The 144179-nt window shown below is 42.7% G+C and overlaps 7 protein-coding genes and 2 long non-coding RNA genes across 15 annotated transcripts; 5 read left to right on the top strand and 4 right to left on the bottom strand.

Moving 5' to 3' along the window:
• Nucleotides 1-4687: 4687 nt before the first annotated feature.
• Nucleotides 4688-11849, bottom strand: gja1b (gap junction protein alpha 1b). Its single transcript, XM_079339609.1, has 2 exons — nucleotides 11706-11849; nucleotides 4688-6485 (listed from the first exon to the last, which is right to left on the bottom strand). Exon 2 carries the CDS (start codon nucleotides 6466-6468, stop codon nucleotides 5302-5304), a length of 1167 nt encoding a protein of 388 aa, XP_079195735.1. The 5' UTR covers nucleotides 6469-6485; nucleotides 11706-11849; the 3' UTR covers nucleotides 4688-5301.
• A 17767-nt stretch (nucleotides 11850-29616) lies between these two features.
• On the bottom strand, nucleotides 29617-34201 carry LOC306821337 (gap junction Cx32.2 protein-like). The gene is made up of 3 exons (XM_079339697.1): nucleotides 34148-34201; nucleotides 30528-30895; nucleotides 29617-30227 (listed from the first exon to the last, which is right to left on the bottom strand). Exons 2-3 carry the CDS (start codon nucleotides 30877-30879, stop codon nucleotides 29734-29736), a joined length of 846 nt encoding a protein of 281 aa, XP_079195823.1. The 5' UTR covers nucleotides 30880-30895; nucleotides 34148-34201; the 3' UTR covers nucleotides 29617-29733.
• A 6203-nt stretch (nucleotides 34202-40404) lies between these two features.
• LOC306821227 (uncharacterized protein) lies at nucleotides 40405-48686 on the top strand. Of its 2 annotated transcripts, XM_079339521.1 has the most exons (3): nucleotides 40417-40461; nucleotides 41189-41367; nucleotides 46395-48686. In XM_079339521.1, exons 2-3 carry the CDS (start codon nucleotides 41247-41249, stop codon nucleotides 47690-47692), a joined length of 1419 nt encoding a protein of 472 aa, XP_079195647.1. In that variant the 5' UTR covers nucleotides 40417-40461; nucleotides 41189-41246; the 3' UTR covers nucleotides 47693-48686. The 2 variants fall into 2 exon arrangements, with proteins under 2 accessions (XP_079195648.1, XP_079195647.1); XM_079339522.1 differs by lacking the exon at nucleotides 41189-41367 and having other exon boundaries at nucleotides 40405-40461.
• A 2260-nt stretch (nucleotides 48687-50946) lies between these two features.
• LOC306821146 (uncharacterized protein) lies at nucleotides 50947-69233 on the top strand. 4 transcript variants are annotated; one of them, XM_079339389.1, is made up of 4 exons: nucleotides 50947-51017; nucleotides 60476-60647; nucleotides 66176-67021; nucleotides 67094-69233. In XM_079339389.1, exons 3-4 carry the CDS (start codon nucleotides 66308-66310, stop codon nucleotides 68507-68509), a joined length of 2130 nt encoding a protein of 709 aa, XP_079195515.1. In that variant the 5' UTR covers nucleotides 50947-51017; nucleotides 60476-60647; nucleotides 66176-66307; the 3' UTR covers nucleotides 68510-69233. The 4 variants fall into 4 exon arrangements, with proteins under 4 accessions (XP_079195515.1, XP_079195514.1, XP_079195513.1 ...); XM_079339388.1 differs by having other exon boundaries at nucleotides 66176-67057; XM_079339387.1 differs by adding an exon at nucleotides 62407-62447 and having other exon boundaries at nucleotides 66176-69233.
• Nucleotides 51015-62331, top strand: LOC306821201 (uncharacterized protein). Of its 2 annotated transcripts, XR_013778755.1 has the most exons (3): nucleotides 51015-51307; nucleotides 55709-58104; nucleotides 62322-62331. XR_013778755.1 is itself a non-coding variant. In XM_079339480.1 (2 exons), the coding sequence occupies exon 2, from the start codon at nucleotides 55841-55843 to the stop codon at nucleotides 57437-57439; it is 1599 nt and encodes a 532-aa protein (XP_079195606.1). In that variant the 5' UTR covers nucleotides 51015-51307; nucleotides 55709-55840; the 3' UTR covers nucleotides 57440-59106. The 2 variants fall into 2 exon arrangements, 1 of the variants encoding a protein (XP_079195606.1); XM_079339480.1 differs by lacking the exon at nucleotides 62322-62331 and having other exon boundaries at nucleotides 55709-59106.
• A 3413-nt stretch (nucleotides 69234-72646) lies between the features above and the next one.
• Nucleotides 72647-74969, top strand: LOC306821431. Its single transcript, XR_013778798.1, has 2 exons — nucleotides 72647-72904; nucleotides 73031-74969. It is a non-coding gene; the product is annotated as an uncharacterized lncRNA (long non-coding RNA).
• A 470-nt stretch (nucleotides 74970-75439) lies between these two features.
• On the bottom strand, nucleotides 75440-118275 carry LOC306821223 (uncharacterized protein). Its single transcript, XM_079339510.1, has 3 exons — nucleotides 118272-118275; nucleotides 83645-83795; nucleotides 75440-77630 (listed from the first exon to the last, which is right to left on the bottom strand). The coding sequence occupies exon 3, from the start codon at nucleotides 77567-77569 to the stop codon at nucleotides 76079-76081; it is 1491 nt and encodes a 496-aa protein (XP_079195636.1). The 5' UTR covers nucleotides 77570-77630; nucleotides 83645-83795; nucleotides 118272-118275; the 3' UTR covers nucleotides 75440-76078.
• On the bottom strand, nucleotides 89353-90557 carry LOC306839030. Its single transcript, XR_013781146.1, has 2 exons — nucleotides 90400-90557; nucleotides 89353-89694 (listed from the first exon to the last, which is right to left on the bottom strand). It is a non-coding gene; the product is annotated as an uncharacterized lncRNA (long non-coding RNA).
• A 2163-nt stretch (nucleotides 118276-120438) lies between the features above and the next one.
• On the top strand, nucleotides 120439-123680 carry LOC306821345 (gap junction Cx32.2 protein-like). 2 transcript variants are annotated; one of them, XM_079339709.1, is made up of 2 exons: nucleotides 120439-120456; nucleotides 122898-123680. In XM_079339709.1, exon 2 carries the CDS (start codon nucleotides 122907-122909, stop codon nucleotides 123663-123665), a length of 759 nt encoding a protein of 252 aa, XP_079195835.1. In that variant the 5' UTR covers nucleotides 120439-120456; nucleotides 122898-122906; the 3' UTR covers nucleotides 123666-123680. The 2 variants fall into 2 exon arrangements, with proteins under 2 accessions (XP_079195835.1, XP_079195836.1); XM_079339710.1 differs by lacking the exon at nucleotides 120439-120456 and adding an exon at nucleotides 122529-122576.
• The last annotated feature ends 20499 nt before the right edge of the window (nucleotides 123681-144179 follow it).

Below are 144179 nucleotides of genomic sequence, written 5' to 3'. Positions count from 1 at the left end.
CCATATTCTCTGAAACGCCTTTGGAGACGGCTTATGGTGGAGAAATGAACATTCAATGCCCGAGCAACAGATCTGGTTGACATTCCTGCTGTCAGCATGCCAATTGCACGCTCCCTCAATGCTTGCGCCATCTGTGGCATTTTGCTGTGAGACAAAACTGCACATTTCAGAGTGGCCTTTTATTGTGGGCAGTATAAGGTACACCTGTGCACTAATCATGGTGTCTGATGAGCATCTTGATGTGGCACACCTGTGAGGTGGGATGGATTGTCTCAGCAAAGCAAAAGTGCTCACTATCACACATTTAGACAGATTTATGAACAATGTTTGAGAGAAATGGTAATATTGTGTATCTGGAATGAATTTTAGATCTTTGAGTCCATCTCATGACAAATGGGAGCAAAAACAAAAGTGTTGCGTTTATATTTTTGTTGAGTATATATATATATATATATATATATGGCTTCATACTTGACATTTTTAGTCCTGATTTTGCGGCCTGATTTGTGAATGATTGTCGGGGTGCTGCCTGATTCAAAGCTTGTCCCCACCGATAATTCATCACAACAATCAACCAAGCACATGATGAGTGCTTTTCACCAGCTCACTTCCAGCTTGTGTATCCATTTCACTTCAACGTCTTCTCAGCCAGGATTTAAATCAACATGATGTTTGTCTCATTGTCTGTTTTCTGCTGCTTAACAGAATAGACAGCAGGACAGCAGCTGACCACGTCCATCGTCCTCCATCTTTGTTTTTCTTCTTAAGTCCCATTTTATCTGGTGAGTTTCTGTCAGATCGTTTCTACAGACAGCAGGTGTAAATGCTAAATGAACTCTCCTAACTACTAAAGCACTCTTCCTCATTTTACATGTCTGTGCTCTGTAGTCTTACCTTCAGTTAAGATTGAAGTCATCTTGTGTGTAGGCAGCATCATTAGGATGCTGTCCTGCTGTGATGTACAGATGTTTGTCATCTTGCTGTTCACAAGGGGAGCTTCATGTTTTTATTGTTTTCATCGATTGAAGAGTACAAAAGAAGTCTTATTCCACTCTGTGAAGTCTTCTTTGAATGATCATATTTTCTTTAAAAGCAAAGGAACAAAAGGATCTGTTCGGTGTTGGGCCTTAATGCTCTTAGGTCCAAAATGTATCCGAATGAGTGAAATAGACCTCATTACCCAGAGCCATAGAGGAAGGGGCCCTGATGGAGGACGGGGCCCTTAATGAGGAAGGGACTTGGATGGAGCCCTGATGGAGGACGGGGCCCTTAATGAGGAAGGGGCTTGGATGGAGGACGGGGCCCTGATGGAGGAAGGGGCTTGGATGGAGGACGGGGCCCTTAATGAGGAAGGGACTTGGATGGAGGACGGGGCCCTTGTGGAGGAAGGGGCTTGGATGGAGGACGGGGCCCTTGTGGAGAAAGGGGCTTGGATGGAGGACGGGGCCCTTGTGGAGGAAGGGGCTTGGATGAAGGACGGGGCCCTCAATGAGGAAGGGACTTGGATGGAGGACAGGGCCCTTATGGAGGAAGGGGCCCTTATGGAGGAAGGGGCTTGGATGGAGGACGGGGCCCTTAAGAAGGAAGGGGCTTGGATGGAGGATGGAGCCCTTGTGGAGGAAGGGGCTTGGATGGAGGACGGGGCCCTCAATGAGGAAGGGACTTAGATGGAGGATGGGGCCCTTATGGAGGAAGGGGCTTGGATGGAGGATGGGGCCCTTATGGAGGAAGGGACTTAGATGGAGGATGGGGCCCTTATGGAGGAAGGGGCTTGGATGGAGGACGGGGCCCTTAAGAAGGAAGGGGCTTGGATGGAGGACGGGGCCCTTAAGAAGGAAGGGGCTTGGATGGAGGACAGGGCCCTGATGGAGGACGGGGCCCTTGTGGAGGAAGGGGCTTGGATGGAGGACAGGGCCCTGATGGAGGACGGGGCCCTTATTGGTCCTTAAATAAACCTGTAGTCCGATTTGTTTGAGTCTGAGAGTCTGGACTGTCAGTGGAGAAAACTGGAGCCATAAATCTTTATCAACAAACATAAAAACCTTCTAGAGGATGACAGGAACAAAAACAGATGGCGGTGACGATGTTGAATTAATTGTTTTGTAATGTTTGGTGGTACCAACATTTTAAACTTTGATGATATTTTTGTAAAAACCCAGCATTATTGGTTCCTGTTTGTTACCATGGCAACAAATTACAGAAGCCCTAGACACCAAATATTGGGTAATTTATTGTATATTGGGTAATTTATTAAATATTGCAGGCAAACAAAAACATTGGCAACATTGATAGTCATAAGTCAGACATTGGAAATGTTGGGACTGCTGCGTATTATTCTATGAAAAAACAACACGTTGTTGTGTATGTTGGCCTACCGTGACCTCCACATTGACTCAATCTCCTGTTAACACGAGTCACGACGCTGTTACACCAGGTTATTATTTTACGATAAACTGGAACACGGTATATCGGAGGATGCCTCTTTATAGTAATACAGGTAACATGACATGGTCAGGGTATAACATGTTGACATGTCTGGATTTGTGCGTCTAAACTGAACTAAAAACATTAGTGACGTTGGGATTTTAAAGTCCAACATGGGCAATGACATGATGTGTGCGTATTAAATGCACAAAGTCACTGGCCAAGCGAGGACTTGTACGTGCAGGAACATCCGTCACTTGTGCGTGACGGGCGGTCCTGCACATCACTACATTCAAGTCCCAGCATTGCCAGTGCTGTTGAAAGCTTGCAGGAGTTTTATTGCGATTTTTGATGTCGACTTTAATCAACTTTCTACTCAAAAAGAAATGAAGGAGGAACACTTGCATGACTGTGAGAAGGACTTGTAATGAAACCAACGAGTCATTGATTAGGAGAGAAAAGAGTTTATTGGTTAAAATATCTTTTCACAGATACAAAGGTTGAGTTGTTGAATTGCTTTTCATGCACTTACACTGTACAACAGTGGATCCTGGTGGAAAACATGGTCTATTCTGTCAGTGGTCTGATGTCCGATAGTCTGCACTGTAGTGATTGTGTGTTATAAAATAAATTAGTAACGTCATATTACATCTCTATCACCGAGATCTCAGTGCAAACGCCATTGTAGCTGGAAGATCCGTGTAAGTACCGACAAGGTGAAGCACAGTTAAAAAAAGTACAATAAAAAGAAACAAAAGCCCAGTTTGAGATTTATCCTAAAGTTTGGTATTTGTGGAGCTACATTGGCATTAATATAACTGACTAAATATTAGTCCAGATCTCTAAGCAGTCTTCTACAAACTCACATTTTCATCGTGACACAGTTAGCTTGATTTACAGTACTAAATATCTATTTCTCAAGCAGTAACGCTAACATCGAGTCCGAAAGACGTCCTAAGAATCCTTCACTCAAATATGGAAACAGAAATCATTCAACTGCTTCTCTTCACCGCTGACAAGATATAACAACGAGTTCACACTTGTCCAATCAATGACAGTAAGAAAGCCTTTCTTTACGGGACCCACACACACATCCCCCCTCAAAAACACAATACACCAAATGAAACATAACAGCACATAAATTCAAAGTTTACCAGGAAACAGTCCTCACTGACTTTTAAAAACTGCTCATAAATATACAGTTTGTGGGGCACTCATGTTGGATGTTTCTATTGGACAGTAGTCAGTTCTTCCTCTTAGTGGTACGAGTCCCACACAAGCCAAGTAATAAATACTCAACTGTTACAACGAACCTCCAGAAACTCTCCACCGGGACCCAGGCAACAATAAAAAGAGAGTTCTGGGATCGGATGGTAAAGAAAAGAAAACTGAAGAAAATGCAGCTGAATACAGAGATGTGTGCGTTCAGTCGGTGTTGACATGGTGAAACGTCACCACCCTGGCTAGTTTGGACCAAAATGACCCATCTGTAAAACAAATGATTAATATTGTGACGTGTTGGACAAAGCCTCCCTTCCTGGTGGACTGTAGCCATAGACTGGATGTATTTCTGGCCCACAGGCCCGCTCTACTCACTCGACTAGCTGGATGTAAACGGGCAGCATGGCAGAGAAACGGTGGGTTTGTCAGTATTTAGGTCGATAACATGGAGATAAAGTTAGTTCAGTGTGTCAGTTTAAACTGTGTCGTGATAAATGGTGCTCAATGTTAGACAAACCTTAAAACCTTTAGATGGATTAGTCTGGATTCAAATGGAATTCATTTCTATTTTTGAGTCGGGCGGTGACACGCCTACTTTATTTATCAAACTAGCTCTATGCAACAGTCTTTAAAAACAAACCTGTTAGCTGTCTGACAGCCGGCTTCATGTCACATCTGAAGACACAACGTTTAGACAAGGTCTACTATTTGACATACTTCACCTTATCTGAGGGTCCTAATGACTTATAGGTACAAAAGATGCTTTCCTCCTGCAGGCTGTGATGTCATCTGTAAAGTAGCTGTTTTTGTCCCTGACTGCTCTGGTTGTTATTCTGAGTGTGTGACGACGTGTTACATCACTCTGAACAAACACACCACGCTCCAGTCAGAAAAACAGTGATTTAAACTCACAGGACATGCAGCTCTGAACGTCTTGTTGTGTTTCATCAGAGCTCATAGAAACAGTGAGACATCCTGATGCTCTGTGATTTTGAATTGTTATTTTCATGTGGATTTATATAAAACACCGTCATGTAACTGCTTGTTGAAAATCATAAATTTCACTCTAATAAAGAACAGTGTGTAACGTTGTCAGAGACTTGTTTGAGTGTGTCGGGGGAAACGGGCTGTGATGGGATGGTTCTCCCACAGGGATTAGTGTGCAGCCTTCACTTCCTGTCTCTGCTTCTTCAACATGTGAGCTAGCTGTAAGAGGCACACAGAGCAGTGTGTGTCAACAAGCATCAGGTGAGAAGGCACATTGGATCTGCTCAGATGGTCAAAAAGACACAGAAGAAGAAGAGGACACACACACACACATGCACACACACACACACACACACACACACACACACACACACACACACACCTCCAGGTCTGAACTCTAACGAGGAGACGTTTTCTCCGGAAGCCAGAAGGACATTACGAGAGAGCAGGAAGTTTTTTCTTTTGAGACTAAAGCAGGTTGTTATTGTTGACTCGACACTGTCCTCTTTGTCTGAGAGTGAGCAACTCTAAACGTTAACAGATATCTGCAGCTTGTACCTTTGACAGTGTTACATACAGGTTTTAATGTCTCTTTGATCAATGATGACAGTGATCGAGGTTCGACTCTCGGGCAGCGTCCGGCCGGGGGAGGAGGAGCCCGCCCAGGACTCACACGTCCAGGTCGTCCGGTCTGGCTCGGCTGCTCATGCGGCTGCTGGCCCGGCTGCAGGGCCGAGGGTCCATCAGCGCCAGCGGCTGCAGCTCGTGTCCCGCAGACAAGGACAGTTTCTTGTGCTCGACGGTGTCGTCAGGGAAGTCGAAGGCCTGCGCGTGGGAGTTTGAAATGGTGCTTCCGCCGCCGGTCTGGCCCAGGCGGTTCTGCTCGGTGGAGTAGTTAGCCCAGTTCTGCTCGTTGGCCTGCTTGTTGTAATTACGGCACGAGCCGGTTCCCCGCTCCCCTGTGGCCAGCTTGTAGCCCGGGGGAGACATGGGGGAGAGAGGGGCGGTGGGAGAGGAGCAGCCATTGTAGAAGGCGTACTTGGCAGCAGACAAGTCTTTAGGGGTGGGGCTTAAGGTGCCGGCGCTGGGGTAAAGTGTGGGCGGCTGCTTGCCCTTGACACGGTCTTTGATCCTCTTGAAGAAGACGTAGAAGAGCTCAATGACGTTGAGCAGCAGAGACACCAGAGACACCACCAGCATGAAGATGATGAAGACCGTCTTCTCCGTGGGCCGGGACAGGAAACAGTCCACCCTGTGGGGGCAGGGGTCCCGCTCACAGGTGTACACCGCCGCCAGGCTGAAACCGTAGATGTACCACTGGATGACCAGGAAGCCCACCTCGAATATGGACTTAAAGAAGATGCTGAAGATGTAGGTTCTGAGCAGAGCGCCCTTCATCTTCACTTTGCCATGCTCCTCAATGCCGTACTTAAACTTTTTCATCTCCAGCTTCTTCAGCGGGATGTCCACGTCTCCTCCGTCATTCTGAACAGCCTTCAGCTCCTCCTCCTTCCTGTTGAACTTCTGCTCCTTCCTGTTCAGGTAGAAGACGTGAGCCAGGTAGAGCAGCGTGGGCGTGGACACGAAGATGATCTGCAGCACCCAGAAGCGGACATGAGAGATGGGGAAGGATTTGTCGTAGCAGACGTTCTCACAGCCGGGCTGCTGCGTGTTACATTTGAAGGCGGACTGCTCGTCGCCCCACGCCGACTCCACTGCCGTACCCAGGACCAGGATCCTGAAGATGAAGAGGACCGACAGCCACACCTTCCCCCCAGCTGTGGAGTACGCCTGGACTTTGTCCAGCAGACGACCCAGGGCGCTCCAGTCTCCCATGGTGAGGGAGCGTTAGCCTGTGTGGAAGAGAAGGCAGAGTTGAAATGTGCTAAATGTTAAAGGAGGATACACAGGAACACAGAGTTCAGCTTCTTTAGGCTGATTTATAATCCTCTGCATTCCTGTCCTCTGTGATTAAAGGGCATCCTGATTAAAGGAGACAAAACTCATTTCATGACGTCGAACTCAACTTAATCCAATTAGTGAGCTCAGAAACACGTTTCTGTCCGTTTATGCAACACTTCAGAGCCCGAACACCGAGTGACTCATGACAGCAGGCTTCAGCAAGCTCCAAAGTCATCTTCAAATCTTTACAGGACACTAAGGACAGAGTCAGACTCTTTACAACCACGAGCTCCACCTCAACAATCACTCTGTTTATTAACATAACAGCATCAAACTTCTCACACAAATTCAGAACATTTAACCAAATAGTGTCTATTGTTATTGTTGTCTACTGTTAAAGCTGAGACGATATGCTTTTTATTTTGGCAATTTGATTTTATCATGATTCTTGGTTGCCGATTCAATTTTATATTGCGATTCAAAAGAATTGCAATTTGTGGAAAGAGAATATAATATCATGAATACTGTTGGGAAAAAAGGTCAGTGAGTGTTTTTTATCTATCCCAGTTCTCTCAGGTGGTACACAAAGGAATCTCCACAATATAAAAACATCCCATTCAGCATAACACATTTTTTCCGTCTTGTCTCTGTTAGGTTTGTATTGATATCAAATGTGTTTTCCTCTCTGAATCAATGTTTTTCTTGCAACAAACAACTTTTATCTGCTCAATTTATACTCAAACTTAAAATGAAGCTATTTACAAGAGTGTATGGACTGTGGACCTTCTCCCTCCCTCCCTCAATCTCTTTCTCTCCCTCTCTCTCTCTTCCTCCCTCTCCCTCCCTCCCTCCCTCCCTCTCTCTTCCTCTTTCTCTCTCGGTCCCTCGCTCTCCCTCTCTCTCTATCCCTCTAATCTCTGCAGATGTTCTTTAATCTCTAAACTCTGCAGATGTTCTTTAATCTCTAAACTCTGCAGACGTTCTTTAATCTCTAAACTCTGCAGACGTTCTTTAATCTCTGCAGATGTTGTTTAATCTCTAAACTCTGCAGATGTTCTTTAATCTCTAAACTCTGCAGACGTTCTTTAATCTCTAAACTCTGCAGACGTTTTTTTAATCTCTAAACTCTGCAGACGTTTTTTTAATCTCTAAACTCTGCAGACGTTCTTTAATCTCTAAACTCTGCAGACGTTCTTTAATCTCTGCAGATGTTCTTTAATCTCTAAACTCTGCAGATGTTCTTTAATCTCTAAACTCTGCAGACGTTCTTTAATCTCTAAACTCTGCAGATGTTCTTTAATCTCTAAACTCTGCAGACGTTTTTTTAATCTCTAAACTCTGCAGACGTTTTTTTAATCTCTAAACTCTGCAGACGTTTTTTAATCTCTAAACTCTGCAGACGTTTTTTTAATCTCTAAACTCTGCAGACGTTCTTTAATCTCTAAACTCTGCAGACGTTTTTTTAATCTCTAAACTCTGCAGACGTTTTTTTAATCTCTAAACTCTGCAGACGTTTTTTAATCTCTAAACTCTGCAAACGTTCTTTAATCTCTGCAGACGTTCTTTAATCTCTAAACTCTGCAGACGTTTTTTAATCTCTAAACTCTACAGACGTTCTTTAATCTCTAAACTCTTCAGACGTTCTTTAATCTCTAAACTCTGCAGACGTTCTTTAATCTCTGCAGACGTTCTTTAATCTCTAAACTCTGCAGACGTTCTTAAATCTCTAAACTCTTCAGACGTTCTTTAATCTCTAAACTCTGCAGATGTTCTTTAATCTCTAAACTCTGCAGACGTTCTTTAATCTCTAAACTCTGCAGACGTTCTTTAATCTCTAAACTCTGCAGACGTTCTTTAATCTCTGCAGACGTTCTTTAATCTCTAAACTCTGCAGATGTTCTTTAATCTCTAAACTCTGCAGATGTTCTTTAATCTCTAAACTCTGCAGATGTTCTTTAATCTCTGCAGACGTTCTTTAATCTCCTAACTCTTCAGACGTTCTTTAATCTCTAAACTCTGCAAACGTTCTTTATCTCTAAACTCTGCAGACGTTCTTTAATCTCTAAACTCTGCAGATGTTCTTTAATCTCTAAACTCTGCAGACGTTCTCTAATCTCTGCAGACGTTCTTTAATCTCTAAACTCTGCAGACGTTCTTAAATCTCTAAACTCTTCAGACGTTCTTTAATCTCTAAACTCTGCAGACGTTCTTTAATCTCTAAACTCTGCAGACGTTCTTTAATCTCTAAACTCTGCAAACGTTCTTTATCTCTAAACTCTGCAGACGTTCTTTAATCTCGAAACTCTGCAGATGTTCTTTAATCTCTAAACTCTGCAGACGTTCTTTAATCTCTAAACTCTGCAGATGTTCTTTAATCTCGAAACTCTGCAGACGTTCTCTAAATGGATGTTCTTTAACATCCCCACACAGTGATGGTGATGATGGGGGGAGAAGGGGGGGGGGGGCTTTGATATCATCTTTTTTAACAACAATGGCGGAGGAGAGACTGATCAGACTCGTCTTTGGAGGAGATGCAGGACAGCTTATTTAGTGTTTTCTTGGTGATATTGTTTTAAAGTCAAGTAATCAACACAGAGTCTTTAAAACTGAGCAAAAGGACAGTACTGAGGGAAGCAGAACAGCAGAGAGCCAAGTGTTTGTAACCCAGCAACAGCAAGAAGAGAGAGAGAGAGAATGGCTCTGAAAGAGAAGGTTGTTAATGGACACGGAGCCGGAACAAAGAGTGGAAAACAACATTCTCAGAGCAGAAGAGAGAACGAAGGGGATTTCAGGCACCAACATTGTGACAGTCGCTCGCTGGTTACATGATATTAAAGTCCTCAACACCAGGAGGCCGGCAGGTGAAGCAAGCAATGTGTCTGTGTTCACATGTGCAGAGTGAACATCCCATCAGTGTAATATTCAAGACTTGTTGAGGAAACCTCCATCACAGCGTGTGTGTGTGTGTGTGTGTGTGTCACGTGTACATCGTCTATGAACAGTTTACTGATATTCTGAGAAGACCGACTGCTACAAGAAGTTCTCTTATATACAGGAGGAGGGGGGAGGATGATGAGCATGGGTGAGGAGGGGGGAGGATGAGGAGGGGGGAGAAGCTCAAAGCTGCCCCGTCAGAGAGAAGCAGAAACCTCTTGAATGATGTTGCTGTGTGTGTGTGTGTTTGTGTATTTGTGTGTCTTTCTATGTGTGTGTGTGTGTGTGTCTTTTTATGTGTGTGTGTGTGTGTGTGTGTGTGTGTGTGTGTGTGTGTTGGAGCAGCAGGAAGCAGGACTTCTTTCCTGCAGAGTTTCCTCTGCACACAGACAATCAGCTGAGTTCCTGTTGAGTCCAGCTCCACTCGGACACGCTCACTCTGCAGCTCATGATCACAAACACAAACGCTCTGGTCAAAGTGAACCGGGACTATTGCTGTTATTAAACTTCAGACGATGAACGACTGAACGTCTGGGGTTTTGTAGAACAATAATAAATCTGCACATCTTCATACTTTAAAAACATGAACATTAAAATCTGAGCTTTCATTAACTATTGATGATCAAGGTTCACTTCAATCTTTATTTGTATAGCACCAATTCATAAAAAGTGTCGTGTGAAGACACTTTACATAAAGCAGGTCATTTACTTCTATATTACAAAGACCCGTCATGAGCACTTCAGCAGCCTCAAAGAAGAGTTACAGGGGCAGGAGAAAAACAAATCCAAACAGACACATGTTTAAACCACTTGATTGAAATGATTCTTCACCTTTAATTTAACTAAAAAAGACAACGCAGAGTTCAGCTCCCAATGAAGCCAAACTCGATTTAATATAAGTATGACATATGATGTGTATCTTAATTACTGACAGGAGGAGCAGCGTGAGGAGGTGCAGCGTGAGGAGGAGCAGCGTGAGGGAGAGGAGCAGCGTGAGGAGGAGCAGTGTGAGGAGGTGCAGCGTGAGGAGGAGCAGTGTGAGGAGGTGCAGCGTGAGGGAGAGGAGCAGCATGAGGGAGAAGAGCAGCGTGAGGAGGAGCAGCGTGAGGAGGTGCAGCGTGAGGAGGAGCAGTGTGAGGAGGTGCAGCGTGAGGGAGAGGAGCAGCATGAGGGAGAAGAGCAGCGTGAGGAGGAGCAGCGTGAGGAGGTGCTCAGGCCCAAAGAGGAGGAGCAGCAGAGTGAATGTGATGACCTGAGCTGTACTGTTATTATTCAGACCTTTGAATAATAATTCAGATGTCATTACTTCCACTGAACACACACACACACACACACACACACACACACACACACACACACCAGACTCAGAGCATCCCGCCACTTTCTACATGAACAAGCTTGTCTTCTGAAAATGACCAAGACAGAGCAGAACAATGGAGTCCAGCACAAAGGGGCACACACACACACACACACACACACACACACACACACACACACACACACACACACACACACACACACACACACAGACACACACACACACACACAGACACACACACAGCAGGGAGAAGCTTCCTGCTGTCTGAGCGGGGTTCAATCAGTGAGCAGTAACATCAATAAGGAGGAAAATAAAGGTTTGCATGTTCAGCCGCAGCTTTAAACTGGGCAGCTCGAAGAATTAGAGACTTTGTCATCCAATCAAATCTCAAACACTCCTTTTCTCCCCTCCGCGGTCTCTCTGCTCCTCTAACTTCAACTGAACCCAAAGTTTTCTATGCAGAGAAACTTCTGAGATTTAGAGCGCACAGCCCGGAGCGCAACGAACAGAAGGTCTGAGGACTCTACCGGGGCTCTGAGAACTCTACCGGGGCTCTGAGGACTCTACCGGGACTCTGAGAACTCTACCGGGGCTCTGACGGACTCTACCGGCGCTCTGAGAACTCTACCGGGGCTCTGAGAACTCTACCGGGGCTCTGAAGGCTCTACCGGGGCTCTGAGGACTCTACCGGGGCTCTGAAGGCTCTACCGGAGCTCTGAAGGCTCTACCGGAGCTCTGAGGACTCTACCGGGGCTCTGAAGGCAATACCGGAGCTCTGAGGACTCTACCGGAGCTCTGAGGACTCTACCGGAGCTCTGAGGACTCTACCGGGGCTCTGAAGGCTCTACCGGGGCTTTGTGCGCGGAAAAAAAAGTTTCTGAGAAAAGTTATAAAAAGGAAAGGAAAAACTTTGACTCACCTGGAAAGTTTGAGAAGAAGAAGAAGAAGAGGTTCCGCCTGTTTCTCTCTCTCTTTCTCTCTCTCTCTCTCTCGCTCGCTCGCTCACTGTACTGGAGTTCAAATCCAAAGTTTGGGACCAGGAGGAAAACTGAGCTCAACATGTCAAAGCTCCTTATAAGAGTCCCGTCAGAGGAGCGGTCACATGACCTCTACGTCATCACCGACCTGAGTCCCCTTTCTGCCTCCACACACACACACACACACACACACACACACACACACACACACACACACACACACACACACACACAGGCGGACAGTCAGCGCAGAAGTTGACTTTATTTTAACTTTTCAGGAGATTTCAGAGTCTCAGATGTGACGTCAGAGCTCTTTGACGAAGGGTTAAGTCCTTAAAGACAGACTTCAAGTGTTAAAGTGCAGGAGGGGATGCCTTTAACATATTACACTGAAGATGTTAACATGCTCAGATAGTTCAGTTCCCAGGTTCTGCTGCAGCATGAAGGAAAAACAAACGAAACTGAAGTTAATTCAAACTTTGATTAATCTCAGCAGCGTGTCAAAGTCAAATAAACAATAAAAAAACATCATTATAGTTACTGATGAAGTTTTGGAGACATATGTTCTCTTCCTGTCCTCAACCTTTAATAATGAGTGTGAGCATTTTAAGACAAGTGCAAACAAAGCGTTAAAGAGGGACTGAAGGCAGAACAAACGTCATCAATATGGCGATGGATCCGTTCTGTTGATTGTTTCCATAGAGGTGACTCTGACCTGACCGGAACTGGAGAGCAAGCTTCATTTCAAAAGAGTGGACTGTACAGAGTGCAGAGTGGTTCTACTTCTTCAGCTCAAATCAATCTGATAAACTTCATAATGAGCCGGGGCGTGTCCACACTCCTCTAACCTACAGGGATGAGGCTCTGGAGCAATGGCATGTTAAGGGGGGGACAGAAAACATATTTACCTTCTATAGCTCCACCAATCATATCCATTTTAAATCTCTATTTATCCCCATGGGGCACCAAGCGGTCGACCAAAGGAGCAGCAACCCGTGTCTTGCCCAAGGACACATCGGACATGTTGCTCACAGGAGCTGAGGATCGAACCCTCCACCTTTCGGTTTGAGTGACGACGACCCTACCCACTGAGCCACAGCCGCCCATGTCTGTATCCTTGTCTGTATTTCTGCACGTTTTCTGGGAATGTAAGTGTAAGGTCAGCAGCATTGTGTTGGCTGAGTGAAGAGACTGTGACCTATGTGTGACGTGAGCTCAAGTACAGGGACAGACAATGACAACAGGACAGCTGGGCGGAGATCAGACGGGAACTGAAGGCCGGCTGAGAGGAGTTCTGTGAGAGACAGCGCCCTCTCATGGATGCCTTGTATGATCCATCCAAACTCAAAGTCATGTGAGAGTGAATGTGTGCTGATGGTTATATAATAACAACAATAATAATAATAATAATAATAATAATACATTTTATTTGTAAGCGCTTTTACAGGAGCTCAAAGGCACTTTACACGTGAAAATCACACAATGTACAGTTAAAAACAGCAAAAGACAGTAAAAGACAGAAAAATAGAAAGAAAAACAGAAAGAAAAAAAAGGGAAAGAAAAAAGTTATGTATTAAAAGCTAAAAAAAAGGTGAGTTTTGAGCATGGTCTTAAAATTTGGGAGGTGAGTGCAGGAACGGATGGGCTTGGGGAGTGAGTTCCAGAGGGAGGAGGCAGCGATGGAGAAGGCTCTGTCTCCCCAGGTCATTTATAGCAGACGTATATGTTGTCATACAAAAAAGGAAGTGCTGGTACCTTCAGTCTCTAAATGTCCTACAGGAGGTAGAGTCTGCAGTTATCAGACCTGCTGGTACCTACAGTCTCTAAATGTACTACAGGAGGTAGAGTCTTCAGTTATCAGACCTGCTGGTACCTACAGTCTCTAAATGTACTACAGGAGGTAGAGTCTGCAGTTATCAGACCTGCTGGTACCTACAGTCTCTAAATGTCCTCCAGGAGGTAGAGCCTTCAGTTATCAGACCTGCTGGTACCTTCAGTCTCTAAATGTCCTACAGGAGGTAGAGTCTTCAGTTATCAGGCTCTTTTGGAATCGTCTACCAGTCGGGGTCCGGGAGGCAGACACACTAGGTACTTTTAAGAATAGACTTAAAACTTTTCTTTTTGATAAATCTTATAGTTAGGGGTGGCTTAGGACCAGCTCATAGTTATGCTGCTATAGGCCTAGACTACCGGGGGAACTGGCACCTTGAACCCTTATCTCTCTCTCTGCTTTCATATCTTATTACTATTACTATTATTCTCGGAGCTCCTGAGCTCTCCCAGGTTCCTCAGGATCGTTGGTGGACACCCTCTGAGTAAGGTCCATTACCTTCTTTTTGTAAAGTGTCTTGAGAAAACACTTGTAATGAAATGTTGCTATACAAATAAAGGTTTCATTGGTTGATTGATATTTATTATGCATTAACCAATTAAAAGGTGCTACCCACATGTGTAGATGTGTCAAAAAACAATCTACCAGCAGTCTGCAGGAAACGGCCCAAATAATTCCTTTAAATGTAAATCCCGCCTCTTACAAAGCAAGGAGCCAATTATCAGTATGAAGGACTACGGAATGGGACCTGGTTTGGCTCACTAGATTTAGAGGGGATCCATGTCAACCCACTGGAAACGCCCCTGAACACGCTCCTGGACATATTCCCGGATACGCCTCTGCACCAACCAACATGATTCCAATGTATTATTATTAATTATCAATAATATTGGATAATTAACCTTGGTTCACATCACTGTATTTACTGCTGGAATGATTTTTATCAAACATTTATTTTATCAGTAAAATCTTCTTCAAAGTGAAAACTGACAGATGAATAGTCCAGTTTTATTGATTGATTATTTATCATCATCAATCATTTATTGCAAGTATTTGCAGCAGCCTCACAGTGTTCTGCTCTCCATCACTGGCTTTGATTCTAACATTATCATTCCGTTGGGTTTAAAGTCTTCCACAGCCTGACTTTGATTGAATCTGGATTTTTTATTTTATTTATAAGACTGTAAGGTTTTAAAGCCTCAAAGGGCCGGAACACGTCATAATAAAGATAATTACAATGTAAAAAAAAGTCATCTTATCATTTATCTCCTGATATCAATCCTGTTGATTAAACCTTTCACACTGCTCTTAAAAAGAAGACAGCTCCACCTGGTGGTGGAGAGGATGCAGTGCAGCTGGTCTGTGTTATGTTACAAACAGACTCGCACATGAGGATTATCCCAGCAGTTAAATATGATTCTACATATGAGATATTTATACTCTGATAAACATCAGATTAACAGGATTGTTCTCATCACATTAAATGACTTTAACGAATGTGACTCACTGTTGGCTGTTATTATTTATGTGACCAAATGGTTATGTGTTTCCACAGGGGGTGAAAGAAGTTCACCTGTCATTAAAGGGGGCTGATGCCAAGTCATATAAGCTTTTTTAACCTGTCCTGTAGCACTTTGAGATCTCTTAATGAAAAGGGCATTATAAATAAAATGTATTATTATTATTATTAATATTAGATTATAAACTGGCAGTAACAACGATTCTAAGTCATGCAAGGGGTCAGTATTAATAATGCTAAGTCATGTAAAGGGTCATTTTGAATAATGCTGAGTCATGTCCGGGTCAGTCTGAATAATGGTAAGTCATGTAAGAGGTCAGTATGCATAATGGTGAATCCTGTAAGGTGTCAGTATGAATAATGGTCCATATGAATAATACTGAGTCATGTAAGGTGTCAGTAGGAATAATACTGAGTCATGTAAGGTGTCAGTAGGAATAATACTGAGTCATGTAAGGTGTCAGTAGGAATAATACTGAGTCATGTAAGGTGTCAGTAGGAATAATACTGAGTCATGTAAGGTGTCAGTAGGAATAATACTGAGTCATGTAAGGTGTCAGTAGGAATAAAACTGAGTCATGTAAGGGGTCAGTATGAATAACACTGAGTTATATAAGGGGTCAGTATGAATAATGGTTAGTATGAATAATGCTGAGTCATGTAAGGGGTCAGTATGAATAACATTGAGTTATATAAGGGGTCAGTATGAATAATGGTTAGTATGAATAATGCTGAGTCATGTAAGGGGTCAGTATGAATAATGGTTAGTATGAATAATGCTGAGTCATGTAAGGTGTCAGTATGAATAACCTGGCTGCACCTATAAGTTCTGTCCATAAACGTTATGAACAGAACCGGTGACAAAGGGCAGTCCTGCCAGAGGCTAAACCGCACTAGGCAATGCAAACCAGACTCCTGCTCCAGTCATGCTGGAACTGGAGCACCCTTAGCAAAGTGCCCCAGACCCCATACTCTGAGAGCACCCCCCACAGGGCACCATGAGGGACACGGTTGAACGCCTTCTCCAGATCCACAAAGTACTGTTTGGGCGAACCCCCCTGAACCCTCGAGCACCCGATGGAAAGTGTAGAGCTAGTGCAGTGTTCCACGGCCAGGATGAAAACCGCATTGTTCCTTTTGGATCCGAGGTTCAACATATGGCCAGATCCTTCTCTCCAGTATCCTGGAATAGACTTTAGGCTGAGGAGTGTGATGCCCCGGTAGTCGGAAACCACCCTCCGATCCCCATTCTAGAAAAGAGGGACCACCATCCCGGTCTGCCAGTCCAGAGGCACTGTCCCCGACCTCCACGTGATGTTACAGACACATGTCAACCATGACAGCCCCTGCACATCCAGAGACTTAAGATACTCAGGGTGAATCTCATCCACCCCCGGAGCCTTGCCACCAAGGAGCTTGCCAACCACCTCGGTGACTTCAGCTTGGGTGATGGACGAGTCTGCCTCTGAGAACTCAGCCTCTGCTTCCTCAGTGGAAGACGTGACGGTGGGATTGAGGAGATCCTCGAAGTTTTCCTTCCACCGCCCGACTACATCCCCAGTTGAGGTCAGCAGCTCCCCACCTCCACTGTACACTGTACAGCACTGCTTCCCCCTCCTGAGGCGACGGACGGTTTGCCAGAAAGTCCTTCTCCATGACATCCCTGAACTCCTCCCAGGCCCAAGTTTTTGCCTCCACAGCAGCCTTGGCTGCATCACGCCTGGCCTGCCGCTACACGTCAGCTGCCTCAGGAGTCCTATGCGCTAGTAACGCCCGATAGGACTCCTTCTTCAGCTTGATAGGCTCCTTTACTTCCGGTGTCCACTACCAGGTTTGAAAATTGCTGCCACGACAGGCACTGGAGGTCAGATGACCACAAAGTCTATCATTGACCTCCGGCCTAGGAAGTCCTGGTGCCACGTGCACTTATGGACATCCCTGTGCTTGAACATGGTGTTTGTTATGGACAGACTGTGACTAGCACAGAAGTCCAATAACAGAACACCACTCGGTAAGGCCGTTCATCCCAATCACCCCCCTCCAAGTCTCACTGTAGCTGCCCATGTTGTCACGAACAGTGTCACGAACAGAGGAGGAGACCCAAACGCACGACTCTGGGGTAAAAGCAGAATCAATATCCATCTATTGACAGGCAGGGTTTGGTACACAGTGATCAGTCAGTCCAAGCACAAGTACAAAAACGGCAGGCAGAAATCGGGGTCAAAAACAAAGCTGGTTCAGATTCAGAAGGCGAGACAAAAAGTGCCGACTGCCCGATCCACACTGAACCCGACCCCTGTGGGTGGTGGGTCCACAGGAGTACCGTTCATATTCCTGTCTTCATCAGCTTTTCATGTCACCTGCTCACATCTTTCCAATAGCACTGCTCCACTTCTTCATTGTTAGCCTATCATATTGCTGCTGTTTTTTTTAAAACATGGCTTTCTTCTCCACCTAGCCTTTGCAGTTTCATAGTCCTCTTCAGCCCATTATTAGATCACCCAACAACACTCAGAGTCTGGACTTCATGGGGTCAGAGGGGTCTCGCTGCTGCTCAGAGCAGACATCTTCTATCAGCAAGGATTCTCTGACATTTAAAATCACACCATGAAAGATGAATATTTCTCTCTCCTGATTGAAATCCCAACCAGACTGGATTTAAATAGTGAACCATACAATGAACAGGGCAGGTCCTATATGATGTTTTTATTTTCATAGAGCAGAAGACAAGTTTGGACTTTAAAGGACAGATTTTTTTTAATAATCACACAAAAAGGGTTGATTTATTAGTCCAGTGAGTTACACAGGCAGGATTTAAAGTTCATCACTTTTTCTTGGGTATGATGGTTTTGGTCGTAACGAACAAAAAGAGCAACCAGACGAAGCAGCAACTGAAAAACACTCAGTCTGACAGCTGGATCTGAATTACACAGGCTGGTTCCACAATATTTAACTTCAGTTATACCAATACAATCACTGGCAAACATTTCGTCACAATGATGGTCGCACGCACAGCCGAGGAGTCGTTTCCTTCCCAGCCACCGTGAATGAAACAAATCTGTTTTAGGTGTTCCTCCATTTGTTCAACATATCCAGAAGGAACACTTGAGGGCAGCAATGACACATTTTGTCAGACAGTTTTTCCTCACTATGAGGACTCACTCGCCAGCAAGGCAGGAGTTCTCACTTCCTACACACTGTGTATCATCAGTGGGATCAGAGCAGGTCCACTGCAGGCCGTTTGGTTCCTCCTTCTCAGGGCCTGAAACAAAAGGAAAAGGAGTGTGACACCAAGTGTGTAGACAATCTTATTCATGTCTCCAGAGCAAGTTATCTCAGTGATCAGCCTCACTGGTCAACACCTGAGATAATGGTCAGGGTTAAAAGAGAGGTCCGAGTCTCTGCATAAGGAACGTGTTGAGAAAGACAAAAATGATGCTTACAAGATATATTTTGATTGTTGCAGCAACAAACGACTATAACCAACCTCTGAACACCATCATTTAGTGAACGTTTGGACTGCAGAGAGAGGACGACACACAGGACCTTTGGATGCTTTTACTGTGCAGATCGTTCTCTTGGTAATCTGAAAATATATAACATAAGAAATAATAAACAGAGTGAGAGGTCTTATTGACAAAGTACATGTTGAATGGAGATGAGTTTCTTTAGACTTCTTACCATTTTCAGCTATTGGTGCACACTGTGTCTTATCAGAGTCACATTCCTGTTTTTTTGGTCACCATCTAAAGACCAAAGAGCTTCAGCTACAACGAGGCAAAAAGGTAAAAGTATGTCAGTCAAACAAAAAAGTTATCTAAGCAAAAGCTGCTGCCAGTAAATCATATGAGGAAACTGGTGAAACCCTAAAGTGAGCGTGACAAGTGAGAGTTCGACAGACGAGGAACAGGAGTATCCATGAGAATGAAATCATGACTGGAGGAACATTTTTTACTCTTTATGCACTTCCAGAATCTCTACATTTATCCACTTTATCTTCAAAGTGCAGAAAGAATACATAAGAGAGAGAATACACTACAGCTTTTAGGACCTCTGTTTTATTCTGTTAATTGCAACATTTTAACTAGAAAAGTTGCATGGCATGATACCAGATGCTAGTGGTATCTTTTAAACATGTTAACTATTTGACACAGACTTCTTCAGGCAAATCCATAGACATACAAAAAAAAGACTTTATGACAAAGTTGATGACCTACTTTATTTTTTTGCAGCAGCATTTGTGGACTCAACTTGCTCAGATGTATTTGCCATAGGATCCACCAAAAAACACTGAGCATGTGGATTTATGCACTAAAAAAAAGATTTCTATTTAAACTGACTGTCATGGATGCTGCTGGAGCTTCCTGCTCCTAACAACCCGCCTTCCTGCACTCACTCCTCTGCTCACCTTTTATTCAGCACCTGCCAGCCTTCCCTCCAATTCATAGTCTCCACCCATTTCCTGTACCATCTCAGCCAATCAGCTGTCAGCCTCCTGGATCCTGCCTCACACCTGTTGCTCATCTGCTCATTACCCTCAGTATATAAACTTGGCTCCCCTTTGTTTGTGAGATCGTTGTATGTGTTGCTGCCTGCATAGTCTCCAGCCAGTTGAATATTGCCTTTTTGGATTTCTCCCTGAATGACTCTGGCCTGGTTCTCTTGAGTTTTGTTGTTCATATTTTTGGAATGGACTCATGGTACTCTGCCTAAAAGATTAATTAAATTTTCAGGGTTTTTTTTGCCTTACTCCTGCCTCTGCTCTTTAATTCTGCAATTGGGTCTTCGCTGAATTGTAATACTGACATCACATACAGTAATACAAATGGATTGTAGACTGGCAGCCTAGAATCACATACCAGTAATTTTCAATGTACTCCGCCAACATTCACAAAGGAGATTATAGCTTTGTACGGGCTGAAGTCAGTCTGTAAAGAATATATATATATATATATATATATATATATAATTTTCAATTGAAGTTATGTTTTCTCTTCTCATTAATTTAAAGGCCTTCTTTTGAAATGAATCAATGTGATGTATTCAAACCCTTAAATTCGATAATCCAAAACTGTCACACTAAATCAAAATTGGGAAATGCAAATCATGCTGTTCTTAAGAATGCCTCAGAACAAGGGACTGAAAACAAGACAACTTAAAACAGGAAACACTACAGACTGAACTAAGAAACACACAAGAGGCAACACTATTAGAGTCAACATAGAAGGACATGAGGACACAAAGTCACACATCACTAGGAAATAAATCAAACAGAACTCAAGACTCTGAAATATAACAAAACCAACCAATGACACCATTGACTCATAAATGAGCTATTATCAACATAACACCAGTCGGCAATACAAAACACCTGTAATATGGTACGTCCTCATGAACCTATCACTAAATATATATTCACAATACATGCAAGAATGATGTGTTCATAGGGCAATGCCTGATGTACTTTCTGTTGAATATTGAGATCCAGTTTAAGAAAACTGCTATCAGTCAAGAAGATGACTCTGACCTGCTTTTCCTCCACGTTGTCTTCCAAAGGGGGAGGTGAAAGTATCTCAGTGCATGCTCTTTCCATCTCCAGGACTGATGGTTCATCATGGTTCACTAGGTGAGCTATGAGGTTTGGGGTTTTTTCATGTAGTATAGTCATGGAAGTCCTTGACTGTGGCCACTATGACATCAGCACACAATGGTAGTGGCATGTTGAAGATTCCCGAGCTTATGGCAGGAATGGCGGCTGACTTTTGTTTTGTGACTTCTTTTAGTACACTGGATGGTTTTTTCTAATCTGTTTTTGGCATTGTTCAGTGCCTTTACAGATGGATTCTGATTGAGTCGTGGGCCGACAGCATGAATTATTTTTGTACAGGGGAGATCACCTGTACCAATGGCCTCTCCAGTTTTTACTTTTCCGAACTTTTGAATGTGGTTGTCACTCTCTGCTTGTACCCTTGGTCCTCCAGCTTTGCTTCATGCCAGGGCAAGCCCACCTTTGTGTCGCAGGTCCTCGTTTGCAGAACTGACAACAGCATCAACATCAAATGCTGTTAGGTCAGCCTTCCAGACACGGAAAACCTCTTCACTCGTTGATCCGGAGATGGTTTTTGTCCAGGAGACTGCAGAGGTGGTGGTGATTTATCTTCCACCAAAGTGTCACCGTCTGCGATGGCAGTTACCTCTCTATCAATCTGTAAAACACGTATCAGGTTAGATAAATATTTCATCTTTTAGAAGTCTTGCTTTCTACCTTTTTTGAGAATTTTTCACATACAACAGAAATGTTTTGTTCAGCCATAAACCATATTTCAGTGACAATGGGTCCTTTGATTTTTGGATGGTGAATGGCTTGCAGATTGGCATTAGATATCTCCCCTCTTTTTCTGTCGCCGTTCCTCCATCTCTCAGTTTCCACTCTGAATGTCTTCACAAATAAGTGTACTTTAGATGGAAGCAGTTATTGAGTATTTACAGAAACAGTAAGACAGGAAATCTAGATTCTACAATATTGCACACCAATAATATTAATGAGTCATGATTGTTAAAATTGTACAATTTACAGTACAACAGTTTTTATGTGTTTGTAGATTTTTTAAGAGAGTCATGTATGGGCACAAGATCTTAAAAAGAAGTGCAGTACTCCAGGCCAATGTTTACATTGTTGTGCTGGTGCACATAACTTCTTCAATTAGGTGAACAAGCAAATCATTTGGTTACATGCACATTTTACATTTTTCTTTTTTTTTGTCAGTTGGCAATTATTTTCTTAACATGTCATCGTTGACCAGAATAAAAGATATGTGTTTTATTATTGATAATCAAGTCCAATGATGGGTAAAGTCAGATTGCAAAATTAAATCATGTACCTTACCTTCTAGGTTATTTTAAACTATTTACACCTCTGCATGTTATCCAATAGATTGATTTAGATGTCAAGGTTTTGCACATGCCTGGAATGAGCTTCCGCTTGAATTGAAATCTATAAATGGTATTCACAACACTGTAAACCAATACATTCTTGTAGTCACCTTTCCTTTTGGATTCCCTTCTTTTTGATTCAAGATTGCAGGTTTTGGAAATGTTTTTGAAAATTGGCCCCACTGGATGGACTTGAAAATACCATTGCTGCACTTTGCAACATGTCATCCATGTCAGACAAGGACTTAGCTGTTGTCAGCAAACCAAAAGTGTGCACGGCCAGATGATAGTGTTTTGTTGCACTGTGGTTCAAAAGGTTCAATCTTTCAGAAAATATGTTTCTCGAATTCTTCGTCGAAAAACATTACTTTTTTTTCTTCAGCTAATCATTACCTCATTCTTTGAATGTATGTTATGCAGGTCAAGTGGACATTTACTAAGAACAATGGGGTTTTTTTTCACTTGCACAGGAAATCCCAAGGCCACGTCTTTTGCTTTCTTCATTACGTGACTAAGACAGCGATGGAGAACAGGCAAGCCAAAGTCCTTCTTCCTTGCTGTTCTACTGGCTATCCTGTAGTAGGCGTTGATGGTGTCATGTAGATTTTCCAGGCAATCATCATGCATTAGTACCACTGAACCATCGCACATCATGAAGATGGGTGCTCGAATGCGTCTGTTTCCATAAGCCCTTCATGAGGTCTGTTTGAAAGGCCTCTGGCAAACAGGTCACTGAGGCGGTGGTGTGGTCACAGGTCTGGTAGTGGCAATGAGGATGTTTTTGGGATTCTGACCACCAGTTCATGACATAAAATGGAGGAGAGTCCTTTTCTTTCCTCTTGATGCTACCTGTCGTGTCAAGATAAAGTACGTCCTCCCTGCATTGCTCTTGGTAGATTTCCCGTTCGGGTGAAGAAGTACTTGTTGTAGAACTTCCTCAGCTGCATTTGTTCTACTTTTCACCATTGCCTGGAGACTCAAAACCTCATTTTTGTGCAGGTGACTTTTTTTTCTCAATTCCCATGAAATGCTTTTTAAAACATTTGGAGTGGGAGCCAAATCCCTGTAGCCAGAAGCCAGTACATCCTCCTACATCCTTCTTCTTCATCTTTTCGAGGTACATGGCTCAATGCAACTGTGATCGGCAACTTCTCCTTGAGGACTTTTCTTTCACCTGCCCTGACTGGTCTTCTCTTAAGTTCTTGTTTGTTGTGCACACACTGTAACTTTTGGTCTTTGGTGTAATTGCCACATCCAACCACTTGGTGGTGATCTAATTATTTTGGTACATTTTGTTTCCTTTTTGTTATTTTCTGATTTTTCTCTCGGTCTGCATGCTAGCAGCACACTCGTTTTTTCTGTCAGTATTCAGGAGGCAGTCGGAGCTTTATCATAAGGGCATTGTTTGCTTCAAGAGAAAAATTCAAGTTTTCAAGAGCGTTCAGGATAACCCCTCCCATTGGTTACAAGCAGACAAAGTGGTTAGTAATTTAATGTGTACATTTTTTTTTTTAATACAGAAGCTTTATCTTTATGAAGAATGTCTTAATTTGAAATTAAGCATTTGTCTGTTTGTATTTTTTGTCTGTATTTTAGTTCTACAGTTGTTTATCAAGAAAAGTAAACGCCAGTGAAAAGGAAACTAAGTCTCATGTGATCATTGGGTGGAATACACACATTCCCCCCTGAAAGTCCACTTTGGCTTTGAGGTCCTCCTCACTCTCTAAAGTGTCACAGTGACTGGGTAGTCCTCAAAACGGCAATATCCCAGACACGAAAATTCTGGGCCTGGTTTTTGGGACCCTGAAACCTTAAGAGTATGCCTTTTGAAACTAATTGAGCAATATGGATGGATGCTTCTGATTCCTTAAGAAAAAAACATTTGTCCATTCAAGACCTTTGAATCTTCTTTGTTGCCATTTTCTTTTGATTTTATTCCACTCCTTTGTCTCAATGTAAAGAATGTCTTTCTTTGGGACTTTAATCTTTATGGATACATGGCTCGCTGTGTCAGTCTTGGTGCCATAACGAAAATATACAATGTCAGTACAAAATGTATTACATGACTTTATACTTTATTAAATAGATAGTACTGATTATTGTGTACTACTTGTGTTTAAACATTTTTGTCATATAACCATATGTACTTTAACAATAACTGATCTGATCTGTCTTTCCATAAGTCAAAGTGTACATAGTGTTTATGCCTTGTATTATTTAATTCATGTGTATTTTTTCTCTCTATTTAATTCATGTCAACTTGCTCATAGCTGTTTTTTAAACTTTTTTTCTATTGATGCTGTATATATTCCCTGTTTTAATCAACCTATATGGGAGGAAGAGCGTGGCGACTAATGATAACTCTAGTGAAGGTCACAGTGCAAAGAAGTATAAAAAATAAACCAGAATAAGACGAAACAATTGTGCCACATCCCCGGGTTAAGTGTTCAGTTTATTTCTGTTTCCCTCATGTTTCACGTCTTGTGTTTTACTCTGATCACTCATCCTGTGTCTCGTCTCAGGTCTGTTGGCTGCATGCCCTTCACCCAGTGTTTCCCAGCCGGCTGATTACCTGATGTGTCTCACCTGTGTCTTGTTAACTCCACCCCCTGTTCAGTATTTAATGTCCGTCTTCACTCTGTGCCAGTTCGTCTTGTTCCTTGTGTCAGCGTTCTGTTCTGTCTTGACTCCTGATCTGATCCTGTTAGTTTTTGAACCTTTAAGTCTTTTGCCTGCTGACTTTGTTACCTTTGCTTAGATTTTGTGTACCGACCTTGGGACTGAATAAACGGATTGAAACTGCCTGCCAACCTGAGTCGTTGCTATTTTTCTGTGTCCAGTTGTGACAAATTGAAGAAAATAGACAATGAATGTAAATAAATACAGTAAATGTAGCCTAGTATCACGCTTCTAAACCGGACTCTGTTGCAGAGAAATCCAGGACACAAAAAGCACTTTGAAAGTTCTTTACTAGAAAGCAGTAGGTCAAAAATCAGACAATCCAAAACCCAAATCCAAAGTCAGAAAAAAACAGGCAAGCAAACACTAGGACAAAATGGCTGGAAAGCATGAAACACTAGGAATACAATGACAATCTGGCAGAGGGCTGGTGAAAACACAGGGCATATATACCGGTCTGACTAATGGGAAAAGAGATACAGGTGTGTTGGGACAAAAGGCGGGAAACAGAACAAAGGCAGGAAGCCAGACTAGAATTCATGCAAAACAGCATTCAGCAAAATAAAACAGGAAGTCATACAAAAAAAAAACATGACAAACAGAATATCACAGCCTAGGCCTAAAAATGGACACACAATGAATCAGAATATTTTAAGTTCATGTTCAGTCACAGTATGGATTGTCCATCAATAAGATCATTTAGATGGATAAGTAATAATGTGACTAAACGTGGCATTACAGTTACAGTGTTCACGACGCAGTAGTATACGTGGACTTTTGATTTTAAAAATTCAACAGAGGATGAGACAGGAGAGAGACATGAAGACCAGGACCCAGTTACATACAAAGACCAGGACCCAGTTACATACAAAGATCAGGACCGAGTTTCATACAAAGACCAGGACCCAGTTACATACAAAGATCAGGACCGAGTTTCATACAAAGACCAGGACCCAGTTTCATACAAAGACCAGGACCCAGTTTCATACAAAGACCAGGGCCCAGCTACAAGACCAGGACCCATTCACATACAAAGACCAGGACCCATTCACATACAAAGACCAGGACCCAGCTCCATACAAAGACCAGGAACCAGCTACATACAAAGACCAGAGTCTCGCTCACCTGGGGTAATCAGACGCAGGTGAGACTAATCAGACAGGTGAGGACAATCAGGGTCATCAAGACAGGAGGGAAACAAGGAACAAAGAACACAAGACCAGAACACTGAGGACAAGTTCAAAGTCAAATCTGACACTGACACCACCTAAAGCAGATATACAAAATAAAACAGGAAACACCAAAGACTAGACTTAAAACACAACACAGGAAATAAACTTACAGGCAACAGATAAACATTAAAGACCAAAGCAACCACACCAGGGCTCAATCTCATTTCCCTTTTTTGCACCGAGTGTCCTCCGAGTTGTCTCCTCCACTTGCGTCTTAGTCCCGCCCACCAGAGATGCACGGAGGAAACGAAGCCGAGGAGAGAGGACCGAGGAAATCAGCTTTAACTCAACTCAACTCAACTCAACTTTATTTATAAAGCGCTTTTAAACAGCCATGGCTGTGACAAAGTGCTGTACATACATGAGCACAAACATAAAACATAAGTAAAACACTAACAGGGTTAACACAATAAAAACAATAAAACACTAAAACAAGAACAGAGTCTCATGCTGGGTTAAAAGCCAAAGAATAAAAATGTGTTTTAAGATGAGTTTTAAAAATGGACAGTGAGGGAGCGTGTCTTATATGGAGAGGGAGGTCGTTCCAGAGTTTGGGACCGGCAAAAGAAAAAGCCCTATCCCCTCTGAGCTTCCGCTTGCACCTCGGTACCTCCAGGAGCAGCTGGTCAGCTGACCTGAGGCACCGGGCAGGAGTGTAGGGATGGAGCAGCTCAGAGAGGTAAGGTGGGGCGAGGCCATTTAAAGATTTAAAAACAAATAAAAGAATCTTAAAATGAACTCTAAAATGCACAGGCAGCCAGTGGAGGGAGGCCAGAATTGGGGTAATGTGCTCCCTCTTTCGTGCTCCGGTTAGGAGGCGAGCAGCAGCATTCTGGACTAACTGGAGCCGAGCGAGGGAGGACTGGCTGACTCCGAAGTACAGTGCGTTGCAGTAATCCAGCCGAGATGTGACGAAGGCGTGGATTACCGTTTCAAAGTTCTTTTGTGAAATAAAAGGCTTCACCTTTGCCAGCCGCCTTAAGTGAAAGAAGCTGGACTTAACAGCTGCACCAATTTGCCGATCCAATTTAAAATCGTTGTCCATTTTAAAACCCAGGTTTGAGACCGTCGGCTTCAAAAAGTGTGCCAAAGGGCCCAAGTCAACAGTGGGGGTTTTAACAGAGCCACTCGGGCCAAACACCATCACTTCCGTTTTGTTGTCGTTAAATTTTAAAAAGTTCAACGACATCCAGGACTTGATGTCTTCAAGACATGACAGCAGTGGATCCAGACAAAAGGCATCTTTCTTTTTCAGTGGCACATAAATCTGACTATCGTCAGCATAACAATGAAAACAGATACCATGCTTTCTCAGGATGGAACCCAGGGGAAGCAGATACAAAGAGAAAAGCAGGGGTCCTAGAATTGAACCCTGTGGGACCCCATATGACAGCGGAGCAGAGCGGGACTCAGAAGCACCAAGGCTTACGCACATTGTTCTATCTGCAAGATAAGATTTAAACCAGTCCAGGGCGCTACCACAAGACACATGAGACGTCGTTTCCTCGACAGCGTCACATGACGCCACATCAGCTGATCACGTTCAGCTGTCAATCAGCCGAACAGCTGTTTATGTCCACACACACACACACACACACTGTATTATTTCTAATTAAACACACACACTGTATTATTTCTAATCAATTAGTTAGTGTTTAGTGTTTTTACCTGATAAAACAAACACCTGAAGAACAACCTGCAGTCTGTTTCAAACCAAAAGGACAGTTTCTACTGAAAGTTTTGAAACTCAAACTCAAATATAATAATAATAATAATCAAACTCAAACTTTTTGAAAGTTTGAAAACTTCTAAAGGATGAAACTTTGTGAAGATAAATAAGTGAGAATATAAAACGGACTCCTCTTCATCAAACTGTCATCCTCATCATCATCAGACATTCAAACAGTCTGAGGGATGATGAACAGAACATGAAGGATGTATTGATTTGATGGAAGTTATAGAGCTTCATATTTGGTTGTTAATCTTCATGTCAGACTCTTTTTAATCCCAGCTCATCACAGAGCGACTCTTTACAAACTGATGTTCATCGCTCTCATTAACGCTCCCTTTAGCCTCTTTTTAATGTCCGTCTTTTCTCCCGTATTAAACTCTGCTCATGTTGACAAGTTTCACTGAAGTCTGATCCTGTGCAGCGTCCAATCAGTGAGTGATATACGAGAAGGGGGCGTGTCTGTCAGTGAAAAGACTTCCGTGAAGTCAGCTCTCGTGTCTCCTCGGTCATCGCTCCTCGGATCAGCCTCCTCTCTCCTCGATCCTCTCTCCTCCGTTCGCTATAAGAGCTTTGGGACGATCCTCAACATGGCGGCTTTGGAACTACTTCCGGTTCGGCCGAGGACCGAGGAGACTGCAAATAAGAAACTTGAGATGTACCCCAGGAATCACATACAAGTAACACAGGAAACAAATGTACAGACAACAGAGAAGGACACGAAGAAACACAGGAAACACTGAAGATTAGAATAAAATTTAAAACTCAGGAAACATTAAAGACTGAACTAAGAAATATACGGAACTCAAAACTCTGAAATATAACACATACGAACCCAAACCATGACAATGTCACTCGGAAATTGTCCAGCAACAACTTCTGGGAACTATTTGAGTCTACATGAGTCACGTGACGGTCAAGCATTTCAAACATCCGTTGTTGCAACTCTCTCACTACATGGCGTTGACTCAAATCATCTTTACGCTGTTTCTGAGTGAGACAACAAGCCTGTCAGTGTTTTCTACAATAGTTTCAACATTTTCCTGTGGCTGTGGCTCAGTGGGTAGAGTCGTTGTCTCTGAATCGGAAGGTCGAGGGTTCGAGAAACATGTCTGATGTGGAAAGACACTTAACCCCGAATTGCTTCCCCGTGCGTCAGGGCTGTGTGTGGATGGAATTAGTTACTAGATGGGCCATATAAGCATCAGTGTGACCTGCAGTGAAAAGGTGCTTCGAGTAGCCCTTTACAAGCTCAAGTCCGTTTAGCATGTTGATGGTGTGTTTCAGGAAGTGGAGGATCGAATAGTCGACTGAGATCCAGTGAGAACACAGAGGCACTTTCTCATTTTCTCTGTTAGCTCAGCTCAGTTTGGTTCGTGCAGTAACCCTTCATCCCCTGCTCTCAACATGAGACAGGAGCAGGTTGGAGTCACATCAGTGGGGTTAAATCAGCTCTCACATTCAGTCAGCCAGCTGCAGCTGAGGATCCAGACAGGTCTGTCATCAGACAGGAAGGACAGATTACCAAAGTAAAAGTCCAACAGGTTGAAACCTTCTTTTTAACTGAACTCTGATGTCGAGCATGATGAGAAAAAAGGTTCTTGAAATAACAGTTTTATGGACGTTGTTGTACTTCCTCAGTTTCTTCTTATCATTTCTGTATTTCATGTTTTTCCATCTGAGTCGATGTGTCAGAGTTTTTTGTTTATTGTTTTCACACAGCCGCTAAACAAATTTCTCCTCGAGGACAATAAAGTACAAGTCATGATGAATACGAAGAGCTCTTTATTATCTGCAGTGTTCTGGTGAAACTCAGTGAACACAACATAAGCACAGCATCAACATTTCAGATACCACAAGAGAGCTTTGTCTCCTCTTTACCTCCTTCACTCACATCTCAGGTGGAAGGAAACAAGGAAAGGAAGCAAAATCAGAAGAGACTGAGAAGATTGAATAGTTTAATTCAGAGACAGAACATAGGAACAGACATTTTCATTCACAGAATCCAGCTGTTGATCAAAGTGTAATATTTCAGAATAACGTCCATTCAGGTGTTCTTCTCCTTCCATTCTGATTCCCCGCTCTGCTCCTCACTTCTCACACCTGCAGCCGGTACAGGTAACAGAGGCAGTCCACCGTATCTGGTCGGGTTATACGGTCTCTGCTGAGCCGAGATGGGAGATGAGAATTGCTTCCTGCGATGTCTGCTCTGCTTACACAGCAGGTAGATCATCTCCACCACGTTCAGCAGCACCGACACGCCCGACACCGCCAACATGAAGATGATGAAGACCGTCTTCTCTGTGGGACGGGAGACGTAACACTGGGCCCCGGAGAAGTGTGCACAGGGCGGAGACAGGGTGCAGTGGAAGAAGGAGACCATGAAGACTGAGCCGAAGATGTAGAACTGAGCCACGGTGAAGCCCACCTCCAGCAGCACCTTGAAGATCAGCTGTGTCATGTAGGTGCAGAAGAGGACGCCTTGAATCTTCACCTTCCCCCTGTCGTCCGTGTACCTGGTCTTCATTGGCACACCTCCATCTAATCCAGAAAAAAAAACATATCAAGGAGGGACGCCACAACTATCTGACTCAAGGAGTCTGAGAACCATAAACTGCTTTTCTGAGCTTATCAGACGGCCTTCACAAAGACTCTACAGACGCTCTAAAATACGATTAAGATAAGATGATCCCCAAGAGGAAATCCAACTGTTACATTCCCCTGCTGCTCCAGACTCAAAGCGGCCTGAGCATGGTTCTCAAGGATTAACTTCAACTCTGAACATTAGTCTAAAGAAGGTTTTTAACTGTTGAACACGTTTCACAGCAGTGATTGAGTCACCTGTGGGGTTTCTCAGCTGCTGCTCCACCATCATCCTCTTCTTCTCTCTGTGGATGACATGCAAGGCGTGGCCCAGGTACACCAAAGTGGGCGTGGTCACAAATGTGATCTGCAGCACCCAGTAGTGGACGTAGGAGACGGGGAACATCCAGTTGTAGCAGGCGTGTGCGCAGCCAGGTTCTTGGCTGTCACAGTAGAACTCGGACACCTCGTCGCCCCACACTTTGTCTGCAGCCGCTCCCAGGACGAAGATCCTGAAGAGAAAGAGGACGCTCATCCAGATCTTCCCCACCACCGTGGAGTGAGACTGCACCTTGTCGAGCAGGGCAGACAGGTAGGACCAGTCCCCCATGACTGCAAACCAGCATCTGAGGGACAGAACCCTGTTAATATCCCTTCATAAATGAATGACAGAGAAGAGTTGTTTCCATCTTAATGTTTTTGACCTTTTGTTTTCTACATTCAACAGAAGCGCGGTCATCATGCAACGCTTGATTTCATATTGTTTCAACATAAACAACATTATTGTAATGAACTTAAACATTACACTGAGGAGGAGAGAAGTCTGAGAGCTTGAATTTCTTGAATCCTGTTTTAAATCTCTGAGATGACTTTTTAAATATGGTTTGGTTTTGTTTCTGTATTTAATCTTGTTTTAGTTTTCATTCTTTCCCTCGTGTTCTGTGTATGTGTGATTCCTAGTGTGGTTTACTTTAGTCCTTGGTGTGTTTCCCTGTATCCTTGTGTCATTCTCTGTTGTCTGTAGGCTTGTTTTCCTGTTGCTTGTGTTTTCAGGTTCTTAGTTTGGTGTTTAATGTTTCCTAGTCTTGTTTTAAGTGTTTCCTGTTTTATTTTGTAATATCTGGTTTTAGTTCATGTCTTTTCATTGTCAGGTTTTACTTTCTACATGTCCTCAGTGTTCTGGTCTTGTGTTCTTTGTTCCTTGTGTTTCCCTCCTGTATTGATGACCCTGATTGTCCTCACCTGTCTGATTGTCCTCACCTGTGTCTGATTGTCCTCACCTGTCTGATTGTCCTCACCTGTGTCTGATTACCCCCCAGGTCTATTTAGTCTCTGTGTGTTCTTACCCTCTTGTCGGATCATTGTCTTTTGTTCCCTGTTAGTGTGGTCGTGTATTCTGAGCCTGTCGTTTTCATCTCCCTGGATTTTCTTTGTGTTTCTCCTCGTGATTTTTGGACGTTTTGGATTTAGTTTGGAGTAAGTTTTTGTTTAAATAAATCTTGTTTTCTCCAAGTGGGTCCTCCTTCCCTGTTTCCCACCTCTGCCCGTGACAAAGCGTCTGTTCAATAACTCAATGGGATTAGAGAAAACCTGTTAGATTCTGGGTGAGAGTGAAGAACACTGATCTTCATTTATCGTCTTTAAACAAAAACTTTGACATAATCCTTGATGACAGCAGTGATATAAACAGACGATCAGACTCATCGATTGACTGATTTATTTATATTAAGAATCATATTCAACTGTCTTTATGAGGATTTGAATGGAGGTGCATTTAAGCTAGAGGTCGTCTGATCCAACAGCAATCTTCCTTTGTCTTTTAGCAGAATTTTTCTTGTCAGATATTCAAACTAAAAGCTGAAACTCATTTTACCACAAAGTGTGTAGGCACTGTGAAGGTGTGCCTCTTTAAAATAGGCAGATGCTCAACTACAAGAATAATAATCACAAGCCTCTGAATGTTAAACTGGTTTTTAAGAGAAACTTATTTGAAAAACAGGATAAGCTAGAGATCATTGAAAAGGCCTCATATCAAGAAGATATATCATCTTTTATATAAGATTAACTTGACAACCTGTAATAAGTTCTACTTTAAGCCTTCACAATTCAGTTTTCATTACATTAATAAATGCATGTTTTACACTAATTCAGATATTAAGGCTTTAATGTTATTAATGTTTTTACAGATTGATGACAAGTCAGTAAATATAATTTCTGCATCTTGCTGAAATACAAATAACACAAAAATGAATCTTTCTTTTTCTGAGAGATTAAAAAAAAGTCTGGCATTTTCTACTTTTTGAAAATAACACATTTCAGTTAAATACAGTATTTGTTACTGTTAAAGGACACATTGTGCTCTATAGGACAGGCTGGATGTTATATACGACAGGATGAACACAAGATACAACAACACAGGAGAGGAGCTGAGGTCTGTACTAAGAAGTGAGTTTAACATATCCAGGGTGTCTTTTCTCTTTATTAGAGATGGTGCTGAACAGTCACATGAAGCTGCTTATCAACCTGATAAATCAACCCAGAGTTTCAGAGAGCGCGTTCTCATGAAAGGGCGGAGTTATCTTTATCTAACCTATCACAATCATTTGTCTGCTGTCAGCAGATCGTCATGTCTAACAAACTTTATTAATAATATGAAGATGTTTAAGACAAACAGGCTCCAAAGACTAAAGTTACACAGCTGCAGCAACTAATACAGGAAGGACAAAAAATGAAAATGAGCGAGTATTAACATGCAGTTTATTATATTTGTTTTATTGTTAGAATAAGTCCTGTTTGTTCTCTGAGCTGAACGTGATGATCGGACTCTTTAAAGTGGAGAGGAGGACAGATTGAGAAGTTCAGCTGCAGCTCTGAGCATCACAAACAGAGCGGCATGGAGACATTAAACACTTAATCCACTTATTTACCACTGAACATTATTATGAAAGCACAACTCAAAGCCAGAAGAACATATCAGTAAACAATAATCATGAACTTAACAGACTATAGTTTAATGTTAAATCATGCAGGACTCATGAAGTGTCCTCCCCTCCTCTCCATCAACTCCAGGAGCTCCACGATCTAAAGATCTGATTGGTCAGTGGGCGGAGCTTATCACAGGTTGATCTCTTATCTCTATCATAACCTTCGTGCAACATCAGTTACCATGGTGATATATCCAGGTAACAAGTGAACAACCCTCGTAGGACTGAAAACCCAGAGTTAACCCTGAAGTGACCTCGCTGACCTGCTTCGTAGTCCAGACCCAAGAACAGAGAATAACAACACAAGATACTTAAGATGCAAATAAGGTGCCAATGATTATAAAAAAAATATTAAAATAGAGCATAGTTTTTGTTTTTTTTATTCGAGGGACATTTATCCATGTCAGGGCTCAGCCCCCAATCTCCTCAAACTCTAGAAACGCCCCTGCTCCAGATCCCTCTGTAGGATCCTTCCCGTCATGTTGTCACCAGTCTGAGGCCTTTCACCGTTCATACGCAAACTGTATTTTAGGTTTGAATGAAAACACAACTTTAGTAAAAATGCTTCCAGGGTGATGCTGTTCAAAAACCCAATCGAAGGTGTTTGTGTGTGGACGGAGAGAAAAGAGTTTTGTCATTGTAACTTCACACTCTCCTCCGTTTGTTCAGTCAACATCTCCACTGGTTTATGTTGTTTTCTCAGGACAATGTGTTCTGACTCAGAAATGACTTACATCAACTCTTTCTCACAGAGATAAAGTATGAAAAGCTTTCATCTTCACTTCAGTCCAAAATAAAAGTCCTCTTATTTTGGTATTTAGTGGACTTCACAGAAACAGTCAACATGTACAGTTACACGACAGCAAAGAAATGAAACACACAGAAAGGACTCACCTGTCAGGATTCACTCTGTGTTTGAGCTGCTCACAGCAGATCCAGAAACCAGGAAGAGCCTTAAATACACACACACACACACACACACACACTCATCAGCTTCTCCTTTCACACTCTCTCACACACACACACACACACACACACACACACACACACACACACACACACACACACACACACACACACACACACACAATCTCCTCAGCTTCTCCTTTCACACACACAGACACTCGTGATAATTCTGATGACTCTGGTGAAAATGTTTCGTCACACACTGTTCCTGTAAAGAAGCTCCACCTCACATGTTTCCATCCCATGGTCAATCATATTTAACTCCCTGTTTGACGGACAGACATGTCACACACTCCCTGTGTGTGTGTGTGTGTGTGTGTGTGTGTGTGTGTGTGTGTGTGTGTGTGTGTGTGACACACCCTGTCTGAGAAATGAGTGCGTGTGAGAGTTTTAAAAGGAAGAGGACAGATGTGTCAGAGAGGAGTCAAATGTATTTGGACAGTATGACTTTGAGAAGGTGGAACATGGTATAGGCTGATGATGGCGTCACAGTAATGCAGAAAGCTAGAAAGACAATTGAGCAGTGGGCGAACTTAACAAAGAATGACTTTCTCTAAAGTTACTCAAGAAAGCAGGAGAACAGACTTTCCGTGCACATGTGAAGTGTTTTATTTTGTCTCCTCGTGTGTCGTTATCCCCTGACTGTCTGTGCTTTCTGTGTCCTTTCTCTTGTTGCCACTTGTTTTTCTGTTTTACCTTCCACTGTTTGACTCTTCCTGCTTTTAACTGGTTCTCAGATTTCTTGTTCTGCTGTTTGAAGCATGACTAACTTAACAAACCACCACTAGCTCTGCACTGCTTGGCACATATTGGGTCCTTATGAGAGAGGCTTTGCATTATGACAGCAGTGTTTACCTTGAGAACACGCAGCACGGCTTTGAACACATCTCCACTAGCAGCCATGCAAGGTGAGTTAGGAGTGAATTTGATGCTTACACACGGATGAGCGGCGCCCTGCAGGAGTCATGGGAACACAGCAAATAAATCTAGAGCAGCTTTGTCTGGATTGGTTCTGAGTCTACACAGCTACAACAGCTCCGTACTCGGCTATCCCTCCATGGTTATGCACATCAATTTGTAGAAGTGAAAATACAGAAAGAAAAACTAAATACAATGATATATCAGGAAACATGCTGCAGGTATCCAGAGCACCATCTGTCCTTGACATCTGTCTCTCTCAGATGTGTTTCAGGTGTCCAGTGCACCTGTGCTGCTGCTCTAATCATATAACTATACACAAACACAACATCTCAGAAATGTGCTGACGTTTCTCAGATGTGTGTGTAGATGATGAAGAAATCTCCGTTGACACTGACTTGCTTTCAGAATAAATTTATTTACAAGGAATATCAGCATCAAACAGACTTGTGATGGACAGTCTGGGCAAAGGATATGCAGTCAGATTTATAAGAAAATCTTCCAACATCTATTTCCTAATATGAGGTGAGAATGTAACCCCCGCACTTTTCACTCCTGAACACCTTTTGGCTCCAACACAATCATTCTCTTGCCAGGATATCTCTCTGATGAATTAGTGTACGTAACTTAAGGAGAGACTGATATTTTCAGATGTAAATCTTTCCTACGTCCTTATAAGAACTCAGTGAACTTAACTCAAACATTTATCAGCAATCCTAAAAAATAATGCTTTGTTACGGTAAACTCAGATACCTCAGTACAACACTCATCAAACGTATCCCTTTCATTACATGTACAACGCACTTCAATCCTGATATCTCTTGATCTCACTTGAATGCGGCTCAATTACTGCCATTAGGTGGCAGTATACAACTTTAATTTGACCCGAACTACCAAAAAAACTGAGCAAAGAAGAGGAAAGAAACTACGTTACCTGGGATTCTGAGTGTAAAAAACATTCAAAAATAAACAGCATCTGAACAGACACAAGTTAATTCACACTGGAGAAAAACCATACATTTGCTCAGAATGTGGCAAAAAAAATTAACAGAAAAGCACATATGCTCTTACATGTCAGTTCACACAGGAGAGAAACCCTTCAGCTGCTCCAATTGTAGTAAAAAATTTATCCTGACAGGTGCCCTGACCTCGCACATTTTGATTCACACAGGAGAGAAACCCTTCAGCTGCTCTGATTGTGGTAGAACATTTAATAACAAGTCTAATTTGACACGTCACATGTTGCTTTATAAAGGGGGAAAACTCTACAGCTGCTCTGATTGTGACCAAAGATTCTCTTCATATTATTTCTTTGTGTGTTAGAGGTAAGACATCAGAGCTTCATCAAGAACAAACTGACAAAAAGGGAGTAAGATGCAGTTGATGGAGAGGACTGTGGAGGAGCAGAACCAGACAGGAACTCAGATCTAGAGAGACGTTTACAACCAGAGACTGAGGTTTGAGGACTCTTCTGAATCTGACACTGAAGACAGTGAGGATGATCAGTCAGATGTTAACTCCATGGAAAACAAGACTAATAAAAAAAATAGGTGCTCTGAGTGTGGCAACACAATCAGAACAAAGTGGTTTATTAACCAACATAGGAGAATAGGCGCAGAAGTGAAACCCTCCCCCCTGAACTGCTACCTTATTGTGGTGGGGGAGTTTGAGCACCCAAATGATCCTAGGAGCTATGTTGTAGGGGGCTTTATGCCCCCAGCAGGGTCACCCAAGGCAAACAGGTCCTAGGTGACGGGTCAGACTAAAAGCAGTTCATAAAACCCCTATGACGGACATAATAACAAGGACCGTGACGTCGCCCGGCATGGCGGAGCCGGGGCCCCACCCTGGAGCCAGCCCTGGGGCTAGGGCCCGCATGAGAGCGCCTGGTGGCCGGGCCTTTGCCCGTGGGGCTCGGCCGGATTCAGCCTGAAAGGATGACGCAGGCCCGTCATCCTGTGGACTCACCACCCACAGAGGAAGCCGTAGGGGTCGGGTGCAATGTGGATCCAGTCGACGGTGGGGGCCTTGACGACCCGATCCCCGGACACAGCTTCTGGGGTTTGGGATGTGGAATGTCACCTCACTGGGGGGGAAGGAGCCTGAGCTTGTGCAGGAGGTTGAGAGGTACCGGCTAGATATAGTCGGGCTCACCTCCACGCACTGCTTGGGCTCTGGAACCCAGCTCCTCAAGAGGGGCTGGACTCTCTACTTCTCTGGAGTTGCCCATGGTGAGAGGCGGCGGGCTGGTGTGGGCTTGCTCATAGCCCCACAGCTCAGCCGCCAGGTGTTGGAGTTCACCCCGGCCCTGTACCCGGCCTTCTTGGAGTCCTTGGGAGGGGTGCTGGACAGTGCTCTGACTGGGAACTCCATTGTTCTACTGGGGGACTTCAATGCTCACGTGGGCAACGACAGTGAGATCTGGAGTGGGGTGATTGGGATGAACGGCCTCCCTGATCTGAACCAGAGTGGTGTTCTGTTATTGGACTTTTGTGCCAGTCACAGTTTGTCCATTACAAACACACAGGGATGTCCATAAGTGCACGTGGCACCAGGACTCCCTAGGCCAGAGGTCGATGATAGACTTTATGGTCATGTCATCTGACCTCCGGCCGTGTGTCTCGGACGCTCGGGTGAAGAGAGGGGCTGAGCTGTCAACTGATCACCACCTGGTGGTGAGTTGGATGCGCTGGCAGGGGAGGAAGCCGGTCAGACTCGGCAGGCCCAAACGTGTAGTGAGGGTCTGCTGGGAACGTCTGGCTGAAACCCTCTGTTAGCGAGGTCTTCAACTCCCACCTCCGCTTTTCACAGATCCCGGGGGAGGCTGGGGACATTGGGTCCGAGTGGACCATATTCTCCACCTCCATTGTCAACGCAGCTGCTCTGAGCTGTGGTCGCAGGGTCTCTGGTGCCTGTCATGGCGGCACCAGAAGTAAGGGAGGTCGTCAAGCTGAAGAAGGAGTCCTATTGGGCGTTGCTAGCGCATAGGACTCCTGAGGCAGTGGACAGGTGCTGGCAGGCCAGGCGTTCTGCAGCCCGGGCGGTCATGGAGGCAAAAACTCGGGCCTGGGAGGAGTTCGGGGAGGCCATGGAGGAGGACAATCTTGACCGCTACTCCTTCACATCGAGAGGAGTCAGTTGAGGTGGTTCGGGCATCTGGTCCGGATGCCCCCTGGACGCCTACCTAGGGAGGTGTTCCGGGCATGTCCCGCCGGGAGGAGGCCTCAGGGTAGACCCAGGACACACTGGAGAGACTATGTCTCTGCTGGCTTGGGAACGCCTTGGGGTCCAACCGGAAGAGCTGGAGGAGGTGTCTGGGGTGAGGGAAGTCTGGGCGTCTCTGCTTAGACTGCTGCCCCCGCGACCCGGCCCTGGATAAGCGGCAGAAAATGGATGGATGTGGCAAAGGTTTATTGTGAGACCATCGCTGCTTGCAGACCATAAAAAAAAGAGAAACTGCTGCTCTCCATGTCACCAAGGATTCTCTTTAAATTATTTCTTGTGTGGAAGGTCAGACATCAGAGCTTCATCAAAACCAAACTGACCTGAGCAACTGCATCTGACTTCCTGGCTGGTCCTGCATAGACTAAGGTTAAAACTGAGTACTCTTCTGAACCAAAAGAACAGGAATATGATTGGAAGGAGATCAGTCAGATCTAAACTCTGTAGAAAACATAGCAAAAGAAATAGCTGCTCTGAGTAATGAACTTAAATGCATGTGACACCTCCACATTCACACTGATGGCTGGTTGCTATGTATGTTGACCATCAGAGTTAACTAATCCCATTCATACACATTCACACACGCAGCAGGGGAAGCAATTCAGGGTAAAGTGTCTTGCCCAAGGACACATCGGACATGTTGCTCGCAGGAGCTGGGGCTCGAACCCTTGTATTGCTGCTATTTTTAAACTCTCTTCTTTTAACAATTTATAGATTTTAATGATCCCTTACTCTGCGGTATTTAAGGTTCATAGATTTAATTTGTGTCTACTAAAGTACGCTCACAATTTCTAACATTTGAAACAAGTGTCTGTTTTGATGTACTGCCGTTCCATCCAGCCTCTCTCATCTGCCTGTATTTCTAACCGTAGACATAATATACATAGACGCCTCAGACTGACACTCTCTATTGGATCTGACATATCAGCACAGCCCATGTGCATTCCTTTCTATTGAGTAAGGTTTATCCTCAATTTCTATAATCATCATAACTCCCTGAAATTCTAACGGATTTTCACACGGATTGGTTTGTTACAAACGGCAGAGATTTAGCTATGACATAATATTATAATTAAGAAAAAAACCAAAATTAATTTTCAACGTGAAAAGTGATTCCAACGCAATCTTTTATTACTGCAGCGCTGGTTATTGCAACCGTAAACTGCACAAAGTACCGGCGTAGAGGCTCACTCCCCGTTAATTCCTATTGACTCTAGTGTTAGCCTAGAGTGTGGTGACCCATCCAATATGGCGGTGACATTTCATGCATTCCAGTACGTCATTAGGCATCGAGATATATTATGTTCCCCATGAAGAGAGAGAGAAAAAAACTCTGATCTGATTGGGCGGCCGATCTGCTCTCTTGTAATTGGTCAGTCGTTCGGCTTTGTTCTCGGATATGTCCTGCCCCTTTAACCATATTGGGAATGCTAAAGTAAGTCCAAGGGGAATTAGTGCATGTTACAACGAGCCAATGGGCGTGAATCAGTGACGTCTATGTCTTGTGATGTCACAACACACATTTTCACTGAGGAGAGCTAGGGACCAAGCGTTACATGCGGCTAATGCTACTGCTAACAGGAGGAGGTAAGAGAAGCTGCGTTTCTGCGGACTTTGAATTTGTGCACACAGAAGTGACTAAACAGGCCCTTTTATGTAGAATGGTGAGGAACAACAGGAGATGTTAAACATGTCTAGAACACATTGACACTAAGTTGGTCATGATCACATAAAAAGGGTCTCGAGGAAGTATGTTGAAATAAAAAGCTTGAAAATGCAAAATATGGGTAATTCAAAAAAATATGTCCGACTTCCTGTTGGGTTTTGACTGTGAGTGTGAGGATTTTATGTTGGTGCTGACATGGTTAATATAAAAAATGTTGTGCATAACACACTGATGCTGAGTTTGTAATAATTGGATGAACCCCATAAAAAGCAAATTTGAAACATTTTTCTTGTATTCAAAAAAATATGGCGGACTTTCAGTAGTCTAATGTTTTGACAAAAGGTGGCGCTGTGACAAGATGGGTAACAACCACAACAACTGCTGAAAACGAGGGAGGGGAAGAAAGACTGCAGTTTGAGAGCAAAGATGACTAGGGGTAAAATGGACTTAATTTATTCTTTAATGCACAGTGACAAAAAATGACACAGTATGACTGTCAAGTAGCCTACACGTGTTGGTAAAAATCTTGATTTGATTTGATCATGACTGGGTATATTTTTTTCTATTAATGGAGCCAAGTCGCTTGTTTTGGTCTTTTTCTATCCACCTGGTTTCTCTCAGTCTGTCTGTCTTGTTAACTAAGCACGCAGTGCCCTTACCGGCTCTGATATCTTGAGTCTTAAAACATGTTTCCTCGATTTATCTCTCCTTTGCATCTCTCAATAAACCTCTGGTGGGAGGGACTGAGAAGCAAGTAAAGGAGGAAGTAGGCTGGACCCTTGAAGTGCAGAGGACGTTGTGTTTCCGGGTCTCTCCGGTGCTACAGTTGAAAGAGTGACCGTGTTAACTTGTGACTATACACCGAATGCCTCCGTAGCTGACGTCATTACAATGCGTCTATGTGTAGATTTTCATTAAATACACATCTGATCTTTATCATTTGGCGTAAAACAAAAGTAGACAACGAGACACTCGCAAGAAATCTTCCAAATCTGTGTTGATGACGTCACCCAGCGTCGCATTTGGCCAAGAGTCACCAGTTAACACGGTCACGCTTTACACCATTACACCGGCTCTGTCACAGTTAGCTGTGTGTGCTAACGTTGTAGGTTATCAGAGTAATGTCAGAAAAGACCTAAGATCTATTTTCACTCTTCATTCAGACACAACGCTTGTTGGAAACAGCCGTTAAAAACCACAGAAGAAGAATATTTGTGTATAATGTCCGGGTTTAAAGAACCAACAGGACAAACAACAACATGTGGACACGACGAGCAGCTCCACCGACACACTCAACTGCTGCATGGGATTCTAACAGCTGAAATCAAGCTGCACAGAGCAGGTAGGTTTTCTTTCCACTGCTGGAAACGAGTTTCAGGGAGCAGAGCCTTTAGCTAACATCCATAGACAAACACAGAGTCACAGTGTTAGCTGCAGCTAGCTCCTGCTAACAACAACATCTGGACTTCAACTGTCTTTAGTCTGGACCTACTGGACTTCAACTGTCTTTAGTCTGGACCTACTGGACTTAAACTGTCTTTAGTCTGGACCTACTGGACTTAAACTGCCTTTAGTCTGGACCTACTGGACTTAAACTGTCTTTAGTCTGGACCTGCTGGACTTAAACTGTCTTTAGTCTGGACCTACTAGACTTAAACTCTCTTTAGTCTGGACCTACTGGACTTAAACTGTCTTTAGTCTGGACTTAAACTGTCTTTAGTCTGGACCTGCTGGACTTAAACTGTCTTTAGTCTGGACCTACTGGACTTAAACTCTCTTTAGTCTGGACTTAAACTGTCTTTAGTCTGGACCTACTGGACTTAAACTGTCTTTAGTCTGGACCTGCTGGACTTAAACTGTCTTTAGTTTGGACCTGCTGGACTTAAACTGTCTTTAGTCTGGACTTAAACTGTCTTTAGTCTGGACCTACTGGACTTAAACTCTCTTTAGTCTGGACCTACTGGACTTAAACTGTCTTTAGTCTGGACCTACTGGACTTAAACTATCTTTAGTCTGGACCTACTGGACTTAAACTCTCTTTAGTCTGGACCTGCTGGACTTAAACTGTCTTTAGTCTGGACCTACTGGACTTAAACTATCTTTAGTCTGGACCTGCTGGACTTAAACTGTCTTTAGTCTGGACCTGCTGGACTTAAACTTTCTTTAGTCTGGACCTACTGGACTTAAACTATCTTTAGTCTGGACCTACTGGACTTAAACTGTCTTTAGTCTGGACCTACTGGACTTAAACTCTCTTTAGTCTGGACCTACTGGACTTAAACTGTCTTTAGTCTGGACCTACTGGACTTAAACTCTCTTTAGTCTGGACTTAAACTGTCTTTAGTCTGGACCTACTGGACTTAAACTGTCTTTAGTCTGGACCTGCTGGACTTAAACTGTCTTTAGTCTGGACCTGCTGGACTTAAACTCTCTTTAGTCTGGACCTACTGGACTTAAACTATCTTTAGTCTGGACCTACTGGACTTAAACTGTCTTTAGTCTGGACCTACTGGACTTAAACTGTCTTTAGTCTGGACCTACTGGACTTAAACTGTCTTTAGTCTGGACCTACTGGACTTAAACTGTCTGTAGTCTGGACCTACTGGACTTACACTTATTTTAATTGTGAAGTTAGTTGATTTTAGAAAAATGTGTTTGATAAGAGTTTTCAGATTTGATCCTTTTGAACTTTAAACTCTGAATGTTTGTTGTCCAGTTGGTTTAAACATTCAGAAATCCGTCTCGTGTGATTGGTGCATTAAGGTAAGCACCGTCAGTAAGCTCAGCCGTCATCACGTCTTTGTGCGCTCAGATTGATTCTGTGATGGTGGAAGTGATCACCATCAGTGTCTCAGGCCCCGCCCACACGTAGCCGGTATCTCACAAAACAAAGATACTTGTCTACGTTTTGGCCTCTCGTCCTTCTCAGCATCAAAAACGAAGCTTTTAAAAACCTCCGACCAAAGTGAAGATTTGTGAATTCTCCGTTTATGCGTTTGCATGTGGACGTCATTAACCGGGGTTTTGCATTTCGACACGTCACTGCCTGCGACAACACATATGCGACCTGTGTTTACATTCAGAAACAGTATGGACGCCCTCACAGCGGGTTTGGTGCTGTTGTTTGTCCAGGCGCTTTTTTCTTGTTTGTTTTTACGAGCCCAGATACGACTCCATGTTCAAGAACACAGGCAAAGGACGACATTAAGGACGGTTATTTTAAGTGACGTCAAGAGACAGAAGCTTGATCTGATTGGAACTACTGCCACCTAAAGGTCTGGCATGCTTATAAATGTGCTTAAAACACACACGTGTGGATGAAGGTAAAAACTAAACTAAAAACGAGGTTGTGTGTCCGTGAGTTTTTTTCGAGACAAAGGGGGCAGGATATTTGTTTTTACAAAAACCCGGCTATGTGTGGACAAGGCACAGTCTGTGACCGGAGTGTCCGCTCAGCGAGAGCTCCACACACAGTCATCTGTACTCAGCGGCTGGCTCCGCTGAAACCATCAGTTCTCTGTTACGAGCTCCACTGATGGTACAGAGAGGGGTCACCGATTAAAGATGAAACGCCACAGGGGCGTAAATGGAGATCTGTGGAGAGTTCGGGCGAGCTGAAGAACTCCTGCTGCTAAGAGAGTCCAGAATGAAATGAGAAATAATCTCATATAATGTGGGCTGGATGACCTAGCGGTTATGTCTCACATCCTACGTGCAGAAGCTGTGATGGTCCTCGCGGTGGCCTTGGGTTGGAAGCTGACCTCGGCCCTTTGACACCCCGCTCTCTCCTCCAAACATGTCCTGTCTCTCTTCAGCTGTCCTGTCCAATAAAGGCTCAAACAAGGGAAACAAGGTACTGAGTGTCCTGTAGAGATGGACCAGGAGCGAGCGAGGCATTGCATCAAAGTGGAGGGCGAGACAGAGTCCAGTGTTGCAGCCTTGTGTCTCCTGGATTAGAGAGGGGGGTCCCTGTGGGGCCTGATGTGCTGGGCTCATCCTAACCTGGAGTCACATGGGATGCTGTCAGGATTGAACCATTGAGTGATGAAGCCAGAGTGGAAGTGGTTGGCTTCAGTAGATTAGATTAAATTTGTTTGTAGAGGCCAGAACTAGTACATTGGAATATGTGTGTCAGCTCTGCAAACAGGAAACACATGACATTATGAAGATGAGAGTAGAGACACGATACAGTGACATCTGTGACATCTGTGACTGCACCTCACATGTTGTTTTCAGGTGAGAGGAGTGCTCTTTCATGTCCTCAGCTGTCCATGTAGTCGGTGAGGAGAGGCTACAGGGTGGTGCCTTGCTCTCTGCCCTGTGCTGTCTCAGGTTGGAGCCTGATTTCTTCCACCTGAACAGAGCAGGGTGCTGTGTGTCCCTCTGGGTGCTCTGTGGACAGTGTGTCCATGTAGAGGTTGGACCCAACCATTCTCTCTGTCTCTGCCTGATCTATGTCTCTGCAGCGTCTGAAAGGCCACAGATCTGTGTGTGTGTCTGCCGAAAGGTGTGTGTAAAGGGAGTGTGAGAGAGAGAAAACAGCGCACCCTGAAAGCTCGCTCACCTGGAACTCACACACAACTGACGAGTGAGGTGATCTCCGTGGATGTCCTTTCTTTACAGGACGGAACGAGACGTGAACTTTACGAGGGGTATCTCCGGACGTCTCCAGACGACGTGTGAAAGAGAGTGAACAAGGGGAGACAACTGGTTTTATCCAGATTGTTTTAACTTTGTTATTCTGGCTGGACCCCAGAATTACAAAGGACCCCAACAACAGGATCCTTTTGCAGGTGGCTGTTGGTACTCCAAGCTCTGTCAGCTTCCCAGTCGCCTCCCCAGTCAGTTTCCCCAGTCAGCTTCCCCAGTCAGCTTCCCCAGTCAGCTTCCCCAGTCAGCTTCCCCAGTCAGCTTCCCCAGTCAGTTTCCCCAGTCAGCTTCCCAGTCAGCTTCCCAGTCAGCTTCCCCAGTCAGAGTCACAACAGTTCCTCTTCTTGTCTGTATAATGTTTGTGTCGTCTCCTTTTTAATATGGCTTTGTATGTCAGCTGTTATAAATGTCCTATGTTAAAAGGTTCCTGAGTGTTACAGTCTATGGTGTTGACATGTACAGGAGCGCGGTAGCCTCTGTCAGTCTTCGTTGTGTTAAAGCATCCTCAAGTTGAATGTATGATGCTTTCATGAAGAAGTACGTTAGGCTCTCCGTGAACATGTTTAAATGATTGTTTGTTCGGTATTAGCATCGCGGTTAGTGCATCTTTCATCATTTCATATACTTAAGTTAAGCTAGCGCTGATGCTAACTCGTGACTATCAGGTCATGTGATTCATAGTGTTTGCGATCTCTTGTAATTCCCAGAATAGCATCATCATCATTCATATCAGTGGTGCTGGGGAGGACACCAGCCCAGGTCATGGGGACTTCAAACAGCTTCAGACAGCTAGGCCAAACGGCCCCCGTCATTCTCTCATTCCTCGAATGTACTGAATGAAAAAGCCTCATGAGAGACGAATGAAGCAGAAATATTTCTGTTGCCAAATCTTTCCTGAGAGCCCGTCTAATTAATATTTTCATTGTGAAATGGATTCAATGCAAATGAAATGTCCTTTTCTTCTTTTCTGAGTGATCGTTGTCGGAGTGCTTTTGAAGACGTCGCTCGTCAGGCATGAAGGGACTCTCATGGAGGAGATGTGTTGTGCAGTTATTTCTTCTAGGTGTAATCTCATTAGGTTTTTACAACTCTTCAAATTTTGTTCCGTGTTGAGAAAACAGCCGACTTGCACACAGGAACTCTTTTCACACTTTGGGAATTCTCTTGAGAATTCCTCTCGGACCAATAGGAGCGGAGTGACGCTGCATGGTGCATAGCGTCTGCACGCCACCTCTACCATCTCATGCACATAATTAAACGGCTGCGTTCAGTCCATTGGACCACACATATCATTGATATAAAGTTATTGTCATTATAACGTCATGTCGTGGACTACTCCACTACTCCCACATTGTTTTTTATGTTATATCTTACCCTGCTGACGGCTGAAAAGTTCACCACAGTGGACGACAGCAGGGGCAGTTTCTAGACATATTTTAAATGGAGCACAGTTTATCTTACACGGTTACACAGGATCACAGCGTCTGCAGGTAAAATATGTCAAATTGGTTTGCCAAGTGTGGCGAACTTAAGCACTGCTAGCACCACCAGGCTTCAGTCCTCCTTCCAGGTTAATGTCCACTTTGCTGAATTTCTGAAAGATTGATGACGAAGGGCCAAGCAACTTCATTTTTTCTTTGAAGACGTCTTGAATGAAAGCCGTAACATTTAGAGGTGAATTTTAACATTTCTTTGATTTTTGTTTACTGTGTCCTACAGATGTCCAGCAGCTGTTGGTGAATAAAGAAGAGCTTCAGCCTGAGCAGCAGGAGTGGAGCCACATTCTGGACCAGGAGGACACTAAGCCCCAACACATTAAAGAAGAACATGAGGAGGAGTGGAGCAGTCAGGAGGAGGCTGATACCTCTGACTTCCCCTTTAACCTCATCATTGTGAAGAGTGAAGATGAGGAAGAGAAACCTCAGTCCTCACAGCTTCATCACAGACAAACTGAACAGATGGAAACAGGAGCTGATGGAGAGGACTGTGGAGGAGCAGAACCAGAGAGGGACTCAGACTCAGAGCAACATTTATTACCAGAGATTGAGGTCAAGATTGAACAGTGTTCTGAAGATGAGACTGAAGACAGGGTTGATTGGAAGGAGACCAGAGAACAGGAGTCACATAGAAACTCTTTTGAAAACTCTGAAGATCAGGGACTGAGTGATAAGAAATCACATAGCTGCTCTGAGTGTGGTAAAACATTCAGAAAGAAACCGGATCTAACCAGACACATTAGAATTCACACGGGAGAGAAACCCTTCAGTTGCTCTGTTTGCAGTGAGCATTTTAACCAACAAGGGCATCTGTCCAAACACATGAGAATTCACACTGGAGAGAAACCCTTCAGCTGCTCTGATTGTGGTAAAAGTTTTAACCAAAAATGGGATCTGTCCAGACATATGTTGGTTCACACAGGAGAGAAACCCTACAGCTGCTCTGAGTGCACTAAAAGCTTTAATCAAAAATGTGATTTAACAAAACACATGAGAGGTCACACGGGAGAGAAACCCTTCAGCTGCGCTTTCTGCAGTTTAAGATTTAGGCAAAAAGGGAATCTGAACACTCACATGTTGGTCCACACAGGACAGAAATCATCCAGCTACCGAAAAACAGGAGCAGGAACTGATCGAGAAAACTGTCGAGAAGCAGGACCAGCCAGGGACTCGGATTCAGAGAGACGTTTACAACCACAGACTGAGGTCAAGACTGAATACAGCGCCGAAGACCGAGAAGATGATTGGAAGGGGACAAGAGGACATCAGGCAGGTTTAACCTCACATAGCTGCTCAGACTGTGGTAAAATATTCAAAAGAAAACTGGACCTGACCCGACACACAAGAATTCACACAGGGGAGAAACCTTTCTGCTGCTCGATTTGCAGTAAAAGGTTTAGCTTAAAAGGAAATCTGACCAAACACATGTTGGTTCATACAGAAGAGAAACCCTTCAGCTGCCCAAACTGCGACAAAAGATTTAATCATAAGTCCTCCCTGACACTTCACATGTGTAGCTAGGTCAGCCTCTTTTGGACATTGCACCAGATATCACATCTGGTTTTAGATGACGTGTTCAAGTGAACCTTTCACACTAACTTGTTTTCACTTTTCCTCAATTCAAACGTGTACATAAAACACATAAAAAAGACACAGTGACAAACTAACAATAAATTATACAAAAGAGCTTGCTTATAGAGAAGGACCTAAAATAAGAAACTAGTGTTAAACAGACTGATAAGTAATCATAAAGACTGGATACAAATACAATCAAATAAAAGTAATTGAAAATGTAAAAAGCTGAAGAGCATTCGGTCTGATCATTCAGTCATCTGATCGCAGAGGGGATGAAAGGTTCCAATGATGGTTAGGTTTATAGACAATGATGTTGTGATGGCAACAGAGACAATTCACTTCTAAGAAGATGACCAGTAGAAGCTCAAACACTCCGCTGTCCTGAGAGCTGTCCTTCACTGAGAGGCTGAAGCAGATAACAGACTCACAGGTCTGACTGAGAAACAACTCTCTGTTGCTTCCTCTTTACAGACTCAGTGTTTACACCGAATTGAAGTTCCCTCACACGTCCCCAAACATGTGCATGCACATCCACTTCATCATTTGAAAGGATGCCCTCTACAGGGTCTCTCTCTAGTATCTAAACTAGATCAGTTCCTTGGTTTTAGAAACAATTCTAAAAAGTTGTTAAATAAATAAATAATAAAATCAGGTAGTGCCTGGAGGAGGGCGAGCGGAGGGCGGTGTGATCAGAACGTCTGAGCAGGTAGCTGCCCTCCTCAGTGCTCCTGCAAGCGACAGTGTACATGATGAAGAGGCGGGAAAGGAAGCACCCTTATGGAGAGCTGACAGAAACTGTGAGGGAGTCTGACCAATGGCTGTTTACAGATACTCAGCTCACAGCTCACTGTTATCACAAGTTGTGATCCTCCACACCTCTACCTGTCTGGTAGGCAAATGAAAGTGGATCAACCTTTCACAGGGAGCTGAGCCAATCAAAAAAAGCCAATAGAGAACACGATTCAAAGTGTTTTTGTCATTCATGAAGTCCCGCTGGTTTAAAATGATCGAGATGCTTACGAGCAGGGAAGTTTGGGATGATCTCCACTGTGGAAGATTTCCAGGATGCAGGACTAGAATGACACTCCAGTGACTTCTGGACGATACTGTGGAGAAAACATCCATCAGTAAACCCCACGAGGACAGAAAGCAGGAGACAGGCTCTACCTCGATCAGTTTGAGTAAACGGTAAATTCAGACAGTCCTGAGAGGAAGGATTTCACACCCTCATGAAGCCTGGCCTGGCCATTTGCAGAAAGACCTCGGTGCTCAGTCACATCCCTGAAAACCAGCTGAGACCTACGCTCCCTGCTAAGAGACTGAACATGGTTGATCATAACGTTGAAAGAATGAAATGCTGTGATTGCTCAAAGGGAAATATGAAGCAGAATAGTCCTTGAGTGGTTTCAATTCAGACAGCTCCTGCTGACACTCCTCTTTAATGTGCCACTGTCAGACGTAAAGTGACCAGTGATTATGTGAATGATAATTCTACTGTAGACGTTCAGGTGAATATGTAGTTAGCATGTGATCAGTCAGAAAGTCTGTTGTTCTTAGAATCATTCAAGTCTGTCCTCACTAACTGTTTTCTGTTCACCTGTATTTCTGAGTGTTACTCTTTGACTTGTGTCGACCCACTTGGTCTCAATCATTTCTTCAGGTCATAATATTTATTAAGGTATAATAACTATGTTGTGGATATTTGTACAAAAAGGCCACTGATGCACCATGGGAAAAACAAGTCTCTGTGGGTGTTTTAAAAACAAAAGGTCAAAGGAAATGGAGGCCAATCACAGCTCTTACTGCCTCTCATGCACAGGCCCACCCAGGTGCATGCTGGTCCTCTACCAGCCTTCTTACCTGTATAACCTCAGGTGTCCTCAGTGTCACCCAAATACAGAATAAATATAAAACACATATTTAACTTCTTTAACGTTTATAATTATAAACTATTTAAAAAAGAACAAATAAATAGCTCCTACACTCAGGCCCCTCGTGAAATGAGATTTATCTTTACAGGAGCTGACTGAAAATCTGAAAATCAACAATAGTCTTGATACTTTCTCTCTCTCTCACACACACACACACCTCTGCTCGTCCATATTTAATGTAAATGTCACACACCAAGATGATATTGACCAAAAATGGACTTAAAACTAACAAAGAGCACGGGCCAGTCATTGTCAACAATGAATACTGTTGGCACCATAGACTGAATGGCTGAAATGTCCACACCAATATTAAAGGTGAAGGGAAAGCAGTGGCACACGAAGGGTTAACTCATTTCCCACTCCAGCAACGCTTCCCAAATACATCTCTGTTTTTTGATTGGCTCAGCTCCCTGTAGGTCGACACTGTTAGCGTGCGACACGTCTGACGATGTGGAACAAGAGAAGAAAGATGGAAGACATTCGAAGATGTTCTGTGAAACAAAGTGTGAGTCAAAGACTGCTGCTAATAAATGCAAACATTGTGTCCATCCGTTTCCTCTTTATAGAGATTGATTTGTTGAGATATCAGGAGCAACACGTATATCAGAGCAGCAGGTGAACTTGAACCAGCACATGGTGATTCATTTCAAGTGTCAGCTCGTTGTAATATTAAATAAAGAAGACCTGGTGAATACTTCTCTTCTAGATTTTATGTATCATGTTATTGAGGAGCCCCGCTCAGATAGCTCACCAGGAGATATTCAGATCTCTGTGTAAACTGGACATGGTGCTATGCTGAATGTTTCGCTGCATATGTTTGACTGCTTATGAACAGTTGGTAATCATTGTACAAAGTTAATATCAGGTTGGCATCATGTTTCATTTGGATGATCTGACCTGGTTGTAGTTGAGAGAGAGTCCAGCTGGAGTGACAGACCTCAACAAGGCCATAAGACTGTACATGTTGTTAAAATATTTGAATTACATGACGATGTATAATGATGAACTTTATGAATGTGATGTTGCCTGCCTGCACATGCAGTCATAGAGAGTGTTAAATTACATAATGTGTATTTATAATGAAACTGGTCCAGCTGTCGATGGTGATGAGTCTGATTCAATGAAGACTGAAGTGTGAAAGGAGTTCACCTCAAAGTTTCAATATTCAAACTGTAGTATTGTTTTATGTCCAAGGGGAGGCGCTAATGCATCTTCCTGGATGCCAACCGCCTTTAAAAACCAACGAAGAAGAAGTGTAGCGGATGTAATGTTTTTGTCGTTTCCGGGTTTTGTACGTTAGCATGTGTGTTTGTAGGTTATCAGAGTAATGTTGAGTTGAGGTCTCCTTCTGGGTCTCTTTCCGGCTTTAAGGATCTTAAAGAGCTCTTCAGACGAATCACAATCAGAATTCTTTTATTGTCATTGTTCCCCTTTCAGAGCACGACGACATTAGAAAATAGCAGCTCTCGTAAAAAAACACCAAAAGGAAAAACAGTGAACGACAGTACAGAGACGTAGTAAAATAATCACTGAGGACAAACAACAACACGTGGATATGAAGAGGAGCTCCACCGAGACACTCAACTGCTGCAGGTGATTTTAACACCTGAAATCAAGCTGCACAGAGCAGGTAGGTTTTAAGCTAACGTAGAGTCACAGTGTTAGCTGCAGCTAGCTCCTGCTAACAACAACATCTGGACTTAAACTCTCCTTAGTCTGGACCTACTGGACTTAAACTCTCCTTAGTCTGGACCTACTGGACTTAAACACTCTTTAGTCTGGACCTACTGGACTTAAACTCTCCTTAGTCTGGACCTACTGGACTTAAACACTCTTTAGTCTGGACCTACTGGACTTAAACTCTCTTTAGTCTGGACCTACTGGACTTAAACACTCTTTAGTCTGGACCTACTGGACTTAAACTCTCCTTAGTCTGGACCTACTGGACTTAAACACTCTTTAGTCTGGACCTACTGGACTTAAACTGTCTTTAGTCTGGACCTACTGGACTTAAACTCTCTTTAGTCTGGACCTACTGGACTTAAACACTCTTTAGTCTGGACCTACTGGACTCAAACTGTCTGTAGTCTGGACCTACTGGACTTAAACTCTCTTTAGTCTGGACCTACTGGACTTAAACACTCTTTAGTCTGGACCTACTGGACTTAAACACTCTTTAGTCTGGACCTACTGGACTTAAACTCTATTACTTAAACAGATCTAAAGGAAGCGCAGAGAAGTGTGTAAGACTGCAGCTCTGCATCCTGGTCTGAACTCTGATGAGTTGTCAGGGTTTGGGACTAATAAACTCAGCTACGTTTCTAGATAATAGAGCTGCACCAACCAGAGTAGGATGGATGCCATCTCTAGCTAGCAGACCAGGCTTTCCCCAAAAGGACTGCCAGTTATCTATGAAGCCCACATCGTTTGCTGGACACCACCTCGATAGCCAGCGGTTGAATGAAGACATGCGGCTATACATGTCATCACTGGTCAAATTAGGGAGAGGACCAGAGAAAACTACGGAGTCTGACATCGTCTTAGCAAAACTACACACCGACTCCACATTTACCTTAGTAATTTCCGACTGGCGAAGTCGGGAGTCATTTGTGCCGACATGAATTACAATTTTATCAAATCTACGTTTAGCCTTTGTCAGCAGCTTTAAGTGAGCCGTGATGTCGCCCGCTCTGGCCCCGGGTATACACCTAACTATGCCCGCTGACTTCGCTAACTTCACGTTTCTGACTATGGAGTCTCCAATTATCAGAGTTTTTGTCTCAGCGAGATTTAACACTGTCGGCCTGCACCGGCTACAGAAGGCTGGCTAACTACTGCTGCGTAAGATGGCTGTGACTCTGACTCAAACAAACAAAAAGGGTAACACTAAAATAATACATCCTATATCTGAACAAGTGAAGTATTCTTATTAAATACTTTTCTCTTCGATTCTTTACATAGTTGACTGTACTGACGACAAAATCACACAAAAATGATCAATGGAAATCAGTTTATTGACCAATGGAGGTCTAGATTTGGAGTAACACTCCAAATTAAAGTGGAAAAACACAAACTACAGGCAGATCCAACTTTGATATGTGTTGTTCTCAAAACAAGTAAATAATGAGGCTCAGTAGTGTGTGTGGCCTCCATGTGCCGATAGATAGATAGATAGATAGATAGATAGATAGATAGATAGATCAGAGCAGTGTACATTTACTCCATGTACCATTGTCCTGCCCTTCACAGAATACCAGTCAAACCTCCACAATGATCAGAAGGCAGCAGTGTAACTGACTGAACTAAATCAGAGTCCATGATCCCCACTGCCTCTTTTTAATTGGAGCTTGATTTCATGTAGAGAAATATGAGCCCACTGTTGTTTGGCAGTCGCTCAGTCTGTGGACTTGGCTTGACCAGGAACACCATTAAATATTTATGACCTCCACTGGGCAATATCAATCAATCAATCTTTATTTATATAGCATCATTTCATAACAGGTGTTATCTCTCGGTTGTTCGGGCAGACCATCTTCACCAACAGTCCCAAAGAGAGCTCAGGAGCTCCCATTGAGGGAAAAAAAAAAAATCAGAGGGAGAGAGAGATCAGAGTTCAAGGTGCCAGTTCCCCCGGTAGTCTAGGCCTATAGCAGCATAACTATGAGCTGGTCTAGACCTGATCCAGCCCTAACTATAAGATTTATCAAAAAGAAAAGTTTTAAGTCTATTCTTAAAAGTACCTAATGTGTCTGCCTCCCGGATAACTGAAGACTCTACCTCCTGTAGTACATTTAGAGACTGTAGGTACCAGCAGGTCTGATAACTGCAGACTCTACCTCCTGTAGTACATTTAGAGACTGTAGGTACCAGCAGGTCTGAATTCTGGGAGCGTATTGTTCTTGATGGGTAGTACGGCACAATGAACTCTTTAAGGGTGTATTCACACCAGAAAAGTCCTTTAGTCTGCTTTCTTTGGTTCGGACCAAATACAATGTTTCTTTTTTGGTTTGGTGCGGTTTGTTTTCACTTTGCACTTATCACAAGAGGACCAGAATTAATAAAAAACCACGTGTGCGAAGATCGTTCAATCATTGGATAAAAAGGTAAAGCCGTAATCGCAGGATGAAAGTAAACAATCATGGAGAACTTGCATGCTGCACTCGCTGTCCTGGTATTAAACATTTTAGCAACAATTTCATCCTTTAAGTACAGGTACAAAAATATTTAATTGTGTAAAAAATGTAGATCTATGTGTGGGCAATCAACCGGTGTTATGATGAATGTGGACGAGGTTATAAATGATGTATGAGGCACAGGGGAGAGGAGGAGGATCAGACTGCTGCTGTTCTGTTCATAGTCTGTGTGATTTAAATGTTTTGGATAATAAAAGAAGAGAGAGATGAAACACGAGTGAAAGTGTCTGAAAGATTGACTAAATATTACCTCCGCGTCTTATATCAAAGAAGCAGGCAAACAAACAAGAACACTGTTCTGCTAACCAAACAGTTATTTCCCTTTATGCGCGAGGCTACGGGAGCCTGTTATGTCCAAAAAGCTGTACGATTTTTTAGAGCTGGGTCGGACTGAGGTCTGGTTGCTTTCACACCTCAAACGAACCGTACCAGGGTTCGTTTGGAAGCGAACCGAGACCACCTGGCAGGATCTCGGTCCGGCTGTTTGGTGCGCACCTGAGTTCAATGGTTTGTATTCACACCGACCTGAAAAGGTCCGCACCAGAGTTTGAGTTCGTTTCAAGTGAACCAACCAAGTTAGGTGTGAATACACCCTCAGCTAGTATGGTGCCTGACCGTTTAGAGCTTTGTAGGTGAGCAGAAGGATTTTAAATTCTATTCTAGATTTTATAGGGAGCCAATGGAGAGAAACCAACACAGGAGTAATGTGGTCCCTTTTCCTAGTTCTAGTAAGAACACGAGCTGCAGTGTTTTGGACGAGTTGAAGGGTCTTTAGAGATTTACCATAGCACCCTGCTAAAATAGAATTACAGTAATCCAACCTGGAGGTAACAAATGCATGAGCCAGTTTTTCTGCATGGTTTTGTGACAGGATCTGTCTGATCTTAGAGATATTACCAAGGTGAAAATAAGCTGTCCTTGAAATGTGTTTAATGTAGGAATCAAAGGACATATCCTGATCAAACAGAACTCCTACGTTCCTAACAGTGGTACTAGAGGCTACGCTAATACTACTAAGGGCCGTCATATCATCAGAGAAAGTCTCTCTAAGGTTCTTAGGTCCAATCACTAGAACTTCAGTCTTGTCTGAGTTATCAATGTGACAGTCGATTGATATCAGTCAGGATAAATGTTAAATCATTATTTCTTTCAAATTGAAAGTTGAAGATTCTTTCTTGTCAGCCTGAGAACATGATGGACTCCTCTTGAACAGAGGAACACTTCTCAATCATAAGCTCAGTTCAGCATGCTCAGACACTTTGCTGCTGTGGAGTCCACGGGCTGCTGTTTGGCCCGTTTAGTTTCTTTCCCTCGGTGTATTATTAGGGTTGATAAAGTTTCAAACTGTGAAAAAGGTTTGTGGTGTTTTAGCTGCCCTTGTCGTCGGCACAGTTTACAGAGCACGTTATTCTGTTTTATGTTGGACTGTAAATATCAAAAATATCTCCAAACTCTATCTCACAACTCCTCATTTCAGCTGTTTTCATTCCGCTTCAAACATCTGTAATCCCGCCCCCACACATATCCCTGTGACATGATTGGCTGTCTGTCGTCTTTTTCTTCTTCTTTTTAATGTCTGGTCCATAAACCTTTTTTCTCTCACTTTCACAACCAGTTTAGAACTGAGTCGTGGTGGTTGTTTGTCCACGTAGTCTTCTTTGGTTTAAATATTTATCTTTTGAATTTGGCTGCTCTTACTTTGAGTTCACGGTGAAGTCTCAACTCCACAAATCAGACAACAAAGCCAACATGGTTGGCACCATGCACCAGCTTTGTTTATGAAAGGATTAGCCATTTTCTGTAGCATCTTGTTAATTTTTGTTTACTGTGTCCTGCAGGCGTCCTTCAGCTGTTGGTGATTTAAGAGCAGCAGGAGCCCCAGTGTGGACTTATGAAAGAAGAACAGGAGGAAAGTGTGGAGCAGCCAGGAGGGACAGCAGTGTAAAAGGCTGGAGGAGGCTGATGCCACCATGTTCCCCTTCACCCTCGTCATTGTAAAGAGTGAAGATGATGAAGAGAATCCTCAGTCCTCACAGCTTCATCACAGACAAACTGAACAGATGGAAACAGGAGCTGATGGAGAGGACTGTGGAGGAGCAGAACCAGAGAGGGACTCAGATCCAGAGACCGAAGGACAAACTGAAGACTGTTCAGAACCAGAGACTGAAGACAGCGATGATTGGGGAGAATCCAAAGAACATCAGTCAGGTTTAAACTCTCTAAAAAATAATGTCATCTCCCAGAGTGCAGGACCGTTTGAATCTGATAGAACACAAGTCCTTATCTCTGACTCTGATCACCTTCTCAGGGTCCACAGAAACAATCACACTGGAGGGAAATGTTTCAGTGCCTCAGCATGTAAAAGCCAGTTAACAGAAACAGGAATTCTTGGCGACACGCCATTCTACAAAGATGAACACATAGGAGCAAAGCAGGAGGACCCAAATCCCCCATCTGTGAAGGAGGAACAGGAGGAAGTGGGCATCAGTCACGCTAGTGCCATCAAGTTCCTGTTTTATCCTGTCACTGTGAAGAGTGAAGACGATGAAGAGAAACCTCAGTCCTCACAGCTTCATCACAGACAAACTGAACAGATGGAAGGAGGAGCAGAACCAGAGAGGGACTCAGATCCAGAGAGACGTTTACAACCAGAGACTGAGGTCAAGACTGAAGACTCTGATGAACCAGAGACTGAGGTCAAGACTGAAGACTCTGATGAACCAGAGACTGAGGTCAAGACTGAGGACTTCTGTGAAACTGATGACAGCGTCGACAGTGATTTTTGGAAAGAGACCAGAGAACGCCGGCCTGGTCTAAATCCTGTGGAAAATGCCAAAGATAAGAAACCAGACGCTGAGAAGAAATCACTGAACTGCTCTGAGTGTGGTAAAACATTCAGAAATAAACATAACCTAACACAACACATGAGAATTCACACAGGAGAGAAACCATACAGCTGCTCTTTGTGTGATAAAAGTTTTAACCATAGGTCTGGTTTGGCAGTTCACATGGCACATCACAGGGGAGAAAAATCCTTTAGCTGCTCTTTGTGCAGTAAAAGATTTAACCATAAAGGAAGTCTAAATTCACACATGTTAGTTCACACAGGAGAGAAACCCTTCAGCTGTTCTCTTTGCTGTAAGAGATTTAACCATAAATGTAATCTGAAACTCCACATGGCACATCACACAGGAGAGAAACCCTTCAGCTGCTCTTTTTGCAATAAAAGATTCAACCAAAAGGGTGTTCTGGCCAAACACATTTTGGTTCACACAGGAGAGAAACCCTTTAGTTGTTCTGAGTGCAGTAAAAGATTCAACCAAAAAGGAGCTCTTACCAGACACATGTTGGTTCACACTGGAGAGAAACCATTCAGCTGCTCTCTGTGCAGTAAAAGATTCAACCATAAAGGAGTTCTGAAGTCACACATTTTAGTTCACACAGGAGAGAAACCCTTCAGCTGTTCTCTTTGTAGTAAACGATTTAACCGTAAATCCTATCTGAAACTTCACATGACACATCACACTGGAGAGAAACCTTCATCTGCTCTTTGTGCAGTAAAAGAATAAAACAGAAGTCTGATTTAAATACGATATCACAGAGGAGAGGAACCGTCCAGCTGCAGTGTGTGAAAAACAGATTTCATTGGTGAGGTTGAAACTCGACCTGATAACACTGATGTGATTGCGTGGATGAGCCCAGCCTCCCCCAGAGCAGCTCTTGACCTCTGTCATTACAGACAAAAACTTGACTATGCTTGAGACGTCGTCAGGCTAGCTTTGCCTAGCGTCAGACCTGCTGAAATCCCTCACCAGGTCTGATGCACAGAACTTAACTTTACAAACTTGCACCGTTCACAGGCAGAGGCGGAGCTAGAGGGGAGGCCGGGGTAGCACTGGACCCCCTGAAATCTGATTGGACCCCCCAAGTGCCCCCCCCCCCCCCCCCAGATGATTGACATATCACAGCACTGGACGACTCAGTTACGCCTACTGACTGCTAAGTCCCTCCTGTACAGTAGTTGGCGCTATCTACCACAAAGAATTGTTATCAACATTTATTAGGGGAAGAAGAAGAAGCATAACGGTCTCATTACTGGATGATTTGAATCAGAGCGGATTTGAATGAACAGGAGACAAAGAAGAAGAGAAGAAGGATAAAGTCATGAACAGTGTCTAAAGTTTTACGGTGGTTTCCTAATGAGTCACTGTGTATAATGACTGTTTTTGCTCACGTTAAGCAGCAGCCAGAATTACATGTGTAACGTTAGACGTTAATGTGGAGCAGCTGTTGGCAGCTTCCATCTCATGGCGTCTACAGCTTAGGACATATTTATGTTTCTCTGATGATTTTAAAGGAAACTAGCAGACAATTAGCCAGCTAAGTTAGCTGTTTGATGCTCTGTTGGTTTAAATGAAATGTAAGGTGAAGGGGGGTGGGGGTGGTTTATCCTTCATGTCTCTATACAGCTGTTTGTATACATGATATAAAACTGAAAATGAAAGATATTGAACATGTAATGTGAAGATGGTAGCGAGCCTGTCAACTAGCTGAAAATTGTGAATATTAAACTTACATGCTTTAAGTGTGGATTTAATAAAATTGTGCGTGTGATGCTAGGAGTAACAGGACTGGCTTATCTTGTCAGGCACAGATATCTCATCAGCAGTCCAGGGATAATTAGCAGGTCAGAGCATCTACAGAAGCAGTCACATGCTCAGTTCGGTATTTTAGTTAAGCATTAGACATTTTGAAGTGTTGGTTAATGATAATGTGTGTACAATGTAGTTCCATCGAAGGAGGACACAGAGGCCTCGGATTCAGTTGAGGATGATGAGCCAGACCCGGAGCCAGCACTGCTTTTGCTTGTCCTAGAGGACCAGGTGGTAGGTCTGCTGACCCGAGCCTCTCAGTATCGAGTCAAGGAGGGCTCATTCCCTTAACATGGATAACTTTGTGAAACATTTTGCAACTTCTCACCACAACCGCAAGATGATGCTTTTCTGAACCTGCATAAGGCAGCTTGGTACTTAGATCATGACTGGTCATGACTAAGCTCTTCACTATGTTCTACTTAGACCAAGAGTAGTTTGGCTGTCAGACAGTAGCCCTGGTCTAAGTTAAAACCTGCACTATGTTCAAAAAGGGTCTCACATTGTTTATTGATATGTTGATGCCTTTTTTGTTGTGTGTTTTTGTAAAACTGATTTTGTAAATAAATAATATGCAAATTGAACTGATATTATAAATCTCACATCTGAAATAACCTTGGCCACCAAGGATAGAAGTCTAGCTCCACCTCTGTTCACAGACTCACTACGCGTTAGTCAGAAGCTGGTAAACTACAGGCTGCTGTAGACACTGGTACTGATGCTGGTGTCTTTCATGTGGTATATTTGCAACCTTTCCACCCTTTGGGACTCTTCTTCCTCCAACAGGCACGATGTTCCAGTGACTGAGGAGCAACACGGCCCTGAGGACATCGATTTACCTCATGGCCTGACTGACATTGATGCTTACCTCCCTGCTGCGGACGTTTACTGTGACATGCCTGATGACACTGACCCTGTGTCTGACTGAGTACTGGAACATTTGTGTCTGAGCCTGACACGGACTGTCCTGGACTATACAGCTTCAGACCAAGACGCTGACCACCAATCACATCTGGCTGGTTAGAAAGCAGATGGACAAACTCCTGACAGACTGACAGACTTGACTTGAAGTAGGCAGTGTGTTTGTTATGCTGTGTGAAAGAGGCAGAACGAGCAGGTGTGTAAGAAGTCCAAATCTGTATTCCTCTGTTAATATGTTTGGTGGTCTATACTGTTTCGGATGTTTATCCTGTGTGTGTGTGTGTCTGTCTGTCTGTCTGTCTGTCTGTCTGTCTGTCTGTCTGTCTGTCTGTCTGTCTGTCTGTTTGTCTGTCTGTCTGTCTGTCTGTCTGTCATCCATCTTGTATGTTGATTGTGAGAGGACTCATAAACTCCTGTGATGAGTTGGTGAAGGAGAGTGTTTGTTTCACCTGTCATGTGATGAGGATCTGTCGTCGTCACCTGGCTTCGTACGGTCCGTTTAGTGATATAAAAAAAATTCCAATTTCAAAACCACTTGTTCATGCATTTATTATGTATATTTTACTGTCTTACTTTAAAGTGTTTAGCTTCCTGTTTTGATCAAATCTGCTGTAAGCTATTGTATTATGTTATGCGAGTTAGCTTTTATTTTGTAAAGGTTCAAGGAACGGAAGTGTGTGATTCGGGACCCGTGCGGGGTGCTCCCGCCGTGTGCGGCAATAAAGGAGCAGACAAATGTTCAACTTAATAAAGACTCCGTTCTTCTTTATTTTATAGTTTTACAAGTTCAGGCATAGTCAACCCGCTCGGTTACACTGCTTTCATTAGAAACAACTATGAAGGGAGTTCTGAAAGCAGTCTTTAAAGTTTCAATATTTAAACTGTAGTATTATTTTATATCCAAGGGGAGGCGCTAATGCATCTTCCTGGATGCCAAGCGCCTTTAAAAACCAACGAAGAAGAAATAGCGGATGTAATGTTTTTGTCGTTTCCGGGTTTTGTACGTTAGCATGTGTGTTTGTAGGTTATCAGAGTAATGTTGAGTTGAGGTCTCCTTCTGGGTCTCTTTCCGGCTTTAAGGATCTTAAAGAGCTCTTCAGACTGATCACTGAGGACAAACAACAATTACACAACGAGCAGCTCCACCGACACACTCAACTGCTGCAGGTGACTTTAACACCTGAAATCAAGCTGCACAGAGCAGGTAGGTTTTCTTGTTCTTTTTTTAAAGGCTCAAACGCCCAACAATTTCTTGTTTCTTTTTAGTGGTTTCTTTGGCAATTATCTTCATAGTCTTATTTTTTCCATATTCATGTATATGTTTTAAAGATTAAGAAAATGTACAACTTTTATTTCAGCTGACATAAAAGCTAAAGGTAGGAGGGTAAACAATACGACATTCACAATACCTACCACCTAAACAACACTCAAAGAAAAGAACAAAAAGAATGAAAGGAAAGAACATTAAATATTCTTTATATATTAATGTCCCAGCGTAATGGACTTTTGTTTCCATGGTTTTACTTCTCCTGAAGTAACAAAATAAATTCTTATAAACAGAGTCACTGGAAATCATGTGCAGGTTGATGACAACTTTACTTCTGGTTTTCCAGAAAGTTGTGTTAATGACACAAATCACCAGCCAGAACAGAATCGCCTTTAGTGCTCTGCGAAGGACATAAACCATACATCACAGACGTATAATTATTAACAACTTTAAAACCTACACCAGTTTGAGCTTGTGGAGGGACTCATGAGGGAGGCCAAAGAGGACAGAGTTGCAGTATAATACTGGTCAACATTACGTGGATAGGAGATGCACTCCGTGATTTAGGCAGAAATGGGAAAACAGGGGGTGCAAAAAAAAATACAGGGGGTGCAAATTTTTTTCAGTGTCACTCACGGCGGCGCGGCACGCCGGAGTGGAGGTTATGTGCTCCCTAACACACTGGTTTTGAATAAGTCTCTAAATGGTGCATTCTGTTCAATAAGATGCATTGTTACACATTTTAGTTTTCCCAAGCTTCATAATGTTGATTTACTGTACAGCCCCTGCCCTGACACACCCCTTCATCATTTGACTGCAACTCACTTGGTTCATGTTGTCTAACCCCTTTGTTGGCCCACTGCTTCTATCTGCACTTTCTTTAAAAAACCAACAACAAACAAATAAATTCATAATATTACATGTGTCATCCAGTAATAATAGATCCCTAGACCTTGATAAGTCAATCATCTGTCAGCATATTCAAATGTGGAGCTGACCCAAAAAGGTGGAGCTAAACACTGCAGCCTGCTGATTGGTTGAAAGAATCGTCACTTCCTGTGTTACGTCGGTAAACAAAACTCCGCCGTGTTTAAACCGTTGACTGTAACACACAGCTGATTGTTTACGTGTGTATTTCTCCTCGCTGCACACAGCCTTCTCTGAGACAAAGCTGGATGAGTTCTTGTAATAAAGAGTCACATGACAGTGACAGAGGAGATGAACTGCTGGATGTCTTCTTCGTTGGTTTTGTTTATGTTGCGTTTTTCTCCTTTGTTGAATTTATTAGTTAGCGATTAGCTGTTAGCGGTTAGATGCTATCATATGACGCTATTTACATAGCGGCTATCGTCATCCGGCTGACACGCCGTCTACCAAATAGGACACGGGTGGCTGTAGAAACGTAAACAGGATCAGGTTTAAGCTTTTCAGTACCGGTATTCGGCAAACATTCTTTGCCAGAATTAGAATGTAGCCTAATCAGATATTTAGCGCACCGTATAGAAACCCGTGTAGTAAGCACGTCTATTAAATGTAGATATTTGCACGGCCTAGGTCAAGCCGTGCAATAATTTCAAGGCCGTGTTTTTTTTAAATAGGCCGTGCAAAAAGTGGTTTCGCGGTAGGCTACCTAAATCTATGGATGCACTGATTGTCTGGTTTGTCTTTGTTTTCATGGTGTGACCTGCTGAATCAGATTTTACCAGGGGAGCTTTGGAGGACGCCCAAGAATCACAGGTTATTACCAGTCGACTAGCACTTCTCAGTGACTCTGTAATTTCAGCTTTGGTATCTCTGTAAAACTCTGGTCTGTGAAGAATCGCTGTGATGGGACATTGTACCCAGATCCAGGTACACAGGAGAAAACCAAAGGCTTCATTTTCCATGAGCGAGTAAAGGTGCAAATCCTTAGCAATAAAACTCAGAGTAGAAACAGACAATATGATTTCTCATTTTGGTGGTGTTTCTGAAAAATGTGATCACAGAGTTGCACGTTTTGTAAGTTGTGTAAGTCTTGTCCAGTCCCAAACATCAGCTTTTAGAAAAGCCGGCGGTGGTTTTATTTATTTTCTTTGCTGCACTATTTTTGAACGATCTTGAATAAGTAGGTCAGTCTGTCGTGTTAACAATCAATTATGGACTTTCCTGCATCGATTCAGAATCTTTCAACAAAGCATCACGCTGTATCTAAAGCCCCATTTCCACTCAGCAGTCCGGTACGGATCGGTACAGTTTGGTTCGATTAAGCCCAATCCCGTTTGTGTTTCCACAGCTACCTGTGTCCTATTTGGTAGGCGGCGTGTAAGCCGGATGACGATAGCCGCTATGTAAATGGCAGCATATGATAGCAACTAACTGCTAACAGCTAACCGCTAACTAATAAATTCAACAAAGGAGAAAAACGCAACATAAACAAAACCAACGCTAGAAGACATCCAGCAGTTCATTTCCTCTGTCACTGTCATGTGACTCTTTATTACAAGAACTCATCCAGCTTTGTCTCAGAGAAGGCTGTGAGCGGCGAGGACAAATACACACGTAAACAATCAGCTGTGTGTTACAGTCAATGCTTTAAACACGGCAGAGTTTTGTTTACCGACGTAACACGGGAAGTGAGGATTCTTTCAACCAATCAGCAGACTGCAGGGTTTAGCTCCACCTTTTCAGGTTGGCTCCACATTCTTGGCACCCCAACAGAAGGGTCCCAAAAAGTGGGACGGTACAGATCGGTTATTTGGGAATCTTTCTTGGGATCAATCTATGAAAACGCTGCAAACTGCGTGCAGTGACGAATCAATAAAGGGGCTTGAATGACCCTTAATCCCAGCACACCCTGCAGCACCTCATACCGAGGTGAGAAGTGTAAGTGGAACCCAGACTGAAGTCCCCCATTGAAGCAGATCTGGGGGATAACAGCAGGGAGTCCCAGACTATTTTATTTAACCAGGTAATTAACCCATTGAGATCAAGGATGACCTGGCCATGAGGGCCGCAGCACACGTCATAAATAAACAAACAATAAAACTATACAAACTATAAAAGCTGAGGTCTCCTATTGTTAGTTTGCTCTCAGATCTTGACTTAGAGCATGCAGCCCCTGCAGAGCTGAAGGTCTGTGATTGGTCAGTCACAGCAGGGTGTTAGATCACGTGCTGTTTAAATACTGCAGCTGAAAGCCTGTTATTTTTACTATACCTGTATTTGAATCAAAATTCAAACATGATTCTGTGCTAAAGTAAAAGTCTAAGAAAAAGTTGACTAAACTAAAAATAAATAGAAAATCAAACGAGAAGAGTCTGAGGTTTGATCTGGATTTAAAACCTTTAATGCGTTTTCATCTCTTCAACTCGTTTGGTTTTATTTCTTTAGGGCTTGTTGTTGTGTCTGTCTGTTTTAGGGTTTGAAATAAATGACTTGAATTGAATTTCTTTTCTTTTCTTTATTCTCCATCTTTAAATAAAATAGATTTGAACTCAATGAGAATAGTTGCTGAAGCACATACACAAGTGAATCCACCACCATTGTTGTTTGTTTCTTTTCGGCTACTGTGCATGTCCAAATCTATGGGGGGAGGTGTGGTGAGGTCATCGCAGCCAGAGAGTTCGCTCCGTTTTGTTCACATGGCTGCAATACGCCCCCCGTATCAGTTTCGTACTGGAAAGGAGGATCTCGCCGTTTGTCGAACCTCGGATCCAAGGGGAACAATGCGACTTTCATCCCAGCCGTGGAACACTGGACCAGCTCTACACTCTCCAGCGGGTGCTTGAGGGTTCATGGGAGTTTGCCCAACCAGTCCACATGTGCTTTGTGGATCTGGAGAAGGCGTTCGACTGTGTCCCTCTGTGGTGTCCTGTGGGGGGTACACCGAGAGTATGGGGTTCAGGGCCCTTTGCTAAGGAGCCTGGTGCGCATTGCCGGCAGTAAGTAGAACCTGTTCGTGGTGTGCGTTGGCCTTCGGCAGGGCTGCCCTTTGTCACCGGTTTCTCTTCCTAACTTTCATGGACAGAATTTCTAGAGGCAGGCAGGGGCCAGAGGGGATTCGGTTTGGGGAGCACAGGATCCCCTCTGCTTTTTGCAGATTATGTGGTCCTGTTGGCTCCATCGAACCTGGACCTTCAGCACATACTTGGGCTTTTCGCTGTCAAGTGTGAAGTGGCTGGGATGATTCTCGACCGGGAAAAGGTGACTTGCCCTCTCCGGGTCAGTGGGGAGTCCTTGCCCCAAGTGGAGGAGTTCAAGTATCTCGGGGTCTTGTTCACGAGTGGGGGGAAGATGGAGCGCAAGATCTTCAGACGGATTGGTGCGCCGTCTGCAGTCATGCGGTCGCTGTATCGGTCCGTCGTGGTGAAGAAGGAGCTAAGCCGAAAGGCGAAGCTCTCGATTTACCGGTCAATCTTCGTTCCTACCCTCACCTATGGTCATGAGCTTTGGGTCATGACCGAAAGAACGAGATCTCGGATACAAGCAGCTGCAATGGGCTTCCTCCGTAGGGTGGCTGGGCGCACCCTTAGAGATAGGGTGAGGAGCTCGGTCACCAGGGAGGAGCTCGGAGTAGAGCCGTTACTCCTCCACATCGAGAGGAGTCTGTTGAGGTGGCTTGGGCATCTGGTCCGGATGCCCCCTTGGACCCCTCCCCAGAGAGGTGTTCTGGGGTAGACCCAGGACAAGCTGGAGAGACTATGTCTACCGGCTGACCTGGGAACGCCTCGAGGTCCCACCGGTGGAGCTGGAGGAAGTGTCTGGGGTGAGGGAAGTCTGGGCGTCTGTGCTTAGAATGCTGGCCCCGCAAGCAGGCACCGGATAAGTGGTAGAAAATGGATGGATGGATATTTAAAAATTGTCTCCATTTAACCTCTTGCTATTGGACCGCCACGTCCTGTGTGTGCTTCCTGTAAACTCCTGGATTATAACCGCTGTACTTCCTTCACATACACTCACACGGTCACACGGACACAGGTCAAGCTAAGACAAGTCTCACTTGATCACGCATCATTGACCGGGACACGTGATTACGCCACCATCTTAACTTCTCTCTCTCTTTCCACACCCCTCTATACTTCCACCTCACTCCGTAGTGTTTGCCTTAGATTAGCTTGTAATAACTGTTGTCGATTAAGTTTTATTGATTTTGGATTGTGGCTTTAATTGAATAAATTTAAGAAAGCAGTTTTGTGATTACTGCTGTATGGCATTGTAATACAGCTGGGTGCGAGGGCTAGTGTACAGATTCATGTTTCCTATTTCTTTAAATACAGGTATTTATTAAACATTAATAAAAATCATTAATTCAAGACTCATTTTGTGATTTTGTACCCATTTGAATTTTGCTTCTCTTAGTTTGAGTCTCAACTCCACAAATCAGACAACAAAGCCAACATGGTTGGCACCATGCACCAGCTTTGTTTATGAAAGGATTAGCCATTTTCTGTAGCATCTTGTTAATTTTTGTTTACTGTGTCCTGCAGGCGTCCTTCAGCTGTTGGTGATTTAAGAGCAGCAGGAGCCCCAGTGTGGACTTATGAAAGAAGAACAGGAGGAAAGTGTGGAGCAGCCAGGAGGGACAGCAGTGTAAAAGGCTGGAGGAGGCTGATGCCACCATGTTCCCCTTCACCCTCGTCATTGTAAAGAGTGAAGATGAAGAAGAGAAACCTCAGTCCTCACAGCTTCATCACAGACAAACTGAACAGATGGAAACAGGAGCTGATGGAGAGGACTGTGGAGGAGCAGAACCAGAGAGGGACTCAGATCCAGAGACAGAAGGACAAACTGAAGACTGTTCAGAACCAGAGACTGAAGACAGCGATGATTGGGGAGAATCCAAAGAACATCAGTCAGGTTTAAACTCTCTAAAAAATAATGTCATCTCCCAGAGTGCAGGACCGTTTGAATCTGATAGAACACAAGTCCTTATCTCTGACTCTGATCACCTTCTCAGGGTCCACAGAAACAATCACACTGGAGGGAAATGTTTCAGTGCCTCAGCATGTAAAAGCCAGTTAACAGAAACAGGAATTCTTGGCGACACGCCATTCTACAAAGATGAACACATAGAAGCAAAGCAGGAGGACCCAAATCCCCCATCTGTGAAGGAGGAACAGGAGGAAGTGGGCATCAGTCACGCTAGTGCCATCAAGTTCCTGTTTTATCCTGTCACTGTGAAGAGTGAAGATGATGAAGAGAAACCTCAGTCCTCACAGCTTCATCACAGACAAACTGAACAGATGGAAACAGAAGCTGATGGAGAGGACTGTGGAGGAGCAGAACCAGAGAGGGACTCAGATCCAGAGAGACGTTTACAACCAGAGACTGAGGTCAAGACTGAAGACTCTGATGAACCAGAGACTGAGGTCAAGACTGAAGACTCTGATGAACCAGAGACTGAGGTCAAGACTGAGGACTTCTGTGAAACTGATGACAGCGTCGACAGTGATTTTTGGAAAGAGACCAGAGAACGCCGGCCTGGTCTGAATCCTGTGGAAAATGCCAAAGATAAGAAACCAGACGCTGAGAAGAAATCACTGAACTGCTCTGAGTGTGGTAAAACATTCAGAAATAAACATAACCTAACACAACACATGAGAATTCACACAGGAGAGAAACCATACAGCTGCTCTGAATGCAATAAAAGTTTTAACCACAAGTCGTATCTGAAACTTCACATGGCACATCATAGTGGAGAGAAACCCTTCAACTGCTCTTTCTGTGACCAAAGTTTCTCTTGGTATTATCAGTTAAAAAAACACAAGTGTTTCACAGTTCAGACTTCAGAGCCTGGTCAAAACCAAACTGAAGAGAAACGAGAGGCAGAAACAAGGGCTGATGAAGAGGACTGTGGAGGAGAAGAACCAGAACCACCACGGAACTCGGATCCAGACAGACATTTACAACCAAAGGCTGTGGTCGAGATTGAAGAGTCTTATACAACTGGTACAAAAGAGAGAGATAATGATTGGAAGGATTCCAGAAAACACAAGACAGGATTAATTTCTTTGAAAACCAAACAAATAAAAAGACCAAAGACTGGTAAGAAATCACATACCTGTACTGAGTGTGGTAAACCATTTAAAAAGAATCATGATCTGACCAGACATCTGAAATTTCACACAGGAGAGAAACCTTTCAGCTGCTCTGTATGCAGAAAAATATTTAACTTAAAAAAGCATCTGAAATCACACATGTTGGTTCACACAGGAGAAAAACCCTTCAGCTGCTCCGTTTGCACTAAAAGATTTAACCACAAGTCCAGTCTGAAACTTCATATGGTACACCATGAGGGGGAAAAACCCTTCAGCTGCTCTTTGTGCAGCAAAAGATTCAATCAAAAAGGACATCTGAATTCACACATGTTAGTTCACACACAAGAGAAACCCTTTAGCTGCTCTCAGTGCAGTAAACGATTTAACCATAAGTCTGGTCTGACAGTTCACATGGCACAACACAAAGGAGTGAAACCCTTCAACTGTTCTTTGTGCAGTAAAAGATTCCACCAAAAAGGACATCTCACCTCACATATGTTGGTTCACACAGGAGAAAAACCCTTTAGCTGCTCTCTTTGCAGTAAAAAATTTAGTCATAAAGGAAATCTGAGCTCACACATGTTGGTTCACACAGGAGAAAAACCCTTCAGATGCTCTTTTTGCAGCAAAAGATTTACCCTTAATTCTTATCTGATACTTCATATGGCACATCACAGAGGAGAGAAACCTTACAGCTGCAATGTGTGTGAAAAAAGATTCCCATGGCGCTATCAGCTAAAAAAACATGTGTGTAAGAGCCATATTCGGAAGTTCAAAAAGTGAAAAGTGAGTTTGACCGAGAGGACTGTGAAGGAACAGAATAAGAGAGTGACTCAAATCCAGAGAGACACTTGCACCAACAAACTGAGGTCAAGAAGAAAGACTGTTCTGGGCCGGCTGTGGCTCATTGGTAGAGTTGGTTGTCTCTCAAATGGAACAGGTTCTTGGGAAGGACACCCCCGAATTGCTCTTGCTGAATTAGCGGTAGCATATTATTGTGTATAGATTGGATGGATTGTTTACTCATGGTGAAGACTATACACAGCAAACACTTCTCGAATGAGAAGGTGTGACCTTTAGTGTGAAAGTGCTTTGAGAAACTAAAAGCTCAAGTCCATTTACCATTCTGAACCTGAAGATGGAGAAAGTTATAATGATTCGAAGGCCATCAGAGAAAATCAGTCAGTTTTGAATGATGACAAGTGTTAAAGTTCTGGTTATACACCAGTGCTGAAACTCAAGAGAGAAAACCATTGTAGTTGTGTTTTCTGTAAATAATTCTTTTTGAAAAGGGCAGTGCTTGTGATGAGAATCAGGGTTTGGTTTACAACACGTCATAAACTGACACAGATTGTGATATTTTGTTTTTTAGTATCAGCTTATGAAGCTTGTACTTTAAAGAAAGGAGAAAAACATTAGCTCATGATTTTCTAACTTTAACATGTCACTGCGAGCACTGTTTGATATGTGTCAATAAATATTTGGACACAAGGTGATCCCTTGGTAATACATTCAGCCACAACATGGATTCTTTGCAGCACTGTCATTCTTTGCAGCCTACCAGCCACAGTAGCTGGTCAATAGAAGGTTCCGATTCCTATTTTTAACACTGCTCACTTTTTCAACAGATCTGGTTCTGAAAGTAAATGTCCCTGTTCAAATCCTCCATTGAAATTCCACAAAATCCGTATATACAAGAGATTAAAGCCTGTAACCATGACAACCAATATACCTCTACACTGGAGACTATAAAACATTGGATTCATTTGAAAAAAACAAGTAAAAAAGACAAATATAAAAGACCTACTTTTTTCCTGAGTCATGGAACTACATATCCCACAATCCCTCTTCTTCCGTTGAACTTGACTCATTGTTGCGTTTTAATATGTAAATGTGTGAGTTATATATTTTTGAACATATAACCCAGATATTTACATTCACTGCTGCTGCAATCAGAAACGTCACTGTGACAGTGATTGTGGGTGATTGTAGTTCTTTTCCCTGATGTCGTGAATCTTAAAACAAAGTTCATATCATTTGAAGTGTCTCCTACAGGAACATAAACCATCGTTACCCAAATAAACATTTAAAAGCATTGTGGAAGTGGATTTTTCATCATACACTGCTCAAAAAAATAAAGGGCACACTAAAATAACATCCTAGATCTGAACGAGTGAAGTACTCTTATTAAATACTTTGTTCTTCACATAGCTGAATGTGCTGACAATGTGGTCACACTCCTTGTGATGGTTATGACATCATGGCAAATAATTAAATCCACTATGAAGACAATGAGTGAATGTGTTTAATGTTTCACTTGTCCTAAGGACATACTGTAACTCCCTACCTGCTGCTGGTTGTAGCTCTGTGACAGCTCAGGAGCGATGTTGGATGAACACATTTGTTTTGACAGATTTCCCCTAACCCTGAGTTTTTTTTTAGCACAAACAAAACAAAGAGTAGTACCTTAGCCAGATGACATGGCAGAACTTCTTAAGCTCAATTGAGGGGAAATGTGGGGTTCAGTGTTTTTCCGAGGGAGAACGTCCAACATGCGGATAAAAACCTGGAGCTGCGGGTCACTGGAGTTAGGCAGAAAGTTTCCAACAACGTATCCCTGCTGTTTTGAAAAAAGCCTCCTCATATAAAGGCAGAGAATTTCACATTTTTTTAGGCTATGCATATGTTCAGTAGTAGAGGCCTCTGGTTGCTACTCGTTGATTTGTGTCATCCTAATCTGCTTGTTGTTTGGACCTCCTTTACACCTGAAGCTGTCTCACATTGACCTGCCGGTGAATAATTACCTCTGAAAAATGCTCCTAAAGACATGAGCATTGTTCTGTTTATTTAATAAACCGTACAAACCCTCAGCTTATACAGTGTGTTCCTATTACTGTCAGAGCTGAGAATGACATCATGAAATAAACACAACTGTGGACGTCCTCACACCAGCCTCATGGAGTCTGTTACTGACCATCTGAGCAGACACACGTGTGGCCTGCTGGAGGTCATGTTGCAGGGCTCTGGCAGTGCTCCTCCTGTTCCTCATTGCTCAAAGGCAGAGGTAGCGGTCCTGCTGCTGGGTTGTTGCCCTCCTCCACGTCTCCTGATGTCCTGGCCTGTCTCCTGGTGCCTCCATGCTCTGGACACTATGACAGACACAGCTTCCTGCCACAGCTCACACTGATGTACATCCTGGATGAGCTACCTGAGCCACTCGTGTCGTTGTAGACTCCGTCTCATGCTCCCACCAGAGTGAAAGCACCGCTAGCATTCAACAGTGACCAAAACATCAGAACTGAGACCAGGTCTGGGGTCAGCACCTGCACAACCACTCCTTTATTGGGGGGTCTTAATAATTGCCTATAATTTCCACCTGTTGTCTGTTTCACTTACACACTTCAGTCAGTGCTGCTTCCTAAGTGGACACTTTGAGTTCACAGAAGTGAGACTGACTTGGACTTACACTGTGTTGTTTCAGTGTTCACTTTATTTCTTTGAGCAGTGTATGTCTCCTTTAACTAGAGCTGGGAGAACTTTCTGTTCTAAGAGCCTTGTCCCAAAGAAAGTGGTCTAACATTCCATCCAACTCCAGTTCTCAATGAGGATTTCTACCCTTCGCAGATGCTGAGGTTCTATGTAACAGTGAGTTACACAGACGGGATAAACAAAAAAAAAGCCATCAAACTTTGCTTCTATTGTCTCTTATGTGGGTATTTATTTTGAACATAGTTTCTAACCTGCACATATCCTTGTGGAGACCAAGCTGAGCTGAAGGGGCTCAAAGGCAAAGCTCCTCTTTCAATCAGGTCCCCAACCTTCCTAATGCCTGATCTTATCATTGTGTGAAAATCCAGCTCAGATAGGCCCGCTCAAAAACTTTCAATTAGCTCTGCACCTCAGTGATGTGCGTATGACTTCCTCCTTTTTCATTAAAGAGGGATTACATTGGTAAACATATGAACAATGACTCAGCATTAAAATGAGTGTCTCCAGGTGGAGATAATGCTGTGGATTATGGGTACTAGCAGCAATGCAGCCACCCTCCCATTGGGATTTACTGAGGTGAACTTTAATGAGCCTCCCAGGGAAGAGGAACAATATGGGGAGAAGTTTGTTTTTTCACTTTTTAGGCAAAGTGGACTATTTTGAAATAGGGAAAGGATTTAGGGAAATATCTAAACTTAGACAGGAGGGGAGAAAGCTAGCTTTAAAAAATTATTGAAAATCTTAAGTATGTGATTTTCTCTGGGGAAATCTTCAAAGGCGGCTCTCGCAATATGGAGAGATCAGCACGTTTTATAGGGGTGAGCTCATTTTGTATCTATTAATTGTGTAGTCTGAACATTTTCTGAAATGAGAGATCCTCTCTGCAATGACTGGTTGGTAACATAACAACATATCATTGCATATATTTAAATGATGCAAATTCGTCTTGTATCCATGTTGTGATATTCTGCATCCTCAGGACTATCATGATTGACAGGATCTTCCAGTTCATGTTGAAAAGCATTGAATAAAAAGGATAAGAACAAATGATCAAGCACAAGGCTCGTGTTTTTCAAATTGTACATCCGTGTCAGATCTCTTGAAGGCAGCAGACAGGTAAGGCCCTTCCAACTGATCTCTGCATCAACGGGAAGGACGATTGAATGTATGTTCCAGCTTCAAGTTTAAATTATATTGATAATGCATCGAGGCGTTGCTTGTCAACAGGCAACTGCTTGGGGCCCCAGACCAGTAGGGGGCCCCTCAGGTCTCACAATCCTAAACCAAAATGACAGTAACCTCCCTAAGGGGCCCCATGATTGTTGCCCTTCTAAGTATTGGATGCATTATTGCTGTGAAAACCAAAGTTTGTCAATGAAAGACAAAGAAAACTGAGGAGGAAGTATCTGCCGATAGAGCAAGTATGGCTGACATGATTAGTTTTATTTTACAGGGATAATGCATATTAACAAACAGTTCTGTAAATACACCAGAGTTAGCCAAAAGGCTAATTTTCATGTTGTCCCTGGCCAGGTTTTACAAAAGGCTCCCTGGAAAATCAAATGAAAAAGAACCCTGGTCAGACGGCCCCACCCATTAGGGGCCCAAGAGACTCAAGAACGGCCACTGGTAAGGTGTCTGAAATGAATGAGAGTGCCCGTCTGGTCACCATGAACTAGTTGGAGCCAAGTCTTTCACACAGTGTGATAACAGCCTGTAGCTAACTTCCACTGGATCCTTATGCAAAAGTGTTCTGATGGCCTCATTTAGTGTTGCAGGCAATGAACAAATTTTAAACCAATCAGGTAACAGAAGATCTTTAGGACATTGACTCGGCTGTTACACTTTGGAAATGTGTTTTTTTAATTCATCTAACTCTGACTCTTTCAGCAGTTGTGGGTCAAGTTTCTACATCCTTTCATACTGAGTGAAATGATTTGAATTTAAATACAAGACGTGTATTTTCAGACCCAGTCATGTGTAGAGTGTGAGTCCCCTACTGATATTAGATACCTGTCTGTATCTGTGTTTTATGAACATAAAAAAGTGTACCTTTTGCAGTAACATAGCCACACCGCTTGATCTAACGGAGCGCGTAGCTTGGTACCAATCCATCCACATCCAGATTAATAGAGTCCTTTTTGTTTAGGTTTTTTTTTTTAGGAAGTCTTTTTAAATGTCGACACCTTACTTCTTTTTTTACAGGGTGATTCAGGACTTTAACATTCATGTGATCAAATCCTTCTTCACTTGTTTCATTATCCTTCATTACTTGAGCTAAATAAAAAGGCATAGAAACCCTGATTTGTGTGACAGATATTTAAACAGTGTGTGTACAGTATACAAGTCTGCCCTCCAAACATACTAGCCAACTAACCCAGAAATGTAAGGCACGTCCCCACCCAGGAAATTACAAAAAGAATACATCTAAAAAATAACAAACACCATGGTTAACTTCCCTCACCAGAAAACGTCCAAACATGAAGTCAAAAGTAGCTCCACAAATAATAGAACCCAAACACTCAATTCAAAACATCTGCCTTCAAACATGCAAGAACAAGAAAAACAAAAAAAAACTTGTCATGGAAAGAATAGCCTGGATATGAAGTTTGAGTTGTCAAACTATCATTAGCTGCCTGGAGGACATTTTCAAACGTTCTCCTGAAGATCATTAACTTTAAATAGAGCTGAACATTTAGCCCACACCAAGAGGTGAGCTAAAGTTTGGGAACAGAGAGGCTAACTATTGAAGAACGACCTACTTCACCATCTAATCCAGTCACTGGCAGCCCCTGCTGCGCTGTCTATCACGGTGTCCTCTGCCCATACCAAACTCTGTAGTCTTTTTGAGTCTGTAAAAACTGCTTTCAAAGTCACTCCCAGCGTCATTCGTTTGAAGAACTCCAGAGCTACTTTTGTTTTCATGGCACTAAAACAGCAACAAAAATAAACTTCCACATCTGACGTCTGTTTTAAAGGTCATCTTCTGGAAGGAGATTCTGTGACACGTGGATTTTATTTTGATAAAAAAAAAAGTTCCCCAAAGAGGACATGGGGTGCGTCGTAACTGGCTTGTCCCAAATCATTTCCTGGCTCTGTTGAACGCTGCGCTACATTTGGCGCCCTCTGTGGTGAAGTAAGGGAAGACACGGATCCGTCCTAACGTCAATTGTCTGTCAAGTTTAATGTTGGTGGACTGTAGGTTAGCATGTAGCAAGCTAACAGCTTAAAGAATAATAGCATCCGCCGCCCAATGACTTGTTTCAGGAGAGTCCAGGCGGCAGTCCCGTTTCTTGTCCTTCATGGAATGCTCCTCAGGTTCGACTTCATACTAACTTAGAACGCAAGTGTGAAGTCCAAGCTAGTCCACAGCGGAACCTTATCATGTTGTTGAGGAATGTCAACAGATTAGTTTAATTCTAAAAGTTATTCAAACGTGCAGGAGCTAGCGGAGCAAACTACTTATAGAACCATGGTTCACTAGCGCCCCCAAGTTGTCAAGAGTTTAACAGACTGATTTTTCCTTCCAATTACCATGACCGTCTTCATTTCTAGGTTCAAAATGGTAAATGGACTTGAGCTTGTGTAGTGCTTTTCTATTTTCTGAATATTTAGAGCACTTTCACCAAAGGTCACACCAGAAAGTGTTCATCTCCAGCAACTGATCCATTCAAACACATTCATCATCGCCTCTGAAGCTGTGGGAGAAATTTGGGGTCCTTAAGTGTCCTGCCAAAGGAAAGCTGTAAGAGCTTGCTAAAGAACCCCCTGACCTTCCAGTTAAGAGGTAACCAACTCTACACATGAGCCACAGCCGTCCCAGAACAGTCTTCAATCTTGACCTCAGACCTGTTGAAGGTTTCTCTGTTGATCTGAGTCGCTGTCTGGTTCTGCTCCTCCAGTCCTTTCTGACGGCCTCGTTTACAATCAGTCCACGTTTTGATGCTTGGAAGCAGAGGTGGGACAAAGTCACAAATAGGTCTCAAGTCCCGAGTCAAGTCCCAACTAAAGACAGGAGAGCATTGGGTTGAGCATTTACACAATTCCTTTGATTTTATTTAGCCTAAAGAACAAATGCATTGTTCTTGTTAAAGAACAGAAACATTACCAGTGTTTTTTTTCTACTTTCCGTTGTTCCATTTTGTTTAACAGTGTGTTCAATTGGATCAGCTCACGGAATTAGATCATTTTATTAGATCAGGAAAAATGAGCATTAGGGACAAATACATTTGCCAACCATATTTATTTTTAAAGGTAGTAGTGCTGAGGCCACCCCTGCTCCCCTGTTTTACCAGTGTGTGTGTGTGCAGACGTGCCCAGACAACAGCAGACTGAGAGATGATGTTAATATTAAGGTGCTAATTGTTGACAAGCGATGACGATGGTGAAAGAGAATGGAGAAAAGTGGCAATGTCAGTTTGACCGGATCGCGCTTGTTCCCGAGCATAAAGACTAGCTCCTTATGGATCATGGACAATTTTCTGTTGTGCTAGAAGTAAACAGATGACTGTGATGCCATTTAGGTGTGTGTGTGTGTGTGTGTGTGTGTGTGTATGTATGAGTGACATTACAGCATATTTTTTAAAAAACACTGAAAAATGTAGATTTTAAAAAAACAATCACACCCATGATGAGGCCTACAATATACTTAGCAGTTGATTATATTTTCATAGTCAGACTGTGATTCTGTCCATATATTTTTCAAACCACGAATATTTTCATGTCATTAGGCTCAAGATTAAGTGAAGTCACGTGTCACTAGTGTTTTAGTCAAAGTCAAGTTGTAGGTTGTTTATGATTTTGTCAAGTCGAGTCCAAATTCATCAAATCTGTGACTCATGTCCAAGTCATGTGACCGCACTTTTACTTTGAAGACCGATCTTCATCACACTTGTGTTTTCGTAACTGAGAGCGCCAAAGGAATTTTTTTCCACACACACTGCAGCCGAAGGGTTTCTCACCTCTATGGTGTGCCATGTGAAGTGTTAGATAGGAGTTAAGAGTAAATCTTTTACTGCAAAGAGAGCAGCCAAAGGGTTTTTCTCCTGTGTGAACCAACATGTGTGAGTTCAGATGTGCTTTATAGTAAAATCTTTTAGTGCATAGAGAGCAGCCAAATGGTTTCTCTCCCACATGAGCGATCATGTGTGTGTTCCTGCTTCCTTTTCGATTAAACCTTTTACCGCAGAAGGAACAACTGAAGGGTTTCTCCCCAGTGTGAACTTTCTCATGCGAGATAAGATGCTTTTTCTGTCGAAATCTGTTTCCACACTCAGAGCAGCTGAAGGGTTTCTCTCCAGTGTGACCCAACATGTGTGTGGTTAGGTGCCATTTTCGGTTGAATCTTTTATCACAAAGAGAGCAGCTAAAGGGTTTCTCCCCTGTGTGAAGTCTCAGGTGTCTGGTCAGATCATGTTTCTTTTTGAATGTTTTACCACACTCAGAACAGGTATGTGATTTCTTGTCTGTTTGTGATCTAATATTTTCAGTATCCACAGAGTTTGAACCTGACTGGCGTTTTCCAGTCTCTTTCCAATCGTCACTGTCATCAGTCTCAGCTTCTGAAGAGCCTTCAGTCTCGATACGGGTCTCTGGTTGTAAATGTGTCTTTTGATCCGAGTCCCTCTCCATTTCTGCTTTCCGCTTTTCCCCAGTTTGGTTTTGATAGAGATCTTCAGCCTGACTGCTTAAACATTTGTGTCTTTTTAACTGATTGGGCCAAGAGAATCTTTTGCCACACACGGAGCATCCATAGGGTTTCTCTCCTCTATGATGTGCCATGTGAAGTGTTAGATTACACTTATGTTTAAATGTTTGACCGCAAACAGAGCAGCTGAAGGGCTTCGCTTCTATATGAACGACCATGTGTCTGGTCAGACTGTCTTTAAGGTGGAATTTTTTTCCACATGCTGAGCAGCTGAATGGTTTCTCTCCTGTGTGAATTCTCATATGTTGGATCAAACGACTTCTGACTTTAAATACTTTCCCACATTCAGAGCAACTATAAGATTTCTTATGATCTCTCAAGTTTGCCATAGATTTTAAGGTCTCAATCCAGTATGCATCACTGTCATCAGTATCAGGTTCAGAGGAGCCTTCAATCTCGACCTCAATCTCAGATCGTAAATATCTCTCTGGTTCTGCTCCTCCACAGTTCTCTCCAACTCCTGTTTCCATCTTTTCAGTGTGTCTCTGATGAAGCTGTGAGGACTGAGGTTTCTCTTCATCGTCTTCCTTCTTTACAATGAGAAGGTCAAAGGGGAACTTGGTGGTATCAGCCTCCTCCAGTCCTTGAAGCTGTTCTTCCTCCTGTTCCTCTTTAATGTGTGCAGGCTTAGTGCCTTCCTGGTCCATGTTAGGGTTCACCTCTTGCTGCTCAGAGGGAAGCTCTTCTTCACTCACCAACAGCTGACGTCTGCAGGACACAGTGAACAAACATGAAACACATTTTAATGTAAACAGCAACAGGGGATATATTATGAAAAATTCCAGCGTTTTTTCAACATTCATTTGGGTAACCTGTGTAGTGTGTCTATCGAGCCACAACATGTGAAAAGAAGAATCCATCCAGTCATTTGTTTGTGGTCTGAATGAGTCTTACAACACAAAGAAAACGTTTCTCAGTTTATGACATCACAAGAGGGACTCTGGTTAAGCCCCTCCCCTCCCCTGGTATCTCCACCCATGACTCCACCTCCAGACTAGAGATAAACTTTTGCACAGGTCCGCCATTTTTATTGTCTCCAGAGGAGTGATGTCTACCGGAAAACTCAGGGGGCGGGGCTCATTACATTTAAAGAGACACACACACCAAAATGAAGCGTTCTGAGAGATCTGGTTTCTACAAACCTCCTCTGCTGCTTGATTCATGTTATATTTGGACCAAAGCACAGAAACACATGTTTCATTTAGACAGCAGGGGGACTGATTGAAAACATGTCCTCTTTAAAGAAAGAGAAAGAAAACATCACAGTCAGTGTCTTAAACCAGCGGTACTTTTATAAACAGGACAAATGACATGACAGGTGTGCTCACTGGTCCCTGTGCAGTGGTAGTGCAGGATTACACTTGCTTTTGAAAGGCGTTCTGGTTGGATGCATTATTAAATGTCAAGCGGTTTAAAATTCATTAAAGAGACTCATAACCTGAAAGATCATTCTTTGTTTGTAACAGCTGTAATAACAACCAGTGTTTTTGACTTTGTTCAGTATATAGCATGCTCATTGTGATTTAACAATGCCATCACTTCTTTGATGAAACAGTTGATCCACTGTGTGCTGACGCATTAAAAGTTTTAAGGGAAGCTTTGCATGAGTGTGCATTTGTGCTCAAATGTAAGTTGGTGTGTCTCACAGATGTGTGTTCGGTCCGTCTCTGCTCTGTTCCAGCAGCGGCGGTAATAGGTTTCACTTTATGTGCTTCCACTGGCGCCGCTGTGCTGCGTCTCCGCTCCGTCAGCCCACAGCAGATACACCAGGCTTCTATTTTTGCACAAAGAGTCGACTTAAAGCTGGTTCACACGGCAGGATTTTAAAATTGTTGGCCCCCAGATCTAAAAGCTTCAGAGACTTCTCTTGAAGGAACTAAAGGTTCAGGGACTTCTCTTAGAGGAACTAAAGGTTCAGGGACTTCTCTTAGAGGAACTAAAGGTTCAGGGACTTCTCTTAGAGGAACTAAAGGTTCAGGGACTTCTCTTAGAGGAACTAAAGGTTCAGGGACTTCTCTTAGAGGAACTAAAGGTTCAGGGACTTCTCTTAGAGGAACTAAAGGTTCAGAGACTCCTCTTAGAGGAACTAAAGGTTCAGAGACTTCTCTTAGAGGAACTAAAGGTTCAGAGACTTCTCTTGGAGGAACAAAAGGTTCAGAGACTTCTCTTGGAGGAACTAAAGGTTCAGAGACTTCTCTCTCTCTCTCAAGTATGATTTATTCCATTACTCGATTCGGTCGGGATATTCGATAGAATACTCGACTACTAAAATATTCGATAGCTGCAGCTCTAGTCTGGACTTTGACTGGGCCTTTCCAACACACTCATAGGTTTCGTTTTAAACCATTCCATTGTAGCCCTGGCTTTATGTTTAGGGTCATTGTCCTGCTGGAAGGTGAACCCCGCCCCAGCCTTAAGTCTTTTGCAGACTCCAAGAGGTTGTCCTTCAAAGATTGCCCTGTATTTGACTTGGTCAAATAATAAGGGAGGGTGCAAGATGGCGCCGGGGTGTCTGTGTCGCCGCTTGGCTCTCCTCAATTTTGTTTGTTTTATTATGATTTTAATGTTTGTCACAAGGACCATCGACTCACTGCTGGTATATGAACGTCAGGAGTTGGTAAAAATTGGGGAAATAGTGCAATCATGTGCGATATATCATGCAAACAAGTTGGATTCCTTTTACCTGGCCGATCTACCTGAGCACCTGCTTCAAGTGAATGCGCCGCTGCCCAGGAAGCGTAAACGCCGAGGAAGACGATCCGGCCGGCTTGTGAAGTTAAAAGCTTGGCTGGCTCTTTCTCTGGACGTGTTGTGGTCCTCCTCATCCCCATGGGATTACAGAGACTGTCTTCGCTGCTGTCTCTCGGCGCACTCTTGCTCGAGTCGGCACTTGGCTGGTGTCCATTATCGGACAGCATGGGGATGTCTATGTGCTGCGCCGCTCTTCTCACCTGGGCTTGGGTGGTGTGTCCCCAGTCAACCTCAGGCCGCTGAGCCGGGCAGCTTGTGCAGCTGTGACTGCTTCTACGAGGTGCGCACTCGTTAACGTGAGATCCGTGACGAATAAAACCTTCATCCTACAAGACTTCTTTACATCGCACTCTTTGGATGTACTGTTTTTAACGGAGACTTGGATAAACGCCGGTGAGTCTACGGCCTTCTCAGAGCTGTTACCTCCTGAATGTACTTTTATCAACACACCAAGAGCCACTGGTCGTGGAGGAGGTATAGCTACTATTTTGAAGAACTGCATTTATCACAGAGTGATATCAGACTGGACTTTCTCATCTTTTGAGCTGAGTTGTTTCGAGTTACGGCAGACTGATCCAGTGATGTGTGCTGTCATTTACAGACCACCGAAGCACAACAAGGATTTTATTAAGGACTTTTCAGATTTTGTTTCTTTTATTCTGACTTGTTATGACAGGATTTTAATTGTCGGGGATTTTAATGTGCATGTGTGTTGTCCTTTTAAATCCATGGCCAGAGAGTTTTTAGAGCTGATTGAAGCTTTTCATTTGACACAACATGTCTCTGGTCCAACACAAGTGCACGGACACACTTTGGATCTTCTTCTGTCTTATGGTTTTCCTGTTGACAATGTTGTTGTAGGTGATGTAGTTTTCTCCGATCACAGTCCTGTCATGTTTGATTTTAGTTTATCTATCGAGAGGAAATTGCCTGCCGTGCGCTATGGCCGTTTTATTGCTTCTGACACCGCTGCTGCTTTTTCTCCTCTTTTTACTGCGTCGATGCAGCATTTATTAAACTCTGCTGCATTCGCAGACACAGAGCAGCTGATGAACTGTTTTATTTCTACCTGCTGTGATGTTCTGGACAGTGTTGCTCCCATCAAGGCAATGCACAGACCCAGTCCCTCCTCGCTTTTTTAAGGAGGTCTGGAGCACCACTGCTTCTTCTGTCAGGTGGATCATCAACAGCAGCTTGACTTCTGGCATTGTGCCCTCTTTTTGTAAAAAAGCTCTTGTTGAGCCCTTGATTAAAAAACCTGGTCTTGATCCGACACTTTTGTCAAATTACCGGCCCATTTCCAAATTACCATTTATGGCAAAACTTCTTGAGAAGTGTGTTTTTGCACAATTGCAGCCTTTCATGAATGGTAATGGCACTTTAGACCAGTTCCAGTCTGGGTACAAGGAATTTCACAGCACTGAGTCTGCACTTTTGAAGGTTTTTAATGATCTCTTTTTAATTACTGATTCTGGTAGTTCTGCCATTTTAGTGCTTTTAGACCTCACAGCTGCCTTTGACACAGTCGACCACAAAATTCTTTTAGACCGCCTGAGGGACTGTGTGGGTGTCAGGGGGACCGCTTTAGAGTGGTTCAGGTCCTACCTGTCAGAGAGGTCTTTCTCTGTCAGGCTGGGAGACTCCACCTCGTCCTCTACTCCACTTCATTGTGGGGTCCCCCAGGGATCTATCCTGGGACCTATCTTGTTCACTATATATCTCCTCCCCCTTGCACAGATTTTTCAGAGACATGGCATGTTGTACCATCTTTATGCCGACGACTGCCAGATCTACATGCCGATCTCTAAAACCAGCCACTGCCCCCTGACACCCCTGTTTGACTGTCTATGTGATGTCAAGGCTTGGTTAGCCCAGAACTTTTTGAGACTAAATGGAGACAAAACGGAGGTTATGGTGTTTGGCAGCGCCCCCCATCAACCTGGGAACCCTCAAAGAGTACGAGCGTCCAAAAGTTACCAGCCTTGGCATCACCATAGACAGTGATTTTAAATTTGACAAACAGATAAATGGCTTTTTAAAATCGTGCTTTTATCATCTTCGTCTTTTAGCAAAAGTAAAACCTTTTTTATCTTTTAATCTTTTAGAACAGATCGTGCACGCTTTTATTTCAAGTCGACTGGACTACTGCAACGCACTTTATTCAGGTGTTAGCCACAAAGCCCTCTCTCGTTTGCAGTTAGTCCAGAACACGGCAGCACGACATTTAACAGGGACCAAAAAGCGAGAGCACATCACCCCAATCCTTGCATCTTTGCACTGGCTCCCTGTTCATTTTCGAATCGATTTTAAGATTTCATAGTTTGTTTTTAAAGCTTTGAATGGACTGGCCCCACAGTACATCAAGGACCTCGTCCAAATTTATACTCCGGCGCGCGACTTGAGGTCCGAGGTCCAGCTCCAGCTCATGGTGCCTAGGGCAAGACTTAAAACGAGGGGGGACAGGGCTTTCTCTGTGGTTGGCCCCCCGACTTTGGAACGCTCTCCCCCTCCACGTCCGAACAGCCCCCACGGTGGAGTTTTTTAAGTCTCGTCTTAAGACCCATTTTTATTCCCTGGCTTTTTAACTTTGCACGAGTTTTGTGGTCCTCTGTGTCTTTTACTTATTTTACTAGTTTACTACATCTTTTATTGATTTTATTGTTTTATTTATGGAAGCGCCTTGGAAATTTTTGTTTAATTGTTTTTATTATTATATGTACAGCACTTTGGAGATATTTCTTTGTTGTTTAAATGTGCTATATAAATAAAGTGGATTGGATTGGTCTCATCTGACCAGAGGACCTTCTACGACTAAAAAAAGATGCCTTTAATTTATAATGAAAACACCTGTGTACCTCGTAATCTCTTTGGCTCTTAGACTAGTTTGAGTGGGCGGGGCTACAAACCTGCTTGTGGTCTTTGCAGTTACCATGGTAACGCCTGCTTGTTACAACCAACCACCTGTGCTCTACAGCTGCTGACATTCACCATATTACTGACAGGGTCCCAAACTGACCTTTGGATTCACTGGTCAAGGTGGCAGGTAGATGAAACATACAGACCAAACATGTTTTAATGGCTGAAATAACAAATAGTGTTTTTGTGTTACTGTACATTTAACTGAGAAAGCATTATGTTCTGTTAAATCTATTACAGATTTTTTCCGTTCACAGTTAGCGTAAACACTGGGTTCAAATATTTGAATGCATTTCTGTATTTCATTTGTAAGACCTTTAATCATCTGCTCTAACTCTCAACTAGCATCAACAACCACATGTGTCATATGGTGGGGTTGTGGAAATACCCAGCCCTAATCTCAATACGAAAAGGGTTTGGTATTAAACGATCAATACTTTCAGTGAAAACCCAATGAATGTGTGTGTGTTTGGGGGGGGGGGGGGGTGTCACAGCAGGACTTCTTCTGTTCACACGTCTCCTTTAATCTGAAGGACTTTAAACTGCTTAAAGCTCACTGGGCCTAAATCAGACAGTTAATAAAACATCAATAAATGAAACAAGCTTTATCTGTGGTTCAGTTGAACTGGGAAGAGAAGAGGAAAAAGAGGGACATTCAGAGTCTGAAGTATGAGCAGCTCCCTGGAGTCAGAACGACGACTTAGAATCCAACATGGCGGAAATCACCACCGAGCGTCATGCGACATGAATGTTTGAACAGCCAGAAGAGCTAAATACAATCCAATATCACTGATAATGTGCAGCTCTATCATACCGTATTATAATAATCATTAAATTACAATCACCACTGAGATTTTAAGTCCAGCTGGGGCAGACTAAAGAGTGTTTACGTTCAGTAGGTCCAGATGTTGTTGTTAGCCGGAGCTAGCTGCAGCTAACACTGTGACTCTGTGTTTGTCTATGGATGTTAGCTAAAGACTCCCTGAAACACGTTTCCAACTGTGGAAAGAAAACCTACCTGCTCTGTGCAGCTTGATTTCAGGTGTTAAAGTCACCTGCAGCAGTTGAGTGTGTCGGTGGAGCTGCTCTTCGTATCCACGTGTAATTGTTGTTTGTCCTCAGTGATCAGTCTGAAGAGCTCTTTAAGATCCTTAAAGCCGGAAAGAGACCCAGAAGGAGACCTCAACTCAACATTACTCTGATAACCTACAAACACACATGCTAACGTACAAAACCCGGAAACGACAAAAACATTACATCCGCTACACTTCTTCTTCTCCTAATGAATATCCGGCAGGCTGTGCGCTACAAAGCGCAGTGCTGCCCTCCTCCGTAATACAAATGAATTTATTCATTTGGGGTTAAATTCTTTGATATAGTCCAGTGGTCCTCTAGAAATGTAATATAGCCCTTCCGATTAGCTTGAATGCACTTCCAAATGATAACATCGATTTTAGCGAAAATGTCTTTATCTCCGAATGTGAAACCTCTTTAAGCATTTCTTTTCTTTCTCTGCTGTTCTTCTGGCACGGCAACAAAATATCATATACATTTTCCAAGTTTCCACAAGAGCATAATTCATCTGGATGTTTACCTTAAATATTTAAACATTTTGCTAGGCCACATTGGCCCAAACGCAGTCTGGTAATAACCACTTCCTCTTTCAATCAATCAATCTTTATTTGTATAGCGTCAATTCATAACAGGCGTTATCTCGAGACACTTTACAAACAGCAGGTAAAGGACCTTACTGTTTGTCTGTTAACATTAACGAAAGAGCAGGTAAACATGCTCATTGTTATGTTTACAAAAAGCAGGTAAAGGACCTTACTGATGGCTATATTACAAGAGCCCAGCTTAATCCATCATAGAAGAACAAACTTCCTTTTAACAGGCAGAAATCTTCAGCAGACCCGGATCATGATGAACAGCCATCTGCTAAACTGAGCTGGGCTTGAAGTGGGATGGTGGAGATGGGACAAGATGCAGATGTTTTTACTAACATATAATTCATAACAAACACCATCTCGTCCTGGTGTAGAACTAGATCCAACCTTAGCTGCAGCTTTTAACTCTTTCACACTAAAAAATACATTACTTGGATGATTGTTTACTTCCTCATGATCTAACTTCCATTCCTCTGTTTTTAATACCATCTGCCTGGTCTTCACCCCTTTCTGGCCCAGTAATTTTGAGTTATGAACATCTTTAAACACCATGACACACATATCAGCCTTTTGCTTGCTTAATACCGCCTCAACCTCAGCATCATACAACCTTTGGAATTGAAGAATTAGAATACTTTCCCACCATTTGTTGGATTTTTAACCACATCTGCTTTACAGGTGTTTCTGAACCTAAGGTTCCACAATCATTCCCTTTTAGCATTCTTTATTGTATTTCTAGCCAATGCCCGACAACTTTTATATTCTATGAGATTCCCTTCACTAGGAGCTCTATGTAGATTTTGAAAAGCTCGTTTCCTTTTTCCAACTACCATGTCACAGTTGTTATTCCACCATGGAACTATAACATGTTTTTTAGGATTGCCTCGATTTGGACTAGTTGTTGTAGCTACCTTCATAATCATTGAACACAGAGATTTGTTATGTTCATCTACAGAGCCTTCACTGTTAACCTCCCCCTCTGAAGCGGCTGACTTTTCCTTAAACTCCTCCCACAAAGCCAGAGAAAAATCTAATCTATTTGGACTTTTAGCCCTTTCTACTAAAAGTGATCTTCCAAATGCATTTAAGATGGGAAAATGATCGCTACCTATCTGTTGCCAGAACGTTCCAGTTCCCTTCGCTATATCACAACCAGGTAAAGAGACCCAAACGCACGACTCAAGGGTAAAGGCAGTTTCACAATCTGTTTATTGCAGGCAAGGTTCAGTACACAGTAGTCAATCAGTCCAGGCAGAGGTATCAAAAAAACAGCAGGCAGGAATCAAAGTCAAAAACGCTCAGTCAGATCAGGAAGGCTAAACAGAAAGAGTGCTGGTAACACTGTTAAGAAGACACAAGACGAACTGGCACAGAGTGAGGGGAAGGCAGACATTAAATACTGAACAGGGGGTGGACTTAACGAGACACAGGTGAGACACATCAGGTAATCAGCAGAGTGGGAAACACTGGGGGAAGGACATGCAGCCAACAAACCTCAACCCGGGGATGTGGCAGGCTAAGGCTGATGAAGCTAAGGTTAAATCTATGCAGGACCCTCTATTGTCTCCTCAGTGAACTCTAGTTGGCCTACCATCATTCATTACTACTAAATTCCACTTATCTAGCATTTCTTCAATGATTGATCCATTCCTATCTCTCACCTGGCTTCCCCACATTAAAATCACCCACCCCACGGGGGTTTATTTGACACACATCTTGTTCTAACTCGGAACTAATCGCTTGCATGGATTATAGAAGTTAATTATTGATATCCTCCCTTGAGAGCTCCAAACTTCAATAACCAAATACTCCAAAAAAAAACCCATCAATATTCTCTGATTTTATAAATGTTGCACCTCCTCCACCCAACCTGTCAGGTCTATCTTTACGCAGACAAATGTATCCTGGAATAACAAAGTCTGAACAAGGTTTCAGCCAGGTCTCCTGTACTTGTATAATGTCTGGTTTATTCTCAAAGTCCACAATGCATTTTTTTGAATTCCTATAGCATTCTACTGTAAGATAGAAAGCATCAACATGACCTATGACATAAACATCTTCCACATCATCGCAGATTTCACCATCATCCAGATCCTCTCCTTCCTCCATTTCACCGGTTTCCTCCCTCACTGGATGTCTTATTGTCTCACTCGATCTCATGAAAGTATGTCATAAAAAAAGTCTCTTATACCTAAAAATCTGTTTGCAGCTTCTGACACAACCTTGATAATGTCAGATCTTGACTTCTTATTGTTGGTTGCCAGAGAACACATCTGCAATAAATGTCAGCAGAGCATAATAATCACATCTTTACAAGCTGAAGAAGGACACCTGAGACACAGAGGAGCCACCCTGTGCTGCTCCAGCTCCACCCCTCATTCACATAAGAAATCTTTTGTTGGTTTCTGACCTCTTGAACTTGTTTTGCTTTCACAAACTGATTGCACTCTCGAGAAGATGCTGAATGATTTTTTCCACAATTGCAACACTTTGGGAGAGTCCCTTCACATTTTGTTACATCATGATCTCCCCCTCACTTTGCACACCTATGACTTCCCATACATGTCATTGTTATGTGCCAAAATCTCTGACATTTAAAGCACTGCAGTGATGGTCTCTGATAAATCTTTACCTGGAAAGAAATACATCCAATAAAAACTCTTTCTGGAAGCACTTTTTCAGAAAAAGTGATCAACACAGGCGCATTAGGATTTCCCCCTCACGACCTTTAAACCGCTTGACTTCTCTTATTTCTCCTCCCTTCAGACGTTCCTTCATTTCTCTCTCTGATACGTCAGCAAAGACTCCATATATGACCCCGTTCACCACATCATTGTGCTCTAAATGTGACACCTCTGCATATAATTGCATAGAACAATCAGACAGAATGAGTGGGAAATTAAGGATAAAAGTAGAAAATAAAAGTGGTCCTAAAGCTGAGGCCTGAAGCACACCTGTCTGTTGAGTGAACACATCAGATTTACACCCTAGGAAAACCACACGTTGTTTTCTGTTGTAAAGATGCGTGTTAAACCACAGCAGAGCATGACGAGACAGACTAAATGTATAGAGTTCATCCAAGAGAAGATAATGATCGACCAGATCGAAGGCTTTAGTAAGATCAATAAATGTTGTACCAGTAAGCTTCCTAATATCAGAGGCTGAAAAAATGTGACTGGTGAATTTTAAAAGAGCAGTAGTTGTAGAATAATTAGATCTGAAGCCAAATTGATGTTGAGAAAGGATCTTATTATTTTCAAGCTAATATGATAATTGATTATAGTTAATTTTTTCAAATACTTTGGCAATGGAACAGATAATTGAGATTGGTCTATAATTTTTCGGATCAAATTTGTCACCAGCCTTAAGAAGAGGAGTAATACAGGAAGTTTTCCAGATAGATGGCATGTGTACACAGTGATAGATTAAACAGATCGGCCAGTGGATAAACGAGTATATGAGATGCAATGTTGATAAACTTGGTTTCAGTTCTGTCAGGCCCAGAACCACTACAGTCCTTTAAATCAAGAAGAGAAGGGCTGATTAATAGCACCTTTTTACAGAATTGTTTAGGAATTCTGAAGTCATTAGTAAAACATTCTTTGTAATAATTCAATTTAGTGTTCTGCACTTGAATCCTGCTTCTTAATTTCCTATACAATTCACAGTCATTGTTATCCTTTGTCTGGCAAAAAATGTGCCCATGCTTCATCCCTCTGCCTAAAAAGAGATACAATTTCAGAGTTAACCCAAGGTAAGTCTCTGCCTTTCACTTTTGTTGGTTTCAAATTCAAACAAAAAAATCCCAGGCATTTTGAACATCAGGTATCAGTTGGAATCTCTCCCAGTTAATAGCAACTAAATCAAAACACGCATAATCAATTAACTACTGTAACTCATCGTGCATTTACTCAAATCATACCAACATTGGTACAGCCATTGGTGAGATACTCCAGAACCCACAAATCATAAAGATCGGTTAAACTGTGTGGCCGTGAAGACGGTAAACATCTTAATGTAATCGGTACTGTAGGTAAAACTTTTTGTATTTGACTAAATGTTTGATCAAGGTTCACCAAATTTGTCAACAGTCCTCATGAAAGTATCAGGATACTGTTTAATTATTTTCAGAATTTTATGATGAAATTTTAATCATTTGAAGCATTTTAAGTTGGAAGCAGTGATCTCCATGTGATGTCATTGCCTCATGTAGTGAAAGTGCATGCTGAGTCTTTGTCTTTACTGTGGCACAAAGGCTTAGGCCGATGGCAAGTCCACCTAACTCCAAGATACTGTTTGTGTTGTAGTCGACGTTGTTAGTTTGACCCTGTACCTGTGTCTCTCTAGGTCTTCACTGAAGGACGAGGATAAACAGGCGGCCATACTGCATGCTAGAGATGTCTTTGGGTACTGACCATGGTCACTGTGGACTGAGTCAATCCAGGACGTGAATGAAAGATTACAGATGACTAATGGGGGTTGATGGGTGGGCTTTAATATTGATGCTTCTGTGTCATGTGGATAAATTATCCACTCTAACAAACGCATCCGTTTAGCTCCATCTTTTCCCAAACGTCTCACGGTCCTACAGTCCTGTCACAAACAGTATGCACTGACACGTCATCTTCATCTAGCAGGTCCATTGGGATTCCATTTAAACTACTACTTAATAGAACAAATATTCCAACTTCAATAAAGTCACCCCAGGGTTTTTTTCTTTGTTCAACAATGCACCACCTGTTTAGATAAAACAAGCAAAAGGGTCTGTTGCTTTTAAGTCGTAGTAAAGTTTAATGGTGTGTCAAAATATAGTAGTTAAAGTACAACTGCAATAAGTGAACTGCTATCTAATATTAAACTGATGGCAAGAGTCCAATCCTTTCGATGGGTGGGAGACAGAGTCGGTTCCTGGGTTAAAAAAAAAAACACTCGAGCAATAATAAAAATTAATTGATAGAAAAAAGGGGAAACTTGACAGCACCAATATGTCCTGTTCTTAAGTTAGACTTGCTTTAAAAAATACATTTCAGAATTCTTCTAAGGTATTTGCATATGTTCAGATTTAACAGAATTGGATTTGGTGAGGAGTCTTGATCTGTGTTTTAACAACATTTGCCCTTTTAATCAAATACACTACAAAGGTATTGCAAATAATGTCATGTATGGAAACATGGATCAGATGCAGTACAGCGTCCTGCAGTGGCCCTGGATTATTGTTGATACTGAAAGGTCTCCAAAAGCCTCTGAAGACTGACTCGTTGCTCGCTTTCTTTCTTCTTGGGAAGCAAAGGGATCAGTCCCAAAAGTTGAAACTCGGGTCAAGGTTGAACCTCTCTCTGTGTCGTACCAGTCAGCTGCCACAGAGGCACAAGGAAGCACATCCTCCGATGTCTTGACTGGACAGCCCCCTGAAGCCAACACATTGGGAATACCTCTGCCTGCAATGTTAAAAGTGTAGGTACATGACAAGGTTATTGTCACAAGGCAAAGGACATGGATGAACAAGTGAGATAGCCAAATTAAACTAAAGAGCAACTAGGGAAAGCAGTAGGCAACTTTACATGCAGCACAATAGTTTCAGGATTTGTAGTGAAACTTGCATCCCTATATACTAAATAAGGGATGCATGAAATTCATCAGGACAGATAATGGGTTTTTTTTATATCGGTAGATCTTTCCTTTTTTTGTTTATAGAAAATTGAATTATAGTTGTAACTTATAGACAAAATGTTCAAAAGTATGTTAAGTAAACAAAATGAACTACAAAAAAATACTTTTAAAGATGATCTGATAAAATCAGAGCAACGGATAATTAAATCATTAATCTTTACTCTCTATATTCTTTTTTACCCTCAGGAGTGCGTGAATGAAAGATTATGAAATATAGAAAAAGGAACCTATCTGTTACCATGTCAGTTATGAGAAATTAACACGCATGGTTTCCCTTTATGTCTATGTTTGCTATAAAATACTATAAAGTGTCAAATGTATGTGGACAGATATAATGATATAATTTACAATGAAGGTGGCAAAAATCTGTATCTGTAATCTGTAGAAGAATTGTAATACCTGTCCCTGAGATATAAAACAGGGAAGGAGGACCCGATTGCAGAAAACCAAAAAAGGAAAACAACAGAACTTACTCAAACACAAAATCCAAAACGTCTCGAAACCCGAGTGAGAAAAAACAAAGTAAATCCAGGGAGCAAAAACCAAGTAATCCAAAGGAGCAAACAACAAACTGACTACCAGAGACAATGAACTGACAAGAGACTGAGGAAAAAACAGAGACTAAATAGACAAGGGGTAATCAGACACAAGTGAGACTAATCAGACAGGTGAGGACAATCAGGGTCATCAAGACAGGAGGGAAACACAAGGAACAAAGAACACAAGACCAGAACACTGAGGACAAGTACAAAGTAAAATCTGACACTGACACCACCTAAAACCAGATATACAAAATAAAACAGGAAATGCTAAAGACTAGACTTAAAACACAAGACAGGAAATAAACTAACAGGCAACATAGGAGAACACAGGGAAACACACAAAAGATGATAGTAAACACAAGACTAGGAAACATTAAAACACACAAAGGGAAACAAACAGAATACTGCAATACCTGGCACTCTATGGGCATGCCAACGTTGACACACAGTATCTGATGGTCCCATCCTCGATATTGATGAGCTCTTGGTTTAACATGTGCATCAGGCAAGCCATAATGGGATAGTTAACCCTGTTGTTTACCGAGGAAATAATGAAATGATGGAAATTATATCTTTTTGAAGTTGTTATTGTCAGTAGTGCAGTCACAGTATACTCCGAGAAACATTTTTTTTCACAGAAAGTCACAAAGCTACTGCTCATAAAGCAGGGGTGTCAAACTCCAGTCCTGGAGAGCCGGCTTCCTCAGACTGTTAGATGTCTCCCTGCTCGGACGCAGCTCGAACCTCGGATTCAAGAGGAACAATGCGGTTTTCGTCCTGGCCGTACACTCTCCAGCGGGTGCTCGAGGGTTCATGGGAGTTTGCCCAACCAGTCCACATGTGCTTTGTGGATCTGGAGAAGGCATTCGACCGTGTCCCTTGCGGTGCTCTCTGGGGGTTGCTCCGTGAGTATGGGGTTCGGGGCCCTTTGCTAAGGGCGGTCCAGTCCTTGTACGACCGGAGCAGGAGTATGGTTCGCATTGCCGGCAGTAAGTCGGACCTGTTCCCGGTGCGCATTGGCCTCCGGCAGGGCTGCCCTTTGTCACCGGTTCTGTTCATTACTTTTATGGACAGAATTTCTAGGCACAGCCAGGGGCCAGAGGGGGTTCGGTTCGGGGACCACAGGATCTCGTCTCTGCTTTTTGCAGATGATGTGGTCTTGTTGGCTCTATTGAACCTGGACCTTCAGCGCGCACTGGGGCGGTTCGCTACCGAGTGTGAAGTGGCTGGGATGAGGATCAGCACCTCTAAATCTGAGGCCATGGTTCTCGACCGGAAAAAGGTGGCTTGCCCTCTTTGGGTCGGTGGGGAGTCCTTGTCCCAGGTTGAGGAGTTTAAGTATCTCGGGGAGATTGACAGACGGATCGGTGCGGCGTCTGCAGTCATGCGGTCACTGTATCGGTCCGTCGTGGTGAAGAAGGAGCTAAGCCGAAAGGCGAAGCTCTCAATTTACCGGTCGATCTTCGTTCCTACCCTCACCTATGGTCATGAGCTTTGGGTCATGACCCAAAGAACGAGATCTCAGATACAAGCAGCTGAAATGGTCTTCCTCCGTAGGGTGGCTGGGCGCACCCTTAGAGATAGGGTGAGGAGCTCAGTCACCAGAGGAGCTCGGAGTAGAGCCGTTACTCCTTCACATCGAGAGGAGTCTGTTGAGGTGGTTCGGGCATCTGGTCCGGATGCCCCCTGGACGCCTCCCTAGGGAAGTGTTCCGGGCATGTCCCTCTGGGAGGAGGCCTCGGGGTAGACCCAGGACACGCTGGAGAGACTATGTCTCTCGGCTGGCTTGGGAACGCCTCGGGGTCTGGGGTGAGGGAAGTCTGGGTGTCTCTGCTTAGACTGCTGCCCCCGCAACCCGGCCCCGGATAAGCGGTAGAAAATGGATGGATGGATGGATGGATATAACACTATTTTGTATTCAAGGGTGCGAAGTCAATAATTACATGTGAACATACTGTCACTAGTGTCACTTAGCAGCCTTTTTAAATAGTTGTACAAAGTACATTATACAATCTATGAGATCTTTATTTTTAAAGTTTTGTATATTATATGATAGATTTTTTTATTTTGTCATTCTTTTGATGACAAGAAACATTTCTCAGATAGCTGCAGCTATTTTTCTGAAGGTGAGAGACACATCAGTAAATCTTGCTGGCAATTTAACAATAATGTGTTGCAAACTAATTTGATCAGATTATGAAACCAGTTGATACGGTCAAATGTGAGGACAGACTCAACCATGGAGTTAAAGTCTATTGGAAACACTAAACCAGTTTAGAAAGTTGACGTTCCTGGACTTTCCTACAAACTGCTTTCGTCTCCTCACTAAATGTCGGCCTCTTATCGGTAACAACACCCAGGTATTTACTTGTTGAACTTGTTCCAAAGTCTGTCCATGTCATGTTGTTTGGATTGATGGATTTGAATTCCTTTGGTTTTACTGACATGTAAATGTTCATTTTCATTCCACTTTCTTTCCACACTTATGTTTAATGGAGTATTTTGAAAGAATGGCCAGTTGTAATTATGATAGTTATTACACAAAGGCCTATACATGACGGAAAGGTGTTTTTGTGGTGTTTGTGAAAAGACTAACACTTTGAATTATGCACATTTTATTTCTATAACAATAAAAGAATCCAGTGTGCAGATAAAGTGAACCTTAGCATACAGTGTTTGTATTTGTCAACATGTAATCAAAATGAATGTTCAGTAAGTATTATTTTCAGCTGCTTCCCAAAGATTAGCATTTTGTGAATTTACCTCAGGACACAAAATTCTCATGAGCGGTCAGAAGCTAATCCTTGGTGTGGAATGATAGCAACTTTGTTAAATCTTAAGCTTAATACTTGTCACACAGTGGTCACTTGCCCTTCCTCTTGTGTCACCGGTCTGATGTCTCTCCTGATCCCTGATTGTTTCCACCTGTTGTTCGGTACCCTCATGTTTCTTACAGTCAGCGTCTCCCTTTGTTCCCTGCCAGAGTGTCTTGTTTGGTCATGCACCTCCAGCGTTCTCGTCACAGTCCTCGTCAAGTCCAGTCTTTGTTAAGTATTTCTAGTTTTCACTTTTTTGGCCTCTCAAGGAGTGTGATTTTTGGTTGTAAATTCTGTTACGGTTTTCATAGCCTTTGTCTCCTGCCGTATGCAGTGATTTTTGTTTATTTGTTTATAGATACAGAGTTAACTTTTGCATAGTCTTAGTCTCCTGCCGTATGCAGTGATCTTCTTTTTTTGTAGTGTTTATAGTATTAGAGTTACCTTTTGTATAGCCTTTATCTCCTGCCGTATGCAGTGATTTTCATTTTTTTTATTAGGATAAATTTTTCATAGTCTTGCTAGCCTGCCTTATGCAGTGATTTTGTTTTCTTCCGATTCAGGTTTTTGTAGCCTTTTATTTTTTCACTCTGCCTTGTGGTCTTTTTGGTGAGCCAGAAAAATAAAGACTTTTTGTTTGGCGTATCTTCTCGGCATCTGAGTCCTCACTTTTGTCCAGGCCTGACAATACACTCTGGCCAGTATGGACTCAGCAGAGGCAGAACAACTGGCGGGGGTGCTCCAGGCTCAGGAGGCCCGTCTATCGCGTCAGGAGTTCCAGACGGCTATGGCAGCGCACATGAGTCAGCTCACTTCGCAGATCCATGAGTTGGTGACGCGACTGCCTCAGGCCATGGCTCCAGCGCTCGTGCCCACGCCGCCCATTGCTCACGTTGGAGCCGGGAGCCGACTGGCTCCACCGGTGATCCTGGTCTGAGTAAAACCTTCATCATTGACTGTTCTCTCCATTTTGAATTAACCCCCAATGCTTTTCCGACGGATCGTTCAAAGGTGGCTTTCATGATCTCTCATTTGGCAGGGAGAGCCAAAGCCTGGGCGTCAACGGAATGGAGCAGACATTCAGCCATCTGTAGTTCTCTCTCAGATTTCTAAGCGGCATTAAAACAGACTTTTGACCCAGTAACGGACGACCGAGAGAAAGCTCAAGAATTATGTGGGCTGAAACAAGGTAAAGACTCAGTTTGTTATTATGCTATCCGTTTTCGCACGCTCGCAGCAGAGAGCGAGTGGAACTCTATGGCCTTATACGATGTGTTTTTAAAGGGGCTTTCCGCTCCTATTCAAGACCTTCTAGTTCCGCTAGATCTACCTACAGGTTTGGATGAACTCATCGCTCTTGCTATCCGGACGGACAACCGACTCACACAGCTCAGACGGAACAGGAACTACAGGACTGAGAGGTTGTCGCTTCCTCAGTTGCAGAGCTGGTTGAATCGCCACAACTCCTCACCTGAACGGAGGCATCGGGTGCCTGAGGAGGCAGAGGAGCTGCCCATGCAGCTGGGCCGAGCGCGACTCTCGCAGAAAGAATGATGCCGACGACAGCAGGAAGGCAGATGCTTCTACTGTGGGGAGGTTGGTCATCTCGTCGTCTCCTGTCCTGTCAGGCAGAGTACTGCGGTGAGTCAAAGCCCGGTCTCAGAACATAAAACACGCATTCTCACCCAGGTAAAGTTAGTTCATCACGATGCCACCAGTCATGGGGAACTCATAGACTCAGGAGCGGATGAAAGCCTTATGGACTATGATTTAGCCAAGAAATTAGGCAATAAGTCGGAGCTTTTAACTAAGCCCATCAGGGCCCGGGCTCTAGAACTGTTCACCATCACCCATAACACAGAACTTCTGCACATGCAGATTAGGAACCACACGGAGAGCATTAGATTCCATTTATTTCAGGCACCGTCTCACACCCTGATATTGGGTCAACCATGGCTGTTTCGCCACAATCCCCATGTTAATTGAAGATCGGGTGAGATCTAAGGATGGGGAAAAGACTGTATTAAAGACTGCTTATCCAAGACAAGTTAAAGTTGTGAAGTGGCAGACATAAACTTGTTCTCTCTCAACCCTGCCACAGACTCGGCGTACCCGAACCTGAACTCAGTGCCTTCTTGTTACCACCAGCTCCGGGAGGTTTTTAATAAAGCTTTCGACACTATTGACCACGATATTCTCTTGGGGAAACTGTTCAAGTATGTGGTCAGAGGGGTGGCATATTCTTGGATTTTTTCATATATTAATAACAGAACACAATGTGTTTCAGTTGATGGAATTGTGTCAAGTTCCTTGAAAATTCTTTGTGGGGTGCCACAGGGCTCTGTCTTGGGCCCAAAACTATTTATTTTGTATATAAATGATCTCTGCAAAGTCTCAAGTGTTATAAAGACTATTCTTTTTGCAGATGATACCAATTTTTTTTATTCTGGAAAAGATGTAAAGGATATTGTGAGACATGTAGAAAGGGAAATGAAATTGGTTAAAAAATGGTTTGATATCAATAAATTGTCACTGAATATGAGTAAAACAAAGTTCATGATTTGGGGTAAAAATAGTGACAAAGACGTGAAAGTAAAAATAGGGGAGGGGGAAATAGAAAGAGTAAACAACTGTTGGATTAGATTCTAAATTGGGGTGGAAAAAGCACATTGATTATGTGAAATCTAAAATCTCAAAGTCAGTCGCAATATTCTATAGGATTGGGAATTTGTTATATTCATCATTAGTTGTTCCATATTTAACCTATTGTCTGGAGATTTGGGGTAGTACGTACAAGACATACACCCAACCACTTTTTATTTTGCAAAAGAGAGCAATACGAATTATCACAAGATCACAATATAGGGATCACATGAACGATTTGTTCCTAAAATTAAACATTCTGAAATTTCATGATTTGGTGGATCATAAGGTTATACTGACAATGTATAAAGCATATTATAATATGTTGCCCGATAAGATTTTGAGTATGTTTGAAAAACGTGACTGCATAAGGGAAGGGGATGAGTGGAAGACGGGATTCAACACCCCTAGCGGCCACTACAAATGTCTGGTCATGCCTTTTGGTCTCACCAATGCACCCGCTGTTTTTCAGGCTGATCAACGAGGTACTCAGAGACTTTCTGGATTGTTTTGTGTATGTGTATCTTGATGACATTTTCCCTCAGAACTCCTTCTCCCTCAGAACCCACCACTATCTCTAAATGTAGGCCATGCTTTTGACTTCATGAAAAAATGTCTTTTGCATTGGAGCGAATGGTGGCCTCATGTTTGTTCTTGTAAATAAACCGTGATTGCAGTTGTAATTAAAAGACTCCTCGATCAAGATCTAAACGACGGAGCTGCTAGTCTTCTTTGGGAGAAGTGGATTGAGCAGTTGTTCTGCTCTTTTACAAGTTGTTCTTGTGTTCAGCTAGGATTTCAAAATCTAGGGTATATACTGCTTTGTCTGAAAGGGTGAGAAAACTTCTTTGATTTCTTTTATTTTGTTTAAAACCTCCAAAACACATAATGTGTGCACACATTGATCGAAAAGCTAAGAAAATACGATAATGCACAATCCACATCTGCTCTGAAGAAAAGAAAAGAGCCTGTTAAATATATCTCAAGTCCTTATTAGAGGCAAACTCCTTCCACAACAGAACATTCCTGAGCAGATGCATTATGCCGAAAGTCACTACTGACAGCAAACGGCATCAAAGAACAAGGTGCAGCCCCAATGTCACGAAGAGAGTATATTCTTAAAACAAATTGAAACTCTTTCTCCTCTTCCAGCCTATCGGCCAATAACACCCTGACAACCTCAACAGCAGCATGGTGGGGGGTCTCTGTAAAAAAAATAATCACCATGGCGTTTCTGCTGTTAGGTCTTTGAATACAAAGCAAACAACTTTAAACAATGTATTTTCCCGTTTTGCAGAGCTTGCTGCAGATGTGATCCTCCATAAGCTGTAGGTGAACGTTAATAAAAATATTGGATCATAATTAATAAGAAAAGGCCTCCATATCCCCCCATGGTCACAATTTTTTTTCTTTAACCACTGTGTTGGGGGTTTTTTTTGCAGCAGCAGCAGCAATCAGACTGGAAGAGGATGTTGTTGTTAAATTGGTAGACGATAATGACGTTGAACACAAATAATTGTAGCCTACTGGTACGTTTTTTTTTGTTTTTACTTCAAGCACTGGAGCATAAAAAAATAAAGTATTGCTTTAATTACATTTGGTCCTGCATTACTTTTACGCAAACAGAAGAGGGTGCTAGGTACAAGGCAATATAAACCCTTAGCAAAATAACGTCCTTTTGGCGCTTGGACAGGGGACAGGATGGAGAAGACAACAGATTAACAGTCAGCAGAAGACGACTGTGGCCCATTTGGCACGCATTACTCAGGTAGGTCTGAGTTATTTCGCTAAGTTTTAATGCTGTCTGGTTGCAAGAGACTTACATGTGGCCTTGTGATACTGGTAGCTAGGTAGTGGTAGCCTTTAGGTCAACAAAACTTGCTATGTAACTAATTAACTAGTTACTGTGAATTGACTGGACAAAGAAAGCAGGAATTGACAGTAGGCTAGTAGGCTTAGCCTTCACTTGTGTTTCTCACAGAACTAAACATTTAAAGAGTTCATCAGTAATCTGAGTTTTCAGGAATCATGACCCAATTTTCCCCAATAACCTTGTGGCAGAGCGAATATATTTTGGTCAAGGAAGTAGTTTATTAATGATACAAATGGTTCACAACAAGGTCTATGGATTTTTAATTTTTTGAGTACCATAGAAAAGTGCCATTCAGCTCCATGCACCAATGACTATTATGTTATTTGGTTTGTACATATTAGTCTGTGCATCTATGTGTTTATTGTAGATATTTCATGTTATACCTTTGAGAGAGCACAGTTCCCCAAATTAAAATTCCTTCTGTGTGCAAATGTGTGGCCAGTAAGCTCCTTCTGATTCTGATAGCATCACAGGTAGAACAAACGTACGATTGACTTGGCGTGGGGGAACTTCCCTTAAAGCGACGTGACGAATCCCCACATAATTTGGGGCGGCAGTAGCTCAGTCTGTAGGGACTTGGGTTGGGAACCAGAGGGTTGCCGGTTCAAGTCCCGGCACGGACCAAGTCCGGAAACTGGTCTGGTAACTGGAGAGGTGCCAGTCCATTTCCTGAGCACTGCCGAGGTGCCCCTGAGCAAGGCACCGAACCCCAAAACTGCTCTGGAGCGCTCGCTGTGGGCAGCCCCCTCACTCTGAGACCTCTCCATTAATGCATGTCACTAGAACCCTGTTTGTGCATGAGTGTGTATCTCGGCCTATGTGTGTGTTAGACAGAGTGTAAAAACTGAATTTCCCCTCGTGGGATTAATAAAGTGTAAATTATTATTATTATTATTATTATTATTATAAAAATTTGACATTGAAGCTATGCATTGCAACTGAGAAGCAAATTTGAAAGATTTATTTCAAGGCAGCAGTTGCTACTATTTGGATAAAGGATTTGAAAGGAATGTTTTTTATTCAGTCTTCTATCATAAGGTTTCTACACACTAGTAAGTCTGTGTTTGACTTTGGTGTTTCTCTTTTGTGATTTTTTAAGGCCTATTCTTCTTGCAAAAAAGATCGACGGGAGCATCAACCTAGAGAGCTATGTCACAACTATCGACTTTGTGCCACATCCCCGGGTTCAGTGTTCAGTTTATTTCTGTTTCCCCTCATGTTTCATGTCATGTGTTTTACTCTGATCACTCATCCTGTGTCCCGTCTCAGGTCTGTTGGCTGCATGTCCTTCCCCCAGTGTTTCCCGCTCTGCTGATTACCTGATGTGTCTCACCTGTGTCTTGTTAACTCCACCCCCTGTTCAGTATATAGTGTCTGTGTTTCCCCTCATTCTGTGCCAGTTCGTATTGTCTTTGACCGTCGTTCCAGCTCTTAGTAATTCTTGTTCAAACTTCAGCCGACCTGTTTTTTGACCTGCCTTTTGGATACCTTAGCCTGCCTGTTTTTGATATTTGTGTACCGATCTGTTTTGGATTAAAGGATTTACCACCTGCTCCCTGTTGTCGAGTTGTGCTATTGGGTCCCTCTTTAATGGTTCAGTGTGACACTTTGATGAAGACGAAGCCACTGTGGCATCAAATGCCACAGTGGTCAAACGTGCCGTGAACTCCCAGGAGGAGATGATTCCTACAGATGGTCACCTCCCCTGGAACATCAGGTTAATATGTTGTGATTTTTTACAAAGTAATGACAGATTCTTATCGTATTATGAGAAGTACAGCATCTTAACGGACCTGTACTCAGCTGTCAGTGTGGAACTGTAATGTCTAATGTCTTCATATTTCAACTGACAGAAAAGTGAAATTGCAAAGAAAACATTCACTATTCAGTTATAAATATTTGAAAATTCTTAGTATGAATCCTAAATGTGTTACTATACTTCATTAATGTTCCACAAAAATAAGTCTTGTCAATATATTTATAAAGGTATTAGCTGTGATCAGACACTTACATTGTGTCAAAGGTAATGTTATTTTAAATGCTTGTTACAACCCCATCCCATTGCAGTGTGCTCCTTTCACTGTATCATCCTGCCACTTTGTGTTACAAGTTCAGCCTTTGCATCTTACTATGGTATAATCATAATTACCAAAGAAACGTGTCCACAACACATTTCTTTTTTCTGATGGTATAAAACTTTTACTTTAATTTCACATTTACAGCAACTACACTGTAGTTTATTTGAAAAATGACCTGTTAGTGTCTGATAGAATATTAGGCCTTTTTCTGCTTATAATCAATGTGTTTACTGCAATAAAGTTTCATCACCCGGTCCAAAGGAAAGGTTTGATATTTACAGTTTGAATGATGTTCGCTTACATTTATATTATACCAGTTATTTTATCATGTTTTATTCCAGGTTTTTGTGTGTTAATAAAATTGCCATACTTTTCAGTAAGGTGTTTGTGTGAAGAGGGCTTGCAGAAGTGAATGCACATTCCAACATGTGTTCGATGTGGCCCCTTAAACTGAATCATTCACCAACTCAAACATAGGTTTAGTTTAAGGCCCTGGACAGTTAATCACTCACCCACTTTTATATAGGTTGAGTGAGCCTTGATTCTTAATCACCTAAATTGTCTTCTCCTTAAAAAGAATTGGTTACTAGACTAGATGTCTTTCTTGTGATAAGAAACAGGCCAGGCAGGATGTGTCTTCCCCTACAGGATGTGAAAGGATTCGGGAGTAGATGCACCAATGAGAGAAGGGGAACCACTCATCCGAAGACGCATAATTTGGAAGTTGCCCCAATCGGAGGAAGGAAACCGCACATTCTTGAATGCATAATTTGGTTAGATATTCTCTGTCTAGTGTATAAAAGGGTTCAGGGAAAGATAGTCGGGGCTCAGACTTCGTGAACTGATCCAGCATCTGTCTGTTGTCAGGGACGCGTAGTGTTGAACCCAGAGACTCTGTAACTTCTATTCTTGATTCATCGGGTTAATAAACTCTGTTAACCTGAAAGAGACGCCTCCAGTCATTCCTCTCATCCCATCAAAAGAATGCGCAGAGATTTGAGGTAATTATTTAGAGGAGTCAGATTTCTATTAACAACATTTAGGAAAAGGATGAAATAGCAACTTTTATCCTTCAATACCAACTTTTATCCTTCATGTCATTACAGCTGATTTGGAAAGACTAATACTGTCGGTGTGCTGCTGCAGCCTGATAGGGTGTCAGCAGTGCATCAGAGTCGTGTTGGAGAAGAACTCTACATGTCCAGAGTGCAGGGCACCGATGGAAGAAGACGGCACTGTTGCTGTGGCTGGACTGTCGGCAGCCATTGCCATAACAAGAGATCATCTGCTGTTGTAGTTGTCATGTTCTGCAGAGAGGGAGGCAGGGTTCCTCCAGTAGATTTCAAATGGTGCTATAAAACAAACATCAAGTGACACTTGGTGTAGTTCCAGACCATGATTTCCAATGTATGTAATTTTCAGTTCAAAATGAATAAAAAGTGTGTGATATGCAGCAGGGTTTTCCAAGCTTTTCTTGACAGAATGACATAACATGAAACATATCCTTCAGATGAACCTTCTATATCATTCAACAACATTCTCACCACACCACTCTTTAAGACAAGCTGTTAGCCTCATGGCTAACTGCCATTACATGTTTCAGGATGTTAGGAGCAGGCAGCTTCAATAATAGTTTAAAAGAAACGCCATGATTAAACTGAACATTCACAGCATCTGCATTCTAAAGAATTTCAACATTGACATGATGTCGGCCTGTTTCCTTCTTCTCTCCAACATTACATTTTAAACTGGGCATTTCATTTTCTCGGGTTACGTGTCTCTGGTGCGCTCCAGAGCGCGCTCGTCTCTTCACTCTACAGTCCCCCCCCCCCCCCTGCTGCTGCTGGGTGAACATGACATGACATGAACTGGGTGAGTATTGCATCACTTCCTGCGTATTGCATCACTTCCTGTTGTGTCTCGCTCTATCGCTACTACTGATCGATAGAGCTAAAGCTAGATTGTTTATCCTGTGTATTTTCTTACATTTGTCTCCACTCACTGCACACTTTGAGTAATCGAAATAATCACCAAGCACCCCTGCGAGCTATCTATAGATCTTTTGTTTGCGTTAAACTACGTGCTCTCAGGCTAACTTAGCAGTTAGCTTCTCATACGATGGCTTCTCTCCCTGCCTCTCCCTCTCCTGCTCTCTCTTGTCCTGTGTGCCAGATGTCTAGTTACTCCTCGTCCTCCTTTACTGATAAAGGTATCTGTATTAAATGTAGTTTATTTATAGTTTTGGAGGCGAGGGTGTCTGAGTTAGAGAGCAGGCTCCGCACCTTTGAGTCAGAGTCACAGTCATCGTACGCAGCAGTAGTTAGCCAGCCTTCTGTAGCCGGTGCGGGCCGACATAGTGTTCAATCTCCCCCAGTAGCTCCCGAGCAGCCGGGAGGCAGTGGCTGGGTTACTGTCCGAGGGAGGCATAGTCAGAAAACGAGGCTCACTGCTCCCCACCAACCACTTCACATTTCAAACTCATTTTCCCCACTCAGCGACTCACCCGCTGAGACAAAAACTCTGATAATTGGAGACTCCATAGTCAGAAACGTGAAGTTAGCGAAGTCAGCGGGCATAGTTAGGTGTATACCCGGGGCCAGAGCGGGCGACATCACGGCTCACTTAAAGCTGCTGACAAAGGCTAAACGTAGATTTGATAAAATTGTAATTCATGTCGGCACAAATGACTCCCGACTTCGCCAGTCGGAAATTACTAAGGTAAATGTGGAGTCGGTGTGTAGTTTTGCTAAGACGATGTCAGACTCCGTAGTTTTCTCTGGTCCTCTCCCTAATTTGACCAGTGATGACATGTATAGCCGCATGTCTTCATTCAACCGCTGGCTATCGAGGTGGTGTCCAGCAAACGATGTGGGCTTCATAGATATCTGGCAGTCCTTTTGGGGAAAGCCTGGTCTGCTAGCTAGAGATGGCATCCATCCTACTCTGGTTGGTGCAGCTCTATTATCTAGAAACGTAGCAGAGTTTATTAGTCCCAAACCCTGACAACTCATCAGAGTTCAGACCAGGATGCAGAGCTGCAGTCTTACACACTTCTCTGCGCTTCCTTTAGATCTGTTTACCTGCCACTATAGCTGTCCTTGTGACTGTAAATCTAACTGTAACTCAGTTAGATCTTCTTATAGCTGTAACCCTACTTATACTATAGATACTGTGTCTGTTCTCCGCCCCAGACCTGTCTTAGGCAATTCCAGCCTCAATAAAAGAGGCGTAAATCATAAAAATTTAGTCAAAATCAAAACTACAAATACTATTTCGCAAAAAAATCTAACAATTAAATGCAGCTTACTAAACATTAGATCCCTAGCATCTAAATCTCTCTTAGTAAATGATCTACTATCAGAGAATCATATTGATCTACTTTGCTTAACTGAAACCTGGCTTTCTCAGGATGAATATGTTAGTTTAAATGAATCCACCCCTCCCAGTCATTTGAATGAATAGAATCTCGTTTAATTTGGCAAGATAGTCATAATAGATATATGAAAGCTCTACGGCAGGCCCGCACTGCCTATTACTCGTCTCTTATTGAAGGAAATAAAAACAACCCTAGATACCTCTTCAGCACTGTAGCCAGGCTGACAGAGAGTCATAGTTCATTTGAGCCATCAATTCCTTTAGCCCTTAGCAGTAATGATTTCATCAGCTTTTTCAATGATAAAATTCTAAACATTAGAGACAAAATTAGCAACCTACTACCTTTACTTAGTGCAGATTCCTCCTATATTTTCGATTCGGCAGAAACGGTTCCAAATTCTGATACTAACCTCGACTGTTTTTTTCCAATTAACCTCGCAGAACTAAATTCGATTTTTTCTGCGTCTAAACCGTCAACCTGCCTTTTAGATCCAATCCCAACCAAGTTGTTTAAGGAAGTCTTTCCTCTAGTTAGCAGCTCCATACTAGATATGATCAATATATCTTTAGTGGCAGGTTATGTACCCCAGTCATTTAAAGTAGCTGTAATTAAACCGCTCCTTAAAAAGCCTACTCTTGATTCAGGAACTCTAGCTAACTATAGACCTATATCTAACCTTCCTTTTATCTCCAAGATCTTAGAGAAAGTGGGAGCTAATCAGTTGTGTAACTGTCTCCATGACAACAGCTTGTTTGAGGAGTTTCAGTCTGGATTTAGAGTTTACCATAGAACTGAGACTAGTTAGAGTAACACATGATCTTCTGTTAGCCTCAGACAGGGGACTTCTATCCGTGCTTGTCCTGTTAGATCTTAGTGCTGCTTTTGACACAATTGACCATCAGATTCTGTTACAGAGACTAAAACAATGACTTGGAGTTACAGGGACTAGAACAATGACTTGGAGTTACAGGGACTAGAACAATTGCTTGGAGTTACAGGGACTGCTTTAAGTTGGTTTAGATCCTATTTATCAGACAGATCTCAGTTTGTGCATGTTCATGATGAGTCCTCTATGTACACCAAAGTTAGCCATGGAGTGCCTCAAGGATCAGTGCTTGGTCCGATTTCATTTACATTATATATGCTTCCTCTAGGTAGTATTATGAGAAAACACTCCATGAACTTTCATTGCTATGCAGACGATACACAGCTCTACATAGCAATGAAGCCAGAAGACACCAACCAGCTTGGTAAACTAGAAGCCTGCCTCAAGGACATCAGGACCTGGATGACCAGAAACTTCTTACTGCTCAACTCAGACAAGACTGAAGTTCTAGTGATTGGACCTAAGAACCTTAGAGAGACTTTCTCTGCCGATATGACGGCCCTTAGTAGTATTAGCGTAGCCTCTAGTACCACTGTTAGGAACCTAGGAGTTCTGTTTGATCAGGATATGTCCTTTGATTCATACATTAAACACATTTCAAGGACAGCTTATTTTCACCTTGGTAATATCTCTAAGATCAGACAGATCCTGTCACAAAATGATGCTGAAAAATTAGTTCATGCATTTGTTACCTCCAGGTTGGATTACTGTAATTCTATTTTAGCAGGGTGCTATGGTAAATCTCTAAAGACCCTCCAACTCGTCCAAAACACTGCAGCTCGTGTTCTGACGAGAACTAGGAAAATGGACCACATTACTGTATTGGCTTCTCTCCATTGGCTCCCTATAAAATCTAGAATAGAATTTAAAATCCTTCTGCTCACCTACAAAGCTCTAAACGGTCAGGCACCATCTTATCTTAAAGAGTTAATTGTACCGTACTATCCGACAAGAACATTACGTTCCCAGAATGCAGGCCTGCTCGTGGTACCTATAGTCTCTAAAAGTACTATGGGAGGTAGAGCCTTTACTTATCAGGCTCCGCTCCTTTGGAATCGTCTACCAGTCGGGGTCCGGGAGGCAGACACATTAGGTACTTTTAAGAATAGACTTAAAACTTTTCTTTTTGATAAATCTTATAGTTAGGGCTGGCTTAGGACCAGCTCATAGTTATGCTGCTATAGGCCTAGACTACCGGGGGAACTGGCACCAGGATCTCTTATCTCTACCTCCCAGCTTTCATATCTTATTACTGCTTGTCACTACCTTTATATTCTAACCTCTCCTTTTGAGCTCTCTTAGGTTCCTTAAGCTCTCTTAGGTTCCTTGGGACTGCAGGCCATCCCCCCCGAGGATGGCCTGCACAGAACCCCCCCCCCCCCCAACCTATCCCATCCTATTCTTCTTTCTGCATCTTGTCCCATTTTCAAGCCCAGCACAGTTTAGCAGATGGCTGTTCCGTCATGAGCCCGGGTCTGCTGACGATTTCTGCCTGTTAAAGGGAAGTTTTTTCTTGCCACGCTATGACGGATTAAGCTGGGCTCTTGTAATATAGCCATAAGTAAGGTCCTTTACCTGCTTTTTGTAAACATAACAATGAGCATGTTTACCTGCTCTTTTGTTAATGTTAACAGACAAACAGTAAGGTCCTTTACCTGCTTTTGTAAAGTGTCTCGAGATAACACCTGTTATGAATTGATGCTATATAAATAAATTGATTGATTGATTGATTGCTGCGCTGTGGGACGCTTGAACGGGGGGCTCACCATGCTTGTACCCCCAACTTCAGTACCTGTTGCCATGAGACTTATGTCCGATCAGACACAGCGCAGCGTCTTTTATTCACCCAAATTAAATCAAATTAGACCAAATTAATCCAAACTTCTTAATTCCTTACGAAGGCAAACAAAAAACCTCAGGATACCTGTGGAGAAGTGCAGGTAGAGCAGAGAGTGTGAAAAGCAGGAGGTGAAGTACACCTGGGCCCAGGTGTGCTGAGTTAGTCCAATCAGTGCTGCCACGAGATCACATGATTTTTTTCTTTACTTTTGAGGCTTACTGAACTCAGTCTGTGCTAAGTTGAGTCTGCCTGTGGTCCTCATAACAGGACCTGACCTTATCGTCACAGACTGTGTGACAGACTGCACACAGGCTGCACTGGAAGACAAGGTGAAGAGGTTCATACACGTGACCCGGGTCTGGGCAGAGTAACATCTGCCCAGACCCGGCTACCTGCTAAACCATTACCCAGAATGACTGGAACACCCTGGATCGGCAGTGAGGGGCGCACAGCCATCTTGACCTCACCCTTCACCAAACCAGTTAATCATCATCTTATGCAGCGGAACTGAGAACACATTCATACCCATACCACGAACCTTGACAACATCGCCACTCTTACTCTCCTTAGAGAAAGGTAGAGCAGAAGCCACAACTAAAGAATCCAAAGACCCAGTATCCCTCAGGATCTTAACTGGTACTTTTTCAGAACCCCCCCACCATGGACAGGAAACCATCTGACACAACAGGCTTTTGCACCCCCAGTTACCTGGCTACAAGACAAAGAAGAACCCGGAACAGCTTGAATGGACGCAGCAAGATCTGAAGTACTCACCCGCCCATCCCCAGTGTGATTGCTCTTTGCCCTTAAAACAGGACATTGTGCTTTCCAGTGCCCCTGTTCCTTACAGTCATTACACACACGAGTGTCCTGACCTACCAGCAGAACCAATGGAAAATGTTATTTGAGGCACCTAAATACCATCAGAAGTCTGCGAATCAAAGTTAACTTCATGTGTCAAGATATACTTATCTGCAAGTGCAGCAGCCTCTGCAGCAGTCTTGACCTTGTGCTCACTCACGTGCATCGTGACATTTCTTGGCTCCAAAACGATCAGATTAGACAGGTCATCAAATGTTTTCACATCTCGAGCTGTACACCATCGATGAGTTATTAACTGCCTTGAGAACTCCATATGAGTCTGATCAGCTGACTTGGTCCATGTTCTAAACCTCTGCCTGGAAGCCTCCGGCACCAATACATATGATTTCAACACAGCATTTTTAACCAAAGAATCACTTTGGCTGTCACTCACAGGAAGGGAACACACATAGTAACAAAAGAGTACGCTCCGAATCAGGCCACTTCTGAACGTCAGCCACATGCTCAGACAGTGAAAAGAAGGTGTCAGGATCACTCTCACAGAAGCCGTGGATGCAAAGTATCAACAATCTGCTGTGACTCTGCCATCACGCATTAGACTGAGTTTATACTGCTCCAACTCAAGAGCTTTAAATTCCACCCCATGCCTGAGTTTTCTTTCTCCACCTGCTGCTGAACCTTAATGTGCTCCAACTGCAACAACAGAAGCTGAACCAACCACCACGCAACCACTTTAAAAACATGACCTTAAAAACAAATAAGCCTTCAGGATGGACTTTATGTTGTCCTTCATACGTTTATCACCATCATCCATCCCAAAAAGTTCTGCAATTCTCCCCAGTTGTCCTCAACTAAAATGCTCTAGAGCCTCCTCTGACGGCACTTTCAAAAAATCTTCAAGCCCTGCCATGAGCGAACAAGAATCACACAAGGAAAAACAAAACACCAATAAAGATAAGAACAAAGACTGTCAGCCAAATTCACACCCAATCAAAGTCAGAGCCCCTCCCTCTCACTGCCTCCAGAACCCCCCCCCCCCCCCCCCATACAGCTTTCTTAACACTAATGCTGCATGTTTTTGTGCTGTTGAGACAAACATTAAAGTGTGTATTTTGTATACTTTTAATAGTGTCTGCTTCTGACTGTTGACCTCTCTCCCTCACACAGAGAGCTAACGCTAGTTAACTCATGATATGCTATTACACTTACAGTTGAACATTTTAATGAGACTCAGTGTTTACTTACTTTTTAAGTTAGCTCCACTTTGTGTCCTCGCTGTATTCATCTACTGATTTGATTGAGACTGTGAGTGCTAGAAATTGTACTATATTAGCCGTCCTACTTTTAACTGTATACGTACGAAAAGTAACTCACTTTAGTTAAAAAATAAGAGTACAACAGATCCCATTTTGAGCTGACATCACGGCTTGAACGTTAACGTGTATTAAAACTGTAAACCTTCTTTAAACTGCAAATATCTAACCTCACCTGCACAATCTTTTCCAAAAATGTTACAAGAATGTTACAAGTTTAGAGAAAAAAATCATCAATGAAAATATACACAGCTAACACGATTCAAAACGCACAGCTTTATTTTGAAGGCGAACTGTGTCTGTGGCTGTCGACTTCCTTGGTTCAATTTTCCTTGTACAAGTTGGATAAAGCAACAGGCTGCGCTGAATATCTATGCGTGTCCTTGCTCAATGAAACAAGAAGACAGTGAAAGTGTTAACGCGAGGCTGAGTCGGCTGTGGGAGAACGAGTCAACGTGTTTTCATTTCCCAAGTCGGACAATGAAATTAAGCACTACCCCATAAACTGGCATGTTTTATTATACAACACAAACTACTCCATATAAATTACACTTCGTACTGGTTACTGGTTCGTACGGAGCCCCAGACATGTCATGGTAAAAAAATAAATCCATTGTGGCCACGATATTGCTATTGTGTGGCCACAAAAAACAAACTCGTAGCCACATGAAATAATACTTTGTTTGCACAAAAAAAAAACTTGTTTTGGTTTGGGTTCGTATGTTATATTTCAGAGTTTTGTATATTTCTTAGTTCAGTCTTTAGTGTTTCCTGAGTTTTAAGTTGTATTCTAGTCTTCAGTGTTTCTTTGTGTCCTTCTCTGTTGTCTGTAATACTGTTTCCTGTGTTACTTGTATGTGATTCATGGTTTGGTTGCTTTGCTCTTTAATGTTTATCTGTTGCCTGTAAGTTTATTTCCTGTGTTGTGTTTTAAGTCTAGTCTTTAGTGTTTCCTGTTTTATTTTGTATATCTGCTTTAGGTGTTGTCAGTGTCAGTGTGGCGGGGTTCTCTTATTAAACACCCAAAAAAACTGGTTGAAAAACACACAGGCGTAGTCGAAGACTATGATTGGTGGATTTATTTTTCACCGGCCTCCACAAGTGCACAATATTTACAAAAATGTGAAAAATCAAAAACAAAAAAATTGAAAAAAAATATTTACAAAAAATATTTACAGAACAAAACTCCAACATGAGTAGTACGCAAACAAACTTTTTTTTCCTCTAGCTGTTGCCTCCTCTGTAACTTGCCTTCCCACTCAGAAGGTCTCAAAACAGCCTTCCTTTTAAAGAAAAAGCCCCTCCCACCAGGCATTATGATTTGCATAATTTCTAAAACCGTGACATTTCTAATAAATTAATGGAGTTTCCACATGTAACTCCCTGTGGATGCCTCACCACTAACTTACCCTTTTATTTTACCTGAACCTTTTAATCCCCAGACAGCCACATTTCTGTCAATATATTTAAAGCAAGCAAACAAGCAATCAATAATGTCACGTGATTGTGATTCGGCGCCACGTCCGCCTATTTACCTGGCGGAAATGTACCGCCTCTGTTTTCATCAGAACGGGACGCCACGGCGCGTGCATCCAACGCCCTGAATGGTGAGTGTGATGAAAGTTGATATAAATGTATGACACCCATGGGCGCGCTATGGAACGGGAAGGGAAAGGAGGAAGATGATATGTGCGTGATAAGGAGCATTGGCAGAGGGGAAAGTTTGGTGCGCGTGTGTGTGTCAGTGTCCGTGTCAGCGTGTGTGTTGGTGTATGCGTCTGCACTCAGTGATGGAGCCGCTCGGTCACAGTCAGGTTTGACTTTGAACTTGTCCTCAGTGTTCTGGTCTCGTGTTCTTTGTTCCTTGTGTTTCCCTCCTGTCTTGATGACCCTGATTGTCCTCACCTGTGTCTGATTGTCCTCACCTGTCTGATTGTCCTCACCTGTGTCTGATTACCCCCCTGGTCTATTTAGTCTCTGTGTGTTCTTACCCTCTTGTCGGATCATTGTCTTTTGTTCCCTGTTAGTGTGGTCGTGTATTCTGAGCCTGTCGTTTTCATCTCCCTGGATTTTCTTTGTGTTTCTCCTCGTGGTTTTTGAACGTTTTGGATTTAGTTTGGAGTAAGTTTTTGTTTAAATAAATCTTGTTTTCTGCAAGTGGGTCCTCCTTCCCTGTTTCCCACCTCTGGTGGTAAGCTACAAGATGGACAGGGATATTATTTATGAATTTTATTTTGGGTTAGGAATGAGCTACAAATACATCCTGGCATTGCAAGGAACCATTATTACTGAGAGACATTTAAACAGAATATTGAGAGCCAGATTGCTTTACAGGCGGAGGTACGACTTGGACGCCGGGATAGATTTCATTGTTGACCAACTGCAAGGCCCTGGAGAGGATCATGGTTACCAGTGGACGTATACAAAGTGCAAACAACACGGTATTCCTGTCAGAAGACAAGATCCTCCTCTCTCTACTAGACCCCGTTGGTTCCCTAGTTTGTCAGACCAGACGTCTCAGAAGGAGACAGTATTTTGCTCAGGGACCCAACTTTTTGTGGCACATCGACTCATGCAACAAACTGAAGCCATATGGGATGTGCATTAATGGCTGCATCGACGGATTCTCTCGCAACATCATTTGGCATTTGACATGGACACTGACAACATGGTGGTCAGAGACATTCAGAGGTATTTACAGAGTAATGATGTGGATGACAGAGCAGCGGAGAAAAGCTACATCACAGGGGTGAGTACTGCAAACCTGAGAACTGAATCCTGGATTACACTTCCAGCAGAACTGAAGGATGAGGGATTCTTCACTGGGGATTTCATTAAGGTATGTAGCCTATATTATAGTCACAGCAAGAAACTGTACCATCAACTCTGCACTACCTGCATGTAATCTTAGAGATTTGAGCCACTGTGAGTGAGTTTATTTAATGTGTGTTATGTTTTGATTCTTAAACTGTTGTGAAAATAAGAGACAATCACAATGTAATTTAAGCTACTTTTATTTGCCTGTTGTTACAGGACCTTGTTCAATACGCCATAATGACGGATCTGATATTGGGGTTTTGTTCATATTTGATCCATATTATATATAAAAGTACATTAGCATCGATGCTATCCGCCACATTACTCTCCAGTTTCTTTGAGTTGAGGCCAGAGGTTTGTTTTGGTCTTGTCCACCAATCGGAAGACTTGCTGACGTTGCCACATGTCATTTAAAGCGAACTGCACTGTGATTGGTGTAAACCTGCTGTATCTATCATGTAGAAATAATAATAAGACAATGCTAAATCAGGAGAGTCTAACAAGCAGCAGGGCCTCATACGTGTGTAAACTCTGTGTTCACTGCAGGCAGAGGAGGCAGGTGAATCTCTCCCTCTCTGTCAGGAGTTTGATGTGGCCCTGTGTAGCACCACATATGAGGAGCTGTTCTTAGAATGGCACAGATAATGAGATACACAAACATCTGTAAAATCAAACAAACCAAAAAGACAATGGGACTTTTTTTGTAGAAGTGTATCCATTTTTTTGAACCATAAGTTGTAATGTTTGAGAAACGGTTTCTACAGCAAAAAACTTGTAAATATAATTGTTTTGTGATTTGTCACTAAAGGCTTTAAAATTCAACTTCCATCTTGTTTTTCCCTGTGTCTTGATGGTCTTTGTCTTGTTCAGGGTTTTTTAAGTCACCTTGTGCGTGTTGGTTTTCTTAGAGAAGGCAGAGAAGAGACTCAGGTTCAAATTGAACAAGTTTTATGAAGCAAGGAGATACAATGCAGATACTGAGGGTGTTGTCTCAGCTGAGGGTCTACCTCACTGACTCACACGTCAGCCACCAAAACCAGAGAGTAGACAAGGAATGTAAGAAATCACAGGATTATATACAGTAGTAAGTTGCCTCCTCTAACATGTTGGTGTGCTGTGTCAGCAGAAGTTTTATCAGAGATGAGGTGATGTCCATGTTAGCTTCTGATAAAGAAAGTGTCCTTGAGGTGTTGCACCTTGAGAAGACAATAGAGAGTCTATGCTGCAAGTTTAGAGCAAAAGGAAGAGGCCCATATAAGGATATACGGAAGAGGCACATTGGCCTAACATTACAATTAATTGTTAAATGGATATATAGTCTCATAACTACCGTAAATTCCGTACTATTGAGCGCACCTGGATATAAGCCGCACCGGCTAAAAATAAGTAAATAAATGTATTTGTACATATATAAGCCGCACTTGATTATAAGCCGCAGGTGTCCACGCTATAACAAGAGCTATTTACACAGACGTAGGCTACCGGTAACATCCGAAATTACTGTAGCGTCCGTACGGACGTTAAAGGACGACGAGAGCGTTCAAATAATAACTTTTAATAACCCGATCACTGTCGGCCGTGACCACGCCGTTTACAGCAGAGAGCAACACATAACTTGCCGTAACAATCCAACTCTCTCCCCCAGCGTTCTCTCATACAGCCACTCAACACGTTCTCGCTGGTGCATTCACTGACTCTCCACATAATCGGAATTATGAACACATTATCAACTACTGACTTTACAACATGAACCGTTACAATACGAAGCCTAGCCGACGGTGTCTGTAACACGGCTGATGAAAAAGATGACCGTAATATATTTCACAAGAAAAAGTCCATCCATTCACTGCCTCAGAATGACTTCATTACTCACTTCCTCAGTCTCTGTTGTCGCTGTCAGTGTCATCTTAACGTGCAGCAGCTCTGTTAGCTTCTTTGACAGCCAGGTCGATCGCCTTTAACTTGAAAGCTGCATCATATGTATTTCTCCGTGTGTTTTCCATGATGAGGGTGCGTGCATGAAGCGCAAAATGACTGCTATTAAGATCCGACGTGACGATGTCAAATGTTTTTGCGGCAGAAGCTCATTGTCCCCCATAAAAAATCCATGTATTAGCCGCACCGGAGTAGAAGCCGCAGTGCTCGAAGTGTGAGAAAAAAGTAGCGGCTTATAGTCCGGAATTTACGGTATTCGTACATTCAGGTGGCATCACTACAGCACTGTTCTAGTGGCCAAGGTTGTAAGTAAGTAAGTAAATTTTATTTATATAGCACTTTTCGCAGGCAGGGGCCACAAAGTGCTTCACAAACAAGGTTAAAACATCACAAGCAATATACAGACAGCACAAAGATCATAGCAGCCCTAAAAGAGGCTCATTAAAAGCCTGGACAAATAAAAACGTCTTCAGTTGACTCTTGAAAGTGTCAACTGAATCAATTGAACACAAAGAAGACGGAAGTTCATTCCCGAGCCTCGGAGCAACAACCTGGAAAGACCGGTCACCTCTAGTGCGAAAATGAGCTCGAGGGACCTTCATCAGGTTCTGATCCATAGACCTCAGTGCTCGCATAGGGGCGTAAGGCTGGATCAGATCCCTGAGATAAGAGGGAGCCTGACCATGCAGGGCTCTGAAAGCCAGAACCAGGATTTTAAACCTCAACCTAAAGGACACTGGCAGCCAGTGAAGTTCCTTCAGAATAGGGGATATGTGGGTCCTCCTATTTGTGCGGGTCAGAATTCTTGCTGCAGAATTTTGAACTAATTGGAGTTTCGAGAGCTCTTTCTTGTTTAGACAGGAAAACAAACTGTTGCAATAGTCTAAATGTGAAGACACAAAGGCATGGATAATGAGCTCCAAATCATTCTGTGAAACCATGTTTCTAAGTTTGGAGATCTTCCTTAGTTGAAAAAAGCAGTTCCTTGACAGCTGTTTACAGTGCTGGACTAAAGACATGTCTTTGTCGAAGATAACTCCCAGGTTTCTAAGACTAGGCTTCACGGACTGGCCTAGGTCCCCCAAGAACTGCTTAATCCCTGGGATTGAGTCATCAGGGGCGAGAATCAATGTTTCTGTTTTGTCTGCATTGAGCTGCAGAGAGTTTTCGCTGAGCCATTGTTTGATTTCCATCAGACAAAGACGTAGGGAGCTCAGCTTCTGGATCTCCTGAAAAAAAAAGAAAAAAAGATGTAGATAATGTGGCTGTGCATTGAGGGACTGAGGTTTGAAGTGCTGTTGGGGATTTTCAGGAGCGAATATCTGACCAACGGTTATGTTGGGGTTTATGACGTAAAATTTGATTGTCAAAATAAATTAATAATTAAGTTTATTTAATTATTAATCTAAATCAATAATTGTTATTAAACTGCGTTTAATAAACCTCGGGGCACCACCCTGTAAACAGGGAACAACCAAAATATTACCAATATCAGTCTCAAATTATTTAATTAAATACCCATATCATTAATAATTAATAATCGGTATTTAATTGAAGGTGTGAAATCCGAACACAAAGCCCTTTCACCCAGCCTAAGTCACAAAGCAAATTCACAGTGATCACAAACAACGACTTTTTAAGATATAATAGAATTTATTTAACAAAGCAACATCAAGTAAATCAATGAAACCCAATCAAACAAACAACCATCATAAGCCAAACTACAAGTAACAAACAAAACAAACAAGCGTGGCACATGCGTGTGTGTGTGTGTGTGTGTGTGCGTGTTTCTGTGAGAGAGAGAGAGAGAGGGAGGGACAGACAGACACAGACAAAATGGCGGCGACCACGCGTGGTCACGTGATGGCGGACACAGAACGTGATCTACGTTTCAGCAGCATCTGGAAAGCCACAGGTCTCTATGTGTGTGCGTCTGCCGAAAGGTGTGTGTGTGTGTAAAGGCGAGAGAGCGGGAGAGATACAACGCCCCTCGACAGCTCAATCTCGGACTGGAGCTCACCACAACTCAGAGCATAGTTTACTTCACTTACCAGAAGCCAGTGGCCGGATTTGTATCAGACGGCGTTCACACTAGTCTTTCTGATAATGAGTCTATTACCCGGTTATGACGTGGGAGCTCACAGAGAAACACACGGGACACAGCGGCACAAATAAAGGAAACAAAAGAGATTTTTGCTCTCATAAACCAAAGACACAGTGGTCAAACACCTAGTAAATATTATCACCGTTTCACAATAATAACTCAGTTATTAAACACACTCTCTATATCTAACTGCCCAGACCTAGCTAAGCCTCACTTGAAACCGTTTGTCCACGGTTGATGAAAGGAGAAAAAGGGGGTCCTGGAACGATCTTCCTGCAGTTGTTTGGTGATGGTAGCGCGTCCCAGAGGGTGAGCAGAGGCCGTCGTGTCCTCCGTCGAGCGAGGTGATCTCCGTGGGTGTCCTTTCTTTAAAGGACAGAACGAGACGTAATCCTTACAATCTCTCTCAATACCGTTTCAATTTGGAGTGGATGATCTAAGCTCGGAATTTTGGACGTCGGTGTGCTTCAAGGCCTTGGGTTAACTGCGCGCCAAAACTTTTAAACAAAGAGAAGCGTGCTGGAAACAGGAACAGAGTTGGGTATCCCTGGACGTCGCCAGACGACGTTTGAAAGAGGCAGAACAATGAAGCATGGCCGGCTTTATACCTCCCAGACTTCACACCTATGTGTTAGGTGTGGCAAAGCATTCTGGGAGTACCTGCAAGGCATGCTGGGATAAAGAGTCTTTTGTTGTAGTTCTCCAAACGACAGCCTGAGCTTTGTCATTCTGGCTGGACCCCAACAGTGCGTTATCACACAAAAAGTCCAGGCGTAGCCAAACAGGTGTAGAACAGCTTAGGGCTCAGAAGGTCAACACAAACTTTTTTCTTTTCTTTTTTATACCCAGTGCAAAATCAGAGAATAAGGAGGACTACATTTACTTAATATAGAACTTCATCACTGTTTAAAAATACACTGTATGCCAGCTGCTACTTAATCATTGTTGTTTCTTCAACAGGAGGTATTAAATGACATCCGTATCAGGCCTTTCAAGAACACCAACGTGCCCAGTGGGATACCTCATGTCATGTACATTGGCCCTCACCTGTGGGGTGCAGAAGACTGACTGAAGAATTGACTATATGTAAAGACAGCTGCACATTTTCAATTTCAGTCCCATGTGATGTGGACGTGTTTGATTTGTGCACAAAAATAATGGAGGAATCAGTATTTATAATTGTAAATACTGGTTACTGAACCGTTTGATCACAAATGCCACTTTAATTCTTCACTGGTCACTTTAACATGCTATTCACTACACAGTATTATCCTGTTGAGTCCACCACACTATAGTCCTTTGTATATACCCCCCCCCCCCTCTTACTACCTGGAATTGTATTTATGTTTATGTTATTATTTTTAACTCGGTTTTTGACCTTTTTGACTTTTGACGTCATGTTTTGATTCTGCACTGCTGCTGCTGTAGCGCCTGAATTTCCCCATTGGGGATCAATAAAGTAATATCCTATCCTAAGCTTGGAGTTCCCATCATGTCCCAGGCACTTGAATTATATTTTCATCTGAGAACAACAGTTCGTCCACAGTTATTTGAAGCAGTTTAAATGGACAAAAGCTTAGAAATCAGTGAGTACATTTAGTAGGCCTACATGTTTTTCTATCATTATATAAATATGACTTTTCATGTTTGTGTCATTATCTTCTGTCTGTGTTTAAAATCAGAAGATAATGGATAACTTACTGTTTTCGGTTTTAGAAATCTGTCAGAAAATTAACTCAAATATTTGTTTAAAGGGATACTTCATCCATTTGCATGAAGCTGTGTATCAATAGAAACATGATAGTAGTGTTGAATGGTCCTGAAACCAGCCCTCATTTTGTCCTGAGACGAGAAAAATATGTTTTTCCTTTGCTTGAAAGTTTTCTTTCCGTGATTGCACGATGACGTTTTTTTGCGTCACGTAAAGAAAACTTTCAGGCAAAGGAAAAACATATTTCTCTAAAACACACACAAACCTGGCAAGCAAAGACAGTCGCTGCAGTGGCTTACATTTTCATCTTCAAGTTTCTGGATCAAATCTTCAAGTTTGCGCTCCATCAAAAATTCTCGCAGCTTCCATAGTTGACCTCTAAACCACAAGAAAACAAAAGAATTAAGAAGTACTTTATTTACTTAAAAAGTACCCCGATGTGTGTGCCGGGCTGCAGCTCCAACAGACACAAATGTGTTTGTGGCTACACAACGTGTAACATTAGTGTATCAATCGATTGAGACATCAGAAGATAGGTTACCCATTGTAACAAATCAAACATATAGACCTAATTATCAGACCTAAAATAACTGCCTTAATGCAGAATAACACGATATTGATTAGAACAAAACAAGAAAAAACACTCACCTGGACATCAATTAGGCTATTGCATCTTGTAGTTTTAAGCCTGTCAACTGCCGCTATAGAGAAGGTGTGCTCGATTTTCTTACCCAGCTGCCCAGGAATAATATTATGCCTACTTCATGGCCACGAGTTATTATTTCGTGTCACGGGCAGAGGTGGGAAACAGGGAAGGAGGACCAAATTAGTATTTTGTGCGAACAAGGTAGTTTTTCGTGGCCACAAAATAGCAATATTGTGGCCACAATGTATTTATTTTTTTACGACGTCATGTCTGGGGCTCCGTAGGTTCGTACTGGTCAGTATACTCATAAATGATCCTATAGCGCCACCATGTGGTCAATCATTCATTGCTTTGCGTTGAAGGTTTTCAAACTCGGCCACATGTTTACTTGTTGTACAATGCTCAATATACTCACAAATTAAAAAAAGGTCTAAAGACATTTCTTTTTAGCAAAGCTTTTGGTCCCCCTTAGAGATTTTTGTTGTTAAACCTTTTAATTAACTGCTCTTTTTTTTATTCCCCTCCATTCCCTTTTTATTTTCATTTGTTATCGTTCTCTGTTTTTATTCTGTACTGGAGCAATTTGAGATCTCTTGATGAAAAGGGCATTATAAATAAAGTGTATTATTATTATGAAATGATCCTGTAGCTATACGGTTTGTGCTAGAAACGTGGTTCCAACTGGAAATGGTAGAGCTCTTCAGAAATTTCTAATTCTAGTTGAGTATGGTATTCTGCTAACAGAACTTTAGATTCCACCAAGGACTCCATATTTGTAGTCTTTGTGGCAGCTTGGATTTGTTGTGGTGTAGTAACTCTCAGCTGGAATAAAGTGAATAATTTGCTCTTTACAGACTGTTGAACACATAGAAATCTTCAAAAAGCAGAGACCCAATCTGAGGAGACAACGAAAGCCTACAGCGCTCTTCTGCAGCTAGTTTACAACATCACTGACATCTAGTGGTGAAATCATCCACTACATCAAATCATTTAACGGTCCTTTGTGATTGGATGATGAACTGATCTGGGCTCATTGAAAACACACACACACACACACACTCCTCAGCTTCTCCTTTTTCTCACTCAGGATTCTGATGACTCTGGTTAAAATGTTTTGTCACATCGAGTTCCTGAAACAAAGCTCCATCTTACCTCCTCTGTCACACTGTTAATCATGTTTACCTCACACACACACACACCCCTACACTGAGTGTGTGTCCATACATACACACACCCTGTTAGAGGAATGAGTGTGTGCCTGTCTAATCTTCCAGAGGGAAGATTGAGACATGTTTTATATTCTGACTTGATAAAATAAAGCACAGATGTTTTGTGTGAGGAGGCCTACTGATAAGATAAGTTGGGAGTGTGATGATGAAGATCTGTCCTGTCTGAATCATCTCCGATGTAACACATGGTCATTCTCAGGGAGCTCGGGTCACGTGGCAGCAGGAAAAGTAAGTCAGCCCAGACTCTCCTCTCCCGAGCAACGTTTTCCAGCTTCTCCTGGGGGAAGCTTCTCCTGACGCGTTCCCAGGCTAGAAGGGAAACACAATCCATCCAGCTATCAAAAAATACAATGTAAGGCGACGGCCTGCTGCTAACTTTGACAGATGGCTTGAGCCTGGATTCACTCAAACTTTCCGCCTCTATTTTGCCACTGAAACTTTGCTAATTGCTGTTTATTTGTTAGGATCCCCATTGTCTGTACCCAAGTATTTGTCACCTGTACAAATATTCTGTAGCTTAGCCCTGACGTTAGCCGCTGAAGAAAGGATGGCTGCTTTCCTCTCACATGTTGACACATACTCAATTAGTTAATTGTCAGTGGTTTAAAGAGAGGGCTCGTTGTTCTTGTGACCACACAGACACATTAACAAAATTGTGAGTTTTGAAACATGACTGTATGTTAATACACCATGTTGTCTCACATTTTGTCTTGTCTCTGCCTCTGTAAATGAATATCCAGTCAAGACTACCTTCGATGGGTTATTTTCCTGTCATTACTGTCATTAGAAGAAAAATACTTAAACTTTCTCTGTGTTTCTGTTTGAAACTGTCTAGAAGATGATGACTTTTCAATGATATTTATGATCTTGGTCTTGACTCAGTCTTTGTCTCGCCCTGCCTTGGTCATGGTCTTGACTGGGTCTAGATCCCTTCATGTCTTGGTCTTGTCTGGATCTCTGAGCACTCGAGAATGTTTCTGTCTCGATAAGTGTGGTCGAGACTACAACACTGTTTTCTATCACTGTCGGCATTAGAGCCACGGTGGCATCCTCCACACCTCCCGTAGTTCCTACACACAAACTGCAACAGGTCTAATTTTTCCCAGAGTGATATGGATGGTGAAGTAGTTAAATTGTACTCTGTCCTTGCATTTCTTAGGCTCCAGATTTCTTAGGAATAGGGATCATGGATAATTTATCGTCAGAAATGATTGGAACAGAACAGGTTTCCATTGGTAAGAGCACATGCTGTTCAGCACAGACTTTAAAGGTCACATATAATGTAAAATTAAACTTTACCATGTTTCTCTAACTCTAACATGTGTCTCTTGTCTGTCTCCCATCCCCCCATTGATGACAAAAGTCCATCCTCTCCGTTTTCTGCCTGCTCCACTTTTCAGAAAATGTGTGCTAAATAACCTTCAAACAGCCACCACTGTTCAATGGTTTGCTTTTATTTTCTGTGTAAGAAGATTCTGCTAATGTCATGTGTTGACCCCATCACCATGTTGAGGCCTCTCCATGCTTCCCTAATGTTACCACAGGAAGCCGTCTCACGTGTCCAAGTCGTCCACATTTCCCTGTCGAAATGCACGTTTCTTACGTGAGCAGAGTTTGTTCCATATCGTCTGTGATACAGGTGTTGTGGTTTGGAAACACCTTTCCATTCATGTTTTGCTTTTTCTACAGAGAGTGACAGCCAAACCTTAATCTCATTTTTAAAGGAGTGACTAACCTCGGGTCAGTTGTTGTCCATGAAAATATGACCACGAGTACATTTCAACACGTCTGAGTGACGTGTTTAAGTTGGGTGATGGGAGTGTGATTGTGCAGTATCAGCATGATTTATAAGAAGGAAGTGAAAGAAGAGAGATCTACTGAACACGGCTCATTAACCAGGTAGGCTCAGCGCTCATTCTGATTTATAACCACCATTTTTGATCCATTAGAATAAAGACAGCTTCATTATTTCATTTATGTCTTATGTTTGATTGGACCGATATACATCTTTTGTTATTAACTGTTAACACTAATTTGATCTGGGTCTGGAATCTGTCAGGTTCACTTTTTCTAGAAATGTTCGTATAATCCAGTGAGTCAGTCACCAAGAGAACAAAAAGAATGTAACATGAGAAACAGCAGTAATGAAGAAATGATGGATCAAGTGTCAAGATTATAAAAATAATAATCATTAGAAACACAGAAATACAAAATGATAATACAACAAAGAACAAGTTTTATAATATCCCTTGTTGTAAACTTTCCTGAGAAAACTTTAGATCTTTGTGTATGTATGTATGTATGTATATATATATATATATATATATATATATATATATATATATATATATATATAATTACCTTTGAGTGAGTTCATCCAGCCTGAAAACTAAGACATTAGTGCGATGAAAAGAAAGACTTCAGTAACGATTACATTTGAATATGTCGCTTTAATTCAGCTGACGATAAAGGCAGCTGTGTAAAGAGTCCATGAGTGTCTTTGTTTCGTTCTCACACGCACCCCAAAGCAGGAGACTTTTCCTGTCAGACGGGGTGAGACATGCCGTAACGCAATGCAGGATGAAGCAACAGAGTCTTCTACACAACGCTATAATTAGGCTATTGGCCTTTATATCTTTGCGGAGAACAGGAAACAGAATGCAGCAGCTTCATTTCTTTAACTCTCACATAAAACACAAGGAAAGCTTATTTTCATCTTTGTAATATCAATCAATCATATTTATTCATATAGCACTTTGTATACATGAAATGAAATGTAGTACAAAGTGCAGAACATTAAAAGCAGATGGATGAATGGATGGGTGAGTAGGTAGATGACGGACGGACGGACAGACAGACAGACAGATAGATGGCGCAGTTCAGAATCGAGCAGCTGCTCCTTTGTGCGCCGTGCACGGATTCACTCCATTGAAGTCGTCCAGAGTGATTTGGAACTTCTTCAGGTTGGTCTTGAGATTGTCCTTGAAGCGTTTCTTTTGCCCGCCAGAGGCACGCTGACCTTCCTTGAGCTGGGCGTACAAGATCTGTTTAGGGAGATGTGTGTTGGGCATGCGGGTGATAAGACCGGTCCATCAAAGCTGTTGTATATGACTTGTATGACTTACTCATACAACACCAGTTATCAGACCTGCTGGTACCTACAGTCTCTAAATGTACTACAGGAGGTAGAGCCTGCAGTTATCAGACCTGCTGGTACCTACAGTCTCTAAATGTACTACAGGAGGTAGAGTCTGCAGTTATCAGACCTGCTGGTACCTACAGTCTCTAAATGTCCTACAGGAGGTAGAGTCTGCAGTTATCCGGGAGGCAGACACATTAGGTACTTTTAAGAATAGACTTAAACTTTTCTTTTTGATAAATCTTATAGTTAGGGCTGGATCAGGTCTAGACCAGCTCATAGTTATACCTAGACTACCGGGGGAACTGGCACCAGGATCTCTTATCTCTCTCCCAGCTTTCATATCTTATTACTGCTTTTCACTGTCTTTAAATTTACTAACCTCTCCTTTTCCTAAGCTGGGCTCTTGTAATATAGCCATCAGTAAGGTCCTTTACCTGCTTTTTGTAAACATAACAATGAGCATGTTTACCTGCTCTTTTGTTAATGTTAACAGACAAACAGTAAGGTCCTTTACCTGCTGTTTGTAAAGTGTAAACAGATAATACCTGTTATGAATTGATAAAGATTGATTGATTACTTACACTGAGATCGTAGCGGTGGCGTGCAGGCAGTCTATGGTCGTGCACCAATCACAGGGAATAAACGTCAGCTCCCACTCGCTCAGGATTAAATACTGCAACGTTCTCTCATCAGCTCACTTAGACTGTCTGCAGAATCAATACTAAGAGACTAAAGGTGAAACCCTGGATCCAGTCAGAGACAAACACTGAGCTGTTTGTGCAGGTGTGAAGGCATGATCACTCTGATGCTTTGTACGCCACATCCATGTTGCTCTTCTGACGTCATGTCCTGCCTCCTGAGTCTCACACTGTGAAAGGTTAGTTAGTTAGTGTTCATTCTGTAAAACCTTTAACCTGATAAAATCCACTACTCTACCTCAGCTTGGCCCCCAGACAACCCAGAACAGGATGAGTGGAACAGAGAGCGTTTTAAAACACATGGTGTTGAAAAGTATCAAAGAAAGCTGCTGAACATTTTGACAACCCTGCTCTTATTGTGTTTCTCTCCCCTCGATCATCTTGTCCTTCATGACTATAATGTCTTTGAGTAGCTCTGTGTGTAAAATGTGATTGTGTCAGGTCTGATCTGTCCTGGTTCCACTCAGTATGGATCCCTTATTTGTGTCGTGTCTCTGCAGGCCATCATCATGGGGGAGTGGTCCTTTCTGTCCGACCTGTTGGACAAGGTGCAGTCTCACTCCACCGTGGTGGGGAAGGTGTGGATGAGTGTCCTCTTTCTCTTCAGAATCTTCATCCTGGCTGCCGGTGTGGACACAATCTGGGGCGATGAGCAGAACAACATGGACTGTAACACCAGGAGCCCTGGTTGCAGGAATGCCTGCTATGACCGCTCCTTCCCCCTGTCTCACACGCGCTTCTGGGTTCTGCAGATCCTTACCGTGTCCACGCCCACGCTCGTCTACCTGGGACACGTGCTGCTGGTGATCCGCAGAGAGAATAAGCTGAGGAGACGCCTGGAGCAGAAGCTGGGTAAGAACGGGATGATAAAGCTTCCAAAGTATTCAAACGAACATGGCAAAGTGCAGCTGAAAGGCGTCCTGCTGTGCAGCTATGTGATGCAGTTGCTGGTGAAGATCCTTCTCGAAGTCGCCTTCCTCGTTGGCCAGTACTTCCTGTACGGCTTCATCTTCATGCCTCCTAAGATCTCTTTTGCAGACTACCCGTGTCCCTCAACTGTAGACTGCTTCATAAGTCGACCCACTGAGAAAACCGTCTTTATTATCTTCATGATGGCCATGGCTGCTCTCTCTGTGCTCCTCAACATTGCGGAGATATTCCACCTGATTATCTCAAAGCTCTGTGAGAAGAGACGCAGGAGCTCGATCCCCCCACATACGTACAGCCCTGACAAATCGGACTCTAGAGAGAACGTCACTCTCTGTTAAAGGCTTCTGGTCCTGACACATGACCAAAATATCCCCACAACAACCTTTACACCACAAGTGGAGCATCTGTCAGGTCTTGCTCCAGTTTCCCACACACACACATGTAACTTCCTGCTCCAGTTCAGTGATTATTGTGTCAGAGTTCATTTTGTTTTCTCTCCTCTGCTCTGATGATCTGGTGCACACAGCAATGCAGGAGCCTCATTGGTCAGCAGAGTGGTGCTATACATCTCTAATTTAACATCATTCATGGTGTCAGCAGTCAGACGTCCTGTATAACTTCTTTGTTAAAAATCTGCTGAACAAACTAAACAAATGAGACTTCCTCTCACGGGATGATGAGAACACACAGAGCCTAAAAACAGAACTTTATTTTGTTAACTCATGCAGTTAAACACCTCATTCTGTTTTGTTTTCACATGCCTTGACTTGAGATCTGTAGAGTATAAATGTTGTCTATGGTGGGTGTTTGCTGAAGCACTTCGTGACTTTAGTCATGATGTTTGTCTGTTTTTTATCTGGACTTCTCTTGAACAGTGATGTTTTGTTTTTATGTTTTGTTTTTATCTTTCTGCCTGCACAACAAAGGTCACTTTGAAGGTGCTAATAAAGATACCTGGAACCTTGAGCTGTGCCATAATTAGGTAACAATGAACAAATACAAAGAGTATAAAGGATGAACATAAGGAGGAACTGTCAGCTGATTTATGGCCCCAAGTGTTTGAAGATTCAAACAAGAACAAGTTAGACCGCCCTGACTCCAGAACCATCCACTAAAAACAGAAAAACACTTTCCTGTCCAGGTGACAACGTGTGTGTGATCATGCACACAGATGGACTTTTATATATTCCTAACCCAGCAGTATACAAGCCTGGCCAGTAGATGGAAGTGTGCTCTAATCTAATCAGTCTGATCAGTTCATGTTTCTCTTCATTTTTAGATTCACGACTTTTCCTCAGCTCGCTTCTATCATTTAATCCACTTGATACTTTCAGCCCTCACACTAATCATGATGTAACACATTAAAGGTAAGATAACACAAATAAAGTGTAGATAACTGTTCTGTACAGAAATCAGAATGGTTCAGATTCTTTTCATTGTGTTTGTGTGCCACTCCTTCAAACAGTTCAGGTTCTGATTGTATATTAGGCAGCGTCACAGGTTTAAAGAAGCCCATTTAAGGCCTGTGTTTCTGAAGCCCTTTGAGAACTTTCTTTTTACACTGCAGTCTGTGAGATCAATTCTACAAGTCATGTTTTCACTGCAAATCATGCACAACATCACATCTCCTCTGTTGCACCTTTTGTGTTTTTATAATTAGGGACCGAAGCACTGACCAGTGCGAAGGACCCTATTGTAACCCTAATGATTATTAGGGACCGAAGCACTGACCAGTGCAAAGGACCCTATTGTAACCCTAATGATTATTTTATTTTTTTTCCTTCCGCCACTTCGGAGCCACTTTTGACGGCTTGAACGTGAATGAAAGCTCATCAAAATCTCCAATGTCATCGGGTCTGGCGAAAAATTTGATATTCTCGTCATTTCGTAAAAGAAATTCGCAAAATGACTCAATGGCGCCCCCTTCAAATTTTCAAAAGGGCCTCCCCATTGAGGTTTTTTCATCGTACGTGCACGACAATTTTTATGCACATTAAGCATGCGAGATCTCACATAAAATCCTCTTACACCCATAGTCAAAACCAAACAGGAAGTCCGCCATATTTTTTTTCAATGGCGAAAATTCGCGTTTCACAGGTTAGCTATTTGAACGAACTCCTCCAAAAGCGTTTATCCCATTGATACAATGAGAATGTCAGTATGTTCACGACATGTTGAAGATCTCTCGTTGTGCTCTGCACGTTATTTCCTCAAAGGGCGTGGTCATACGGACGCGTTGTTCGTCACAAACAGGAAGTAGTTTGTTATGGGCCTCAATATAGTCATACATTCATCAAACATCATACACATGATCCCAGTGGAAAAATAAAACTAGACATGTTGGCATAAAAAGTGGGCGTAGCTAATTTACTCAGTGGCGCCCCCTTGACATTTTCAAAAAGGCCTCCCTATAGAGGTTTTTTTGGCCTACGTGCATGAAATCTTTTATGCTCATTGGGCATGTCAGGACCTACATAAAAGCCTCTTACACCCATGGTCATAACCAAACAGGAAGTCCGCCATATTTTTTTTAATGCAAGAAAAATGGCTGAAATTCCTTTTTCACAGGTTAGCTATTTAAACGAACTCCTACAACAGCGTTTATCCGATCATCGTGAACTCAGTGTCAGTGTTTTCTGGACATGTTGAAGATCTCTCGTTGTGCTCTGCACGATATTTCGTCAAAGGGCGTGGCCACGGCGTACCATCAAACTTTGATGTCTCGGCACACTCCAATTTTTTAACCTTCGATGACTGTAAGGCCTGCTGCTTGGCCACGTGTCGCGGCTGCACTCCCGCGGTCGCACTCTCGCGGTCGCGACACGCGCCGACATGCGTGGGGTGCTTCGGTCCCTTCATCACCGCTTGCGGTTTTAATTATTATTATTTTTATTTTTTTTTCGCCTCTTTGGAGCCATTTTTGACGGCTTGAACGTGAATGAAAACTCATCAAAATCTCCAATGTCATCGGGTCTGGCGAAAAATTTTATATTCTCGTCATTTCGTAAAATAAATTCGCAAAATGACTCAATGGCGCCCCCTTCAAATTTTCAAAAGGGCCTCCCCATTGAGGTTTTTTCATCGTTCATGCACGACAATTTTTATGCACATTAAGCATGCGAGATCTCACATAAAATCCTCTTACACCCATAGTCAAAACCAAACAGGAAGTCCGCCATATTTTTTTTCAATGGCGAAAATTCGCGTTTCACAGGTTAGCTATTTGAACGAACTCCTCCAAAAGCGTTTATCCCATTGATACAATGAGAATATCAGTGTGTTCTCGACATGTTGAAGATCTCTCGTTGTGCTCTGCACGTTATTTCCTCAAAGGGCGTGGTCATACGGACGCGTTGTTCGTCACAAACAGGAAGTAGTTTGTTATGGGCCTCAATATAGTCATACATTCATCAAACATCATACACATGATCCCAGTGGAAAAATAAAACTAGACATGTTGGCATAAAAAGTGGGCGTGGCTAATTTACTCAGTGGCGCCCCCTTGAAATTTTCAAAAAAGGCCCATTGAGGTTTTTTTGTCCTACATACACACATTTTTTTATGCTCATTGGGCATGTCAGGACCTACATAAAATCCTCTTACACCTATAGTCATAACCAAACAGGAAGTCCGCCATATTTTTTTGAATGCAACAAAAATGGCCGAAATTCCTTTTTCACAGGTTAGCTATTTGAACGAACTCCTCCAACAGCGTTTATCCGATCATTGCAAGCTCAGTTTCAGTGCATTCTAGACATGTTGAAGATCTCTCGTTGTGCTCCGCACGTTATTTCGTTTAAGGGCGTGGCCATGGCGTACCATCAAACATTGATGTCTCGTCACACCCATATTTTACCTTTCTGAAAGGCCTCCCCATAGAGGTTTTTTTCTTTTACATGCATGACAATTTTTTTGTACGTTCATAATGTCAGGACCTACATAAAATCCTCTTACGCCCATAGTCAAAGCCAAACAGGAAGTCCGCCATATTTTTTTTCAATTGCGAAAATTCGCGTTTCACAGGTTAGCTATTTGAACGAACTCCTCCAAAAGCAATTACCCGATTGACACAATGAGAATGTCAGTGTGATCTTGACATGTTGAAGATCTCTCGTTGTGCTCTACACATTATTTCCTCAAAGGGCGTGGTCATACGGACGCGTTGTTCGTCACAAACAGGAAGTAGTTTGTTACGAGCCTTAACATAGTCACACATTCATCAAACATCACACAAATGATCCCAGTGGGAAAATAAAAGTAGACATGTTGGCATAAAAAGTGGGCGTGGCTAAATGACTCAGTGGCGCCCCCCTTGAAATTTTCAAAAAGGCCTCCCTATAGAGGTTTTTTTGGCCTACATGCATGAAATTGTTTATGCTCATTGGGCATGTCAGGAGATACATAAAAGCCTCTTACACCCATGGTCAAAACCCAACAGGAAGTCCACCAAATTTTTTTTGAATGGCTGAAATTCGCGGTTTACAGGTTAGCTATCTGAACGAACTCCTCCAAAAGCGTTTATCCGATCATCGCAAACACAATCTTAGTGTGTTCTACACATGTTGAAGATCTCTCGTTGTGCTCTGCGCGTTATTTCCTCAAAGGGTGTGGTCATACGGACGTGATGTTCGTCACAAACAGGAAATAGTTTGTTACAGTCATTAATATAGGCGTAGAGTCACCAAACGTCACACACATGATCCCTGTAGAAATATTAAACTACTCATGTGGGTATAATAAGTGGTCGTGGCTAAATGACTCAGTGGCGCCCCCTTGAAAGTTTCAAAAAGGCCTCCCCATTGAGGTTTCTTTGTCCTACATGCATGACATTTTTTATGCTCATTGGGCATGTCAGGTCCTACATAAAATCCTCTTACATCCATAGTCAAAACTACACAGGAAGTCCACCATTTCTTTTTTTAATGCAAGAAAAACGGTCGAAATTCCTTTTTCACAGGTTAGCTATTTGAACAAACTCCTCCAAAAGCGTTTATCCGATCATCGTAAACTCAGTGTCAGTGTGTTCTGGACATGTTGAAGATCTCTCGTTGTGCTCCGCACGTTATTTCGTCTAAGGGCGTGGCCGCGGCGTACCATCAAACTTTGATGTCTCGGCTCACTCCAATTTTTTGACCTTCGATGACTGTAAGGCCTGCTGCTTGGCCTCGTGTCGTGGCTGCACTCCCGCGTTCGCACTCTCGCGGTCGCGACACGCGCCGACAAGCGTGGAGTGCTTCGGTCCCTTCATCACCGCTTGCGGTTTTAATTAGGGACCGAAGCACTGACCAGTGCGAAGGACCCTATTGTTCTTCAAATGATTATTAGGGACCGAAGCACTGACCAGTGCGAAGGACCCTATTGTTTTTCAAATGATTATTATTATTTATTTTTTTTCTCCGGTCCGTCTCTTTGGAGCCACTTTTGATGGCTTGAACGTGAATGAAAACTCATCAAAATCTCCAATGTCATCGGGTCTGGCGAAAAATTTGATATTCTCGTAATTTCATAAACATTTTTCGCAAGATGACTCAGTGGCGCCCCCTTCAAATTTTCAAAAGGGCCTCCCCATTGAGGTTTTTTCATCGTACGTGCACGAAAATTTTTATGCACATTAAGCATGCGAGATCTCACATAAAAGCCTCTTACACCCATAGTCAAAACCAAACAGGAAGTCCGCCATATTTTTTTTCAATAGCGAAAATTCGCGTTTCACAGGTTAGCTATTTGAACGAACTCCTCCAAAAGCAATTATCCGATTGACACAATGAGAATGTCAGTGTGTTCTCGACATGTTGAAGATCTCTCGTTGTGCTCTGCACGTTATTTCCTCAAAAGGCGTGGTCATACGGACGCGTTGTTCGTCACAAACAGGAAGTAGTTTGTTTCGGGCCTTAATATAGTCATACATTCACCAAACATCACACAAATGATCCTAGTGGAAAAATAAAACTTAGACAGTTGTATAATAAGTGGGCGTGGCTAAATGACTCAGTGGCGCCCCCTTGAAATTTTCAAAAAGCCCTCCCCATTGAGGTTTTTTTGGTGTACATGCATGAACTTTTTTATACTCATTTGCCATGTCAGGACCTACATAAAATCCTCTTACACCCATAGTCATAACCAATCAGGAAGTCCGCCATATTTTTTTGAATGCAACAAAAATGGCCGAAATTCACGTTTCACAGGTTAGCTATTTGAACGAACTCCTACAACAGCGTTTATCCGATCATCGTAAACTCAATGTCAGTGTATTCTAGACATGTTGAAGATCTCTCGTTGTGCTCCGCACGTTATTTCGTTTAAGGGCGTGGCCATGGCGTACCATCAAACATTGATGTCTCGGCTCACCCCTATTTTACCTTTCTGAAAGACCTCCCCATAGAGGTTTTCTTCTCTGACATGCATGACAATTTTTTTGGATGTTAATATTGTAAGGAACTACAATAAATCCTCTTGCACACATAGTCAAAACTAAACCGGAAGTCCGCCATATTTTTTTTAATGGCGAAAATTCGCGTTTCACAGGTTACCTATTTGAAAGAACTCCTATAAAAGTGTTTATCCGATTGACAAAACGTCATGGTCTGTGTGTTCTAGACATGTTGAAGATCTCTCGTTGTGCTCTGCACGTTATTTCCTCAAAGGTCGTGGTCATACGGATGCGTTGTTCGTCACAAACAGGAAGTAGTTTGTTTTGGGCCTTAATATAGGCGTAGAGTCACCAAACATCAGACACACGATCCCTGTAGAAAAATTAAACTTGTCATGTTGTTATGATAAGTGGGCGTGGCTAAATGACTCAGTGGCGCCCCCATGAAATCTTAAAAATGGCCTCCCTATAGAGGTTTCTTTGTCCTACATACATGAGATTTTTTTATGCTCATTGGGCATGTCAGGAGCTACATAAAATCCTCTTACACCCATGGTCAAAACCCAACAGGAAGTCCGCCATATTTTTTTTGAATGGCTGAAATTCGCGGTGTACAGGTTAGCTATCTGAACGAACTCCTCCAAAAGCGTTAATCCGATCATCGCAAACTCAATCTTCGTGTGTTCTAGACATGCTGAAGATCTCTCGTTGTGCTCTGCACGTTATTCCGTTAAAGGGCGTGGCCACGGCGTACCATCAAACTTTGATGTTTCGGCTCACCCCATTTTTTTACCTTCGATGACTGTAAGGCCTGCTGCTTGGCCACGTGTCGCGGCTTCACGCCCGAGGTAGCACTGTCACGGTTGAGACACGCGCCGACATGCGTGGGGTGCTTCGGTCCCTTCATCACCGCTTGCGGTTTTAATTAGGGACCGAAGCACTGACCAGTGCGAAGGACCCTATTGTAACCCTAGTGATTTTTTTTTTTTTTTTTGTTCCGCCTCTTTGGAGCCATTTTTGACGGCTTGAACGTGAATGAAAACTCATCAAAATCTCCGATGTCATCGGGTCTGGCGAAAAATTTGATATTCTCCTCATTTCGTAAAAGAAATTCGCAAAATGACTCAATGGCGCCCCCTTCAAATTTTCAAAAGGGCCTCCCCATTGAGGTTTTTTCATCGTACGTGCACGACAATTTTTATGCACATTAAGCATGCGAGATCTCACATAAAATCCTCTTACACCCATAGTTAAAACCAAACAGGAAGTCCGCCATATTTTTTTTCAATAGCGAATATTCGCGTTTCACAGGTTAGCTATTTGAACGAACTCCTCCAAAAGCGTTTATCCCATTGATACAATGAGAATGTCAGTGTGTTCTCGACATGTTGAAGATCTCTCGTTGTGCTCTGCACGTTATTTCCTCAAAGGGCGTGGTCATACGGACGCGTTGTTCGTCACAAACAGGAAGTAGTTTGTTACGGGCCTTAATATAGTCATACATTCACCAACCATCAGACACATGATCCCAGTGGAAAAATAAAACTAGACAAGTTGGTATAAAAAGTGGGCGTGGCTAAATGACTCAGTGGCGCCCCCTTGAAATTTTCAAAAAGGCCTCCCCATTGAGGTTTTTTTGTCCTACATACACGGATTTTTTTATGCTCATTGGGCATGTCAGGAGCTACATAAAATCCGCTTACACCTTTAGTCATAACCAAACAGGAAGTCCGCCATATTTTTTTGATTGCAATAAAATTGGCTGAAATTCACGTTTCACAGGTTAGCTATTTGAACGAACTCCTACAACAGCGTTTATCCGATCATCGTAAACTCAGTGTCAGTGTATTCTAGACATGTTGAAGATCTCTCGTTGTGCTCCGCACGTTATTTCATTTAAGGGCGTGGCCATGGCGTGCCATCAAACATTGATGTCTCGGCAAACCCCTATTTTACCTTTCTGAAAGGCCTCCCCATAGAGGTTTTTTTCTTTGACATGCATGACAATTTTTTTGTACATTCATAATGTCAGTAACTACAATAAATCCTCTTACACCCATAGTCAATACTAAACAGGAAGTCCGCCATATTTTTTTTTAATGGCGAAAATTCGCGTTTCACAGGTTAGCTATGTGAACGAACTCCTCCAAAAGCGTTTATCCGATTGACACAATGAGAATGTCAGTGTGTTCTCGACATGTTGAAGATCTCTCGTTGTGCTCTGCACGTTATTTCCTCAAAGGGCGTGGTCATACGGACACGTTGTTCGTCACAAACAGGAAGTAGTTTGTTACGGGCCTTAATATAGTCATACATTCATCAAACATCACACACATGATCCCAGTGGGAAACTAAAACTACATAACTTGTTATAAAAAGTGGGCGTGGCTAAATGACTCAGTGGCGCCCCCTTGAAATTTTCAAGAAGGCCTCCTAATTGAGGTTTCTTTGTCCTACATGCATGAATTTTTTTATGCTCATTAAGCATGTCAGGAGCTACATAAAATCCTCTTACACCCATTGTCATAACCAAACAGGAAGTCCGCCATATTTTTTTGAATGCAACAAAAATGGCCGAATTTCACGTTTCACAGGTTAGCTATTTGAACGAACTCCTACAACAGCGTGTATCCGATCATCGTAAACTCAGTGTCAGTGTATTCTAGACATGTAGAAGATCTCTCGTTGTGCTCCGCACGTTATTTCGTTTAAGGGCGTGGCCATGGCGTACCATCAAACATTGATGTCTCGGCTCACCCCTATTTTACCTTTCTGAAAGACCTCCCCTTAGAGGTTTTCTTCTCTGACATGCATGACAATTTTTTTGGATGTTAATAATGTCAGGAACTACAATAAATCCTCTTGCACACATAGTCAAAACTAAACCGGAAGTCCGCCATATTTTTTTTTAATGGCGAAAATTCGCGTTTCACAGGTTACCTATTTGAACGAACTCCTACAAAAGCGTTTATCCGATTGACACAACGTCAAGGTCTGTGTGTTCTAGACATGTTGAAGATCTCTCGTTGTGCTCTGCACGTTATTTTGTCAAGGGGCGTGGCCACGGCGTACCATCAAACTTTGATGTCTCGGCGCACTCCAATTTTTTAACCTTCGATGACTGTGAGGCCTGCTGCTTGGCCACGTGTCGCGGCTGCACTCCCGCGGTCGCACTCTCGCGGTCGCGACACGCGCCGACATGCGCGGGGTGCTTCGGTCCCTTCATCACCGCTTGCGGTTTTAATTATTTTATTTTTTTTTCTCCGGTCCGTCTCTTTGGAGCCACTTTTGACGGCTTGAACATGAATGAAAACTCATCAAAATCTCCAATGTCATCGGGTCTGGCGAAAAATTTGATATTCTCGTCATTTCGTACAAGAAATTCGCAAAATGACTCAGTGGCGCCCCCTTCAAATTTTCAAAAGGGCCTCCCCATTGAGGTTTTTTCATCGTACGTGCACGACAATTTTTATGCACATTAAGCATGCGAGATCTCACATAAAATCCTCTTACACCCATAGTCAAAACTAAACCGGAAGTCCGCCATATTTTTTTTTAATGGCGAAAATTCGCGTTTCACAGGTTACCTATTTGAACGAACTCCTACAAAAGCGTTTATCCGATTGACACAACGTCAAGGTCTGTGTGTTCTAGACATGTTGAAGATCTCTCGTTGTGCTCTGCACGTTACTTTCTCAAAGGGCGTGGCCATACGGACGTGATGTTCATCACAAACAGGAAGTAGTTTGTTATGGGCCTTAATATAGGTGTAGAGTCACCAAACATCAGACACATGATCCCTGTAGAACAATTAAACTTGTCATGTTGTTATGATAAGTGGGCGTGGCTAAATGACTAAGTGGCGCCCCCATGAAATCTTAAAAATGGCCTCCCTATAGAGGTTTCTTGGTCCTACATGCATGGGATTTTTTATGCTCATTGGGCATGTCGGAAGCTACATAAAATCCTCTTACACCCATGGTCAAAACCCAACAGGAAGTCCGCCATATTTTTTTTGAATGGCTGAAATTCGCGGTTTACAGGTTAGCTATCTGAACGAACTCCTCCAAAAGCGTTTATCCCATTGCCACAATGAGAATGTCAGTGTCAAACATCAAACACCAAACGGAAAGTCCGCCATATTTTTTTCACGTTTCACAGGTTAGCTATTTGAACGAACTCCTCCAACAGCGTTTATGCGATCATCGTAAAATCAGTGTCAGTGTATTCTAGACATGTTCAAGATCTCTCGTTGTGCTCCGCACGTTATTTCATTTAAGGGCGTGGCGATGGCGTAGCATCAAACTTTGATGTCTCGGCGCACTCTAATTTTTTAACCTTCGATGACTGTAAGGCCTGCTTCTTGGCCACTTGTCGCGGCTGCACTCTGCGGTCGCACTCTCGCGGTCGCGACACACGCCGACATGCGTGGGGTGCTTCGGTCCCTTCATCACCGCTTGCGGTTTTAATTTTTTTTTTTTTTTTTTTTTTTTTTTTTTCTCCGGTCCGTCTCTTTGACGCCCTTTTTCACTGCCTGAACGTGAATGAAAACTCATCAAAATCTCCAACATCATCGGGTCTGGCGAAAAATTTGATATTCTCGTCATTTCATAAACATTTTTCGCAAGATGACTCAGTGGCGCCCCCTTCAAATTTTCAAAAGGGCCTCCCCATTGAGGTTTTTTCATCGTACGTGCACGAAAATTTTTATGCACATTAAGCATGCGAGATCTCACATAAAAGCCTCTTACACCCATAGTCAAAACCAAACAGGAAGTCCGCCATATTTTTTTTCAATGGCGAAAATTCGCGTTTCACAGGTTAGCTATTTGAACGAACTCCTCCAAAAGCAATTATCCGATTGACACAATGAGAATGTCAGTGTGTTCTCGACATGTTGAAGATCTCTCGTTGTGCTCTGCACGTTATTTCCTCAAAAGGCGTGGTCATACGGACGCGTTGTTCGTCACAAACAGGAAGTAGTTTGTTTCGGGCCTTAATATAGTCATACATTCACCAAACATCACACAAATGATCCTAGTGGAAAAATAAAACTTAGACAGTTGGTATAATAAGTGGGCGTGGCTAAATGACTCAGTGGCGCCCCCTTGAAATTTTCAAAAAGCCCTCCCCATTGAGGTTTTTTTGGTGTACATGCATGAACTTTTTTATACTCATTTGGCATGTCAGGACCTACATAAAATCCTCTTACACCTATAGTCATAACCAATCAGGAAGTCCGCCATATTTTTTTGAATGCAACAAAAATGGCCGAAATTCACGTTTCACAGGTTAGCTATTTGAACGAACTCCTACAACAGCGTTTATCCGATCATCGTAAACTCAGTGTCAGTGTATTCTAGACATGTTGAAGATCTCTCGTTGTGCTCCGCACGTTATTTCGTTTAAGGGCGTGGCCATGGCGTACTATCAAACATTGATGTCTCGGCTCACCCCTATTTTACCTTTCTGAAAGACCTCCCCATAGAGGTTTTCTTCTCTGACATGCATGACAATTTTTTTGTATGTAAATATTGTAAGGAACTACAATAAATCCTCTTGCACACATAGTCAAAACTAAACCGGAAGTCCGCCATATTTTTTTTAATGGCGAAAATTCGCGTTTCACAGGTTACCTATTTGAAAGAACTCCTATAAAAGTGTTTATCCGATTGACAAAACGTCATGGTCTATGTGTTCTAGACATGTTGAAGATCTCTCGTTGTGCTCTGCACGTTATTTCCTCAAAGGTCGTGGTCATACGGATGCGTTGTTCGTCACAAACAGGAAGTAGTTTGTTTTGGGCCTTAATATAGGCGTAGAGTCACCAAACATCAGACACACGATCCCTGTAGAAAAATTAAACTTGTCATGTTGTTATGATAAGTGGGCGTGGCTAAATGACTCAGTGGCGCCCCCATGAAATCTTAAAAATGGCCTCCCTATAGAGGTTTCTTTGTCCTACATACATGAGATTTTTTTATGCTCATTGGGCATGTCAGGAGCTACATAAAATCCTCTTACACCCATGGTCAAAACCCAACAGGAAGTCCGCCATATTTTTTTTGAATGGCTGAAATTCGCGGTGTACAGGTTAGCTATCTGAACGAACTCCTCCAAAAGCGTTAATCCGATCATCGCAAACTCAATCTTCGTGTGTTCTAGACATGCTGAAGATCTCTCGTTGTGCTCTGCACGTTATTCCGTTAAAGGGCGTGGCCACGGCGTACCATCAAACTTTGATGTCTCGGCTCACCCCATTTTTTTACCTTCGATGACTGTAAGGCCTGCTGCTTGGCCACGTGTCGCGGCTTCACGCCCGAGGTAGCACTGTCGCGGTTGAGACACGCGCCGACATGCGTGGGGTGCTTCGGTCCCTTCATCACCGCTTGCGGTTTTAATTAGGGACCGAAGCACTGACCAGTGCGAAGGACCCTATTGTTTTTCAAATGATTATTATTAGGGACCGAAGCACTGACCAGTGCGAAGGCCCCTATTGTTCTTCAAATGATTTTTATTTATTTTTTTCTCCGGTCCGTCTCTTTGACGCCATTTTTGATGGCTTGAACGTGAATGAAAACTCATCAAAATCTCCAATGTCATCGGGTCTGGCGAAAAATTTGATATTCTCGTCATTTCGTAAAAAAAATTCGCTAAATGACTCAGTGGCGCCACCTTCAAATTTTCAAAAGGGCCTCCCCATTGAGGTTTTTTCATCGTACGTGCACGACAATTTTTAGGCACATTGAGCATGCGAGATCTCACATAAAATCCTCTTACACCCATAGTCAAAACCCAACAGGAAGTTCGCCATATTTTTTTTGAATGGCTGAAATTTGCGGTTTACAGGTTAGCTATTTGAACGAACTCCTCCAAAAGCAATTATCCGATTGACACAATGAGAATGTCAGTGTGTTCTCGACATGTTGAAGATCTCTCGTTGTGCTCTGCACGTTATTTCCTTAAAAGGCGTGGTCTTACGGATGCGTTGTTCGTCACAAACAGGAAGTAGTTTGTTACGGGCCTCAATATAGTCATACATTCATCAAACATCATACACATGATCCCAGTGGAAAAATAAAACTAGACATGTTGGCATAAAAAGTGGGCGTGGCTAATTTACTCAGTGGTGCCCCCTTGAAATTTTCAAAAACGCCTCCCCATTGAGGTTTTTTTGTCCTACATACACGAATTTTTTTATGCTCATTGGGCATGTCAGGAGCTACATAAAATCCACTTACACCTATAGTCATAACCAAACAGGAAGTCCGCCATATTTTTTTGAATGCAACAAAAATGGCCGAAATTCACGTTTCACAGGTTAGCTATTTGAACGAACTCCTACAACAGCGTTTATCCGATCATCGTAAACTCAGTGTCAGTGTATTCTAGACATGTTGAAGATCTCTCGTTGTGCTCCGCACGTTATTTCCTCAAAGGTCGTGGTCATACGGACGCGTTGTTCGTCACAAACAGGAAGTAGTTTGTTACGAGCCTTAATATAGTCACACATTCATCAAACATCACACACATGATCCCAGTGGAAAAATAAAACTAGACATCTTGGCACAAAAAGTGGGCGTGGCTATATGACTCAGTGGCGCCCCCTTGAAATTTTCAAAAGGGCCTCCCCATTGAGGTTTCTTCATCGTACGTGCATGAAAATTTTTATGCACGTTAAGCATGCAAGATCTCACATAAAATCCTCTTACACCCATATTGAAAACCAAACAGGAAGTCCGCCATATTTTCTTTCAATGTCGAAAATTCGCGTTTCACAGGTTAGCTATTTGAACGAACTCCTCCAAAAGCCATTATCCGATTGACACAATGAGAATTTCAGTGTGTTCTCGACATGTTGAAGATCTCTCGTTGTGCTCTGCACGTTATTTCCTCAAAGGGCGTGGTCATACGGACGCGTTGTTCGTCACAAACAGGAAGTAGTTTGTGACACTGCTTAATATAGGCGTAGAGTCATCAAAAACAACACGCATGATCCCAGTAGAAAATCTAAACTTGTCATGTTGTTTTAATAAGTGGGCGTGGCTAAATGACTCAGTGGCGCCCCCTTGAAATTTTCAAAAAGGCCTCCCCATTGAGGTTTCTTTGTCCTACATACACACAATTTTTTATGCTCATTAAGCATGTCAGGAGCTACAGAAAAGCCTCTGACCCCCATCGTCATAACCACACAGGAAGTCCGCGATATTTTTTTGAATGCAACAAAAATGGCCGAAATTCCTTTTTCACAGGTTAGCTGTTTGAACGAACTCCTCCAACAGCGTTTATCCGATCATCGCAAGCTCAGTTTCAGTGCATTCTAGACATGTTGAAGATCTCTCGTTGTGCTCCGCACGTTATTTCGTTTAAGGGCGTGGCCATGGCGTACCATCAAACATTGATGTCTCGGCACACCCATATTTTACCTTTCTGAAAGGCCTCCCCATAGAGGTTTTTTTCTTTTACATGCATGACAATTTTTTTGTACGTTCATACTGTCAGGACCTACATAAAATCCTCTTACGCCCATAGTCAAAGCCAAACAGGAAGTCCGCCATATTTTTTTTCAATGGCGAAAATTCGCGTTTCACAGGTTAGCTATTTGAACGAACTCCTCCAAAAGCAATTACCCGATTGACACAATGAGAATGTCAGTGTGATCTTGACATGTTGAAGATCTCTCGTTGTGCTCTGCACATTATTTCCTCAAAGGGCGTGGTCATACGGACGCGTTGTTCGTCACAAACAGGAAGTAGTTTGTTACGAGCCTTAATATAGTCACACATTCATCAAACATCACACAAATGATCCCAGTGGGAAAATAAAACTAGACATGTTGGCACAAAAAGTGGGCGTGGCTAAATGACTCAGTGGCGCCCCCTTGAAATTTTCAAAAAGGCCTCCATATAGAGGTTTTTTTGGCCTACGTGCATGAAATTGTTTATGCTCATTGGGCATGTCAGGAGATACATAAAAGCCTCTTACACCCATGGTCAAAACCCAACAGGAAGTCCACCAAATTTTTTTTGAATGGCTGAAATTCGCGGTTTACAGGTTAGCTATCTGAACGAACTCCTCCAAAAGCGTTTATCCGATCATCGCAAACTCAATCTTAGTGTGTTCTACACATGTTGAAGATCTCTCGTTGTGCTCTGCACGTTATTTCCTCAAAGGGTGTGGTCATACGGACGCGTTGTTCGTCACAAACAGGAAGTAGTTTGTTACGGGCCTTAATATAGTCATAGATTCATCAAACATCACACACATGATCCCAGTGGAAAAATAAAACTAGACATGTTGGCATAAAAAGTGGGCGTGGCTAAATGACTCAGTGGCTCCACCTTGAAATTTTCAAAAAGGCCTCCCCATAGAGGTTTTTTTTGTCCTACGTGCATGACTTTTTTTATGCTCCTTAAGCATGTCAGGAGCTACATAAAATCCTCTCACACCTATCGTCATAACCAAACAGGAAGTCCGCCATATTTTTTTGAATGCAACAAAAATGGCTGAAATTCCTTTTTCACAGGTTAGCTATTTGAACGAACTCCTCCAACAGCGTTTATCCGATCATCGTAAACTCAATGTCAGTGTATTCTAGACATGTTCAAGATCTCTCGTTGTGCTCCGCACGTTAGTTCGTTTAAGGGCGTGGCCATGGCGTACCATCAAACATTGATGTCTCGGCGCATCTCTATTTTACCTTTCTGAAAGGCCTCCCCATAGAGGTTTTTTTCTTTTACATGCATGACAATTTTTTTGTATGTTAACCATGGCAGGACCTACAAAAAATCCTCTTGCACACATAGTCAAAACCAAACAGGAAGTGCGCCATATTTTTTTTGAATGGCAAAAATTCGCGTTTCACAGGTTAGCTATTTGAACAAACTCCTCCAAAAGCAATTATCCGATTGACACAATGAGAATGTCAGTGTGTTCTCGACATATTCAAGATCTCTCGTTGTGCTCCGGATGTTATTTCGTCAAAGGGCGTGGTCATATGGACGCGTTGTTCTTCACAAACAGGAAGTAGGTTGTTATGGGGCTTAATTTAGTCATACATTCATCAAACATCAGACACATGATCCCAGTAGAAAAATTAAACTTGTCATGTTGTTATAATAAGTGGGCGTGGCTAAATGACTCAGTGGCGCCCCCTTGAAATCTTAAAAATGGCCTCCCCATTGAGGTTTCTTTGTCCTACATGCATGAGATTTTTTATGCTCATTGGGCATGTCAGGACCTACATAAAATCCTCTTACACCCATGGTCAAAACCCAACAGGAAGTCCGCCATATTTCTTTTCAATGGCTAAAATTCCTTTTTCACAGGTTAGCTATTTGAACGAACTCCTCCAAAAGCAATTATCCGATTGACACAATGAGAATGTCAGTGTGTTCTCGACCTGTTGAAGATCTCTCGTTGTGCTCTGCACGTTATTTCCTCAAAGGGCGTGGTCATACGGACGCGTTGTTCGTCACAAACAGGAAGTAGTTTGTTATGGGCCTTAATATAGGCGTAGAGTCACCAAACATCATACACATGATCCCAGTTGAAAAATAAACTACACATTTTGGTATAAAAAGTTGGCGTGGCTAAATGACTCAGTGGCGCCCTCTTGAAATTTTAAAAAACTCCTCCCCATTGAGGTTTTTTTGACCGACGTGCATGAATTTTTTTATGCTCATTGGGCATGTCAGGACCTACATAAAAGCCTCCTACACCAATGGTCATACCCAAACAGGAAGTCTGCCATATTTTTTTGAATGCAAGACAAATGGCTGAAATTCCTTTTTTACAGGTTACCTATTTGAACGAACTCCTCCAAAAGCGTTTATCCGATCATCGTACACTCAATCTTAGTGTGTTCTGGACATGTTGAAGATCTCTTGTTGTGCTCTGCACGTTATTTCGTCAAAGGGCGCGGCCGCGGCGCACCATCAAACTTTGATGTCTCGGCTCGCTCCAATTTTTTAACCTTCGATGACTGTAAGGCCTGCTGCTTGGCTACGTGTCGCAGCTTCATGCCCGCGGTAGCACTCTCGCGGTCGCAACACACGCCGACATGCGCGGGGTGCTTCGGTCCCTTCATCACCGCTTGCGGTTTTAATTAGGGACCGAAGCACTGACCAGTGCGAAGGCCCCTATTGTTCTTCAAATGATTATTAGGGACCGAAGCACTGACCAGTGCGAAGGACCCTATTGTTTTTCAAATGATTATTTTTTTCTTTCTCCGGTCCGTCTCTTTGACGCCCTTCTTCACTGCCTGAACATGAATGAAAACTCACCAAAATCTCCAACGTCATCGGGTCTGGCGAAAAATTTGATATTCTCGTCATTTCAAAAAACATTTTCGCAAGATGACTCAGTGGCGCCCCCTTCAAATTTTCAAAAGGGCCTCCCCATTGACGTTTTTTCGTCTTACGTGCATGAAAATTTTTATACACATTAAGCATGCGAGATCTCACATAAAATCCTCTTACGCCCATAGTCAAAACCAAACAGGAAGTCCGCCATATTTTTTTTCAATGGCAAAAATTCGCGTTTCACAGGTTAGCTATTTGAACGAACTCCTCCAAAAGCGTTTATCCCATTGACACAATGAGAATGTCAGTGTGTTCTCGACATGTTGAAGATCTCCCGTTGTGCTCTGTACGTTATTTCCTCAAAGGGCGTGGTCATACGGACGCGTTGTTCGTCACAAACAGGAAGTAGTTTGTTACGGGCCTCAATATAGTCATACATTCATCAAACATCATACACATGATCCCAGTGGAAAAATAAAACTAGACATGTTGGCATAAAAAGTGGGCGTGGCTAATTTACTCAGTGGCGCCCCCTTGAAATTTTCAAAAAGGCCTCCCCATTGAGGTTTTTTTATCCTACATACACGAATTTTTTTATGCTTATTGGGCATGTGAGGACCTACATAAAATCCTCTTACACCTATAGTCATAACCAAACAGGAAGTCCGCCATATTTTTTTGAATGCAACAAAAATGGCCAAAATTCACGTTTCACAGGTTAGCTATTTGAACGAACTCCTACAACAGCGTTTATCCGATCATTGTAAACTCAGTGTCAGTGTATTCTAGACATGTTGAAGATCTCTCGTTGTGCTCCGCACGTTATTTCGTTTAAGGGCGTGGCCATGGCGTACCATCAAACATTGATGTCTCGGCGCATCTCTATTTTACCTTTCTGAAAGGCCTCCCCATAGAGGTTTTTTTCTTTTACATGCATGACAATTTTTTTGTATGTTAACCATGGCAGGACCTACAAAAAATCCTCTTGCACACATAGTCAAAACCAAACAGGAAGTGCGCCATATTTTTTTTGAATGGCAAAAATTCGCGTTTCACAGGTTAGCTATTTGAACAAACTCCTCCAAAAGCAATTATCCGATTGACACAATGAGAATGTCAGTGTGTTCTCGACATATTCAAGATCTCTCGTTGTGCTCCGGATGTTATTTCGTCAAAGGGCGTGGTCATATGGACGCGTTGTTCTTCACAAACAGGAAGTAGGTTGTTATGGGGCTTAATTTAGTCATACATTCATCAAACATCAGACACATGATCCCAGTAGAAAAATTAAACTTGTCATGTTGTTATAATAAGTGGGCGTGGCTAAATGACTCAGTGGCGCCCCCTTGAAATCTTAAAAATGGCCTCCCCATTGAGGTTTCTTTGTCCTACATGCATGAGATTTTTTATGCTCATTGGGCATGTCAGGACCTACATAAAATCCTCTTACACCCATGGTCAAAACCCAACAGGAAGTCCGCCATATTTCTTTTCAATGGCTAAAATTCCTTTTTCACAGGTTAGCTATTTGAACGAACTCCTCCAAAAGCAATTATCCGATTGACACAATGAGAATGTCAGTGTGTTCTCGACCTGTTGAAGATCTCTCGTTGTGCTCTGCACGTTATTTCCTCAAAGGGCGTGGTCATACGGACGCGTTGTTCGTCACAAACAGGAAGTAGTTTGTTATGGGCCTTAATATAGGCGTAGAGTCACCAAACATCATACACATGATCCCAGTTGAAAAATAAACTACACATTTTGGTATAAAAAGTTGGCGTGGCTAAATGACTCAGTGGCGCCCTCTTGAAATTTTAAAAAACTCCTCCCCATTGAGGTTTTTTTGACCGACGTGCATGAATTTTTTTATGCTCATTGGGCATGTCAGGACCTACATAAAAGCCTCCTACACCAATGGTCATACCCAAACAGGAAGTCTGCCATATTTTTTTGAATGCAAGACAAATGGCTGAAATTCCTTTTTTACAGGTTACCTATTTGAACGAACTCCTCCAAAAGCGTTTATCCGATCATCGTACACTCAATCTTAGTGTGTTCTGGACATGTTGAAGATCTCTTGTTGTGCTCTGCACGTTATTTCGTCAAAGGGCGCGGCCGCGGCGCACCATCAAACTTTGATGTCTCGGCTCGCTCCAATTTTTTAACCTTCGATGACTGTAAGGCCTGCTGCTTGGCTACGTGTCGCAGCTTCATGCCCGCGGTAGCACTCTCGCGGTCGCAACACACGCCGACATGCGCGGGGTGCTTCGGTCCCTTCATCACCGCTTGCGGTTTTAATTAGGGACCGAAGCACTGACCAGTGCGAAGGCCCCTATTGTTCTTCAAATGATTATTAGGGACCGAAGCACTGACCAGTGCGAAGGACCCTATTGTTTTTCAAATGATTATTTTTTTCTTTCTCCGGTCCGTCTCTTTGACGCCCTTCTTCACTGCCTGAACATGAATGAAAACTCACCAAAATCTCCAACGTCATCGGGTCTGGCGAAAAATTTGATATTCTCGTCATTTCAAAAAACATTTTCGCAAGATGACTCAGTGGCGCCCCCTTCAAATTTTCAAAAGGGCCTCCCCATTGACGTTTTTTCGTCTTACGTGCATGAAAATTTTTATACACATTAAGCATGCGAGATCTCACATAAAATCCTCTTACGCCCATAGTCAAAACCAAACAGGAAGTCCGCCATATTTTTTTTCAATGGCAAAAATTCGCGTTTCACAGGTTAGCTATTTGAACGAACTCCTCCAAAAGCGTTTATCCCATTGACACAATGAGAATGTCAGTGTGTTCTCGACATGTTGAAGATCTCCCGTTGTGCTCTGTACGTTATTTCCTCAAAGGGCGTGGTCATACGGACGCGTTGTTCGTCACAAACAGGAAGTAGTTTGTTACGGGCCTCAATATAGTCATACATTCATCAAACATCATACACATGATCCCAGTGGAAAAATAAAACTAGACATGTTGGCATAAAAAGTGGGCGTGGCTAATTTACTCAGTGGCGCCCCCTTGAAATTTTCAAAAAGGCCTCCCCATTGAGGTTTTTTTATCCTACATACACGAATTTTTTTATGCTTATTGGGCATGTGAGGACCTACATAAAATCCTCTTACACCTATAGTCATAACCAAACAGGAAGTCCGCCATATTTTTTTGAATG

This window comes from Symphodus melops (genome assembly GCF_947650265.1).
Source record: "Symphodus melops genome assembly, chromosome: 1".
NCBI lineage: Eukaryota > Metazoa > Chordata > Actinopteri > Labriformes > Labridae > Symphodus > Symphodus melops.
Note: the sequence above shows the minus strand (reverse complement) of the source record. Positions and strands in the feature narration are given on the sequence as shown.

Excerpts from the sequence above, each read along its gene's own strand:
- gja1b (XM_079339609.1), bottom strand. The coding sequence starts at position 6,468 with ATGGGAGACTGGAGCGCCCTGGGTCGTCTGCTGGACAAAGTCCAGGCG.
- LOC306821337 (XM_079339697.1), bottom strand. The coding sequence starts at position 30,879 with ATGGGGGACTGGTCCTACCTGTCTGCCCTGCTCGACAAGGTGCAGTCT. Across the intron at positions 30,228-30,527 it reads GCAGCTGAGAAACCCCACAG|ATGGAGGTGTGCCAATGAAG; the intron begins GTGACTCAATCA and ends TTTCTGGATTAG.
- LOC306821227 (XM_079339521.1), top strand. The coding sequence starts at position 41,247 with ATGTCCGGGTTTAAAGAACCAACAGGACAAACAACAACATGTGGACAC. Across the intron at positions 41,368-46,394 it reads AATCAAGCTGCACAGAGCAG|ATGTCCAGCAGCTGTTGGTG; the intron begins GTAGGTTTTCTT and ends TGTGTCCTACAG.
- LOC306821201 (XM_079339480.1), top strand. The coding sequence starts at position 55,841 with ATGTTCCCCTTCACCCTCGTCATTGTAAAGAGTGAAGATGATGAAGAG.
- LOC306821146 (XM_079339386.1), top strand. The coding sequence starts at position 66,308 with ATGTTCCCCTTCACCCTCGTCATTGTAAAGAGTGAAGATGAAGAAGAG.
- LOC306821223 (XM_079339510.1), bottom strand. The coding sequence starts at position 77,569 with ATGGACCAGGAAGGCACTAAGCCTGCACACATTAAAGAGGAACAGGAG.
- LOC306821345 (XM_079339709.1), top strand. The coding sequence starts at position 122,907 with ATGGGGGAGTGGTCCTTTCTGTCCGACCTGTTGGACAAGGTGCAGTCT.